General features: G+C 49.5%; 2 protein-coding genes across 6 annotated transcripts; both read right to left on the bottom strand.

Moving 5' to 3' along the window:
• Nucleotides 1-29,277: 29,277 nt before the first annotated feature.
• Nucleotides 29,278-93,401, bottom strand: RYK (receptor like tyrosine kinase). Of its 2 annotated transcripts, none has more exons than XM_054206098.1 (15): nt 92,970-93,401; nt 74,094-74,215; nt 72,262-72,361; nt 70,951-71,085; nt 68,569-68,625; nt 66,507-66,651; nt 62,822-62,922; nt 59,789-59,923; nt 56,242-56,328; nt 40,816-40,885; nt 38,758-38,890; nt 36,839-36,948; nt 35,380-35,539; nt 31,283-31,419; nt 29,278-30,351 (listed from the first exon to the last, which is right to left on the bottom strand). In XM_054206098.1, the coding sequence occupies exons 1-15, from the start codon at nt 93,280-93,282 to the stop codon at nt 30,240-30,242; spliced, it is 1,917 nt and encodes a 638-aa protein (XP_054062073.1). In that variant the 5' UTR covers nt 93,283-93,401; the 3' UTR covers nt 29,278-30,239. The 2 variants fall into 2 exon arrangements, with proteins under 2 accessions (XP_054062073.1, XP_054062074.1); XM_054206099.1 differs by having other exon boundaries at nt 59,789-59,914; nt 92,970-93,400.
• Nucleotides 93,402-116,492: 23,091 nt separating this feature from the next.
• AMOTL2 (angiomotin like 2) lies at nt 116,493-124,182 on the bottom strand. 4 transcript variants are annotated; one of them, XM_054207342.1, is made up of 10 exons: nt 124,093-124,182; nt 122,774-123,594; nt 121,158-121,392; nt 120,468-120,612; nt 120,232-120,324; nt 119,288-119,583; nt 118,894-119,186; nt 118,572-118,783; nt 118,305-118,457; nt 116,493-117,860 (listed from the first exon to the last, which is right to left on the bottom strand). In XM_054207342.1, the coding sequence occupies exons 2-10, from the start codon at nt 123,505-123,507 to the stop codon at nt 117,802-117,804; spliced, it is 2,220 nt and encodes a 739-aa protein (XP_054063317.1). In that variant the 5' UTR covers nt 123,508-123,594; nt 124,093-124,182; the 3' UTR covers nt 116,493-117,801. The 4 variants fall into 4 exon arrangements, with proteins under 4 accessions (XP_054063317.1, XP_054063319.1, XP_054063318.1 ...); XM_054207344.1 differs by having other exon boundaries at nt 118,338-118,457; XM_054207343.1 differs by having other exon boundaries at nt 118,305-118,454.
• Nucleotides 124,183-138,767: the final 14,585 nt, after the last annotated feature.

Genomic DNA, 138,767 nt, shown 5'->3' with positions numbered 1-138,767 from the left:
TCAGATTTAACATCCCTGCTGAAAGAGAAAGCAGAGCGTCTGCTGTTTCTGGTCCACAGAGCATCATCTGGCCGCCTCACGCAGGGTCCCATCCCCCTGGTGTGTGTTGAGCTCCAGCTTGGTCCCAGTCCTGCCCGGGAGGGAGGAGCACGGGGCCGTGCAGGCGAGCCCAGGATCAGAACACGCAATGCCATTAAAAAGCAGCTCCTCTCCCGCCTCCATCGTCCCCACTGCCTGTCAAAGGCTCCCTGTGATTTTTCCAGGCAGCGATGGAGCCAGACAGCCAGCGATAACCCTGACTCACCCCCGGGCTGCCGCGAAACCCCACGCCTTTCAGACAAACGCACGCCTGGTCCTCTGCACCTGCCTCCGTCCCAGCAACGTTCAGCGTGAGATCCTGATCCCACCCCGCAGCAGAGCAAAGGCCTTCAGGGCTGGGGGCGGCCCCCAGCAGGGCCAGGGGCAGATATCACCCTGGGAAGAGCTGCGGGACGGGCAGGTCCAGGCCTGAAGTGGGCTGGGAGACACGGTCTTTGGGTAGGACTCAACACCCTGCCTTGGCAGAGCTGCTGCCCCTCCAAGAGGTGGGGGAAGAGCCAAGGACAGGAACATCAACCAGTCTAGATAATGACTTGTCCTGCCGGCCAGGAAAGTTTGTAGGGGAGACACCAGGGGTGCAACACAAAGCTGGGGATAAGAAAGACGGGCTTTAACACTTCATTACATCAGGAAGAAAGAGGGGGAAGGTTACGGCCTGGTGCGAACACAACCCATAGAATAAGCACCCGAGATAGGTACGGGCAGCAGGCTGCCGGCACTGCAGACGGTGCCATCCAGATGGACAAAGCAACTGGGTTTTCTTTCCCGCGGTCACAGGGCAGTGGTGTGCCCTGCTCCACCCTCTAATAGCCCAGAGGGACAGATCTTTGGGAAAATAACTATTATATCCCTGAAAAAAGAAACCAGGCAGCTTCCTCACAAGTCATCCAACACAAGAGGTGTTGAAAGGGCAGGGCTTGGGGCTGTCTTCCCCTTCTCGCAGAGGACTCTGCTCCCCAGGCCACAAGCCCACAGCCTTTCCCTGCCTCCGCCAGCCCGCGCCCCGGGAGCCAGCCCTCGCCGTATCCGAGCAGGCTGGGTTCAGCCAGGACATTTCACAAGAGAGCCCGGCAGCACCGAAACGGGAGAAATCGTTCTGTAAACAGCCTGCTGTTTGCATCCCCCAGCTGGAAGCTGGCCCGGGACTCCTCGTCCTGCAGCACAGCCCTCCATCGCCAGAGATAAGAGGCTAAGCCACTCGCCGAGCGACAGCCAACATCGCTCCTGGAGGGACCAGCCATGGGAACTTCATCTTCAGCACCCAAACTCCTCGCGAAGAGCAGCAGGTTGTGCCCATGGTGAGGAGGGCATCTCCTGGGCACCAGCCGTGAGAGCTGGCGGCTGAGTTTCTCCCACCTGCACCCAGGTGGGTCGTTCCCCTCCAGGCGCTTGTGGCCATCTCCCCGAGAGCTCCTGGGCATGGCAGGGCTCTCCTGCAGGGAAAATGATGGCCTTGATGGGCACGTGGTGCTGGGACGGGGTCTCACTGGAGCGTGGGCTGTTCCAACCGTGTTTGGGACAGTCTGAAGATGCTTAATAGGGAGCGTTTGGTGCAGCTACAGCTTCCTGGGGTTGCTGCAGCCCGATTAAGGAGCGCGCAGGATGCTGTGCACTGGTTGCCAGCTTGACCTTGCAAGCGCTGCTGGGTATCGCATGTGGACAGTGCGGACTCCTGGAATCTGACGTGCGGTTTGATTTAACGTACTCAGTATTTGTATGCGATAAGGTCCTTTTACAAGCAATTTCTTATTCATTGCACAACAACGAACCCTGGCAAATCCAGCCCCTCTCCTGCTCCCGCCATACTGGCCAGGAGCATGAGGTATCTCTGATGGGTTCCCCGTGCCAATATTTCCCCCTGCGGCACCGAGTCCCTTTCCACTTACAAGACACCACCACTACTCACAGAAGCAGCACCTTCGTATGACACAGAGTAGACCCAATATATCCAGGGTGAGAAGAGGGAACAAAGAGCTGTAGCTCATTACACTAGAGCCTCCCCCACCACACAGTGCCAAGTCTCAGATGTTCCTTACTCTCTTTCGCAACCCCCATCCCAGGAAGCCTCACCTGTGCTGCTGGCATCTTCTCGGCTCAGCAAAGTGCCAGGACAGGGTCTTACTTCAAACTTCCCCAGAGTAATTCCCCTTTTCCTTGGGCCAGGTGATGCCAGGATGTCTCCAGCCTTCTCCTGCAGCCTGCGGAGTCCAAGAAGAAAGGTAAACAGGACACTCGTCGGGCTCAAACAGAGGGCGTGTGCCCTTCATCAAAAAATATTTTGGAAAGGCGGACTGGAATGCTGGTATAGTTTCCTCTGTTTGTCTGACTGGGGAATTTCCCCTTATCGCTGACAGGGTTTGGAGCGGGACCAGACGAAGAGCTGGCCGTTTGCTGCCAGGTTGGTTAACACGGCGGGAGGGTGCACCGGGGTGTTGGGGTTTATTTTCTCCCGCCAATACAGGCGTACAGTAGGCACACGTGAGAAGGGTGCTCCCTGGTCGGGATTCATCACTGGGGGCTGAAGTCAGTGACTGCAGCAGAGAGACACCCCCAAACCAAGGGTGCACCCAGGTAAAAGCAGGTCCGAAGAGGCACCGTTTTTCCCCCCTCCCCGTTTAACGCCCCAGTTAAACGGGAACGTGCTGGACTCCAGCGCAATGCAAAATTGCGGAAGTGAGACCCCCCCCAAAAAAGGCAGAACTCAAGGAAAACGATGGGAGCACAAATAATTTGGAAACAAGCGCCACAGATTGAAGGGGAGAGGATGGAGATGGAAACCAATGACCCAGAAGTAGAGCAAGCGAGGACTGAGGATCTACCACCACAGTCACGTTCGTGCTACCTCGATGGAGCAGGTAGTGTAACATAGATACCAGAGGGGACGTCCCCTCTGCCTCCCAGCAGGACTTCCGACGGCTTTCAAAGCCCAAAGGGACAACCCCATCCACAAGCAGGGTGACCAGGGCAGGCACTGCCTACTTGCCATGGGGCTCCAGCACCTTCTGGTCCTGCCTCCCAGCGTTGGTCAGTGGTGGCCCCATGCAGAAATGTGATGTGGACCCAGTTGGGCCTGATCCTGCCTGTTTCCCGTATCCTACCCAGCTGGTCCAACCCCAGGCAAGTGGAGAAGGCGCAGGGGATGCACCAGGGCGTGCGCTCCTGACGTTGAGATGAAGCGATAGGGATGTCACCGTGTTTTCGGTTAAGCTTTGCGCGCGGGGCAGTTAACGCCCTGCGGTCTGAAGCGCTCGTTTCACGCAGGGCTTCAGCTTTGCCCGCCAGAGCGGCAAACCTGCTAGCGCCAGGCTGTTATCTGTGCTGGCACACATCGCAGGCTGCGGGCAGATCACCTCCCCATCCTTCCTCCGCTTGCCCAACAGCTCAGGGCCGGGAAGATGCCCAGGGATGCGATAAGCACTGCCTGCACGCCGTTAGCAGAGGAGGAGACGCTGCTGCCGCTCTGGCCTCACCTCTGCCACTGGCGGTAGCCCCAGCAGCCACAGGCCACTGCGGGAACCTGGCCCAGGAGAAGACAACCCCGCAGGAGCAGGGCTGCAATGCTGCCACCTCTGGGAAGCGAGGGACTGGAAGCAATCCCAGCATTTTTTTTTTTTTTTTTTTTTTTTTTTTTTTGCTTTGGGAGGGAAAAATGAGAACATATCACAGAGACAGGCTATTTTAAACTCGCTCCAGCCTCTCTTGCCAAGTCTGGAAAGTCGCTGTGTAGCCCAGGGAGTCTGGTGGTCCCTTTCTTTTCCGTGGTGGATGGAAACGAGCGCGGTGCGAGGAGGGTATTTTCCCCGCTTCGTTGTTTTCAAGCCATTTCAGAAGCTAAGCGGGTTTCCAAATAGAGGGATGGATTGGCATCACCGTAATGAAAACTAATTAAACATCATTATTTAGCCTGTTGAAAATATTTGTGCTCCACCAGGAACACCCTGCAGTTGGCTGTTAAAAAGCAGGAAGAAAGTACTTTTTCCAGAAGCAGGTTTTCATGGCGGTTACTCTGGTGGCCGGAGCTTCCCATCCAGGCTTTTCGTGCACCGTCTGCTTACAAACATCAGGGTGGCAAAGAGGCTGCACGACCAACCTGATCCTTGAATTCTGGGGGGTAAGGAACTCCCTTCCCCACCCAGTTTCATGGGCTTTGAGAGGTGGGTGGAGTGAGGGGTGCAGCTTTGTCCCTACCTTTTGTTTTTTCCCCTGAAAGCTGCTGGATTTAGGGGCTGAAGGGGAATATTTTTAGAGGGAGTCGATTCCTCCCAAGACACGTTCTCTGCTAGAACATCTCCACACAGGCATGCAAACAACAAGCCGCAATGGAGTCATTTTGACAAATCAGTAAGTTTTATCGGATGATCTCAGTTTACAGGGAAGGCTGTTTCTCAGAAGCAAACGGCCAGGGAGCTGTCAGCCCCCGCTTTGGAGAAATGGATGAGCACCAAGCTACGCTATTAGTTACCAGGAAGGTTAAGAAGCCTGGTTCCCAGTGAATCTGTGTTTATATACATCACTTTCCTCCTCCACTATCCTGCAAGCTCTGCTCCTGTTTCCCCGCGACGCCCGGCTCAGCAGCAGGGACATGCCGGCGTGCGACCGGCAATGCTTGGTGGCCCGGGCAGCAAACCATGGGGAGATCCTCCTCACCTCTCTCTCCTTGGGATGCTTCTCCACCTCTTCCCTCTGGTCATCTACTCGGTTTTGGGGAGCTGAATTATCCCTGAGCCCTTTGCAGCTCATTCAAAGGGATCTCTCGACCGCCAACGTCAGAAGTGCCAGATGGGAAAGGCAAGCATGGCGTGGTGGGGTTGGTTCTGGCAAGCTTGGCAGCTCAGGCTGCACACACTCCAGGACTGCCCGAAAGATAGGAAGCCATAAGCAGAAAGGCTGGGCTGGGCTCTGGGCACCAGCCGTGCTCTTCCCAGAGCTGCAATAACAAGAAAAAGGAATTGCCTGTTGCAAAACTGCTGGGGCGCGTGGGCAGAGCGTACCCGAGAGCAACCTGATGTTGGACAGGCCTTGCTCAGCGAGACCCCCAGGACTGGGGCGAGGGGCAGCAGAGCCAAAACCCAAGGATTCTCAGACCTCAGGCTTTTCACAATCCACCTTCGATGGAAGACATGCAATTTTTAACTGAAAGAAGCCCAAAGTTGCCCCCGCTCCAACACCCGTGGCTGGTTCGAAGCAGGACCGGCTGCAGCGCCGCCTTCTCCAGAGGTCTCCAGCCATGCCAGTCCCCTTCCCTCCAAGGCCACCTGCACCCCATTCCCTCTGTCCTCACAGCCACTGCCTCCTCCTGTCCACCTGATCTCACTCCAGGCACAACCCTCCCCCTCTCTGGGCCACAGAAACCATGCAAACCGTGGCCAATTCCCCATGGTTTCCTCCCTGCCTGTTCTCTGAGGGCTTTGCAACAGCCCTGCGCACGGGAAGCCTTGTCTTCCTTGACTGTTGCTTGGAGCAGAAAAGCAAAGTGTGGCCACAGGGGGAAGGATCCAACAAGCTTGGGGCTCTGCCTCCTTCCGTCCTCTGGCTGCTGTCCCTAATTACTGCTCCGAGGGCTTTCAGCCACCTGACTTGCTGATATCGGTGCCAATCGACTGCTGGATGAGCTTCGGCAAGATGCTCACGCTGGCTTGCTTCTGACAAAGCCCTGTTAAAATTGGGTGAAAGCATCAAAAATAATCAGGTTTCCAACACTATTACAAAATGCAATGGCTTCCATCTGACAGCCAAAGGCTTTCAGTCCCCTCCCCGCACCAGCTGCCGCATCCTTGAAAGGCGAGGGAGCTCCTGAAGAACAGCCGAGCCAAACCTCCTCTCAGGGTCTGTCCATCACCTCTGCCCACCACTGGGCTCTAAGCAGCCCTTCAGCAAAACCGGTGCCTTATTCCCAGTGGAGATCTGCCCCAGGCACCTGGTAAATCTGTGGGTCCTGGTCCCCACAGCCAAGCAGAACGTTTTCCCACCACACCTCCGCTGTGAGGAACAAGCTCTCCTAAAATGGGACTGGATTTACCAACGGGGACCCAGCTCCTCCGCGCGTGCCCAGCACAGCATCTCTCCCGACCCACACGAGCTAGGTCCTCGCTGTGGGTCCTCCATCAGCTGCACTGCCAAGCACCAGCTGCAGACCCACTGAGGAGGCTTCTTCCAAGGCAGGCGGGGCTCAGCCAGCCACCACACAGTGCTGGGCCCGGCAGCTTGCCTGCCCTAGCAAAGCACCCTCCGTGCCGGCACCCTGAATCCCACCCGCTCTCAGCCATACGCTCCCTGGCTCCTGGAACCAGCGAAATGATGGGACCTCCTTTGTGAGAGGAGCTGAAGGCATCTCGGAGAGTTTTCGGGCAGCCAGAGTTTCAAAGAGGGGTTCGGGACCACCAGGGAGATGGCATCTGCCACTGCGACTCAGAGGGAAAGCCAAATCCCGATAAGACCCCGCTATTCAACAGCAGATGTGATTAACCGTTCTCCCTCCCGTGTGATCATCAAGCCAAGACTGGCAGCCCTCCTGGGGAAGGCGTAGGCTCAGCCCAAACCCAGGCTGGGGGGCGTTTTGGAGAGGGAACAGTCCAGGATCCCCTCAGCCACTGCAAACCCGGCTGCACCAGCAGCAACTTACCCCCTGCAACCTTCAGAAAACCTGAAGCACGGATCCCACCCACTTCATCATGGACAACAGGGCTCACAGGGTTTCGAGATAAGACCACACAAATTCATGGAGGAAGAGGCAATCGCAGCAGCGGTAGAGCTGGGGAGAGATGAGGGAAGAAGCACCATGGCCCCTGGTTGTCTGTGTAGAGGAGCACCTTGGAAAGGAGCATGGGGCAAGGTGGGACAGGCAGGAGGACCTAGACTGATCTTCTACAGTTCCCTCATGGGTAACACGGGAGTGGCAGCCAGGAAGAAGAGCTAACTGTCACAGCCATGCCAAGACGAAGCATGCAAATACCACAAGCTTGACCCTGAAGTCCAGGAAAAAGCATGTAAAAAGAAAAAAAGCCAGACCAACCGATCGCTTACTTGTGTGTTTTTGAAAACACCTCTCTGCGCCTCCCCGTTCTCACCCTTCACTCCTGTGCCATGAGGCCGGCTGCATCTTTTCAACGTGATCGCTCAGTTCCCCTTGTCAGCTTCTCTGGTGTTTCGGGTGAGCGCAAACTTTATAAGTCACGGATAAAATCGCAGCACTTACCAACACCAGTGTCACCAGAGCAGTGAGGCCAGGTCTGGAGAAGAAAGCAACGTTTTTTATTAATGTTTCCAAACAAAACATTGCCTCTCCTCTCAAGCCTTGCCTTGCTAAAGATGTGCGCACAGCTTCCTATAAGTCTTCCCAGTTTAGTTTCTACCAAAGCTTCTGGCACACTTGGGGTTAATTACGTGGAGATATTCACCAAACTGCTTTCTGAATGGTCATGGGTCTCCAAGGCCGAGGCTGGGCAGCTGGAACACGTCCCACACGCAGCATAATCTCCTTGGCTACAGCCTCGGAGGGGGTGCCATGTCCATACCAGTTTGGAAATGGGTCCCCCGGGAACGTCTGTTCTTCATCCTACAGCAGCTCCAGGACTCGCCCTGCTGGGCTATCCCACCTCCTGTTCCCACCATGAGAGCGTGCCAGGAACCATCACCCCCGGGGGGCAGGGAACGAGGGGCATGAACCCAGCCTCAGCAGCCTATTTTAAAAAGATCCAGTATTACCTAGAAAACACTGGGTTTGCACTGACCACCGGGGTGCCAGACCATGCACAGGGGTCGGGCAAGGAGATAACGTGACCCACGAGAGGATGCTGCGGGCTCGTGCTGTCTTTTGTAGGGCTATGAACTCCTCCCTGTTTTAAGAAAAGCGATCAAAGGAGGTGCTTTTTTTTTTTTTTTGTGGTCAAGTGCAGTTTTCACATCTATGAAGAAAACCCTTGAGTTATACGGACCAAACGTACCCTCCGGACCAGAATTTCAAGCAGGAGAAACTCCCTGCATACTTCTGGATGCCTCATCTGTTGGGGGCGGGCTGAATCACAGTATTTGACTAATCGCACCAAAGAATCCAGCTTTCTCCAGAAAAACTCACCATGGCACAACCTCTGTTATTTTCCCTTCACCAGACCAAAAAAAAAAATAGTCCATGTATTTCCCTGGAGATGTGAAAAACTCAAAATGCTTTGCTAAAACCTCTCACCTGGTGCATCATGTCCAACTTTCAGTTTCCGAGGCCTCAAAATCATGTAGCCAGGAAGGAAAACTGAGCAACGCCGGTGGTGCAAACACACCGAAAAGGCAACCTAAGGCAAGGCTTTAAGTAATTTGCTCCAACGGCTACTTACATGCTTTCGCACTGGGGGGGGGGGGGGGGTGGGCAAAAGGAAAGAAAACAACTCAGTTTGAGAAGTCAAAGCAGCAGATTTACCGAATCCTTCGACCCTCCTGGCCGTGGGCTTTCAGCTCTATGCACAGACCTGAAATGGCTTGTGGGGCGTCCACATCTCAGGGATGACCCATGCGGAGCTTCAGGACAGTTTAGAAACTGTCTAGTTTAGCAACAAGTTGCTTTCTAAGCCAGGAAAGAAAAGAAAAAAAAAAAAGAAGAAAAAACACCCTTCAAAGCTACTTATGGTAACTCCTGGCGTCCTCTTCTTTTGTCTCCTCACTCCCCGCTTTGCTTTTTTTTTTTTTTTTTTTGAGGAAAAATATTTAAGGACATTAAAGCTAGTCCTGCCAAGCCCAGGGAGCGGAGCAGCTGGTTCCAGAGAGGTGGCTGCCACCGAGCAGCAGGGCCAGAGTCATTTCCCTTGCGGGAAGGGTCGACTGCATTGACCCAAGACCTGGAGCTGCTTGGGAGCAGGAGTCCCGCAGCAGAGCTGACAGGATTTCCAGCTCAGAGAACAATTGCCATCAGGATGCGTCCTTAAGGTCACAAGTGGAAGCAGAAGCGCCGGCGGCTCAGCCTGCAAGCTGTGGTCTCTGTGCCAAGGCTCCCCAGAGAGCCCTGCCCAGGCTCCAAAGCTCGAGCGAGGCTTTGTGTGACAGACACAGAGGAGCTGGACCTGGACCGTTCCTGCGAGCGGATTCAACATTAAGGGATGATCAGCTTTCCCCGGAGCGGTGAGTGTGCCTGCTGATGCACCGAGGAGGGAGCAGTCCACAGGAGACCTCGGGTGCTGCTCCCATAACTTACCCTCTGGGAGAAGAGCAGCAGAGCTGAGTGTTAAGTTGGCTAACACCAAAAATGACCTGGGCATGGCTTCCAGGGAGCATCCTGAAATGGTCCCTTGGGGCAAGACAGCGATGTCCAGAGCTGGCATGATCCAGACAGGGCTGAACAGCTTCTTTAATGACATATAATAAAGGAAGGGACAAAACCACACCTCTACCCTAAGCCTTGAGACAAGAACAAGAGGAGAGCAGCAGTCACCCAGCAGTAGAGACAACATCCAGCCACCCCCGTCGGCGGTCTCAGCTGGCTGGAGGGGATCAGGAGAGGGATCACAAAGGCAGGCGAGATGCTTAGGGAGCACATAGGGACCCTCAGCACGGGCGGGGGAACTGAACTTCCCAGCACTTCCCAGCAAGCTGGATGAGTAAGGTGGCATTTTCCCCCCCCTGATCAGGGATGCTGCCCGACCAGGCGGACCTGGGCATGAGTCAGGCCACAGCTCCCGAGGCTGGGCCACTGCTGCAAAGGAGCGGCATCCCTCGGAGCTGTGCCCCCCTCTTCCTTTCTGCTTCTTTTCTCCCCCCCTCTCCCTCTGTGGTTTCGGCACGATGTTTTTCTGCTAAGCCTGCAAGCACACGTGTGCGGAGACTTGCCCATTCCTCCCCAAAAAGCCCCCTGAGCCATGGGATTGACGTCAGCAGAGCGCCAGCTGTCAAACAATGGAGATTAAGGCTTGGCAGGCGGCGCCCAGCCGTGCGAGCACGTGTGCCTCCCCGGGCAGGTGAGCAACATTCCCCACCAAGCAGGAACAGGCACATTGCATCAACCCGGCTGCCTGCACCTGGACACAAGACCTAACCTGATCCCCCGGCTGGGCCAAGTCGTGCCCAGGCAGCCGACGGGGCTCGGCGGTCCCCGCTCTGCGCGCCCAGCAGGACACCACACCCCCCCTCCCCTGGGGCGAGGACACCCCTGGGCTGGGAAGAGGCAGAGCCCTGGCGCTGGTGGCTCCAGCCCACGTGGAAGGTTAGCCGGCGTGCCAAGAGATGTACAGTGCCGGGAACAGGCCCGGGGCGTGAACCCTCCCTGCTCTGCCCGGCGCAGGGACAGAGGCGATGACATGCTGCCTCTTGCAGAGGTGCGGCTCAGCCCGAGCCCAGTCCTCGCTCCACCCAGACCACAAGGGATTCAGCCCCAGGGTCTGGACCGGGGCTTCTCCTGAGGCAGAGGGATGTCCGCAGGACCCGTAGTCCTGACCCACAGCAAGAGCCTGGGCATCAGGGAAGGCAGGGGACGTGGCTAGGCTGGCACCGGCTTTGAGGAGCTGCTGGAGCCTTGAAAACGGGATGGGAGCTGCTCTTATTTGTGCTTCACTGTCCCACGGTCCTGGCTCTGCAGGCTATACCTCCCGTTCCCACCATGGGACAGGGCTACCAGGATCTGTCTTTTGGCACAAGAAAAGGCAGGAGGTTGCCCAGCACTGCTGGTGGTAACTCCTTTCCTCAGCACTCAGCTCCCAGGCTGGTCTTGACCTGGACCTGGCCAGGGCTGGAGCTGGAGTCCTCAGTGGCTGGGACAGAGGACATGCAGAAACATCCTTGCAACCAAAGCCAAACCCAAACCGAAGAGCAGAGCACCAGCCTTCCTCCTGACCTTAACTCCTAACCAAACAAGCAAACCCAGGAGGGCACCTGAGGTTAAAAGAAATACGTTCTACAACGCCCAGAGATATGAACACACAAGGATTTGACAGTTCTACGTGAACTACAAATCCTGCTGGGCTGGTGCCCTGCTTGCTGGGAAAATGTCCCAGCTTGGCGCGTCTGCAGCGCAGGAGGTGCACCCGCTCCCGCTCCAGCAGCAGGAGCCCTCTGATGAGCTGCATCTCGCCAGGTACACAAGAAAAGGACCTGGGTCACCCCAGCCTGGGGACAACAAGCACAGCATGTCTGAGACAACCGTGCTCTGGCAGGGGGGTTGGACTAGATGATCTCCAGAGGTCCCTTCCGACCCTATGATTCTACGGACACAGACAGCCAGTATCCTGTCCCCTCCTGACGCTCCAGGCTGTGAACCCCCAGAGCCCTGGGGCAGCGGCAGGAGAGCCAGGCCTGCCATGTCTTCTCGCTGGCTCTGGGCAGGGCTCCTGTAACTCACGTTACCCACGGGAACACCCTTTGATGAGGTCCTGCCACTAATGGTGGTGACATCGCAGAGTGACGCAGGCTGGCCCACGCTTCCCTGAGGAGGAGGAGGAGGAGGGAAGGGCGGTGGGGCAGAGCCCATAGCAGCACTCAACTGGACCAAACCCCGAACATCCTGCCCCAAAGACCCCAGGCTCTTTAGGAAGGAGGACATGCCCTTCAAGAAGCAGCCCTGAACGCCACAGTGCCCTTCCACCACAGGGTTTAAGGAGGCACACACAGCTTGGAGGAGCCATCGGTCGGTGGCTCGTTGCTCTCTATGAGTTCAGGTTGATCTGTGGGTCTCAGGGAATGCACCCCTCTCCCAGGCTTGTTTCCCCAGCCCCAGGGACCAGGACAGGTATGAAGAGGTCAGGCCCAATCCAAACTGGCCACGTTTGCTGGAGTCCCTGCCCTGCAGCCCAGTCCAGCTGGGGTGGGCTTCAGGAGGTCCACCAAGAGCAGAAAGCAGAGGTGCTCGCCAGGGCAGCAGCTGCTCCAGGGGCAGCAGGATGGGAGGGACAGCAGTTTCTCATGGGCTCCATTGACTTCTCCTTCCCAAGACTGGTCCTTGGTCTGGTGGGATGCAAGAGGCCCCTACTGCCCTGCATGTTGCACCTTCTCACGCCCTTCAAGCCAAACCTCCTGGCACGCTTTGCCTTTCACCCAACCTTATCACAGGGCCTGGCCCAGCAGAGCCGGATGGGAGGGGAGCAGATGGCCTGTTCAAATCCTTCCCATTTCTTCTCCCTCAAGACACTCTCAAAGGAAAACCCTTGAGGTCATTGTTCTATTTTCACAGGGGCAAGCAAGGGCATCCAGCACGACTCACGTTAGGAAAGGTTTTGCTGAAGGCAACCACTCAAGGAGAAACGTCTGACCAGAGAGGCTCATATGGAACAAGCAACCCAAAGTCCAGACAACCACAACCACATCTCACCCACCTGCCTGGAGTACCTGCCAACAGCTGATGGGACACTGTTAATACTTCACATCATCCCCACCAAGAAGAAAACAACAAACCAAGCCAACCACCCTGTATTTGCCCTCTGCACCCATCCTGGTAGAACCCTCATCAGGAAAGGTGCTTTGCAAGTGTCAGTGGTCAATGGAGATGGTGCTGGAGTGACTCACACATGGGTGGCCTTGCATGGCGCTCTGCTGTGCCCCAGACACATCAGGACCGGTGCGCACCAGTAGGTCAGGCTGCCTTTGCAGCCCCAGACGCGGTGGCCCGGAGCATTGCAGTGTGCACGGGCAGGCAGATGGCCAAACCTCTGCCAGCCCCGCTCCCCTACCGCGGCTGTCACCACCCTCCCTGCAGAAAGGGCTCAGACAAGGTCGTTCTGCAGATCATCAAGATGGCAGTTTCGACACCACGGTTTTTGGTCCTGTGCTTCTCAACCAAGGTGCTTCCAAGCTGTGCCAGGAATGTCCTGAGGGCTTTGCTGAGACAACCAACCTGAAGTGTCCGTATTCAACCCCAACTTCTTTAACTGCTCGGTGCTGTGCTGCTCCTCTCCCAGGGCCTCAGTCCCATCAGGTTCCACCCAGGAGGCGGGATGGCAACAGAGATGGACGATGCCATGAGTCAACAGCCAGGCCTTCCTCTCTGCAGGACCATCACCAGGGCTGCCAGCCACCACCAGAGCCGAAGGGGTGGAAACAGCAGAGGAGCAGAGCTGGCAACACAGCCAGCTCTTCCTTCAGCCACAGAGGCAGTGCAAAGAAGCACCACGCATCTTCTGGGGTGCCAGCCCACCAGTAGCAGGTGACCACTGATGAGATGCACAATAAGGACACCACCACCAGCACAGCAAGACATGCAGCTGCCACAATCGGCCACAAGTGGGAAAACTCAACAGGGCCATAAGTAGAGGTCCCAATAACAGATACATAATGGCAAAAAAAGACGTGGGATCAGCAGGCCTGCAGACCGTGTCACCTCTAGTGCAGGGAAGAGCAGCAGCTGCCACCAAAAGCCCAGGGCGAGATTTTTCGAAGAAGGATGCAGTGAACATGCCAACCCATCACCAAAGCAGAACTGCAAGTAAGACCCACTGTGCCCACAGAGCCACCATGCGAAGCCCAGCCCAGCCATTCCCTCCTGGCTGGGCTTTGGGTCATCACAAGGTCCTCAGCACCCCAAAAGACCGTCTTCCACCATCACCAGTGCAACTCAGAGGACTTTCTGTGCTCCTTGGATGGAGGTCCTTCCTGTAAAAAGACAGTGCAGGGAGGGACCAGACGACCCATCCTGACACAGCACTTCAGTAAACACAGGGCTCCATCTGGGGCGCGGTGCGGACAGGTGGCAGACAGACACCCAAACGCTGGCGCCATGTCACACGGGTCAGACATTTGGTGCTCCTCAGCCCTCCCAGCAGCTCCTCAGCGCTACCTGAACTTCTCCCAGGTCCAACTCTGTGCTTCCCTCACGCGTTCCCCACTGGGTTTGCTACCCTTTAAAAAAAAAAAAAATAAAAAAATTCATCTACAAGCATTCTGTTCTCATTCAAGTTTTCCTCCATCTTCCAGGCTGAAGTTTTCCTGCTGGCCCCAGGAGATGGATCTATTTCAGCCCTGGTCAGGACATACCACTGCTGCCTCCTGCGAAGCACCAGTGCAGAGCCCAAGCCCTCACTGGGCATTCCTTCTCTTCCAAGGGCACAGCTTTCCAGGAAAAAGCTTAACTGAAAGTCTGTGGTAACACTGACTTTGGGGGGGGGGGCGGGGAGTAAATAAAAATATTAATCAGCATTTCCACTAAATGGTACAAACAGGGGCAAAAGAAAGAGGAAGGAATTAATTTTGGTTTGATTCACAGGGGAGTTGCGCAACCGACTGCTGTCCTGCGCAGCTGTAGAAACCCCACGTGCGCAGCAACACCTCCATGCAGGTGAGCTCACGCTAGGCTCATCCTCGTCAGCAAATACAAGAAACCGTCACCAAACAATTTAATGGGGAGGGTGTTCTCCAGCTCTCCCTTATCCTTGAGCACAGAGTGAAACCACCCCGCTCACGCGAGCTCCATCTCCCTCCCACGGGCACACCAGGAGAGCACGGCCTCTTGTGGGCTACGTACCTCCGCAGGATGACACTGCCATGACGCGTCGGGAGGTCCCCCAGGCCCAGATGGGTGATGGAGTTGACATCTCCCAGCTCTTGCTAGCCCACATCTGACTGTCCTCGATGCTACTGGGCAGGAGTATCCCTCTGCCAGAGGGAAAGCTGCTGGCCACTCTGCGTGGTGGGGTGACTGCTGTGGTGTCTCCATGCAGGCTGTCCCACTGCCCCCTCCTCTCTCACAGAGGTTTCTCAGGTTGTGTTCGCAGCGTAGGGGACTGCACCCAGCCCCCAGCCAGCCGCGGGGAGATGCACAAGGTGGTCCGGGACCTGACATGCAGAAGGTGCTGCTACATCCTTACTGCTCCAGTCCCGATGGTCCTGGAGCAGCCCTGGACACAGCAGCGGGGACAGGATACCCAATGCTGTGCTGGAAGCCTGGGGGACATTAAGGAAGCAAAACCAAATCATCCTCTACTCTGCTTTTGTGAGACCCCCACATGTAGTAACGTGTCCAGCTTTGGAGTCCTCAGCACAGGAAGGACATGGACCTGTTGGAGTGGGTCCAGAGGAGCGTACAAAGATGCTCCGAGGGCTGAAGCACCTCTGCTATGAGAGTTGGGGGTGTTCAGCCTAGAGAAGAGAAGGCTCCGGGGAGACCTTAGAGCCCCTTCCAGTCCCTAAAGGGGCTCCAGGAGAGCTGGGGAGGGACTCTGGATCAGGGAGGGGAGACACAGGAAGAGGGGGAATGGTTTTTCACTGAAAGAGGGGAGATTTAGATGAGATCTGAGGAAGCAATTCTTTGCTGTGAGGGTGGTGGGACGCTGGCCCAGGTTGCCCAGAGAAGCTGTGGCTGCCCCATCCCTGGAGGGTTCAAGGCCAGGTTGGACAGGGCTGGGAGCAACCTGGTCTGGTGGGAGGTGTCCCTGCCCAGGGCAGGGGGGTGGAACTAGATGAGCTTTACAGTCTCTTCCAACCCAAACCATTCTGTGATTCTATGATCTCTGGGGACTCCCTACACCTCTGCAGCAGCAAACAGAGGGTAATGCAAGACAAGCTTTGCTCCTGGTTGTGACAGCCCTGGGAGCATAGAAATGAGGTGCCTTCAGCCTGCAAGCCCTCTCATCCTCACATCGCCCTCCTGCTGGCTCTTATCTCAGATGCTTCCACGTAGGTGGTGCTTTGTTTGGCCAGGGCACGCGGCACCATCCTTGGGGTGTGGTGGACCTGCCCCGTGGGTCAATGGAGCTGTGCCAGCTGCTCCGACCTCTCTCCAGGACCTGCCCAAGCTTTAGTCTGGCCGGCAAGCTGTTTTGTTTTGGGAGGCCCTTACTATAAAGGTTACAGCTCCCATCCCTTTATTTTCTTTAGATTGACCTCTGAGCAACACGAGCGCTTCCTTCACCGACCACATTAGCCACCTGCCTTTGTTTAAACAGGCGAGACAACGAGGCTTGGCAAGGCTGGAGCCTGCCGGGCTGGCACATACCACCCGAAGGGACGTCCGCTTGTCAGAAACTGCAAAGGGGAAGTAAAATTTTGAAGACGTCAAGCAAGTTCACGTGCCTTTGGTGACACCAAACCCTCTGCAGCAGGACCAGGATGCAGCCCAGCAGGGCAAAAGTGCCCTGCATGGCCCCAGGGGAGCACAAGGTACACCAGGACTTGGGCATCCCCTGCTCCTGCCTGCTGTCCTCCCCCAAGGGCAGCCAAAGGGCTCAGGAAATTTTGTATCTCTTTGAGGCATGGGGGGGAACCAAGGGCCCAGACAAGCAAAAACTGTTTACAACTCATTTGACAGCTTTGCATGGCTCAATTACAAAATCATTTACCCTGAAGATCCCTGTTGAAGTGAATCCTGGGGAGGGTGGGCTGCCCGCAGTCAAATCCCACAGAGGATTCACAGGGTCCGGGATAAGAGACATGGCTTCGCACCACCTCCCATCAGCCCAGCAGGATTCACACGTGGGGGCCGCGCACGCCAGCCCCTCGCTGTGCAACATGCTTTCACGGCGGGGTGGGAGAAAGGGGAACCTTGTCCAGCCTTTTCCCCCGCCTTCATTTACCTTTAGGGACCACCTGGAGCATCCCCTGCCCACACCAGGGCAACAAGGGCTTTGCTTTCCGAGGCACAGCGATGGCGAGCTGCTGCAGGGCATCCCTTCCCCATGGCACGCGCTCAGCTTGGCTGCTGGCAGCCTGAAGCATCCTCAGGGTGGATTTCCCAAACCAGCAGGGCATAAAGTAGCTCCAAGCCTGTCCTGAGAGCAGAAATCCTCTGAGAGGAGAACCCCAGGACATGCAGCCCCCCAAGGAGAAGCAGCCTCTGCTGCAGGCAAGGAGACGCACGGACGCTTCTCCCGCTAGTTCCGAGCTGCACCTCGCAGCTCCCGGCCGGGCTGAGGGGTTTTGCAGGGACAGACGGACACAGCCAGCTGAACCAAGCGCCTCGTAGGGAAAAAGAATGAAAACTGGAAACTGGGAAATCAGAACGGTCAAGACCAAAAAAAAAAAGTCTGAGCAATTAATCGACAATTAAAACCACTTCCTCCCACCAAATGGTATTAAAAGATTACAGTATTTTCGCAGTTCAACACCAAGCAGTAACAATCTCCTCATTTCCTGTGCTAGTGCTGTCCAAGCAAGCAGGGCCATGCTAAAGGATTTACGCGCTACCGGTATCTACTCCACATGTGACCAAAACCACTTTTCCTCTAACATGGAAAAAAAACCACCCCAAATTAAAGGGTGAAATTGAGATGTCTCCCTTACTAGAGCCCATTTTCTTTCCAGTTTTCGGCACTTCGGGGCTAGAATCTTGCTGTAGTACCTTGATGAGGTGTTCACACAAGGACAGGCCTCCAGACCTTGGGATTTTTCAGAAAGCAGATTGGAAGAAATGCTAGAAAGCATCATTTGGCAGCTTTATGCTGCGTAGCTTCCCTTCTGCTCTTGGCAGAGCCACCGCCGATGCTGTGGTGGCCTGTCACAGGTGGTAACACCAGTTCACCAACTCCGGGCTCTGTCCCTGGCCCGACCTGACCACACAGGGACAGGAGAACCAGGAAACCCTCAGGTTTCTGAGCCACAGACACCTGCCAGGAACCAACGTCAGATGAAATTAACCCAAATTGATTTTTACAGCAGTAAAAGGAGATGCTGCTCCCGGCTGAGGAGCGAGCAGCGGGTTTCTGCCTGGGCCAGCACAGCCAGGATGAACGGGGAGGAGGTGGTGCATGTACCAGCCAAATACCAGCTTTGGGCATGGTCCCAACCATGGACTTGCGGCCGGCACAACGGGGGAGCCTGGGGTCTGCACCGGGCACAGGACAAGCCCTACAGCTGCTCCACACCAGGGCTAAGCTCCGGGGCACTTGACCACCAAGGCTCCCGTTGCACCCAGGTCAGCTGGAGACGTCTTCACCGATGCCGGCAGAGCAAGGGAGGGGGGACAGTTTCTGCCCCAGGGAGCTGTAGAAAAACAGCCCGACGCCAATTAATGTCAGATGAACTTTGCCAGGACGCAGGAACAAGCTAAAAAAAAAAAGTGGCAGCAGTCAGGCTTCCTGCAGCTACGCGGCATCTCACCGACAGCTTGCGAAGAGGAAATATATTGGTGGGAGGGATAAGTGCTTAATGCGCTCTCCCACCCATCCATCCTTCCCAAGGCTCCAAATCTCCCCGCTGGGATTCAGCGTCTATTGAGCAGACGCACTGAGAAAGAGGATATTAATCCACTCTAAAAGCTAAACACCAGAGTTTTTCAAAACTGATCCAAATCAAGCAGAGATTTAAGGAGGGAATAGTGGTAAAAGATTCCTGCTTTTTTTTTTTTTTTCTTTTAATGTAGTGACGACTGTGTAAGGACAGAAACTGTGGATTCTGTAGCCAGCCATGAAGTCTGGTACCACGCTCAGAAGCGCCGCTTAAGAATACATGTAAAAATTGTTTTAATTAACTTAATTTTTTGCCTTAAAGCTCACAGATTCCAAGATTAGAGAAACACACCCAGAATGGCTCTTGCTATCCAAAGGAACAAAGGAGCTTTGAGAGAATTATGTGTTTCTATAGTCTCAAGAGACAATATCCGCAAGTCCCTTCTTGTAGAAAAACTTAGAGCTCTGCATGTACAACCCAGGCCATTAAACTTTTTCATTATTATTATTATTTTTAAAGGTGTCTTTTTTTTTTATTTAAACTTGTTTGGGAGTCATACTTAAGCTTTCCAGTATAGGTAATTGTTTGTGATGAGATGCCCTCCGCATTACATGAGCGTTACACAAGGAACAAGGGGCAACAGCTCCGCAACCAGGTGTTAGAAACAGCATTTTCGTTCCTGCCCGAAGACTTTGCCTACTTCCGGTGCTCCGAGAAACGGCTGGCTTTGCCCCTTAGCAGGAAACCAAGTGGGAGGTGTTGTGCAGAAAGGATCGGCGCGGGAAAAAGAGACAACAAGTTTTATCACGCTGTTAGGTAAATCCATAGTTTACCCACAGCAGGAATTGCGTGCGCATTTCTAGCCGCCCTGGTCCTCGTAAAACAGGTTGACTTACAGGGAATATCCAGAGCTCTTCACGCGCGAGAGGGGACTGCGTTCACTGCCTCCTCCGATACAGCTGCCCCAGGGCAAAGGAGATGAGAAGGCAGGTCTGGAGCAAAAAAGAACACACAAAAAAATAAAAATAAAGAGATGGTTCCTCACTCAACAGCTGAGCTGCAGAGCTCCTCACTGCGGGACACCAGAGACATTAAACACCCGCAGGGTTTCAAGGGAAGACAGGACAAGATAAATCCACATCTTAGACAGAAGCGTCATTTGGCTTGGAAAAAAATCACCCAAGCTGGAAAGGGCTGGAGGCTGCAAGGACTCAAAAGGCTGCGTTGCACAACCCTGCCCTGCTCTTCCTCCTCTCCACCCGTCTGCTTTGACCAGGGCTGGGGCAGAAGACCTGGACCCTTGAGCTGCCCCAGTATGGCTGCTCTAAAATCTTTCATTTTGGGCAGTAATTTTTAACGTACAAGGGAATGGGATGGCATTTGGTAAGTTAGTAAGAAGAGCTGAATAACAGCCTTAACTTCAACATTCACCCAAGACTAATATCAAAACTGTAATAGGCCAGAGTGGAAAGGTAAATTCTTATCACCGAGTTCTCCCAGAAGAATTAGCTCTCTCTTTTGCCAAGACTCCTTGCATATGCATAGGGCTGATATAATTTGCTCACCAAAGCCAAACAATAAAAGGAAAGATATTCCAGGGAAAGCATCACAGCACCTGGAAAGGTGAGCTGGCACGAGCCCCACTGGGAAGGGGGGAAAACAGGCAGCCCCACCACTGATTTAAAATCGAAATTCATGCAAAGGATACGGCACCGAGCATCTCTTCTGCAAGGCCACAAATCACACTGGGGGTCCACAGTGCCAACTGGAAGGAGAAGTCAGCCACAGAGATGGTCCCACCCTACGTGAGCACACCTCTCAAGATCTGGGACATGAATGTGAGGGCGGTACGTCCTGACCTAGGGAAGTCCTCCTGTTTCTAGGAAGAAGTGTTCCCGTTGCTCCCAAGCACGCCCTTCTGGCTGAGAGTCCTGGGAGATGGCAACCGAAGACCCGAGACCGGAGTTGCATGCGCGGTCGGATTGTTGTGCGGAGTTGGCACCCGCGGAGGCAGCGCGAGGGGCTGGGGAGCAGCCAACCCACCCCCCACCCCGAGCCGCACCGCTACGGAGGAGTCAAGCACACACAGCGCTACAGATCCCCCGAGGCGCAACAACTCCCCGCAGAAACCCCAAATTGCCTCTGACGTATGGTAATATTGTTTTCCCCAAATGCTGAGCAGAGCTGGAATTCGCAGTGTTTTGTTTGGTTTTTTTTCCCAGAACCCACATTCTTTGTTATATCCCAACATTGCCAAAACAAAGCTAGGAACAGGCTCTGCAGATAGGACCGAGATCTCCCCATTGAAAATAACACGGGAGGAGGAAAAGGTGACTGACCTGAAGTAGCCTGAGGTTTAACTTGTCCCCCAAGAACAGCAGCCACAGGCAGCTGGGATTTCTGCTGGACATATGGACACCGAAAGCGCCTTTGGTGATGGAGATGGCCTTGACTGACACACAAGTTGCAGCCAGCATCCAGGCTACAAAGCAGCTGGACCCATCACTCAGCTGCCAGCATCACCCTGCCCGGAGAGAGGACGATCTCAGCTGACAACAGTTTTACTAGCAAATCTCTCGGTGGGTTTTCATCACCCCAGTGTGTTGTTATGAGTTCAAGGCCAACAGTCTCTGTCTCCTCAGTCCCTTTAATAACCCGCTCCTTTGTTTCGGAGGCAAAATTTGGTAATTAATTTATGACAGCACCCTATGGCAGGGCCACTTGGAGATGCAGCACAGGTCTTCCCCCTCCCACTAGTCCCAAAGAAGCTGCCAGCAATTCCCTCTTCCCATGTTTTACTTCCCATGCGCTATTACCAATTAACAGACAACTCTACCTGATTAGAAGCTGGGAGCAACTACCAGTTTTCTTCTATTTTTCCTGTGCACAACAGCCCTGTGACAGAGGCCAGTGCTTTCTGAAGGGGTAACCACGGTCTCAAGAGTCTGAGCAGGGGACTTAACATGGCAGGAGAAGCGCGGAGCAGAGCACCAAAATGAATCCCGGTCTCCAAATCCCAGGTTAGCTCAGTTTTTTTCCCCCCCTTTGCCTAGAGCAGACATGGAGTTCCCCCTCCCTGAATACCAATTTTATAGCTGATGCACTTTGCTGTCAGCTCTGCCCTTAGACTTTGCTGTATGGCCCAGGCTGCCTCGCAACCCCACCATTCCTAAATCCTTCATCCAGTCAGCCTCAGCCACACGTTTCTTTCTCTTATTATGTAAAATAATTTAAAAAAAAATATTTTTACAGAACTTTGCCCTTAGTGATTACTGCTTCTTGGGAGCCTGAATATTGCAACACAGCTTGTCCATCAGCTGCCAGCGCTTTGTTCCTGCTCAAAATCCTCCTCCTCAAAGAAAACTGGAGTTTTAAAAGCAAGAAAAAGTAAAACTAACACTATTTAATCTGCCCGAAAGCCTGCCTTTGGCTTTACAAAGCAGACATCACCAGCATGTGATGCATGGTGAAGCGCAACAACTAAACGAGCTTTACAAGAACAGGGGAAGGGGAAAAAAAAAAAAAAAAAAAAAAAGGGCTGCTGCTCAGAGCAGCTCCCAGGAAGCAGCAGCCTCCTCTCCTGCCTGCACTCCTTGCCTCTTCTCCTGCCTGCAGATGCTCCTGGTTGAGGGCAAAGGGCTCTGCTGCTTCTCCGTGCCCTCCGCCTGTCCGCTTCCCTCCCCGCTGCCGTGGCCCCAGCATCAGGGCACCCTGCCACCAAAGACTCCTCCTGGCACTCCAGCACCGCATGGTCCACACCATAGCATGGGCTGCCCTCAACTCCAGGAACATCTCCTATGTGCTATGTGCTTTTATCTGTTAACAGGCAAATCTCTGCCAGCTGAGAAAAAAAAAAAAAAGGGGGCATTTAAAGCTTGGATTTTAGCCCTCCAGCCAGCATTCAAACCAGGAATGAAGTCCTGCAAGCAGAACCTCGGAGCACGTTGCCCTTTTGACAACCTTTTCTTTGTTTTCCTTGAACTGCTTTTGTTTTTACACAGTTCCCCTTTTCAAAATTAAACGCAGTTTTAGTTTGGTTTGTTTGTTTTTTAAGTTGTGGGATTTTTTTGTGGGTTGGTTCCTCCCCCCCAGCTTTGCTCCCTTGTATTTACTGCATCAGCAAGGCCGGATCTCAACACGGTGCCGTCACTGGTACAGAGCAGCTCTCCAGTAGTTTTACAGCTGTTTCTGCGCATCCTCCAGGACTGAGCCGAACTGCTTTCTTTCTGGGGGGTAGGTGTCCTGTCCAGCTGCTCCACGAAAACAGCCACTTCTGCATCAAAAAGAGAAACTCCAAACATGACATTTACCCAACACAAAAGCCTAAAGCACCCTGTCAGGTCAAGGTACCTGTTTTTCACCTGCTATTTGACCATCTCACAGTTCACGTACCATCCTTCTCATGCCCATCCTATCGATATTCTCATTCAAAGCCAGCTTGCTGTCTCCCCACTTCCATTTCTGCAGCGACATGTTTAGTCAGTCCACTTCCCTATTCCTTCAAGCCCTGTTTCAATCAAACGCTATTATTCCGTCTGTTCTTCAGAATTTCCTAGGGAGGTGTTGCCAACCTCAGTCCCATTTGCATCACTGAGGACAGAGAATACGTTTATTTTTCCTTCTAGAGCATGAATCATCCTCTGCACAGCGCTTTCCCTATCTTGTGGCTTTCTCTGAGCTCAAAAACAAAGCTGGGAGGACAGTTTTACTTCAAGTCTCACCAGCTGAGCTCCATTTTGGTTGAGGGGAAGGCCACAGCTGAGGGACAGCCTGTTTCTCTACAGGCAAGGGAGCCTGAAGAACCCAGAAGTGCTCACAGCAGCAACAGAGCAGGGCTGCCTGGACAGAGATGTGGGACACAGAGGGTCTGGGCAGCCCCAAGCAGGACCTCTAGGACCAGGTAAGCTTGAAGACAGCAGCTTTTACATGTTAGCAACAGAACTTGACTTGCATTCCACACACATGTCAAGCACATCCAGAAGAGACTCCTACCTGCTTTCACTCCAGCTTCGCAGCGGAAATGCGCTCAGCATGGGGGGCTTCAGCTTCCAGCCTCCTCCGAGTCTATTCCACAGGCTGAAGCATCACAAACACATTGGAGCCACCTCCTCTAACCTTCATTTCTCTAACCCTCACCCTTGGAGGGCTATCAGCTCTTGTTGGGCAAGCATGCCTGGGACCTGCACAGAACTCTTCAAAAATACAATTAAAATACCAAAAAAGCTTCTTTTGAAGGCGGTGGGCAGCTCAGCTCCAGGAGGGGAGCCCCAAGCAGGTGGGCTCTGCTGCAGGTCCCTCCCACGCAGCTGCACAATGCCATACTTCTGCAGTTCTCAGCCTGCCGCAGCAGAGGGAACGCCTGACCCGAGGGCCAGGGGACCACAAAAATGCAAGGGGGCTTTTGCCGCAGTCTGAAGAGGGGATCCGAGGAGGAAGGGGAGTCATTCTTGTGTCTGCAAGCAAGAAGGATTCCATCAGAAGCAGGCTCTCCTGCTGGAGGACAGGACGGGATACGGGGCACATGGCTGCAGGCCAAGTGACATCCATCGGGCAAGGTGACAGGGAGCCACTGTACATACCCCCTCCACAGCTGCGTACAACTCTGGACATAGGTGTCCACGTACATCAGGACATAAATTACAGCCATTTCCATTGTCATCTACAGGATGACATGAGCTGCACCACACAGGTCCTTCTCTTACAAACTACAGTTTCAGCGAGATTAATCTTGTCTCACTAACAAGCCCGAGTTCTCAGGCCAGGGGATTGCTTGCAGGCAGCGTCAGGGTTTCTGGTTGCTTGCAAAGCGTTTCGGCTCCACATGGATGCAAGGCACGGGAAGAGTTCTTGGATCCTGGAAGGTCACTCCCAGAGATGACCCTGCTCGTCAGGGCAAAAGCTCAGGGGACAGGAACACAACAGGAGACAACACAAGAGGCTGATCTAAAACTTCCTAAGCAAAAAAGAGCTAGAATAAACTATAATGAAGCGCATCGCGCTTGAGCAGGAGAAAACAAGGTGGAAGCTGAGCCTACAGATGGGACTGAGCTGAATAAGAAGCTGGGGGGCAGGAGGAAGGGAGGGAAGGAGATGGGGTTATTTGATGCATCCAGCCTCTCCCACCCTAGGAATGCACAGAAGCCAATAGCTGAATCAGAAATACACTTGGGATAGTTATGTTGTTTAACTTCGCATTTTTCTTGGGTTTCTTAGTGGAAAAAGTGTTTCGATTTGAAGCTTTCGTAGAGCTGACATGCATGGCTGCTTCAGCTGCCTTGCAGCCCCGAGAAGGGATATCTGCTGAGTGGAGCATCAGCCTTGAAGCGAGCGCGCCACACTTGGTTATGACTGAGGACGGCTTCTGTGCCATGAAAGGAAGGAGACAGAACTAACGTTACTGCCTTTTCCAGCCAAGGGACGCGCTGACAGCAGATGGCTCAAACACAGGACAGAGCAATCAAAGGAGCAGTCAGCTGGTGCAGGAGGACACCAACACAAGACCGCACACGGGAACACACACCAAGCTTTCCTGAGCCCTAAGCCTATTATACTCAGCCCCCACCAGGCCAATAACTGACCCCCAAACCCACTGAATCTTACAATCAAACCTTGCCTTCTCCTACAGAGCCTCTTCCTGTTATCAAATAGGCAACATTTAGCAAGTGCTTATAGCAGCACTACCCATGAGACGTTGCTCCAAGGCAAGATACAGTTAGAGGTCAGAGTAGGCAAACTCCACTCCTTAAAGGAACAAGATGAGCTATCAGAAAAAGCATGTTCCCCCGCAACCCCCAAAATATTCCCTCCCTGTAACGCCATTTCAATCTGGTATTTGCAAGGCGGCACCCTACAGAGAAGATTTGTTCTCCACATCCTTAGCAGGGAGGAAGCAGCAATTACCAAGGGCATCACCACGTGGAGCACCCAAACGCCTGCAGGAATGTCCTTATCTGGCTGCGAGAACCTGGACGTGCAAGGACAGAAAAGCCTCACTCCCGCAGCAGAAGCAGATTTCAGCTGCCAGTTCGGTTCCTTATCGGGCACTCTGTGGTTCTGGTAAGCTATTTGGATCAAACCTCACTCACATCAGTTCTCAGGAGGCTGCTAGCCTCAGTAAGCAGCCTGCCCTTTTTCTTATTTTAATTAGATTTCTTCTATTTCTTCCAATGGCTTCTCACTAAAATTCCTGCGCTGAGATCAAAGGCTACGGCTGGACTCGCCTCACACCCTGTGGTAACAATCCGCCAACACCAAGAGGAGTTCACGTGACAAACAGAGATTTCTTAAACTGAGTTAAGCCAGCCTTGAACACGCGCAATTCGGCAGGCACAGACCATTTCCACTGCGAGTCACATGCCACGTTGAAAAAATACACCATGCGTTAGCTAGAAAACACACCAAGGGCTGCTTCCCAGAACACTAAAGCAAGGCTTGCGTGAAGACCCTTCATGCAGGTTCACTTTCATGTCAAGGTGTTATGGGCTTTTTTGGTGGTTTTTTTGGTGTTTTTTTTTTTTTTTTTTTTTTTTTTTTTTTTAAAACACTGGCATTTGTATTTGTGTGTGGCATGTGCATTTGCCGGCTCTCAAAGGCAAGCATTTGGGAGCTGGCACCATGGGACTTTGGGACAGGCAAATTTATACCTGGCCCCAAGTACAGAGTTACCCACGAGGAATGTACTCAAGCAGTATGCGGTTGATGCACTCATACCGCTCTTTTCACAGAGGACTTTTTTCTTTTTTTTTTAAATCCTCCCTTTCTTCAAAATGATTCATATCCATCAGCTACCACAAAAACGCTCAAGACTCAATACCCTTACACAAATTCCACGGTCTCAGCAGTTATTTCTACTCGCTTCTGAAAAGCGCCAGCTGAGTCAAGCCCTTTCCACGCGCATAGTTTAGAGCACACCACACACGTGTCTTTCCAGAGCAAATAGTTGAATACCTTCTCCCAAATCCTAGCACAAGGGCTGCCAGACAAATGCTCTGAGGTGGGGTGTCGATTCATAGTGCCAAACTCAAGCAAAAAAAAAAAAAACCAAAAAAAACCCACTTCAATAAAATAAGGTCACCTCTAGTAGAAACAAATGGCATCATCTTCACCTGCACCTCTGTTTGCCATACCAGGCTCCCCCTTCACTGAAAACCTGGAGACGGCTGCAGTGGGAAACAGAAGAGAACCTGAACTTGAATGCTGGCCAAGACAGCCAAGGAGAGTGCTTTGATCCTCCAAGGCATCTCTTGCATTCCATGGAAAAACTGCCCATGGAGCAGCCATCCTCTTCACATTGCTTCCCAGGTGCCCTCCATATCCCTTATTTAGCACCTCCACAGCTCCCAGCCCATCACTTTTGATGAATCATCTGCTCTCAGCCTTCTCTCTTACCCCTGTTCTTCCTCTCCATGATTTGATCCCCTCCTTCACTCTGGAGCCCTACTCCATCATAAGTTCTCCCAACCAACCTCTGCCTCCGTGGGGAGTCCCATGACACCCTGCACTTAATACTCAACACCTCTTGCTTTTTACCTCTTCTTGCCTACTTTTTGTCACCCAGCATCACCCCATCCCCCAAGAAAAAAAAATCCTGGAAGCCACAATCTTTCCTGTTTCCTCTTTCCTATGACCACAGCTTTCTGGTCTTTTACCTCCTTGACTTACCTACCTGTCATGCTCCATCTAGCTCTCTCAAGGGTCACTCTCATACTGTTTCCTTTACTGCCTTAATCCTCTTTTGCTTTTCCTTAATACAGGAGCACGATAATTTCCAAAATCCACTCTCATCCCACATAGTTTACTCGTTTTTGTCTCTAAGCCCATCGAGAGGGTTACTGACAGCTGCTTCCCCAGCCCTCTCCACAACACCTCCCATAGAGTTTCAACATCAGCGCTCTGAGCGAAACAGCTCTTGCACAGGTCTCCAGTGACATCAGCAAAGAGCATTCATGCTCCAGAAGGTTGGGTGCAGAGAGGACTGGTCCACCTCCACCCTGTGATTTTCCCCAGAAACATGATTAGGGCTTTCTCAGCTGTTTCTTTCTTCTTTAGCTCCCATCTCCTGGCTCTCCCACACACAAAACATTTTTTTCTACATGTCAAGTCCAGAGTCTGTACCTCTTTGCCAGACCCTGTTACCTCCTGTTCCGAGCCAGACATGCGGAAAAAAGATTAAAAAAAAAGATCATTTGACATGTTTACTATGACCAAAACAGCCATTCTTCTTTTGTCCTCTTCTTGTCAACACAAAATACATCTCCATCCAAGTCTGCCACTGGAGCTTGTATGCCTGAGGACTATCATCAACACGCTCTTGATGCCTCTCAGCCTGAAAACACGATGCCATACATGACCTTGGTAAGAAGGGCTATATTTGTATTCAGGTAACAGGTATTGATCAATCCAAACTTCAATACTGAAACTTTTCTGCGTACTTTAAGAGTAGAGGCTACCGATAACATTCTCCTTCCAGGAAGTCTGTATTTTCAGTCTTCTACCCCAGTGACCTGCTCCTCAACAGCTTTCCTAAAAGGCCATGGAGCTAAGATATATCACACACAGCAGTGAAGAAAAATGCCAGCGTGAAAGCTACTTGCAATCTTAGATACAATAACTGCCTGCAAGGCATCTACTCTAGGTAGCCCTGCTATCAGCAAAACGCCTATCTTAGCTTTAACCCCTGTAGGTGAAGCGTGCTTAAATGAAACTAGAATTTCCAAAATTGATAGTTGTATCTATACCTTAACACCACACTAAACCACTTCTCTGTCTCTCCTGATGCGCACACTTATCTGGGAGCAGATTAGAAATAGATGGGAAAAGCTGAGATAGTTTATCGGTCCCACAGCTCGTGCTGATTGAGCAGAGCCGTTTGAAGTGCAGTACATCCCTAACCCACCATACATCCCTAACCCACCTTAAGGCCACAGCGGTTAGATGTCCCTTCAGATACATACCAGATGTGAACAGATCTTGCAAAATACACGTCTTCTATGTGACAACTACAGTGCACCCAAGCGAAGCGTACGCTACCCTGTGAAGTACATACAACGCACGTACCATTTTCACCCTGGGCTCATTTCCCATCTCACAGCTCTGTAGATCCCATCGTAACACAGATCTGGACACGAGTAACTCTGCCACTGATGGCTTTAACAACCAAATCATGGTAAACGAGTACTGACTTCACGTAGTTTTCCTAGGTCAGAAAGGAAAGAGATCACAGAAGCCCACACAACCAAAGCCTTACTGCTATCCCCACCACGCTCGGCGACTCCAAAGCCAACCAAATGAGATCAGTTTCAATTCATTCAAGCAAACACAGCCTATCACAACATGAAATTTCCTTCTAGGATAAAGCAAAACTGGGTTCACTACCCCCAGATAACTAACACCAAAGGACAGAGACAGGAGAACTCCTGCCTTTTAGCTTGGCAATGCAAAAGCGCAGCCTGCGAGACTGAGAACAGACAGCACAAAGTTCTGCCTCACGTGGTACTAATTAGAAAGGATTAATTTTCTTCAGAACTCTGGAAAGAACAAAAGCTGCACATCTGCATGACACAGCCAAATCCAGCTGCTCGTACTTGCAGCCCAAAACGCTACAATTGCCACGGAGCCTGTCAGGACAATGCTCCCAACCATGCAGTTGCACAAGCTCTCCAGGTTATGGGTGCTTTACTCTGAACTGGTGTGAGACAAAAGGCAATTTTTTATGTTCCACACTGTGATAAAGTGCAACCTGCCTCCTGGTGCCACCGTGTAGAGGATGCAACCTACAGTTCATTTGGAGAACTGGAAGTTACTCTACAAGTAACTTTGTTCATATATAGAATACGAAAGTTACTGAGGCTGAATCAACGGATCACCACACGTTTTCCTGAAATACCTTGTTCAGCCCTCTTAAGTAGTGTTCAACTCAAAATAACCTGGAGTGGAATGAATATTTGGGTTGAAGAAGGCAGCAGGGCAATATTTCAAGTCTCAGGGACCAGTTGCTGCAGGGAGGGAAGCAGACAATCCACCTTGTCTTCATGCCAACTCCAGCCCAACGACAACCACCGACGTGCACGTTTAATACATGGGGCAATGTGAGGGACCAAGCTTTCACATTAGATGTAATAGAAAAACATTCTTTACTCTGCAAGTGTCTTTACAAATATATATTTATATATTTAAGCCCATTTCAGGCCGTAAAAGCCCATAAAAAACAACCAGTACCTTTCTGAACAAGAGAAACTGCGACCTAGAAGTCTGAGGTGAAAGACTCCCACACGAGGGCTGCTTTGGCGCTTCTCTGAAGGCCTCTATTTAGCACATAAAACTGTCTCAAAAATCACATCAGCCTTTTATCTGCAAGCAGGGGCACCATTTTTACCCCACCTTTACAACTCTCTGTATGAGGTAAACTGGAATCACTTTTACATAATCATTTACCAGTTTAAAAAGGGGATATTGTGTCCTGAAGACCAGCTTTTCCAAAAAACATTCGTGAATGGGTTAAAAAAAAAAAAAGTAAGATGCCGCTTGTGGATCCAACCACAATGTGCTGTTGTCTCAAAATAGAAGAAGTTGATACTAAAAAGCTATTCCAGATACATACAAGTACAAACACTAGAGCTGGTCGGAAAGATTCAGTTTCAACATTTTTAAAAAATGGGGAAAATTTTCCTGCAGTGTGGCTTTTGCATTAATTTCCCCTGTCCTCACTTTTCTACCAGTTCCATATACCCTTAAAAAAAAAAAAAACAACAAACACGTGTCTGCTTTAAGAGTGCAAAGTCCATCCAAATCTCGTGTTTAAGTTCACTATCACTACACTTTAAAAATCCTGATGGCAAATAAAAAGGTCTCGATTTAACTTAGCAAAAGTGATATCTAGAAAATATTCAACATCAAGAGGTCTTACAAAAAACTTCAGACTACTAAAGCATTCTAAGGCACAGTGTTTTGGAAGAAGTGCTTTCTCCCTTTAGTGTTGCTTTATACACATCACGTGTGCGAGTCCGAGTGATGCATGGAGCTGCAGATGGATGCCATGCCTTCTCCCATATCTGTGAATCGAATCTTCTGCTGCAGTTTCAGACGTAGGCTCCCAACGCTGCATGAAATTCAGTTAGACATTGCACCAGCTGCTGAAACTTGGGTCTTTCTTCAGGATCTAGGGCCCAACAGCAGGCCATCACAGCAAACCTGCAAGGCATGAGACAGATGGAAGACGTAAGAACATAAGCCAGGCGACCACGGTCCAAACCTGAAAGTGAAAAACAGCATTTGCCGCTAGGAAACCTGCTGACTAGAGAGAGAAAAGGAACCCTGCATCTTCTGATACACGATGCTCAACAATTCCTTCAGAAGACAGACACCTGAAACGATCAGTGTATGTGCTGCAACTGAAAGCGCTGGTTTGATTTAGGACACGAGTCAGAGGCAAGCCAGGAAGCAGCAATACATATCTCATCGGAAATTGCTCTGCTATCGTAAAAGCATAGTTCAAAGTGTTTCTGTGGTAGCTTTATGGGAAGGGGATTTAGAAGAATACATGAGGCAGAAAGCAGGGCCTGTGCTCTTGCATTCTCCTGCACTGTTGGGATGATGAATAAACACCTCAAGCACTTCCATTTAACCCCATTACACACAGTACTTCTCCACAGTCTTGCTGTGAGAAAGGACATTCCCTCTACCTACAAACCTAGTGGCTTCCTCCACTGTAGCAGTCCCACAAACACTAAGCTGTGTGTCCCTGCCCATGGAACAAGATGATCTTTAAAGGTCCCTTCCAACCCAAATCATTCTACAATTCTATGAAAACCTCCAGCCCTTTGCCTCCGTCCTCCTCCCATCCCAATCAACCCCATTTCTCCCATGGGTCAGAATAAGGAAAAAGAGTTGGGTCAGGATTAAGCGAAACTCAACAACAAGTTGCATTTAATTTTAGCCTGAGTTCCTTGACGTAGGTCACTGAAGCCAAACAAATACTTTCACAAGGGTTTGTCTAAAAGGCAGAATAAACAGGCAGGGGAAGGCAAACCCGGCTCTTTCATCGATAAGGCTGGCTCAACATGCCAAAAATTACAAGTTACAAAACAGACATTTTATTCTCTTTCCAAAAACATGCACTTACAGTTCATCAGGGCAGTTGATTGGCTGAGCTATTCGATAGCCGTCCTTTAAATAAGCAGCCATCTCAAAGGGGTCGATGTCGACATACGGGGTCTGTCCCAGAGTCATCAGCTCCCACAGTGTTACTCCGAAGGCCCACTAAAAAGAAACAGCAGACAGCATTAGCAGAGCACGCCGAATTTTGGGAGCTCCTTCAGACATTCCACAAACATCAGTCATAAATAAGACTACACGGAGTAAGAAAGCTTTATACAAATGCTATATATATACATCCACATTCAACATGACAATACTTGGTCTTGAATAGGAACAATTAAGAATCACAGAACAGGTGTTAAGTTGAACTAAAATTAAAATCTTAATGCATTAAGATTTAAGAGCTAAAAAAATCATGTATTTACTGAGTTTTACTAGTATGACATTTCAAAACACTTGACAAATCTAAGGAGTATTGAAGACTGTTTTGAAAAAAAATTAATAATTTTACCTTTTCAAAACACTACAAAAATTCCTCAGAAAAGGTCTGTGAAATCCAGTTTCAGAAGAGCAGACTGAATGAAACCATTTTTTTTTTTTTAAATCGAAGTCAACTACATATTTTGAGTATATACTCACAAGTCGGACTCACGAGAAAAAATAAAGATTTCATCTAAGTAAACCTGACAGCTGGATTAGCATTCAACACATTCAGCCGACAACACTTGCCAAAAGGAGCTGAAGGTGATGAAAAACCAATCAATCAATTCATGTGCAAGTGCAGTACAAGTGAAATGATTTACTAGCTGGTATCAAGAGACCCAAGAGACAAAACATAGATGGTGCTGATACTGCATGCTGATGATTCAACTGCTGAAGTTACAAGTGCTGCAAACATCATGATTTATTAAAAAGGGGCAGAATTCTGCAAGCCTTAAAAGATTCTTAGTTTTAACCCAAAGAAATCCCCAACCCCTGAGCGAAGCTTTAACTAAGGGATGCTGTCAGCGGGTGCTGATAGGAAGGCTCAGAGCTAGAACAGCAGGGGCACAGATCATAGAATGGTTCGGGTTGGAAGGGACCTTAAAGCCCACCCAGTGCCACCCCCTGCCCTGGGCAGGGACACCTCCCACCAGCCCAGGCTGCTCCAAGCCCCATCCAACCTGGCCTTGAACCCTTCCAGGGATGGGGCAGCCACAGCTTCTCTGGGCAACCTGGGCCAGCATCCCACCACCCTCAGAGTGAAAAATTTCTTCCTGAGATCTCATCTAAATCTCCATCTTTCAGTTTGAAGCCATTACCCCATCCTTCCTATCACCAGATGTGGCCCCACTCTGAACACCCATCTATTAGCAGTGCGAGAAGGAAGGGGAAGACATCCTTCTAATCTGCAGTTAAGGAAAACGCCAAGAGACAAGTGGTGGTGCACCTAGAACAAAGGGTGAGTCAAGCAAAACTACTTTAAGAATAGAGCTATTTCTAATTCCCTAAGTAACTGCATAAAAATGGCATAAAGAGATGCAGAGCTTCATATCCAACGGAGAGAAAAAAAACCCACAGAATTAAAATTCAACAGGAATCGTGTCTTGTTTTTCTACGCTTTGGCTGACGGATAGAACTGTTGGCAGAGAAGGAACACATTAGGAATGTTTCAAGCCAGCAAAACCATTTTGAAGAAACGCATCCAAAAAGCAAGCCCAGAACACGTGCCAATTGCGTCTGAACTGTCACCACCTCAATTGTGTGTAACAGATTTCACAGCCGATTAGAAGTTACACGCAATTGATAACTTAGATTTGGTCCTAGCAAATAGACAAAAACACATTACACCGTACTTGTGAAAAGCACCCAGGTAAAGGCAAAGAGGACATTGAGGGCAGACAGTATTTTCTACACCCAGAAAAACTGTCCATTTTTGCACCCTGCAAAACTCAGGCAGCTACGTATGCGAAGTTAACAACTATCTATTGGAAGTTGAGTTGGATTTATCCCTACATAACGCAAGAAGGAGTTCTGTGTTACAATAGCGTGGAATATATGCTGAATTGCACTAGTTTTCTGAAATGGTGATGGTACTGAGGTGCCTGCATCCGAATCAAATTCTACATCTCACTGCCAGTGTTACATAAGCTTTGATTTCCAAGTCCAGTCTTTGCAAACAGTGAACGCTTTCCTGTTCCAGATTTAAAAAAAAAAAAAAAAAGAACCAACATTTAATCAATCCCATTTAGTATTATAAAAACATGCTTTTACAGGAAACTTCTATTTCCTGTTCTGTCTTCCAGTTGGGTATAACACAAAACCCCACACATTTTCCAGTGAGTACAGAGGTATTTCTGGAGCAGAGCTGACTCCTTCCCTTCCTTCCTTTTTTTTTTCCCCCCCCTTTTTTGTTTATGTGGCTTGAGCACTCGTACGGAGACCGTGGCAATGAGGAAAAAGAAAACAACCAGAACTTTTCAAAAGTTTTCTGGACTAGCACATTTTAAGATGCAGATTACAATCCCTGGATGTGGCCATGTTTAGGAAAGCATCCTTACCAAAGAAAATATCCCCTTAGCAGGAAGGCACAGATCGTAAGGGCAAGTGGTTTACCATTAATTAGTACTAATTATCACAGGTCTATCTTCAAGGACAAGCTCCTGTAAGCACAAGAACAGTCCATTCTGGTGCGCAGGAAGTTGAGCAAGCATGGTAGAAGGCCATCATGGATGGACGGACTAAGGTCAGGCACTAAGGAAGGGAAGAAAGGGCGGAAGCAGGAGAAGGCTGCCTGAAGAGTACAGTGAGAACGCATCAGCATGCGGGGATGGAGCTTGGAAAGCCAAAGCTCAGAGTTAAACCACCAAGAAATGCCCACAGAGGAAAACATTTAGGGTGCACCACACAGACCAGACCACTGTACCAGACAGGATGCATCCAAGGGCACCAAGGGAGCAGGCTGAAGTCTCTGCAACGCTGTTCTCATCATCATCTTTGAAAGGCCACTGCAACTGGAGGAAGTTGCTGACAACCGGAGAAAAAGCACCCTCTTGAAGAGGGGGGATCTGGGGAACCATGGGTCAGGTAGTCTAACATCAGGTCCTGCTAATGTCACGGAGCACTTCCATGCACATGAAGCATAAAAGGTGTCTGGGAACAGCCAACATGGATTTATCAACGGCAAACTGTGCCTGACTAACCTGACTAGTTCTTTGCTGAGAAGAACGTTAGTGGACACAGGGTGAGCAATGGATGTTCACCTTGACTTCAGCAAGGCCTTTGACATCATCTTCTACAGCACCCTTATACCAAGTTAGTGAGATGTTGACATTAAAGTGGCCGCACTGCTGGACTCGAATTGCTGTAGTGGTCCAACTAGCAGCTGTCTACAAGCGGCACCGCTTAGGAATCACTACTCTTATCTTCAGTAACGACCTGGACTTTCAAGAAGGTTGTGGATGATACCAACCTGGGCAGAGTGGTTGACAGGCTGGAGGACAGGGTTCTGCAGAAGGATCTCCAGAAGCTGGAGAAATGGGCTGACAGGAACCCCAGAGTTCAAGGAAAGCAAATGCAGAGTCCTGCATCTGGGATGGAATAGCTCCATGAGCTGGCTGGGGACAACCACCTAGAAAGCGGCTTTGCAGAAAAGGACCTGGGGGGCTTGGTGAAGAAGTTGAAAGCATGAGCAGCAGGCCCTTGGAGCAGAACGCACAGCTGCATTCTGCACTGTGTTAACATAAGCGTAGCCAGCAGGTCAAGGGAAGCAATTCTTCCCCTCTTTTCTCTATCTGAGAGGCTCCAACTGAAATACTCCGCTGTGGACTCTGGATCCCGTTCATTCAAATAGCAGACAAGTCCCAGTACAGATTGCTCACTGAATTTAATTGCCTTTTCTGCTAACGCTACCAAGGAGAACAGCACGCAAAGGACAATTTTGCCGTGCAAGAACAGCCCGCTCAACCTTTGAAACATCCGCCACCAGCGGCCAGTGCAGGAAGCAGGTCTGTAGATGCTGCTCTGGACAAATCCCTGTCAGCTATTCAGTCCCACAATTCTCCAACGGCTAAAAAAAGGGAAAGTTATCAAAAAAATACATTTACAAGATGTAAGAGGGAAAAAACCAAACAAACAACTTACCACATCACTAGCACTGGAAAATTCATTGTTAACCAGGCTTTCAAGAGCCATCCATCGAACTGGTCTGTTTTCATTATCTCCCAGGCAATGGTAGTCCATAGGAAATAGGTCTCGAGATAGCGCGTTGTCTGTAATCTTAACCTGAAGTGCATCGTCAATGCTAATTTAAAAGAACAGAAGCATTTAGCAAACTTGGCATTACAGTTTTACAGAAAATATTTATGCTCAACCATAAGTTTCAGACCTGGGATTTAGTTGGGGAAGGCTAATCACGCTAGCCACATTTCAAAGCGCTAGCGTTCTTCTAGATCAAGACACAGTTATTCTGTGATTATCAAGTATTATCAAAGAACGTATTTATTCTACGCTAACAGATAAGCACTAGAAAAATCAGCAGTCTTAGATTAAATAAAATCAAACATTTACAAGTGCATAAAAATCCAGTTAAAGCAAACAAACTCCTTCAACTAATTCCTCCTCCTTTGGAGATCTATCAGATCAATTAAACAAATTTTAGCTATAGTACCTCTGTAGCAACAACGAGCCAAAGACCTAAGCAAAGCAAGGTCTAGTAATACCTTGCTAAAGCAACCAATATTATTTGTGGCCTAAAAGCTTGTCTCTGATCAAGCAATCTGGTCAGATATTTCTTCCCCTCAACAAGGGATATTCATTATGACTCTTGCCAGAAATAGGATACTGGCTAAGGGAAACTTCATGTTAATCAAAAAAAGATGACTCAAAAAAGCACATTGAGCCTACTGATTTTTCTCACACCTCTGGGGTGTTAATTCATGCTCTTCTGAACTTCAAAAAGTGTGTACTGAACTTCAAAAAGTTCAATGTTCTCATAAACAGCTGACCAGAACATGAGTAAGATGTTTGCCTTAACATCTGATGACAAAAACATAGGAATAACATTGTAACAAAATGGTGTTTGCTGTTTTTTCATCTTGTCAATTATTTCTTCATTTTGATGAGAAAAAATAAATAGAAATGCTCAATTTGCGTGTTGCCTGCTTTGCTATCTCACATACCTTCTTATTTATGACATTGCTATACACTTTCATGGCAGTTCATTGCCCTCAAAATTTATAGACCAGGAAATTTCCATCTCTAATCACTCTGAAGAGTTCAGAGAAATTCCTAGAAGACCTCTGCCTCCCCTCTGCTCTGGGGAGACCCCCCTGAAGTGCTGCCTCCGGCATTGGAAGGACATGGACCTGTTGGAGCGGGGCCCGAGGAGGATATTCTGCTTTCTTGAAAGCCACGCTCTCTGGTTCACCTTATTTTTAGAGAAAAGTAACTGTACCGACGATTCATCCTAACTTTTGTAAAAAAAAAAAACAAACACCCAAACAGCAGTATATTTTGAAGTGGAGATTAGGTTAATCGGAGAAAGCTTGAGCTACTGAGGTAACATGGCCTGCACAATGACTCCATCCTGTCGAGTACTTACACACAGTTTCTAGCAGCCAGGTCTTTGTGAATGACCTCCCGTCTGGCCAAGTAACTCATTCCACAGGCAATCTGAATGGCCATATGTACAAGGTCCTGCTGGGAGATTGCCTGCAAAGGCACAGAAGAAGGATCATGGCAAAACTGCAAGCCCAGCGCCTGCTAGGGTCGTGGCTTTGTCCTGTTCTAGTGCCCCCCACCTCACCTTTAGTGGCTGATGCTTTCTAGCAGCTTATTACAGACACTGTTGAAAACTTACAAACCCTCGTTATTATAAATATTAATTTATTATTTTTTTTTAAACATGCCAGGGCAAACGTTTCCAATGTACAACGGCCTCACTGCTCCACGGCTTGTCCTTTGATTAGTGGTGAATATAGGCAAACCCAGTCAATTTTACCCTTCTTACCATACTTTTATCACTTTCTATTTCTCTGGAAACCAGCTCATTTTCAGGCAGCAGGGCACAAACAGCGATCAAAACTCTTGTTGCTATCTACTGCTGAAAACTAGTACCAAAAGCTCCATCAACTTTTACAACTTCACAGTCCTGTATAAATTAAACCCTTGAAAATATTTATACGCCGTGTTCACTCTTCTACAGTGTTTCAGAAACTTCAGTATGTAGGTGGCCACATTGAAGCCGCAAGACTGGGGTCAAAAATAAATCAAATACTAAATTAAAAAAAAAATAATAAACTGTCTTCTTCGTTAACATGTTCTTACTAAGAAAAATACCCATGTATTATTTCAGGAAACTCAAGAGTTTGCTTTAGGTATTTGTAGAAAAGTTCCATCTTAAAACGAGTATCTAGGACACCAAACGTCCCATTTTTTGATAGTTAAGTACAGTCATAACTAGTTATTGAGAGGCAACTCCTGTTTGAAATAATACAGATTATAAATACCATTTCTGCCTAAATGCTTGGAAAGGGATATTAGTGCGTTGCATAGGGATTTATAACTCGGATAAAGCAGCAAAACAAATAAAATCAAAGTTAAAGATCCTAACAGTTTATCACAACTTGTAAATTAACAGGCAGGGGGCCCTTGCTAGTTTGAAATCTGCTACATAATAGGGATAAACGCTGACCTCAGGAACGAGATTGCATTTTGTGCTTGATTTAGTCTAAAGACAGAAGCCAAATCAAGGTGAAGTTGAAAAAAAAGAAAAGACAAGGTAATCCTACCATGAGGGATAGTTTTAATGCATATACACATCCATCACTAAACACTTACTCAGATTTTTAAAATTATGCAAAATATGTTCTCATCTAGAAACGTTTTCCTTCGCACTTCTCCTAATACATATATGCAACAGGTTCCGTGAAACACAGTAAAGTTATGAACACTAAAGGGCACCCACAGCAGGGAAAAAAAATGAAATAAAATCAGAGTTCACTTCCTTTAGTATCTAAAGTTAAACAAATTACTTAATACAAATCTACAGCAGCACCGTAAAAGTTAGACAGAAGTGCTTTATGCTTACCATAAAATAATTAACTGCAGTAATTATAAGGATATTAATTATATCCCCAAAAAATAAACTGTAAATCTGAAATTTCTCCATACACAATTTCCCCCTGCGTATTCTGACTTAAATCCACAACTACATACCACCTTCTCTATTTTTTAATTTTATTTTTTTTTTTTAAATAAGACATATTGATACACCAGCTACTGCCCGAATCAGATTTTAACTCAGCTTCGTGCCCTCTGAACGTCTGTGATAACGCAGGCAGGAATGTTTTCCTTGTATGAATCAAGACAAGCCCTTTGCTAGGGAACCTGCTTGCCAATTCTTTCATTATCACAACAGAACAGGTGACTACCACGACGATTTCTTTGAAGGCTCACACACACGGATGACAAACCAAGTCTAAATTTAATGGGCAACGAGTCACAGATTTCCACGCATACCTGAGGATTGTTGGCCTCCACCAGCTTGCACTGTCGCAAGAATAGTTTAAGGTTCCCCCAGTTCATGTATGGCAGCAGCACCATTGGTTTCTCTCCCTCTTCTATACAGACGTGAGTGATAGGTAGCAGATTCCTGGAAGACAGGGAGAGAAATTCCCAATTTTATGAAACTGGAATTTGGTAAAAATCTTCTCAATCCCTAAAAACATTAAGTGAAAGTAATTCAACATCGAAGAAAAGCATTTAATCTTGCATTATGAATTGCAGTGCACAAGGTCTCTAAACAACTGAAGACGTAAATATTTTTTTTGTTTTTCAAATGAGATATTTGAGTACTTTCCCATTAGGAAGAACCCTCCAATTTTTTCCCCTGGTCCTAATGGGCTGAAACAGGTTTCTGTGAATACAGGTCATCATTATTAAGAAGCGATATATCCTCAACTTGGAAGCACATCATTCTAAATGCAACCATAGATATAAAATATTGTAGCTCCATAATATAGTGGTTTTAAAAAAAAAAAAAGGTCAAAACATCATGTTTGATCCACTTCAAATTGAGAGCGCAGATTTTTTTTAGTTTTGAATCAACTAAACACGAAATTGCACTCTAAATGCAGAAGTATGCCAGGAGATCTATCCTAGATGTTTTATTCCTCCTTATGGCTCTGATAACCCCCACGCTGCATTGCTTAAACACCTTCCTAGAGAGTCAACATCAGAATTTGTAGAAACTTGAAACAAACTGTATATAGTTTCAATTTTTAAAAATACTGTATATCCTGTTGAAAACATATTACTAAGTCTCAATGAGCTGTTACGATTTTTAAAAGGGAACTTTGCTATTTCCCGTTCTTCCTTGACAAAGTCTGATAGCCAGGTGTCACACCCATGAGCTCTACATACCAGCAGCTCTACCTTCAACCAAGATAAAGGTCCCAGCTCCACAGGCTGTGTACAGAGGAAAAGCTTTTTGGATTTGTTTTTTTTTTAAAAAAAAAGTTTGACTCATAAAAGGGAAGACAACAACTGATTTGGAATGATGAGATTGGGTTGTTCCACTTTATTTCAATTTTAAGTATGTTTCCCCGAGAACCTGCTACTCCTCTTAATAAAATAATCCTGAATTTTAGGCAAGGTCTTAATTACACTCATTCTTAGAAAAGCAGATTTTAAATCCACTGTAGAACTAATAATTCTGCTTGAACTATTCTCATTTTCTTCATATTAGTAGTAAAAAAAGATCAATTACCAGTCTAGGGACTTGATGATAAGTGTAGGTTTCTTCTTACCCACGTCCTTGCCAGTAATGAACATCTTTAAGGCCAATCTCAGCCTTTAATCCAAGCTGCAAAACTGCCACCAGCTCAAGCTGTTTGGGGCACCAATTTAAAAAACTTAAGCCCTTACCCCAAAAATCATGCCATTAATTCTTAAGGAATTAATCCCCTCGGTGATGTTATGAAGCCATATATCAGGACCACACGTGTGCCAGAGTGCTAAAAGCATTTCCTCGTCTCCATGTGGGAGGGCACCCAATCACCGTATTTTTCTGTGCCATGTAGGAAATTACGAACAATACAAACCAGACTAGTAAATTAGCTAAAGTGATAATCAACCTGCATCTTACCCTCATCATCACTAAGATCCCAGCACATTTAGCAACTAGTCTGTGCAAGAACCAGTGTAAACCCACACATGCCTGCAGCACCTTTTTCTGTAATAACAAAGGATATACAAAAGGAATATCCACCCCAATTTCACTGCGAGGCTTGGAACGCCAAACCAAACACTTTCCCCATTTTCCCACATGCTGCTGCTATTTTATTTTACGGACTGTACGGCTAGAAAAAAAGCAGCATATCTAGAATTCTGTATTTTAAAGTGACACAAAACTACTTTCAGCTCTTTAAGGCTTAAAAAAAAACCCTTCAAATGTACCAAGTGTTGCTGAATTCTGAAAAAAATTGTTTCCTCTTCCCCTAGGAAACTTTAAGCACATGTATTTTCAGCTGGCACAGATACAGCTTTTGCTTATGAACAAAACACTGCCTAGCTTACCTGTGATGAAGTCCTCTGAGTTTACAGCTTTCGGTCAGCATCATTGTCACCTGCACCTCTGAGGCTTGATCTAATGAAAAGAAATGAAGGAACCACAGATGTAACTTTGGAAACAAACCAACATATTAAGTAAAATCTGGTCCAGAATTGCAAGTCAGTCGAGGTTATTTGAGCACAAACTGAACTTGTTTGCTTACTTTTTTAAAAAATGGGAGTTTAAAAACGTGCAAGCGAAGTTTAGGACATTTCTGCTTAAACAAATGGGGTGAAGCGGAAAAAGGCAATAAAGCGCACTCCAGGTGCTGACAGCCCCCAACTGCCTGCGCTTGGCAGTGTGGGTCACATCCTGCGTGCGGGGCCGGTGCTGCTGGAAGAAGGGGAGCACGCCATGCACTTCCCAAAAAACACAGAAGTGCTCAGAAGACACTGGTTCGCCGCTGAATTACCGGTATAAGGTTCTGCAGTTTACTTTCACATTGGAACAGGCTGCCCAGGGAAGTGGTGGAGTCGCCATCCCTGGGAGGTATTTAAAAGCCGGGCAGACGTGGTGCTGAGGGACATGGGTTAGTGGTGGTTTGGGCAGTGTTAGGTGGATGGTTGGGCTCGATGACCTGAAATGTCCCTTCCAACCCAGACAATTCTATGATGGAGACCATTTATTTGTAGATTTACTCATTTTCTTGCTCTTGAAACACTTGACTCTTGGTAACCTTAGAAATGTTTACTGCTCTCTCCCCCACCTTTCAAATAAAGCAAACGCAAACCACTGCTGGCAGCTAAAATTCAAGCATCTCTGATAACTCCAGTATCCCCCAGCAACCAGAACACCTCCTGGGCAGCAGCAGAAGTGTTGCCTGTAACCCCTTCCCAACAAATATTTTTGTGCTTGGCTTCCCCCCGCCCCGCCCGGGTGGCAGGAGGCAACAGAGAAGCTTAATGCAATGTAAATCGGAGCTCGCACAATCCCACCCTCCTCATACCTGGGTGCATTTTCTGTCCCTCCTTCCTGCTAGAACTCGTACCAGTGTGCCCAGGCAGCAAGCTAGCACAGGAGAGCGCCCAGCAAAGGCCAAGCAGTTTTCCTTAGGAATTCAGGATGCATTAGGATGAATTTACATATTGCAGATTAGTCAAACCAACATTCTACTACCCTGGGAGGAAGGAGAAGAGAGGGAATAGAGAACTCATTTGCTCTTCTCCCTTTTTCATGGTCTTGCCCTCCTCCCCGTACAAGCTCGGACACTCTTTCCTAATTGAACTTCAACCCTGCAAAAGAAAACATGACTTCTGACCGAGTTAAGCGTGAACGTGGTCAGTGCAAATGAGCACAAGGTAGGGATAGAAAGCGCGAAGCCCAGAGGGAGCACAGCCTCCCCCTCATGGCAACAGCAAGCTAATAGATAGGCTCTAACTGTAATACCTGAACTGGCATTTAGCTTTCCAGATCTGCTGGAAGAGGAGACAGCTTCAAGGCACCACACAGCTCCTGCCTAAGAAGGGCTCATCAAAAGAGAAATCGCGCAACTCAAGAACCTGCGAGCCACAAAACATGGGCTGGATTGAGAAAGTTCCCCTAAGCCAGGGCAAGGAACGATATCCCAAGGCAAACTATTTCAAAGGCTGCTTTAGCACCTCAGCTCCAGAGAGATTAAAAAGGAGACATGCCTTCCCAAAAGCATACAGGCACAAAAAAAAAAAAAAAAAAAAAAAAAAAAAAAAGGAGGAGATCAGGAAATGGAGGTTATCAATGCAGATACAGGTCCCAGCCAGAGGCACTGAACCCTGAGCATGCTTGGAAACCCCTAAGGACCATCGCTGTCTGCACCCTGTACAGGCTGGGAGGATCAAGACCACTAAAACCCAAACCACAGCAGACAGACACAGAGGTGCCATTGCATCAGTGACAATTATGGCAGCAGTAAATTACGGGGTGTAAAATGGTGCATTTCCTTGTATTTGATAACAAGTACATATGGAGGGAGGGTATGAACAGGTTTTTGCAGCGCAGGAGACATTTAAGTAATGCTTAGCCAGAGCTTCTAGTTTGCACTCCAACACTCAGAGGCACAAGAAAGAGAAGGACCTACCTACTGGGCAACGACTGCACTTGAGCATTTTCTACATGATGAATATGGTATGTTGGAGACAGACTTCAAAAAGTTTGTAAACAAGTAAGGAAACCCAAGATACTACATTAAAATAAGTGCTACGGGCATGAATGGCTGAATCATCTGACTGTTATAAAGAGCAAGAAGCATTAACATTAGAGGTGTAAAAGCATATTGTAAGAAGTCAGAGGAGCTGCCAGCAGGCTACTAGTACACAGCTTCAGGTTTAGACGCATTAATTACTAGAACTCAAAGACCACAACCTTTCCAACCCAGCATACGGCGGGGGGAGGAAAGAGCCGACTAGGTGTGAGTTTTAAGGTGATTAACTCGCTTATAAATACTCTTTGGCCTTGTGCTTGCTTAACTGGTTTGCTTTTAATTATAAGAGCCACCATGTAATAATTCAAAGCTCTACATCAGAGATTATTTAAAACTGGCTTTAAAATCTACAGAACGAGTTAATCTGGTTCGGACAATGGGTCTATTCATCTCTTCTCGCTACCCCTGCGAGAGATGACACTCTTCTGCCGATGCCTTTCCCTTTCCATTACACGGGGTGGTTTTCAGCAGGTCACTCTTACGTTTCATTGTTTTCTTTCAGCTCACAGACACGACGCTACAGGCGTCGAGCGCCCAAAAGGACGATTGACTCCCATTCAAGTATATACGGAAATCCAAATCTTATCTTGTGAAACAGTCCCAGCATCCGTATTGTGTTTTCTTATCAATATTATTTCCTTGTTTTCTGTATGCAAAAAACTTACACAACACCACCACATTCAACATGCTCAGAACAAACAATAACAGTACAAGGCTAATCCTCCTCTAGCTTAAACCGGTGCCAATTTACAACAACCACACAATTTGATTATTGTGGTTTTCCACTAGATATAATTCAAAACACAATATAAATCATCACTTCTTTCAGTTATTCTAGTCAAAAGCGGGTTAGAAAAATACCAAAATAATGCTACTGCAACAGTGCCTGCTGCAATTAAGACTTCCTTTTATGGCCGTTTTCTTTAGTTACACAACAAAAAGTACATTTAAACAAACTCTTAGTCACATTTAGCAGATTATAACCACTTTTGAGCATCCAAGAGACAGGTCTTCAAAGATTACTAAGAAGGTGATTTTGGTAATAAACCATTTTATTGTAGAGGACCTGGTGAGTCTGACTATCCAGAAAGTCCACAGCATTTCTGGCTTTGATATGAGAAATACGCGGTCCCAGAACAGAGCCGGTGACAGCCGTGACCTGGCAATTCCAGCTTGGTGAGACATTTTTACAAGGACATACTAAGGTGAATCCTACAGATTTCATTTTCCTGCCTGGGCCAAAGCGTAATCCTGTACTGAAACCACATATCAAATTTCTAAGCATTACATCTAAGCACACAGACGCGGGCTTTTTATTCACAGGACTGTTTGTGCAGCCACACGAAACGAGACCTGGGGAACGATCTCGTCAAACACACAAGCATGCCCACAGGCTTCCACAGCTCCTTTTTTCTGTACTGGATCCGTGAAGTCATTTGATATGAACACAGCCACACACAGAGCTAAAGAGGGGGGAATGGGAGGGAAGCCTCCCACAGAGATAGAAAGCTCTTAAATTAGAATAGCAATTTAAAGCCAGGACAGAGGCAGCCATAGCCTCCCATACATTAAAACTGTGCATCAGGAAACAGCCCCAAGTTTAAGTCAAACACTCCAGGGCAAGGCAACAAGGGCTTGTTGCACAACTACTTCAAAGCCCTAAAAAAAAAAAAAGCTAAACTCCCCCCTGAGATATTAACGCTATTTGTGATTAAGAATACGTCAGTGCTCAACTATTCATGCAGTCGCAGCCCGATGATGGTGAGGTGTTGCCAGGTCAGTGCTTCTTTGCCCTGAAAGAGCATCATCTATTTCCACGAGGCTCCCATGCACCAAACAGCCCAGTAACTGAATGGCAGAGATTTCAGGTCGCATGGGTTAAGAGAAAGATTTAACACCCAGTAGTAATTCTAGACATTCAATTGGGACCAAAAAGGCCCAACTTTCAGAAGGTGACTAAAAGGGAGCCTTCCACTCCCTGGAGGTGTTCAAGGCCAGGCTGGACGGGGCTTGGAGCAGCCTGGTCTAGTGAGAGGTGTCCCTGCCCAGGGCAGGGGGTTGGGACTGGATGATCTTTAAGGTCCCTTCCAACCCAAACCATTCTGTGATTCTATTTGAGATAGATGTAAATGCATTCCAGAACTAGGAAGATGCTTTTAAAGCACCGGTTTTACCCTTTCTGTGCCAAGACCCTGGCTGTGGAAGTCTACCCTAAGGCACAGAGCAAGAACAAGCTGGGATTTCAAGAAGCTTTGATACGGCTGCAAGTTTATCTCATGATATTACGTTATTTGTGTACAGCCAGGCACAATGGGGCTCTTGGCACTACTATTTTTATATAATAGGCTAATCTCTCCACACAATTCTGGCAAGTGCGATACGTGCTGAGGCCCTTCCTGGTTCATGGGGAGAAAGAGCACCTATTTGATTTTTACAAACTTCTAAAAGGCCATCTGCAAAGCTGCATTTTAAATCTTTGTTTACCATCACTCATCCATCACATGAATCATCGCAACACTCATGCGAAAAAAATCCCTGGCAAGTGTTGCGATGACACTGACATTGCAGCACTTTGCTTGTTGCGAGACTGGGCACCCACAACAACTGCGGAGCATCACGCTCTACATTCACTAGGTGGTAGTATGTCAGAAAAGAGTCACTCCACACCTCAAATTACTTATCAGAGATGAAAAGCATCAATTACCTGGATATTGCAGTGGGTTACCCGATTAGCTGGATGGCTTTCAAGAATAACATTTTAAGTCAGACCTCCTAGAACCTCAAAATAGCAAAGCATGGCATTACAACTTAAAGATTTCAGATTGGAGCACAGTCACTGAAATCTGTTTCTTCAGACGGAAGACAAAGCAGAATCTTAAAGGCAATATAACCAAAGGTTTCAAAATTGAAACAAGTCATTCCGGAGCCCTTTCACAGCCTACTATGCGCAGTAACGCACAGCAGTTTCTTTCAGCACTCCTATCAGAAGCAGCTTGGCAAACACTATAGCTAGGAAGTCTAAGGCTTCCGATAAACGCGTTTCCTGACAGCAATATTTAAAAAGATGTTTTACCTGAAGCTTCTCTCACCTTTGGACCATTTGTAACGTCTCGTTCCCATGTGAACTTCCTTCTATCTCATATTGCAAGCTAATATTCCCCAACATCACAACATTTATACAACCCATTTTCTATATGGTTACCTGTTTTCACAAAGCTCGTATTACCCTCATTATCTTTCAAACTTGTGGGCTGTGACAAATACACTGTGACAAAGTCCACAAGCTCAAGTTATTGAAGGGTGAAAAGCATACAGGCAGGCACAACGGTCACAACTTCTGTGCCCACAGGAATTGCGAGTGTAGTATTAGAACTGCCCTGGATGTTCCGCTTCAGGTAAGAAACGCTCCCAGTATCAACACATCCTTTTTAATTACTGCCGCTTCTGCCCAGCAATTCATAATGTAAAATTTCTCCCAAGGCAGAATTCAATCCTGGTTCAAAGAGAATACATGCCTGAATACTGCTTTAACCCTTCTACACAAGTCTTTGCTTTTTTGGAAGAAATTCAATGCTCAAAGACTGTCCTGATTTCACATCTGTTGTACACGATATTTTTCATGTTGCTAGTAGGTACTTTCAGAACTTTCCTTCAATAGAAGAACGATCTGCTCACAGAATGCAAGTAGTCGTGATCCAATCTACTTTTTTATAGGTAGAAGGGGAAGTACATACACTAAAACATTTACGCTTTAAAACTTCAAGAGGCCCTACAAGTTAGACGGTGACGAGTTACCATGGATGCCAACAGCACATCTGATGGCTTTCTGCCTACCGCAGAAGTGAAGGCAAAACCCCTCGCTCCTCTTCGGCAGCTCTGCTGCATGCACAAGGGTAGGTAGCTACAGAGCCGTTCAGGTAATGGCTAGACTTCCACGCACCAACATCTACCTGCTTTACAAGGCAACCATGCATCATCCTACAGAATTCAAGTGTACGTTAAGACATACATACACAAACGAGAAGGTAAGGAGGTTACGACATAGCGCATTCTGCTGAGTCTTGTAAAAACTTCAGTAAAGCGGGATTTCTCCTCCAATCTTAGTATCAAGGCTATTTATATCAAAATATTTGTTTCCACACCACAACCGCACAAGTTTATTTTCCAGAGCAACGCAGTTCGTATTTTCAAATTCAAGCCTCATTTTAATGTATTCTGGACGTGACACCGCTAAAACAGGGAATGTTCTGGTTCTCCTACATCACAAATGCACGCGCAGTTTTCACCCACAGAAAAGGGCAGAGAGAAGTACGAGTTGGGGACAGCGCTATTTCCCTGCCTAACAACAGCGCTAGCATCCAACTAGCAGCAGCAAATAGCAACAAGTCAAAGGCTCTTTGCTCAGTAACCCATTTAACTTAAGATTAAGCTGAAAGCGTAAGTAAATGAAGTGAAACGGGAAGAGAGACGTAACTGATTTAATGTTTCAAAATCTATTGACTGATCAAGGGCAGCAGCTAAAAAAAGTGAAATACAAGTAGTGATTTTAACTGTATGTAGACAAAAGTGTACTGTAGATTATGAATTATTTTTTTTCCTGCAGAAGTGTATGGAATAGCAAACCTTTAATAAGCACAGTACTTTGGACATCAGCCTCTGAGAGCTGCTGCTGAATATATACTGAATAACTGAATATGTTAGTGTACATTGTACTATTTTAGGTCTCTGAGGATACTTTCTTAATGAACTAGGACTGAATGACAAATACAGTGCACTTTTAAAGCTGATACTCAGAAATCTGCTACTTTCCCCTAATTCTTTAAATTCAAGCATCTTCATTCATTACTTAAGAACTTAGCTCAGACTAGAAACAGCTCTTCTTGAATTTTTGGTCATAAACTTTCTTCTACAGAAACAGGATCCTATACTCTCATTTTGGGAGGTTAAATACTTTTAACAATTAACTTAAGTGCTATGCATTTAAGGCATGAACTTAAACTTGTAACTATTTTCACAAGGCTGAGCTTTAAGAACAAACCGCCCAGAAGAGTAAATTCAATGCAACTTAAAAATGGTACCTTAGGAACAATTGCGTATGCTCCAGGTACACTATATGTCTATTATGTACAAGAAAGCCTTCAACTTGGTTAACGCAAAGCGTATTATACACATTTAAGTCACCTAAGTATGCCTACTGTTTTTTTTTGTTTTTTTTTTTAAGTAGTCTTGTGTACTACAAATACTCTGAGTATTTGTAGTCCTGAGATGTACCAGATGACTTCATGGTAAGGTCCTGCTCCAAGGCTTCCATCATAATCCATATTGTGTACGGGGGTGGCCCTTGAGCAGCCCCCCCTTAGATTAATAATAAATACAAATTTTAAAAAGTATAATGTTGGAGGTAGCCAAGAGTGCTAAGAGTCCTTTAGTGACCTATGATGATGTGAACAAAAGTCAAAGCATTGTTAAAGTTAATAAAATAATGAAGTCTTAAATCTTCACTTACACTACGACTTTGTTTCCAGTGTTTTTCATGGGTGGTTTGTTTTCAAACACTCCTTCTTTGTACGCCAGAAAAATTTTAAGTGGTTAGAAAACGAAATGGAAGCAGGCAGGTTATCTTGAACAGCACCATCGGTTGTTTTTAACAAAAATGTACCTTGGCCAGAACGCGCTAAATGAGTCAGGGCTCTGCACAACTCAAACTCACTGCGTATGTTCCTGGAATAATACAATTCCATTTGTTCTGCAAAGGGTTTTCTCCTTCACAGGAAAAGCACCGTGAAACAATGTGTTCTTTACATCAAAGGTGAAACCCATGTGTTTTCTTCCTTTTCTGATACAAGATGATCTGGAAGATTCACAAGAAAGTTTATTTCACACATATAAAGGCAGAAGGGATCTGTCACTCATTGGCAGGAGATGCAATGCCACCTTGGAGAAACATGCCAACCGAGACACTTCCCGAACCTAGGCGTGATTGGGAACCTCCTATCGGAAGGGAAAGTGAAGCATTACAACCGCCTACAACAATTCTACTGCAGAGCAAGAAACACAACGAAAAAACCAAATGCCAGCCAAGTCTCTCATCTTTCTGATGAAAAAACTTACCCAGGTTGTGTTGATTCCCAGATTCCAATATCCCAAACATAGTACAGATACATATTCTTGTTCTTACTGGCAATGAGACACACATTCTTAATCTTCATCAATGTCCGTTTAAAGAAAGAACAAAGGCGAATTATCCACAGAGAAAAGTCTAAACATGAAAGAAGCTAAAACTTTTACAATGACTAGCAAATTAATACAAAAGTAAAGAACAACTGGACAGCCAACATGAAGGATCTACAGAATAAGGAACTGGCTGGATGGTCACATCCAGAGAGTAGTGGTCAATGGCTCAATGTCCAGATGGAGAGGGGTGACAAGTGGTGTCCCTCAGGGATCTGTACTGGGACCCAGTGCTGTTCAATATCTTCATCAATGATACACACAGTGGGATCAAGTGCACCCTCAGCAAGTTTGCCAATGACACCAAGCTGAGCGGTGCAGTCGACAGGCCAGAGGGACAGGATGCCATCCAGAGGGACCTGGACGAGCTAGAGAGGTGGGCCCTTGAACTTATGAAGTTCAACAAGGCCAAGTGCAAGGTCCTACACTTGGGTTGGGACAATCCTCATTATCAATCCAGGCTGGGGGATGACGTGATAGAGAGCAGCCCTGCCGAAAAGGACTTGGGGGTACTGGTGGATGAAAAGCTGGACGTGAGCCAACAATGCATGCTTGCAGCCCAGAAGGCCAATCGCATCCTGGGCTGTATAAAAAGCATGGCCAGCAGACCCAGAGAGGTGATTCTCACCCTCTACTCTGCTCTCGTGAGACCCCACCTGGAGTACTGTGTCCAGCTCTGGAGCCCTCAGCACAAGAAGGACATGGACCTGTTGGAACAGGTCCAGAGGAGGGCCACAAAGATGATCAAAGGGCTGGAGCCACTCTGCTGTGAGGACAGGCTGAGAGAGATGGGGTTGTTCAGCCTGGAGAAGAGAAGGCTCCGGGGAGACCTTATAACGGTCTTCCAGTACCTGAAGGGGGCCTACAAGAAAGCAAGGCCGTTTGCAAGGGCATGTAGTGATAGGACGAGGGGCAATGGTTTAAACTAGAGCAGGGCAGGTTTAGATTAGACATTAGGAAGAAGTTCTTTACACTGAGGGTGGTGAGACACTGGAACAGGTTGCCCAGAGAGGTGGTGGAGGCCCCATCCCTGGAGACATTCAAGGCCAGGCTTGATGAGGCTCTGAGCAACCTGATCTAGTTAAAGATGTCCCTGCTCACTGCAGGGGGGTTGGACTAGATGACCTTTAAAGGTCCCCTCCAACTCAACATTCTGTGATTCTACAGAAGGTATGAACAACTGACACCTTTTGCCCAGGGCTCGTGATCTTTGTATTCCCAAAGTTATTAGAGCTTCCAGAAAGCTACCTCTAATTTTGGCAGCTGACAACCCATTTTTTCTTTTAAACTCTCCTCTTTGGCACAGAGCACTGCACATAATGGAAGACGCAGGCATCCAGACACACTCTAAAGCATTAGATGATATAGCATTAAAAAAAAATAAATTACAAATTAATTTATTTCACTAATATGCAGGGCATGTTACAACTTTGCTCTGGACTGCCCTACAGTTAGGTGAAAGAAAAACCTCTTCTAAGGGACCTGGAGTGAACTTCTGGCACTCAGGGATGAATTCTGCCTTCAGACTATATATTTATAAGAGATGTGGCATTGAGATTTCAAGAGAAGTGTCTCCAACTTTTCAGCCATATCAATTTACAAGCTACAGAACAAGCAGTCACTGAATCGGTTGAAAAGCACTTCAAAGACTTAATGAATGGTTCAGATGAAAGACTCCAGACAAACTCTGTGCGCAAGAGAAACTAGTCAAATAATGCTCAACACACAAACTCCAATCTATTTGCCTCCTGCACTGATGTTGCTTTATTAGGATAAAACTTGCCCTTTGAGAGTCTGACCTAATAGGTCAATCCCAGCTTGAGAAAATGGGGAATACAATAGATTCCTCGAAACTAGTCTCACACTCTCTGAATGGCCTCTTTCATTTCAAGAGTTTCTCAGAACAAAGGTAGGCAGGTCCAGGCTTTCTCAGTTTTTACGTATTACCAATGCCTTTAACAGCTGATCATTTCAGAAAAGAAAACAAGTACTAAGTTCAGAAAAATCAAGGCGTCTCCGTTTCAGTTAGCACTCTTCTGGTTTATAGTAATGCTCAACACCTTACCAGAACGCTAGAAAAACCTCAGGGAAGGAAAATGGAAAGGGCTACTGCAGTTACTGACATAACCAGTCAACTATCTTTGTTTTTTGATCCTTTGGGGAAAACGATCAATCCCAGGGCAAGGTAAAAACATAGGAAAAAGGCAAACTGGCAAGGCTGCAATCGCACTCTGCTTAGAGCACAAAACACCCACAAGTCTAACTATTGCTTGATCAGCACGTCAGCCACAACGTTCATCTTCTCCAGGATATGAAAGGAGAAAACTGACAGCACGTTCTCCTCCGTCCACATTATTAGGAAGTAACCCATCCTGAAAGGTTATGGGTCTTATAAATACATTAATATGAAGAAGGAACACAAGAAAGAAGAGATCCATTATGATATACAGCTGCTGTTACATCTATGGCATGACCTTTCTTCACAGGTTTTCTTAATGAGAAGTATTCATAAACCATTATTTGAATGGCACAATAACTCTTCTTTGACACCTTTCCTAGTACAACAGAGGTCGTCTTCTAAAAGACAACGTACATGAGCTGCCCCTGGCTCAAGGAAGCCTTCCAGTCCCATACATACTACCCGTTCGGATTTCTTTGGCACATCCAGCAGATAATCATGTAATCCACTAAGCTTTACCACTCTGCACAACGCAGACTTGCTATGATCAATACAGCTCGCAATGGTAATGCCCAGCACAAAGCCACTTATAAGGCAGTCCAGTGGTGTTACTCTGCAGGGGCAGAGGCTTACATCCAGTGACACAGGTCATGACTAGACAAAGTTCTCAGGTTGAGGGAGGTGGTTCTGCACCTCTGTTCTCATGAAATTCCACCTGGAGTACTGTGTCTAGCTCTGAAGGCCCCAGCACAAGAAAACACGGACCTGTTGGAGCGGGTGCAGAGAAGGGCCATGAAAATGCTGGGAGGGCTGGAGCTCTGTGAGGACAGGCTGAGAGAGTTGGGGGTGTTCAGCCTGGAGAAGAGAAGGCTCTGGGGAGACCTTATTGGAGCCTTTCAATACTTAAAGGGGGCTTATAAGAAAGACTGAGATATATATTATTTGTTTTTACAGGACAAGGGGCAACAGTTTTAAACTGAAAGAGAGCAGATTTAGATTGGACATAAGGAAGAATATATATACACACTTTTTTTTTTTTTTCTTTCCCCATGAGGGTGGTGAGCCCCTGGCCCAGGTTGCCCAGAGAAGCTGTGACTGCCCCATCCCTGGAGGGGTTCAAGGCCAGGTTGGACAGGGCTGGGAGCAACCTGATCTGGTGGGAGGTGTCCCTGCCCAGGGCAGGGGGGTTGGGCTAAATGGTCTTTAAAGGTCTCCTCCAACCCAAACGATTACAATTTTAATATGAAGTTCTAGTCTGGGCATAAGTCTCCTGATGATATTTGCCATGTCCAGGTGTTCCCCTTCCAAAGAATTTCCTCTATTGGTAATTCCAGATTTAAAGCTGTAGCAAATACTCTAATATAAAAACAGTCAATGCAATGTCTTAAGTTTCTCAAGCTCTGATCCTGCTGAGATGAGGTGTTTTTCCTCTCAAGAAGGTTATTCTTCCTCACAGCACCTGCTGAAACAATTAAATTCACATTTCTCAGAAGATCTGGAACACCCCCCCACCCCCTCCCCATTATTTTCTGTCATTCAGAGTACCACTGGACTTTATTTTATCAGAGTGCTTCACTAGGTAAAACAAGACAGTTCTGGAGTAGCCCATTCCTTCTGGGGGGGATAAATTAGCTACACGGATGAAGCCTTTTTCCCTTGTTTCTTTTCCATGACCCTCAGGCTCCTTTCTTGCCTTCAGCAACAAAGATACTGAAGTCAGTTTAATAGTCCTCATACCCATTTTGCTTTTGTGGTCCTGCCCTACTCCCGTGTTTGTGCCAAACCAGCAGTGTGTGTGGTCACAGAAAGAACTAGATCAAGGAAAAAAAGCCTGGTTAAGAGAGAACTTTTGCAGGTTGTTTCTTTTCCAAGCAAATCAAATTCCCAACTTATTACATGACCTAGCTGCACACACAGCTATCACAGCCAGGGTATGTAGACGAAGCTGCTCAACATTAGCACTGCAAATGAACTGCTGTAAGAAGAAATGGCGATGTTTGTAGTTATTTTCTAGCAACGTTCTGCTGCCCAAACCAAAATTATTTCACAGACAACTGTCAGCAAAATCTATTATAAATTCTGTCCATATAGATCCTTTTAAAAGCTGAGAAATTCCCTACAGACAACAATTATGTGAATATCATTACTCCCTTAAGACCGTGCTCCAGTTCACTGCAGCCAGCAAACCTTTCACCACGAAGGGAGGGGCTACAGAAATCAGGAGGTGTGCTGCATCAGAGACACAAGCCACCGCAAGTGAGAAATGCAGCTTTAGGAGCGGATTGTAAAGCCCCATTTTTGTAAAGCAATTAGATAATGGCGATGGGAGGCAGCTAAATTAAGATCTGTTCTCACAAGTGTTGTCATTTAATCCAATGCCATAAGAAGTAAGCACGTTTGAGTAGTGCTATACAGATGTCAAACTGCCCCGGTCACAACAATCTGGGGGCTCACAAGAGCCACAGCATTTCTCAACTCTGAATCAGGGCAAAGAACCACCAAATAACAGAGAAGGGCATCACAGATTAAGGCGACACTGGTGAATGACACCCCAAGCGAGACTGCCTCCTCGTACACAGAGGAGCGCCAGGCTCATGTGATATGGGATAAGTCTTTTGGAAACTACATCAAATAAAAGCAAAATCACTCAGAACCATGGGCAACAGAAGAGGGCAGAATTCAGGAAGAGTTCCCAAAATACTGGAAAGAAGCATACTTTTTTTTATTTAAATAGAGGACATTCCTTTGTTGCCTTTATATAAAAGGACTGTTACGGCTACTTCAGCAGGCACGGTTCTAGCTACCACCATCATGCTAAATGGTAGACACCAACATCCTCCAAAGGGGGAGCACATCTATTTTTCAGAAGTCCTCTCTGGACTCAACAAGGAGGAAAAGTGCTAGAGAATGAAAGTGTACCTCCTCAGAGGCGCTCCTAAAGAAATAATGGAAATATATCTTGTGACTATGAGAGCAACTGTCACCCTGAATCTAGGGATGCCCAAGAGGATGTGCAAGAGGAAAGAGCAGGAAAAGCGACAGCAGCAAATCCTCACTGTTCAACCCTCCGTGAATCCCATCAGCAGAGGCACAACCAGTTGTCCCAGAGCACAGATCAGGCTTTGCTGGCTGACTCGATGCTGAGACAGATTTACTCACAGGTTACCCTCCTGCTGCTCACAAAACACCCCTTCACTGCTGGTACCCATCCCACCATACCAGAGCCAGCTGATTAGGAGGTGAGGATTTGTTAGGCAGGAAAGGAGGCTAATTTCACTCTGCCTCTGTTGATTACTCACAGCTGGTACCTGGCTCAGAGTACTGAAAGTCAAACCTTTTAAAGTTATCAAGCATTAGAACAGGCTGCCCAGGGAAGCAGTGGAGTCGCCATCCCTGGAGGTATTTAACAGATGGGCAGACGTGGTGCTGAGGGACATGGGTTAGTGGTGGGTTTGGCAGTGTGAGGTTGATGGTTGGACTCAACGATCTGAAAGGTCCCTTCCAACCCCAACAATTGTATGATTCTATAAGTTCAACATATTTTGTTGGAGCAGCAGGTATGGTGTGGGACACTGACCTGTCTTCACTGCCAAAGCACACCATCCTGCTGGGCCTACATCAAGAACAACGTGCAGCTGAAGAATGCAAAAGCACCCATGCCACCCCCTTTTTAGCTACTTTTATTCCAAATCAAGTTGACTTTAGGAAATTCCTCCCCTTGAAGTGAGCATGAATCCTTTTCCAAGTGGTTTTCCCATAAACTTTTTTGCTATTATTACAAGCATCCAATTACCAAGAATAATAGGTTACTTTCTTTAAGCAATATGTTTTTCTTAAAAAGGTCCAGAATAAATGGGCAGCAGAAAGATTCAACGACAACAACAAAAAAAGTCAGCAGCTTCACCAATCCCCCCCTTCCTCTTTAAAATTAGTATCGTTAAAAATTACTAGCCAGGCAAAAAAAAAAAAAAATTTAAAACAAGCTGACATTCTTATAGAAGCCTAATTTTTTTTTTTTTTAAATTAAGGAAGTTGTAAGATGAAAAACTAGGGGCAATAATACAACCAACTGAAATGACAAAAATAACTGGTGAAGCGGTACAGCTGTAGTACTGTACAGGGAATTCAGCAGAACTGTTGTGAGCTACTAGAGAACTCTTAAAATTATGAGTGTACAGGAAGGGATATGTGTAGGATACACATAATATATATAGGATAACATGGTTTTCATCTATACTTAACTTCTTGTTTAAGTCTACCTATCACGATTTAAATCACTCCAAGAACATATTTCTTATACAAATATAAAATGTATTTCTGTTGTTCAAATTAAGCTCTAAAATGATAATTCTCATGTTTCAATAGCCAAGTTCAAGGACGGCAGAAACTATGCTTTATCTTTTGTACAGCCATGTAAGTTGATAAAAGATTTTTAAGATGTATTGCAGGTGCTTTTTTCCAGCAATTTGCAAGGGGAAAGGCTGGGGATGGAAACAACAATAACATGCGAGGAGGAAAAAAATTTTTTTTTTTTTTTTTTTTACTTAGAAGAATAATAAGCAAAAGTATTCAAGACGCAGTAACTGAAGGCACTGGTGGAGAACACACACATTTTTCTTCCATATAAGATTTCTGTTCTCTCTGGCTGAAGGCAGCATCCAAATTGCTTTTGCTTTTTAAGCAGTAGAAATTTGCATGTTTTGGAGAGGAGGGGTTTATTTTTAAAGCCAGATTTGCTACACTCAGCATGCACCACAATCCAAACAACTGGACACAATACAACAAACCTCCTTTATGTAAACGTACCTTTAACAGTTTTGACAAAAACTTGTTTCTCTTTACTGGGGTCTTTTTCTTCTATTAGAATCCCATGGAAAATGCGCCCAAATGTGCCTACAAAGAGAACATACAATTAGTAAGTATTATATGGTTAAAAATACACTGATAACATGAACAGAATTTAATATCTATTAAGAAAACACTACCTTAAAATGATTCAGCACAGCAGAAAGTTAGGAACAACGGCCGTTAAGGAGTAAGTCCCAAATGCCCTATTAAACCAACAATATACAACCCAACCACCTCTCCAGTACCAGGTAGATTCAGAACTATTTGCAGTAAATGCTGAAAGTTTAGATAACTAAAAATTAAGGGGATAAACGTCAGAGTGAACTAATGACAGCAGCAGAATCCAGTTAAATTGAGTATCGATCCTGATGATGGGTTTATTTGTGGCATTTCAGTCTGTCAAATGTCTGCAGTAAAAAACTCCAGCTCCATCCTTTGCTCGTCCAGCAGATCTGGAATTGTCCAGTGGGAATGTTTCTCACAAAGATGAAATTTTTTTGGAAGTGTTCACAGGGAAATACTGGTTTCAGCCAACCAGTTTGGAAAAAAAAAAAAAAAACACCACCACAAAACAGTATCTTATTATTGAAATGTTTCACCTCAGCTGGAAGGTGTTGGGTTTGTTGGGGTTTTCTTCCAGTCTCTCCAACATTTTTCCATTCACAAAGTTTTAACGAAGCTATTACAGGAAGAGGAGCTGCATTAAACAGCTGGAGTAAGAACAACTGCAGCATGGTAGCACACACAGAATTAACTTTTTATACCACTCAGTGTGGCAACACTTTTCTGTCACGCTATTACTGTGGCACCAACATGTGCATCATCTTCATACAGTCTGTTCATACATTGCAGCCCCTTCCCATTGATAAGGCTGAAAGATCTTTGATAGGGATTGCCTGAGCCAGTTGTACATCTTCTGGCATGAAAGGTGGGTCTCTTTTGGTTTCTGAATACTTAACTTGGTTTCTGAAGACAGTGCAACACTTCTATTGTCTACCCTGGGACTGCAAGTAAACTGCAAGACAGGGATCTTCAAATAGATTTAAATAATCAAATGTTTAAATAATCAAATAGATCAGACATTAGGAAGAAGTTCTTTACACTGAGGGTGGTGAGACACTGGAACAGGTTGCCCAGAAAGGTGGTGGAGGCCCCATCCCTGGAGACATTCAAGGCCAGGCTTGATGGGGCTCTGAGCAACCTGATCTAGTTGGAGATGTCCCTGCTCACTGCAGGGGGGTTGGACTAGATGAACTTTAAAGGTCCCTTCCAACCCAACACATTCTATGAGTCTATGAAATTGTAGTCTCATTAAGAAGCAATTTAACTAGAGACTACAGGCGACTATAAATACACAGCACGTTATTTTGCAGTAAACTAAAACCCTCCTGTCTTGGTTCCTGAAGACATCATAGGAGTGCCTTAAACACATATTTCCAACACACAGATATACGTAAAAGTCAAAAGGAAGATAGCATCTTGTACTGAAACATGTTATGGTATCAAGCTATTTATCAACAGCTGGAATTAAAGAGAACGGGGAAGCACGTGAAAGCAGTTATGACTAGAAAGTAATTTTCATGCAATCCAGTATTAGACACAGTAAGACTGTAACACAGTACTTCTGTATGGTCCACGGTTTAGGATTTTCGTTTTGATTGCTGTTTTTTCTTAACAGTCCCCTGAAAGGCTCCTATCTTAGCAGGAATTATACATCAGTGTGCTATAACATTTAGAGACAGCTCTGTGAACACACTACTTCTGCCTCGCTCTCCTCCGGGCTCCTTACAGATGATGCCGTTTGTATTCCAGACCGGACATCTAAGCCATTTCTTTGCTTCACCAGAAAACAGTAAAGGTCCACTCACTGTTAACATCTGCTCCATTTGCTAACGCGTTGCTATTTTGTTAGAAATATTTTTTTTTTTTTAAGACACCTACATTTTTGTCTTACATTTAGTACAATACGAGCTTGAAGCGGGTTCCGAACCAGGCACTGCACAAGCCCAGCAACACAAGAGGCCCCCACGGATCCCTCTTCCTTTGCGCACTCTCAGACCTGGTGCTTTGTATTTGCCAACCGGTTACACCACAGCAGAACCATAATCTCCTAAATTAAAGTTATTAGTTTATGTTATATTAGTTTAAGTTATGGAAGCTACTTGAAGCTTATGATGAATCTCTGGCCAAGAACTGTAAAATATGTTTAAGTTCCATTGGCAGCACTTAGGAATTCTTGCAAGTTTTATGCAAACCTTTCTATTACTTGCTTCTTCCTCTCTGAAGCTCATTTGTTCTTAGGTGACAGAGGTTCAGCTCCGCTACAATCCTGAAACTAGAACTGATGATTGTTCATCAGGATCTGTCTTCTAGACCCCTGACTACCTTTTGAAGGTTTTGACAGACTCAAATAACAGCAGGAGGCCAAGAAATAAGATCCCAGCATTAATTGGGGCCACGTCGCATTCAACAGCCATTTAAGCCGCATCTCGCAGAACGGGGCAGCCCAGCCCTGTCACTCGGTGCTAAACACCTAAAGCTGCGGCACTGAGTCACTTCTCGTCATCGGGTGACTCCTAACATCACAGCTACAGGCAAGAGACAGCACAGAGGGACACAAAGCACACCGCGCACGCGAAGGAAGCTTCTTTGTAGAACCGACGTTGGAGCTGAGCCCAAAACTACCCCCTTAGAGATTCAGAGGCACACATTAAATGGGGAGTGTTAGCATCCTCACATTGTTTTTCAGACAGTAACGCAAAGCATTTAGCAGTTCTACCTCTGAAGGCCGAGAACCTCACATCTCTAGTTTTGGGAAGTTTAATTTCTCATGAGCCTCAGGGAATACAGACAGTGTGTCAGCAGTAAGGGTAAATATTTAGGAGTTTTTGTCATTAAAGTCTATTTCCCAAATTCAATTTCAACAAGAACCAACTAATGTTGTGCAGGAACACTTCTAAGGTAAACATTAAACAAGACAAAAGAATCAGGTAATCTCCGAATTTTTCATATCGGAGCTGCAAATGTTGCATCTGATGATTAGATTTCCAAATCCGAAGCTATTAAATTCAGTATGTTTAGACAACTGAGGTTTCTGGGGGCTTTGGGAATTTTTTTTGATTTATTTATTTTTTCTTAAGAGAAGCTCTCCTGCAATAACTTACAGAAGTGAGTTACTTTGCCACTCACAGCTCCAACTGATTACCTCATTCCTTAGCCATCTAACCCTTTCCTTTATTTAAAGGATCAGATTATTAAGACAGAGAAGCTGAATGATTTACTGAGCATGATTAACGACTCCCCCGTTCTAACGAATTCTCAAACTGCTTTCCCCACCCCCCCACCACCCCAAATGCAAACATCATTCATCATTTTTCTCCTCCTCCAAAGTTACAAAGCTCAGAAACGTCATCCATGAGTAATTTCAGAAAAATCCAGCTATTAAAAAAAATAATATGTATATACACCATGTTGTAGTGAACAAGCATCCGAGTCCTGTACGTACCTTCTTGGAGCACATCTTTTAGAGTTATCCTCTCCCTGGAGATGGCTATGTCCTTCACTTTAGCTTTTGCTTCCATTAGAGTGACACTTTTAAGATCATTCTTCTCTATCCGTAACGTAGGATAACCTGAGGAGCCAGCAGAGCCAAACAAACCAATATAAATACCCTTACAATGAGAACACAAGCACATTGCTTCACCTCAGCACCACCTACAGGTACAAAGACACACAAGCAGCATGTACTTAAAAAGATTATAAAGATTATATATTAATCTTAAAAAGATTATAGTATTAAACAACAAACACAAGAGAAGTCACGTGAATATAACAATCCACAGCAAAAAAGTCACACAGGAATTCTAGAGAGTATCATGTAATCAAGTCTCATTATTAACACCAAGTAAATAAAACTCCTCCTTACGTAATGAAGCTGATTAACACGGCACTGCACTTCCCTGCCAACGCGGAAATAAAGATGACGGCTGGAGACTGTTAGAGAAGACTTGTTGGAGTGTGGAAGATGCCTGACCCCAGCAGCACAGAACCAAAACTACCAGTGCCCTCTTCTGGCACTTCTAGACATCTAGATACACTAATCTAGTCATAAAGATCTGAGTATTTTTGCACAAGTTTATGAATCACTAGAGAAAAAGCTTGAGAATTACTTTGATGATAGTTTTTTTTTTTTTTAATCTAAACTTTACTGAAAACAAGATTAATATGATTGCGGAAGGACTAAGAATGTTCTTCCTGTTTGTTTTGTGCAATCTTTTTTCTTCTTATATTCGTTTTCCCCTGTGCTACTAGGGGTGTCCCATAACAGCTAAGAGACATTCTGAAACAACACAGACTGAACAGATCTAACAGGTCCCACTTAGGCATAGCGGCCACCACGCTCGCCCAGGTCAGGAGGGTTTAACCATCACTATGGGCTTGGTTTCTAGGCCACCTTCATGACAAGTCCTCCTCTCCCCTTTTGCCAGAGGCTCACTAATTAGTTTCCAGGGGTCATATTCAAATTAACCAAACAGTTAATAGGACATCAACAGCAGAATGTGATCTGGGATAAGAGATGGAAAATAAAAAGTCTGGGAGGGGACGTCAGGTGGCAAGAGGGAAAACCAGCTCAAGAATTAGTTGTATGATAAGGTCTCTTCCAAACTCTGTGGAAATGACTTTTTAAAATATATACATTTATTTATATTTTAAAATCAATGATTCCACTAAATAAATTTTAAAGGCAGTTTTTTTGCAAGGGAAAGATGAAATCAGGTGGAAAAAAAGAAGACACACATGCACCCTTTTTTTTTTTTAAAGGAGACATAGTACAATTTAGAAGAAAGCCAAAACTCTCCCAAAGTTGCAAGAGTTCAGTCTTAGGTAAACACCTGCTTCCACACGTGAGGAGGAAACAAGAAAACACAGTAGGGCTGAACAGTAATCACAACATTTGTGCAGTGCTCCCTCATGAATTGGGATCCTCTGTATCACTACTAGCCACAGCAGAAGAAGATGGGGGAGATTTTTGGGTCTTATTGGTTGCTTTAAAAAGAAAAGTCAATTCATTGTTTTTTGGGTTTTGTTTTTTTTTTTACCTAGCTCTAAATAAAGGATCTACATTGACATTCCTACTCACTAAATCACCGAACAGTCTCTTCAGGCAATTAATAAAAAACTATTGAGTATTATAGGCTGAGAGAGTTGGAGGGGTTCAGCCTGGAGAAGAGAAGGCTCCAGGGAGACCTTAGAGCAGCTTTCCAGTATCTGAAGGGGGCCTATAAGAAAGCCGGAGAGGGACTTTTTACAAGGGCATGTACAAGGGGTAAAGGCTTCAAACAGAAGACAACAGACTTAGATTAGGTATCGGGAAGAAATTTTTCACTGTGAGGGTGGTGGGACGCTGGCCCAGGTTGCCCAGAGAAGCTGTGGCTGCCCCATCCCTGGAGGTGTTCAAGGCCAGGTTGGATGGGGCTTGGAGCAACGTGGGCTGGTGGGAGGTGTTCCTGCCCAGGGCAGGGGGTCAGAATAAGATGATCTTTAAGGTCCCTTCCAACCCAAACCATTCTGTGATTCTATGATTACGGAAGAATAAAAATCACTGGTGGCAGATGAAAATAGGAGCCTTTTAATTTTCACTTTCTGAAAAGCTCAGGAGCACCAGGGTACTATTTCGGCTTGGCAGTTCCCCCTCTATTGAGAAAGACAGCAATTTGAGTTTAACAGAAAGACTGTTTGTTCCTCTGGCCAGGCTACCCATTTTTTCCTCGCTTTGTGATATAAATCCTTACCTCACTTTAGATCTTTTAAAGCAGGCTCTTCAGCAGTAGCTTAAGCCGATTGAGTTTGGGAGTCCTGCCTCCCTCCGAGGCTCAGCCATGCAGACCCACAGCCTCTAAGCACCACTCTTGGTGCTCACAGAGCCAGGCTACCAGCCAGTTCAGAGACCAGAGGCAACCAAAAGCCCATCACTCTACCAAAGAGGGCGGTTTTGGGCTGGCTCAGCTCCCTGAATCATCTTGCAGTGTAAGTCCCAGCACAAGGGAAAGGCTCGTGCTCAGCCCAATGAGACTGAACTGCCAAGGAACAGCACACGTGCGTCTCTACACTGTCCGGCTTCCCTACAGTCTAAACAATCCCATCCCTGCAGTGACACCATATGGAGGGATATGCCTCCATTAGAGGACAGACAATAATTTTTTGGAGTAAGCATTCTGCAGATAATAAATACCTCCAGTAATTATAGAATTAACACAGAACATAGCTAGCATCAGTCTATCACAGAGCATATAAAACACCGCCACCTTTCCTTTTAATTCACTGCTCTTTTTAACTATTTAATGTTCTTTCAAGCAAAGCTGTGAATAAAGAGAAATCATGGATATATCACCCTTGTAAAGCTTTTTCCCCCATTCATTTCCTTTGCAGGTTGCAGCAACAAGATGAAGAGACTAATCATTGAGATCTCTACCACCAAATACTCCAGTGGTGCCCAAGAGGGTCTGTTGCAAAGGTCTGTAATTAGATTAACACTTACTGGTTACTGGCGTTGCATTGTTTGGTGTGTCAGCTCGCAAGTACTGTGTCGTCTGTGTGGAAGGTTGGGATAAACCTTGTGAGCTACTGCTGTCACTAATGCTGTTTTAAAACAAAAATGGACATGAACATGACTGCTTGCCACTGTATAGATTCAAAATTAACGTATCGAAGTTAAAACCAGAAGATTTTCCAGGCTAGACTTTGAAAAAAAAAAATGGCATTTTTAAAGTCTCTCACACATTAGAATGTATTTCAGGTAGCACAAAAATCTTATCACTTTCGAGTGTGCACAACTTCCTCCTCTTTGTTTTGCAGAATTTGCTCTGTTTTCCAGTATTTTTTCCCCACTTTCGAAAAAGTCAAGGTGACAAAACATTTATTGCAAGAACCACCCTGTCATGCCAGAAACAACAAAATTGTTATATTCCAGAGAGGATATTTATGCATTTCTTTCGTGGTACAAACATCCCACTGACAATCTATGATTATAAAGGTTGAAAGCAGCAGCCTGAGCCAAAAAGAGAAGGACCCGTAACACCCTGCAAAGCTGAACTAGCTGTTTCAGCCAGCCATCTCCTCTCTGGGCATGCCAGCCGCTCGCTCTGTCGGCTGCCCTTTAGTTCCCATGCTGCAGCAAATACCCAAAAGATATTCCCTCACTCACTGCTGCAAACAGTTGTTTGCCCTATAGCACTGTACCTGTCTCGCTCTCGTTTACAGCCCAAACTGCCCTCACCTACTTTGTCATTCCTCTCTCCAGGGATACTTGTTGCCCCTTCCAGGGCCACCTACAACCTGTTTTTGAGATATTTCCTTTGGGTAGAAGGAGCTACACATGGTGTTCAAAAGACAGGGAAATCACAGCTTAAACTGTAGCAGGATGTTTTCCATCGTATTCTCATAGAAAAAAATCCTACAGAGAGAGCTGTAAAGCCTAAGAAGAGGTGAGAAAGTTTGCAGGGACATGCAGTACTTGTTACTAGCCCAGATGTCAGGGCCAGAAGAAGCTTTTTTGATGTCCCTCCCAAACACATACAAACATCCCCTCCCTTTTTTGAAACTTAAAAGCTTCTCCACTTCTGCTGACTGCATCGGGAGAACAAAGAAGAGATTGTTTTGGGGTATAACCCTCTGTCTTGCCAAATAATCAACATTCCTTTTGCTTCTTGGGCTGCTATTGAGTGCCGACCGAGCAGCGCTAGCCATCCTTGTAGGATTTTTAGACATGCTTGGTGATGCCTCAAAAAACCAACCTGTTAGTTTTGAAGCAAGACCTCCTCTAAAAAAAAAAACAAGAAATCCAAGTCATCTCTTTCCCATCATACCATAATCACAGATGCACCTACTGAATTTATTCTTTAAAACAGAATCTACTAATTCTCACAAACCAAACATCAAGCTTACTGATTTATAGCTGGCCTCCACCTCTCTCTAGAAACCTTTCTGAAAGTCATTCCCACATTCACTGTCTTCCAGGTATAGCGTTCCAGCACAGTGTTTAGCACGAGGTTAAAAGCCACCGTTGGTGGTCTCGCTACTCCACTTTAACTTCCTTTAGAGTTTTTGAATTCATATTCTCCACTGCTGGCAACTTGTTACTGCTTATTTTAACCATTCACACTATTGCATCTACAAGCTGCTTCAACACGACCCACTCTCCAGCAAATTCCCCGGGAAGAAGGGTCCTGGCACAGTCATTGCACCAAACAAACGTGGAACTTGCATTTCGTTTTCCTGCTACGTCTGGAAACTCCTTTTGTAATTTGATCACCTACTGGCCCTATAGATTTCCTTGGCTGGCTTCCTGCTGCAGGCAAGTTTGAAAAAGGAATTATTCTTTTTATGCCTGTTGCAAGTTTGAAAAACTACCTTTTTGGTTGGCTTCGTTCTGGTTTTTGGGTTTAACTTGCTCATGATTGTGAGCTTTCTTGGTTTTCTCACTTGGATACTACGTCAGCTTTTTGAAGGATGCCTTCTTGCTTTTAATAACCTCCATTATCCCACTGTTAAGCCACGCCAACTTTCTTTGGCACTTTTTCAAGGGCCTTTGATAGGAGGTATGCAAGCATTTGCTCTGAACTTTCAATACAATGTTCTTAAATAGTCCATGTGCAGCCTGTAAACTCAACTGCCTGGTTTTAGCTTCCATTTAACAACCTTCCTCATTTTTATTTAGTTCTGGTTTTGAAATTAAGAGCAACAGCAGTGGTTTTGTCACCTCTGTTGCTCCTGGGAGGTCGTTAAGCCTAATGACATCATCATCTTCAGTTCAGAGCCCCTTTACAGCAATGTTTTGAGCTTGTTATTCAAAACCAAATCAAAAGTTGTTTCTCTCTCACAAGTTCCTTGACTCGTTGCTACATCAAGCAGTCACTGATCATAAGTAATGCTACTGCATAACACTGGGGCTAAATTACAACACTGAATGAGTTTCTCAGCCGAGCACTGGAACGTCTCTAATACCCACAAACCAGAGTATTAGCATTAGATTAATTTTTTAGCTTGTATCTCCACAAAAATCAAGTACAATGGAGTGGATGAAAGGACACTTGATCACACTGCTAGGCTGAGACAGTCTCTCAAAAACTCAGAGATGACACTATTCACACACTCTATAAACGTAACGCTTTTCCTTTCTGAAGTAAGGCAAGCTGCCCATCCTTTAACACCTCCTATTGATTAAAAACTCTCAGTAGACAACTAGGCACAAATGAATTGAGGGAAAACTGACAAGTCATTTGTTAGATAATCAGGCCTTGAGAAACCATTATGACTTACTACACTGACACTCCCCAAAACCCAAGTGGTCTGGGGACATCAGAGGAGTAAATGGCAGGAGGAAAACCAGCAAGAAACAGATGAATGGATAGAGAGGAAGATGAAAAGACAGAGCTCCTCTGAGGGGCTGCAGGCAGGAACAGAAACAGTTCAAGACATCCTTTCAAGAGGAGTGACCACCCACAGGCCCGAATGTTTTCCAAAGTATTCAGTTCCAAAACTCCCTGCTGCTGAACAGTTGCACCTGATGCAGAGCCTTCACCCAGCCTCAGCAGAGCCTCGCTCCACCTGCTTTCTCAGCCCCCCTTCCGCCTCCATGTTTAATCCCCACTCGGCTGACCGCAGTGCCCTTGGGTTCACATTACAAGTCCTTCTCACATGCATGTGGCCAATTTTGTTTTTCTGGATTGAAAATACATTTGGGAGACACCCACATTTTCAGCTTTATAACCAACCAGTTGTAATCCCCAGACTTTACCCTAAGGCCAAAGTGAATCCTGGTAAATCAATCAAAATAGAGAAAACTGAAATTCAATCTCCTGTACAAGTCAGTAAAAAACAAGTATTTTCAGTGTGCCCAGTATCTATCAATTTTTCTTTCAACCCTGACAATCCCTATAGATCTGATTCTGTCCAAATTTCCCCACTGTGTGTCCTTACACACAACTATTTTGGCAAAAACCCAACCACCACAACCCTCCCACCCCATAAACACCTGAGCACCTGCAACTGCTGCCTTCTGCAGTATAGCACTTAGTACAACACTGGACAGGTAGTAAGTGTTACAGCTTGACATCAAAAACAGAAATGGCAAGCTACTACGAAGTGCTCACTTTGAGACCAGAACTCCCACAAGTCTGGGTAAACGTCTCCCAAAAATGCACTTGAACAACGTGAACACGTACCTGTCATCCAACTCTATCCTTTTCATGCTGTGGAGATGCAAGACAGCTAATATTATTGCCACCAGGAATATAACAGCACAGCACACGCCTACACTGATATAAAACACACGGGTAGAAGTGGTGGGAGCTGCGTTTACAGGATCGACTGAAATAGAAAGGTGAAAAGTTACTGAAACTTTCTCAAAAAAAAAACCCCAAAAAACAAAACAAAAGAAAAAACCCACCAACAAACCCGACAACAAACCACATGTTCTTAGTTTCCAGCAGGCTGACACAGCAGGAGGGCAGTGCTGCTGTCCCCAGACTTGCCCCCATGCCCTGCCACCCAGGTCTGGGAGCAGGAGCCAGCCTGCCAAGGCAGACCACGGCAACCCCCAGAGTGGACACTGCAGCTCCTGCTGCAGCAAAGCAGGGCAAGGCCCAGCAAGCCACACCATGCCTCCTCTTATTTACTGGGACAACAGGAAGGTTCCTGCTGAAGGATAAAAGCTAACCAGGAATCTCCCCAAACAGTCTTGTTGTTCCTGCTGGTTCCATCTCACACAACCCCTCAACTCTCCTCCATGGCTCCCATGCTGCAGACACAGTAGGAACATGGACAAACGCAGCCTCCAGCTCAGCTGAGCCCCAACGCGACAAGTGGCACAGACTTGCTGGTTGGGGCTGGAAGAGCTGGAGTCGCCTGCACACCAGGACACACACCAACACAGTAAATAAAACAAGACTATTGCCTCGGTGCAGCGTGATAGCAGTGCTTACTCACTGACGGAATGTACCAGAGTGCACAACTTCAGCTTCTACTCTGCCCCGGTGAGGCCACACCTGGAGAACTGTGTCCAGTTCTGGGCTCCCCAATTCAAGGATGGGGAACTACTGGAGAGTCCAGTGGAGGCTACAATGATTATCAGGGGAATGAAGCATCTCTCTGATGAGGAAAGGCTGAGAGACCTGGGTCTGTTCAGCCTCGAGAAGACTGAGAGGGGATGTCATCAATGCTCATCAATATCTGAAGAGTGGGTGGCAAGAGGATGGGACCAGACTCTTCTCAGTGGTGACAGGACAAGGGGCAACAGACACAAGCTGGAACATGGGAAATTCCATCTCAACATGAGGAAGAGTTACTTTCCTTTGAGGGTGGCAGAGCCCTGGCACAGGCTGCCCAGAGAGGTGGTGGAGCCTCCTTCTCTGGAGATATTCCAAACCCGCCTGGATGCCTTCCTGTCCAACCTGCTAAGTAACCCTGCCTTGGCAGGGGGTTGGACTAGATGATCTCCAGAGGTCCCTTCCAACCCCCGCCATTGTGTGATTCTCCTCCTGATTTTTGGATGTGATGGGTGGATTATGGCCCCCTGACCTGAGCCTTAAGGCAGCAGTGTCATCAGGGCAGTTAAGCCTCTTTCTCAAGAGCATCTCAACTGCAGTGAGTTTTAGGGCAAAACTCTGCAGTTGCACCTTGGCAGCAGAGGGCTGTCTGCTGCACTGGCCTCCAGCGGGTGCCAAGAGCAACACGGGCAGAGGGACTGGAGGCACAAAAGACAGTAGCCCTTGCCATCTCCAATTCCAAATGATGCATTGTGGAGAACAATTACCCTGGAAGAGACAGCAGGTGGTAAAGAGAAAACCAAGCAATGCGCTCCAAAAGTATTTTGGCAAAAATGTTTACATTTTGGGTAGTACAGAGGCTGAGCACAATCAGTCCGTGATATTTCTAGTTAGAAGAGGAGTGAAAGAAACTACCTCATTGTATTCACTCAATACTGACATGTTAAAACAGCAAACCAGACAGGTTCCAAAGTCAAGGAAATAGATCAGAGTCACGTACAGAAACCAGAGCCCCTAAGACATGATATAAAAAGTTGTTAGGAGACTTGGAATAGGTTTTTCCTTCTTCACTAGTCTATATTCCCAGTTAACACAACTAATTACAAAAAATCCTACTAAAATACTGGGTAAAGCATAAGCTACCTAGGGAGTGTCTTCATAGGGAAAGCTGTGGAAACACAAAGAACGTCACAAGTTTTTTGTTTTTTACACCTGAAGTTGTATGCTCAGAATTACTTACAGAGAGCCTTGCTGCTGTTTTTATCAGATGTTGGAGATTTTACTTCTGGTTCAAGCTCTAAACAGATGAGAGAAAACCATTAAGTTTGTTACACATTTATTATTGTAGCTCATCACAGGAAGTCAATTGCCTCATTTGTGGAAAAACAAATCTGCTTTTCCAAATACGTAAGTTGACTTAAGGACTATAGCTGTCTCTAGATTTCCATTTTAAATACACAACCACTGTATAATAGCAATCACACTTAGGACACACGGGTGAGATGTATTTCACCACTAATACACACGTCCATTGAGGCCACGATTCAACCCACTGAATCCACCTACCTCCAAAAACCCTCCAGCTTGTCCACCAAAGTCCAAAGCAGCAGACAGTAGGAAGAGGAGGTGCAGAGTATGTGAGTGTACACTAAGACACTAAACAACAAAGACCTCATAGAATCAGTTACTTACAGGACAGAAAATAATTTCTTGAATGTTCCATCACTACACTGACCTTTTGGAAGAAATTCTGGCTCCAGCCTAGTGCTACTCATCCTAGGAAGAAGTTAGAGATGCAGCCACAGGCAACTGTGCCTTCTCAGCTGATCTACAGTCATGAGTGGTTTAAAACTGAAGGATGAAAGAGGTAATGCCTGATTAAATACTCATAAACATGGAACAAAAGGCACAAGAATTATACTCAAGTCCGTGTCTGAAAGCAGTCCTTTAGAAAGGGGATAAATCTTTATTAAGCTTACTACAAGTCTGGTCACTAAGAGAAGGCGTGCAAACCAAGGGAAAGCAGGCTGTGGAGATGACTTGAGCTGAACCTCACTGAGGATTCGCAGGCAGTTGAGGCAACAGAAGGGATTTCTGTGGCTGCAGAGGTGCAGTCCCATCTGCACATCCCCCTTCCTGCTCCCAGCTGTGAAGAGCTGCTTCCTCCCCAGCACAGCCCCTTCCGACTCCTTGGTAAGCCAGTTCAGCCTGATAAACTTGTGAAAAAAGTAATCTGGAAGAGGGAAAAATCTGAGAGTTTTTCTTTTTTCCCCCCCCCCCCCTTCCTTTTTTAAACTTTAGGAGGAACTATTACGAATGCCTTGAGCAAAACCGCTAGCAAGTTCCTGCCTATTTTTAACTTATGCACTAAATTAAATCAGAAATCCCCGGATGCTCTATACCAATCAACACACAAAGAAAGCCATTGACATTTTTATGAACCCACAGAAACATGATCTCTCTAAGAATCACTTCTGCATAATTAAGGAAGCAGCTCACACACACAGCAGGTAAATGTGTGGTGCCGATGGAAACCTCCTCTGCACATGCACAGCAGCTCAATAAGCTACGAACGCATAAACAGTGCTGACTTCCCCCACTTCGAACATTTGAAAAAATACCTAGGAAAACATGAAATAAAGGTAAAAGTGTCTTTCTTTCAAAAGATTATCAGCAAGACCTCCATTTCCACTAGAAAAAAAGATACACTTCAAATTAAGAACAATCCTCCTGTAACATCAATGCAAGGAACAGGAGTATCACAACATTATGCGCTAAAAAGCTAGGCTAGCTCTTTCACCCACACCTCCCAGAAGTTCATCCTTAGACACTCATACTCAAGAGAAGTGACAACTCCCCTCTGAAAAGCCAACTACTGTCCTCAAAGGCTCCAAGTAAACTGAAAAGTGCCAGAAGGAATACGTCAATAGAGAGGTGGCCATCCTCAAACACTGCCCAAGAAGAGGATACCACAGCTATTTTTAAGGATGGTACAGTTCTTGGGATTTTCCAAAACGACTTTCTTCTGATGCCTATGAAAATACTTCTAGGAAGCAGCAACAGGCGCTAGTAACGATCCAACAGCAAATTGTCCTTGCAGCTTCCCAAATCAAAACACAGAAGAGTCAATCTGGGATTTCTGAAGTCAGCATTATCTACCAAGATCATTTTGTACTCCAAGTCTAAAAGACTAACACCCACTTACATTCACTAAACAGCCAATTTTCAGTTAATTCCAATTTATAAACTAAGTAGATCTTGTTGGTAATTCTTAGAACAATTCAAATATCCAGAGCGGTGCAGTTTTGAGGAAACTAGTTTCCTCCTTCCTCTCTTGCCAGCAGAGAAAATACTTTTTGCTATATATATATATATATATATATATATATATATCTAAGAAGGTCAGTCAACGCAGCAGGACACTTGGGGAATTTGTTCATCCATCAGCTTCTGCTTTTACCAAAAGTCCCCATTCGTCTCTAAGAGCCAGAATTTTACCTGGTTTCTTTCTATCCTCTCCAACATTCACTCTCAGAAGCTGTTACTCACATACCTTCCCATCCTTTTTCCTATCATAGTTTAACACTAAAAGCTTTCTAATATTTGAAACTTAATATCTTACTCTTGTAGCACATTTTCCTTCGTTTGAAGTTTAAAACTGTGATGTTTTTTGATGAATTTGTTGTCAAGTTGAGCTGCATTAGTATTGTGACCTCAGAGTCAAGTCTACCAGTGCAGGAGAGTTCGACACGAAACACTGCAAACAGAAAACAAGGGGGCATTGCAATTAACTTTGAGCACTTCTCAGATGTTGTGGTGAAAGAACATTTAAGCGATAAGGGTCTTTTAAAATTGTTTATAATGTAAACTTTTAAACAACTTTAAGAAACGCTATTTTAGTCTTCATGCTTTGGAATTTCAGACAACTATTAAAGGCCACAGCTTTCAAATTAATTTATGCAAGTTATATTACAAGTTTACAGATTACTAAAACTGTATTTGCCAAAAAATGATCATTAGCTTTGGAATTAAAAGTGCTGTCACAAGAGAAAACGCCATTATCACAGGAAGCCAGAAAATTTTGTTTTCCCCTGTTGCCTTTTCAAATGTTATGAAGGTTTTCTCACAACCATTAAGTTTAAATATTTGGGTCTCTGCAAATCTTACTGGAAGCAAAGCTTAAATTAATATGACGTTATTTACTTTCTAGCTTATATACCACTACTATTTATGCCAACAGAGCAGACACAACAAGCCTAATCCCCCAGTGTCTGCTTTCACAAAAGAGTGGTACAAACCCAAAACATCAATATATATATTTCATTGCCCTTTGACTGTCTAACAGGGTACAAAGAACCACAGTTGAATGAGCAAGGAGCAACGATCATTTGCACATTGCCTGAAACAAATAAAGTTTTCTGCTATAAATGCTATGGAGGAGCTAACACGTATTCAAAATAGTTTTCTCAGTTGTAAACTTGCCATAAACACTAAAAAAACTATTTAACAATATGTTAAATATTAACAACTACCACACACTTTGAAATGTCATCTCTATAGGCTAGAGAAATTAAAAGGCGCGGATTTTAAAATCCATGCAAATGCTAACAATTACTGTTGAAAGGGAATGGGAACCTCGCATGTGTACATACACATAATAAAATCACATTTCCTTTACAGGAAAATCTCTATCCTCCAGTAAACAAGGGGAGAAAAATACGACTCTCAGACTAATACTCTCAATCTATAATACCCTTTTAGCAATGCCTTAACTGTTGCAGAAGGCCTGTGAACATATGATCTTTAATAGAGAACAAAACCTATTCTCTTACACGACACTACACACATTTTGGGGAAAAAAACCCGAAGTACCATCAGAAGGCATTATTAGTATCAGCACTAGCTGTGCATTTTTGGGGGGTGGGGAGTTTACCTGAAAGGGTGCGAGGAACTTCTCCTTGTAGAGAAATGTTGGCCTGGGGCATAGCCATAGCCATGGGATTATCTACCTGAAATCCCAGTTTATACTCAACCTGTAACAACAGTGGAGAGATAGAAAACATGTAAGAAATCTCTACAGTAGCAAAAATAAATGCTACATACCCTTTCATAATTCGTCTTGAAATTAAAACACTGTATCTTATTTTAAAGAACACTGGTGATTTTAGGTGCCCATATTCAAGGTTTCTTAGATGAAGTCTAAATATCAGACTTTTGTGGCAGTTCAAATTAAGAAAGCAAAAACAGAAGCCACTCTTGAAATCATTCTTGAAAATTTGGGGCAGAATTTAAAGTGCTACTCTATTAAAAAAAAACCACAACACCATAAACTTCACTTACCAATACTTTTAAACTTACTCGTTTAAAAGACAGTTTGTTAAAGCCATAGGAATTCAAGAAATTCTCCCCCCCTCTAGTCAGTTTTATAAACTACACAGCTAAAATTGCTTACAAACCGTCTATTCAACTATAGCCCAAATTCTGTTTCCACTTCAGAAGCTGATTCTGCAAATATTCATTAAAAAAAGTGTACAGGACCTATTGTAACTAAGTCAGAGACTCATTTTGGAAATTTATCCTATCCCTCCACACTCAATTGAATCAATTTGGTTTGACTTTGTTTGCCCCATTAGTTTCTTTTTTTTTTTTCTCCTTTCTAAAACATAATAGGATGCGTTTATGTTATCAATTTATTTTTCAGTCAAGGTGCTACAGGTAGAAACACAAGCCAGTTTCTGGGCTCCTATAAACTGCACTAGACCCATCCTACAGAGCTGGCAGAGAAGACATTGAGTGGGGCAATCACGATAGCGGAAGCAGGGCTACGCAGGCTTAAAAATTCCTATTCAAAATTCACAGCCAGGCCCAAGGAAACCCAGGGCAGGGACGGTGATGCAGGCAGCTCACAGCTGAAGTTGTAACAACAAGGAAACTCCTTCAAAGGTCCTATTCAAATGGCAAGTGACTGAACTGCCTGTGAAGGTGTAATACAGTATCAAGTAGGACTGGTTTGCACTGTACCCAAGTCAGTTGCAGGCCAAATTTCACATCTTGTAAGAAGTTACACCTCAAAGGGAAGAACACTGACAGAAGGAATCTCCTACTGCAGTCTTTCCTACTTAAGGACAGAAGAATAACCATCACCCAAGTTTAAAAAAAAAAAAAAAAAGAATGAACATCTGGCAAAGACTAAACAGATCATTTCATACACAAAAACAAGTTGTTAAGTAACTGGAAATCCTTCAAAATGTAAGAGCATACACAATCTTTATGACAGCTGTTGCTGCATGCTCCAGCCATGGTAATTAAGTGAAATAAAAATCCCTTTCCATTTAATCAGGGCTTGGTAATAATACACTAGATGCTACTTTTATAGGTTTTTCTCATCTCCAAACATATGTTTCTAGAAATCTCTAGCATACAAGTGCTCTACATTTGATTTCCAGAGGCTTCAGTTCACGACTGCCCCTTCTGTGTTCAATGCACCACCAGCAGAGATTCCACAGCTTGTATATGCATAGCTTGCCAGGAGCAAGAAGCATAAAACAGTTCAGAAGCAGCGCTTAACCTTTCCAAAACAGGAAAGGAACAGTTTGCATACATACAATCTTAACTTACTGCCTGCAATCATATAAATAATTCTTTTGCACCTAGTATACGCTAATTTCTGCAAAGACAAAGCCCACTAAGTTATAATAGTGGGTATTCACTACACAATACGGGTCAAGTATCAAGTACTCAAACACCAAAGTCATGCCTGCTTACCTTGGATTTTGCATGCCAGCTGAAGTTAAGATTGTTAGTCTCGCTGGGTATCAAGAGGTTGAAGGACAATGCATAGTGATTAACCACATCATTCCTCACGTAAGACAGCTCTGCATCAAGACCTGTAATGAGAAAGAAAAGAGTAAGACAAGGAAAAACAGGACCAGCGGTAACACACCAAAACAAACAACTCCCAGTACCACCAGCTCCGCTTGTATTTGAATGTTTAAGCAAATACTTCGAGTCCATGAACTCAATTACAGGTTTGGAGATTGGTGCTCATGCACGGCAATGTTAACAAGAGTGCTTCAAATTCTTAAAATGCAACAATTTCAGAGAGATGCTGCAGGCTAATAAACAGGCAAAAGTTGGAATGCAATGGAAGGAAACACAACTTTACAGACAATCCTCCAAAACAGTCATCACAGACCCTCCCCTGCCTGCTTCGGGGAATTACAGGTCCAGTTTTGCTGTTATTTACAACTGTGTACACTCAAGCCAAACTGCTTTGGATTATCAGCTTGCTAATTGCAGGTAGATCTTCCTGGAACAGCTCATTTCTCGAGACTGAGACACATAAGCACTAGGGAATTAACTTCAAGGTAATTAGACCATAACACAAAGCACACAGTCAGATGAAGAATGACATTTGTATACCAAGTGATACTAATATTTTATATGTCTACCCTTTCCTTTCCGAACACTTTAATAAGTCTAAAGAATCAAAAGACCCACAAAACTATTTATTACAGAGCACTAAAGTGCATTTTCCTAATTGAGACACGTACTCTGACATTAAAAGTATTGAAGCTGCCATTATCTTTTGCTGCACATATTCCAAGGTCACCCTGAAGACAGGGTAGGACCCTACAGTTTGCCCGGGGTGTCATTAGCAATTAGTGGTAAAGGAAGCACTACAAGTTAAGCCCCTTCCCTGCAGCTGTAAAATTAATCCCACCTCCGTAACCTCAGGACAAAACCATATTGTATTTGTAATCAATCCCATTTTTGTCTTGTCTCACACAGCTTTTCCTCCATCACTCCCAGGTAAATGCTATCCAGGCTCAGCAATATATCAACGCGCTAAGAGAACAACTGGGCAAATCAGACACAGGTGCACACTCCAAGCTGATCTATGCAGAGGGAACTGAGTTCAGTTAAAAGATTCACTGTACAATCGGGAACGTAGACAATAGAGTTATTTTTATTATGGCTAGAAAGTCAAGAAAACTGGAGAGACTGTGACTGGCTCCACGACGACAGCATTTAAGGTATCCTGAAGTTATTCCAAGAATCTAGGGAATCATGAGAGGTGTGGGTTTCGTTTTTCTTTTTAAGAAAGAAAAAAAGAAAATCAAAGATAACTATTAAACTGTGTAGTCAAGCTGCATTTGAAGAAAGGGAGAATTAGCTCAAGAGAAATAATTCTTCCTATTTAGTGCAAAGACTGGGCACAGATCAGTGCAAAGCGATAAGTGTTCTCTTATGCCAGAATGTGATTTAATCCACCTTGTTTTCACAAGATACAGAAACACAGCCAAGACATTCTTCTTTATTCTTCTTGCTGTTAACCACTTTTACTCCCTGCTGGCTCATTAGTGTCCTGAAACTCCATCAAAACCCAAGAGTGTATATAATCACAGATACTGGGGGGTGGCGAGGGGGAGAACCCTAGAGACTGGGTGCATGAAAGGAATCAACAGAATGGAGTAATCCCAGGGAGAAATGTTCTCACGCGAGGTCTTGAACAGAAAAAGACGCAAGTGATGCCTTAAATGCTGAATATAATCAGGCTGGGAGATTATATTAAAAAAGAGTTAAACCTTTCTTCTCCAATCTGTCCATATTTCCACTCAAAAATAAACGGCAAATGCAAAAGCCTATCCACCAGTAAAATAGGGAGGAGGGGGAAGCACACACACACCTTGAAACAAAATAAGACTTTGAATACACATAAAAGAACCAGCAAACTTCTAAAATAGCTTGCCCAGATAATTTTTACATGTCTACATGTTTACACACAAAATCTCCCTCAGATTTAAAAAACATGGAAGGAGCCCGGAGAAGATCTCACAACTATCAGACACGGGCCATTAGAGCCGATCAAGGAGATGGGAAGCTTTCTGGGCGTAAGCTTATTAAGCAAAATATTAAAATCAAACCCAGTAAGTACAAATTATTCAAAAAAAAAAATAAGGAGGACAAAAGGATTAGCAGGTGTAACAATGAAATTGGAACAATGAAGGTTTTGGAATAAGAGAAACCTCTTGCTGATAAATGGTCACACCAATAATTAGAGGCTCACGAAAACACTCTCAGAACTTGTAACACCATGAGATTTTCAAGGTGATAAACCCTGATTTAATATAATCTTTGTAGAGAAAGTGGTCACAGAAAACAAACGGGTACACAGCAATAAAACTGCATGTTGTGAAAACTGGCCTTTATAAAAGTAACGTTAAGAGGCTATCCTAGCTGAAGCTGTCAAACAGAAATAACTTGATGTGCAAAAATATCTAAAGGTGTACAAAACCAAATTACCCTACAGAAGATCAATCTTTAAGCTTGAACAGTGGTACAACACTAAGTAATTTGATTATACAGACCACTAATGTTTTAATGCCTGTACTGCCATAAAACGCTGCACTCTAACAAGCATTGCTAATTATATGAATTTCAACAGCACCATGCAAGAGCAGCGTGAGAATCAATGTCAAGTCTTATTACTTCAAAAAATTATGCTCTAATTAAAAGACTGACACGTAAAAATAATTTAAGAGGTTTTGTAGTATAGCTCCTGACGCATAAAAAAAAAGCAGAAGATTGCCTGGCTTAGTATTCTGTTTCTATCAGGGGTTTACAGAAAACGCCTAGGGAAGAATATAAAACCAAAGTACCCAGTGACACTTTACCAGTAGATCCTCCGTGCTTCTGGTATTGGTGGATCTTCCTAAACTAATAGATAGTATCTTCCAACAGCTTCTCACTAGATTTTCTTCTATGATTTTAGATAAATGCTTTCTCAACCCCCCGAAACTGATAGATACGTACTTGGGAAATGTCAGTGTTTGAATACTGTGTGGTATTTTTTCCTTTTAAAAAAAGCACAGCTAAGAACGTTTTCCGCACGAGGCAAGCAAGCTCCCATCTCCCTACCTCCAATCCACCACAGTATAGTTTTGCTTCCAGACCATCCTTCCATCCTTAATTTTTCATCCCCTTGTTGCCTCCCCCGCCTCAATCCCAAATTCCTGAAGCACTCTGTCTATATAATTTATCTCAATCAGGCCAGCAAAACACACAAAAAATTGCAGTTCAACCTGCCAGTCAAAGAAAGCACCTTGCCTGTGCTGCGGGCAGGCAGCCAGGCAGGAGGTGTGTTCTGCCAGACACGAAGGAGCCCAGGATCCAATTGCCAGCGATGTGCTGCACCACATCCCAGATGTAAGGGAGGGCACTGGGAAGGTACGTACAGATAAGGAATAGTGCAGGACACCACAGCAACGCCAGAGATGTAGCTCACTGATCGGTCGCGTGATCCAAGTATTCTTGATGCAGGCTGCCATCGTTCATTCGCTGCGTTCCTGGGCTTCCTCCGTTTTGGGAGTCTTCCACTTAGAGGAAGAGAAAATTCCCCATACCCACAAAAATTGCCTGGGCAATGCTGCAGCACCACACGTGTTCAAGAGCTCCACGGTGAGTGGACTCCAGATTTCTACAGTTAGTACACTTTAACCAAGACACGATACGCTTTTCTCAATGCCACGCAGGTTGCACATGCTAAATCCTCCCCAAGAGAAGCCATAGCACAGCCTGCCAGGCTCCAACAGCCCCATGCTGCTGAAGACAGGGGAGGAGCGTACACTGCAAACACGCTGGGCAGATCTCACCCAACGCCTCTCTTCCTACAAGTTCGGATCAAGGGGACAACGATCAGCCTCAGTGGAGCGTTAAATACTTCAGTTATGTTCACTGAGTATTGGCTGTGAGCTACCTCTATTCAATGAGATACTTCGTTCCTTGTTATCTACATACCTTTTTACACACAATGAAATTGTGCCTCCTCACTGCTCAGATTTCCAGACTATTAAGTGCTATTATTAACTGTTCCTGGAGTAGCCATTAAAATGTTTAAGGAGTTTGCAGAAAACACTTTAGTCTCCATTACCACGATGGTTTCAGTCTAACTCCAAATTGCTTTAATTCTGCATTTCACCTTTTTCTTCAGTCATGCATACTTACACTTGCCTTTAAACCTGCAGCAAGCCAAGTTCAAGGAGTCAAGCTGTCACTATGCAGGGAGGAAAAAAAAAAAAACAACAACAAAATATGGGGGAACACCCTTCAGTCAGTTGAACTCCCTGAATTAGTGAGGATGCTCAGGAGCACCCCATACGGAAGGCAAGACTGCAGCAGCACTAACTTCGATGGAGGTTAGGGGTTGACCTGCTGGAGAGCAGCTCGGTGGAAAGAGACCTGGGAGTCCTGGTGAGCAACAGGATGACCACGAGCCAGCAATGTGCCCTTGTGGCCAAGAAGGCCAATGGCATCCTGGGATGCATCAAAAAGAGTGTGGCCAGCAGGTGGAGGGAGGTCATCCTCCCCCTCTACTCTGCCTTGGTGAGGCCACATCTGGAGTGCTGTGTCCAGGTCTGGGCTCCCTGGTTCAAGAAGGACAGGGAACTGCTGGAGAGGGTGCAGCAAAGGGCTACCAAGATGCTGAGGGGACGGGAACATCTCTCTTATGAAGAAAGGCGGAGGGATTTGGGTCTCTTCAGTCTGGAAAAAAGATGGCTGAGGGGGGATCTTATCAATGCTTATAAATACTTAAAGGGTGGGTGTCAGGATGATGGGGCCAGGCTCTTTTCAGTGGTGCCCAGGGACAGGACAAGAGGTAACGGGCACAAACTTGACCATGGGAAGTTCCACCTAAACATGAGGAGGAACTTCTTTACTCTGAGGGTGGCAGAGCCCTGCCACAGGCTGCCCAGACAGGTGGTGGAGTCTCCATCTCTGGAGACATTCCAAACCCGCCTGGATGCGTTCCTGTGCAACCTGCTCTGGGTGAACCTGCTCTGGCAGGGGGTTGGACTAGATGATCTCCAGAGATCCCTATCATTCTGTGATCTTGTACTGAAATAGTACTGTTACCTTATGCAGATAGTCTAGGCCTTTTTTCAAAGCATGCTTTGGGCACAGGTAGCTTTGAAAGATGGTGTCAAATCAAGCAAGTCACTGTCAATACACAGCCGAAACTAGCAACCTCAATTCTTTACTTCTTTTTAAGTGTGTAAGTCTCTTTCAAACACAGTAGCAGCATCAGATGTAATCAGCCTACCTAGCAGGTTGGTGAGGAAAAGAAGATAAAAACAAGGTTCTTTTTTCCAATTGTTTCGGATTTCAAGAGTGCTTAGTGAACTCTATACTAAAACCTACTGAATGGCAGGGGGAAGGAAAACGTAATTCTGCAAGACATCAGTTCCTCCTAAGGTGTTCGACACTTTTCATCACCTTGCACTTTATGCAGGGCAAATACACCATCATCCTGGACCAAACCCACATTGGTACGTAATGTTTTATGTCACACATGGAATGATAAAAGCAGAAAACAAGTGGCTGTAGAAGAAAAACGCAGATGCATTACAAACAGATAGAGACAACAGACAGTTCTTCAATAATCATTTTCTAGGCAAAGCAGTAAAACAAAGAAAGAAGTGGAGAACCTTACAAAGAAATACCAAAAAATTGTTGGGTTACAGAAACTGCAGAGGAGGAAAAGAAGCTTTTCAGAAATGCTTCTATTGGTTTAAGCAGTAATTGGCAATGAACAACACAGTTTTAAAACACTGGCTGCAGTTTTGCTTTGGTGACCTTCCTTAAACAAGTCCATCTGCAGACAATGCACAACACTAAAGGATGTAGTTTCTCATTACTTGGACTTGACTAACCTACACCAACCCACATGAAAACAGTAAGACCAATGCTTCGCTTTGATTTCAAGGCAAAAACGCCACCCTTTTACCCAGGCAACCCCTAAATCTCATTATTAACTTCCACATCTTTGTGCCTCCCACCCTTGGATGCAAACTTGAAAGAATAAATTAAAATTGAACACAAACAAAAAGGTAAATTTAAGCAGCACCACAGAGAAAGTCTGTCATTCTTTGCACTGTTTAACATAACAAAACATCTGAAGAAGCTCAGAAAGGAAGGGGAGAGGCCAGTTTTCATTCCCAAATGCAAGAGATGCTGAGCAGCCCTTGTGTTCACGACAAAATTGGATCATGTCAGTCTAGCAGCCTAACAAAACACTTCTTTTCAAATGCCCTTGTGTAAATGCAGTCTAGCTTCAACTCTTTTTTTTTTTTTCTTTTTAAGCACAATCTACAAAAGAAACTTGCCGCTATCAGCATGGGAAAAATTAGATTTTATTCTTATGAAGCAAATCTACCCTACAATGTGCACTAGTAGTAACACAACCTCCTTAAAGACGACACCAGTATTTAGGCATCTGTTATCCCAGGTAACAGACTTCAAGTCATCATAACAATTCTGGAAGATTACGTCTAAAAATCAAGAATGAACATGCAATGTAAGAGTTGGATGAGATTGCTCTTACTGAAATAACTGCTGGCTGCAATATGAATACAAGCCCTAGTCTAATAGCAACCTGGTAACGATAGCTGACATAACTGGCTCCCACAGCTGCCTATCCAACCCTCTAGTAGACTCCTGTCTCTCTGTACAGAAATGACTGAAATTAGCGCCTGTTTTCTTAATACACTAGTCTGTAATTTGCAAGTGTTTCTTCATAAGCAGCTGAGAAATCTCTGCAGCACGACATCAAACTGCCACAGCCCTCACACGGCAAGCCACTCCCGCTCCTAACTCACAGCCACTGAAATAAATTAATTGAGAAAAGTTACACAGTTAAACAAGTTATTATCTTTATATAAATATTCTATTTGTTCAGAGGTTTATGTGCTCCAGAGAATGATGTCTCCACTCTCGAGCAGCTCATCTGGGTTAGCCCTCTGGCCAGACCAGAAGCTTCCACTCCCGGCTGAACATCCACATGAAAGAGCACGAACCTCAAGCTTCAACATTCCTTCACCACCATCCACTTCCCAGGTCCGGGCAACCCACCCCATAAACATACAGGATTCTCCCAGCACTGGACAATTCTTCTTTGTTTGAGTGTATTTAATTAGTACAACAATCAGCTTACACAGAGCTGAAACGACAACTGGGAGTTTAAAAAGTGAGGAAATCAAATGCAAACTGATCCACATGTATCAATTTCATTTAGAAAATAGCAAAGTACTGGAAATGTAATACTAAGTATCTAAATATACATATATACACGCGTAAACTTATTTCTACATATCCAGTATATACAACATCGAATGTGAACTTTCCTTTAATAAAACAAGTAACAGATTATAGCCTTCTACTTGCAGTTTTACTTAAGTTTTCCACAATGCTACAGTCTGCCAGTTGTAGCTGTTGGTCAGGAATTTGGGCTGAAATACTTGCTTTTAAACGTCTTACAGGCCATGAGTGTCTGGAAAAGATGACTGATGAAAAATATCACGGGAAAAAAAAAAGAAAACTTTAAATCTTAAGTAACACAGAGATGATGAAGAAACAGCTTTTCACTCTTAACACAGGCGCCAGAGAACGTCAAAGGTTTGCTCAGCGTCAAGCTTGAAAGACAAATCAGCAGGCACAAATCCATCAATACTTACTAAAACGCTTTCTGCCTTTTGCTTAGAAACATTTCTTCCCCGAGTGTTGAACAGTCCTTCTGCTCAATGCCCACCTTGAGGGGGGGAAAAAAAACACCACCAAGAATCCCCCATTTTTTTGGGGACAACTTCCTACCTCTACATGAAGTTCTTCATTGCCTACATGCATCTGTCTCGCCAAAGAGCTCTCTCATCCACTTTTCTAAATTCCATTCTATGGTCTGCTAGAAAGAAGTGTCTTATAATCCAGTACCATAGACCTTGAAAAGGAAAAAGCCAAACCACAGTATGGAGTGCATGGAAAACAGACTAGAAATAAGATCACAGTTTGACACATCACTAAAGCCTACTGGAACACGCAAACTCTGTGGCATTGAATTAAATCCATTCTCACCTCCACAGAAAACCTCTCCCACCAGAGACTGATGCCTCATTGCAACAGCACGGTTGCTTTGCAAGCTCCCCTAAATCCCCCCAGCAGCAGCAGCAGAGAGCACACGGACTGTGATTATTTACACAAATGGCTTTGTTACCTGTGCGGAGATAACTTTTCATGAGCTGGAGAAGGAATACAATATGCAAGGCATTCAATTTGAGGAAATACTCAACCTAACTTCAAGACGATGACGACTACATCCTTGAAAACCAACCAAGACTCCCTGCCAGGAAATCTTAGTAGGAAGCTTCCCAACATTTAGCAAACAAGAGGAAAAACTCTTAGCTGAGACCTCTCATTAAATGCTCATGAATCTTCACTGACGCATCACCCGCAATTCACCTTATTGATGCCGTTAAATAGAATTTGCAAGTTCAACACCACAGGCAAACAGGATTTTTCTCACCGAAAGCCTTTCTGAAAGTCACAGAACAGACTTCTTCCCTTTTACAGGAAGAAGCTTCCCCTAGGAGATGGCACTTGCTGAAATAAAAGCGTAAGGAACTTTGCAATATTTAACTCCATCCATGCTAAAAAGACGATGTTCATTGTTCCTAGGACCCAACTGCTTACCCTTTTGTTTGTCTCTGAACAGCAGCAACAATTACATTTCAACAGCCTGCCCGCTTATTCTTCTCTCCTTCAACTACAGAAAAAAAAAAAATCTTTGTTTTTCTGATAGGTAGGATATAAAGACTGCTGTGAAAATGGTTAGATGACACTCACCTTAACGGGGGGGGGGGGGGTGGGGGGTGGGGGTGGGACGGGGACACGGACACAGGACACCAACAACACATGTCTTACCCTAGAGCAGAATACAAGTAAACTCCGCTCCTGAGAACACCACCTAAATGAAATTTAGAAAAGACTCCCAACAAAACCAGCTAAGTTTTATGAGCAAATTAAACAACTTTATTCTTAGCACAGGGAATGGTTATGTTCAATTTTTATTTCGTAAGTATACCTATCAGTAATGGCAAATGTCTCTTAATTATTGTAACGTGAAGTTTGATGCTCCTTTTGAATTAGAATGAAAGTAAAACATTGAGAATAGAAAACAAAGGTTCCATCCACACAAACCACAGTTGCCCAAGAGCACACACCTCGAAATAAGTAATTTCAGATGAAACACTTACTAGCATCACAAAGCTTTTGAAGTGAACTGCTGTAATCTGCCCAGCCAAAACTCAATCATCTAAACCAAGATATGTCAGATATCACTTGGACTTGCAAATAATGAGAATTTGCAGTATTTTAGTATCACCTACCCACAGAAGTGGTGCCACTAAAACAGGTCTATTCGTTTCTGTGGCAATCTCCGCACTCAGGAAAGCCACGGAGCTCAGTATGTTTTTCTTTTATTAGGAATTACTCTACAAGGCCATCAACTAACTTCATAAAGGCTAAAACAGTTTTGAGAAGATAGCCATCTTTAGTTTATCAACCTGCTCAGCTTCACTGGTAACGCTAGCATTATGCATTCTGAGCGGCTGCAGCTTTTCAAGCCTACTAAGCCGCAGATCCAATGCTTACGTTACTGCGCTTATCTTTCCCAAGCAGCACGGTGAAATCAATATACTGGTTAATTTAATTACAGCTATTCAACACCCAGTAAGTGGCAGCAAAATTCTAAAGCATCACATTAGTTTCATGCTGTTGCTTCTGCTCCCAGATCTCCAAAGCAGTCAGTGCAGATATGTGAGTTATCCGCTTGAAAGAAGGACAAAGGCAGAGATGGAAGAGAAATAATGCATTTGAAGCCTCTACCATCACGCCCTTTGTACCGCCACAAGGCATCTTCAGAGAGTGTTAGCATTCATTCTTACATGGGATCTGCTGGTGCCGCTGCCATTCAGGGGGGAAAAAAAAAATCAATTCATCAGGCACAACTCATTAAACGCGCTTCACCCTTTACACACTCCCTGCTTTCACAGTTGAATACAATTTTAATACTGCACACTAAGTTATTAGAGGAATAACTGCAAGAAAAGTAGGAGCCTTGGTGATATTTCAGCATGTATAGTTTTGGGCAGGAATTAGTCATCAAGCAATACTGTTTTGCTAGAGCTCAGAACAAATATGAGCCAAGATACATTTGGAATTTGCCTCATTAATTCAGCTTTTCCAGTATCCAAACACAACTCTGAATAGCAGAAGGGGAGGAAAGAAAACATAAGACTTCCCCAAATGCTTTATCTTTTAACGTACCCACAGACCAGCGTACAGTACATAGCTCCCATTCTCAGGAAAACGCTACCCACGAATTTTTCATGCCTGTAAGCGTGATCCTTATCACTTGTATTTTCCCCTGCCTAGACGGTGTTTAGGAGCACTTTCAGTCCCTGCCTTCCTCTCGGTACCGCGAGCCCTTCTTGCTAGCTTTTCTCATGCATGCAGGAGCTCTCTGCCTCCATTTCCTCTCTCTTGTTCCCATTCTGTCCACACACTGGAGGGAGAAAGAGAGCATGTATTCAAAGAGGCCAAACAATCAACAGTGATAAATACGATGCTGCCTGAGAGAACACAGGTGTAAAGTCAGAGCAGTGAGGAATGCAGCTTTGGGATTATTTCCCCGCCCCCCCCGCTTCATCTCAGTCTCAGAGGTCAGATTTCTTCCAAGTCCCTGACACATGAATGTTACAAGAGCCACAAGCATTTATCACTAGACAGACCTTGGCCTCTGGGGAGCTGAAATGGCTGCTTCCTCCCAGGGCTGAGCGCAGAAGAGCCACAGGAGGAAACCAAGCCGCCTGCTGCCCATGCAGGCCCTCCTGAGCGGCCAATTTGCAGAGGCAGATTGCTTTCTCGGGGTAGGATTCAGATGGAGACCCCAGCATTTCTAAACGGTGTGATAAAGCAGGCTGCAGAAATCAACCACCCATCTCAGCACCGACAAGTGGGTCAATACACACAAGGACTTAAGTATTTCCCGGACTTCCCTCTTAAGGGCAGTCACACAGAATCAATTATTCCAAAGCAATCCTAATCCGGGCTAGAGGCTGCTCCACTGGCACCACTCCCGATGGCCTTCCATAGGCTATTTCAAACTTCTAGAAGCATATTCTTCTGTGGGTTTGCAAGCATTACGAATATTGCAGAGGATTTATATGACTACACGCATCTCCGAAGAAACAGCTATCCACACGCTATTTGAACTTTGCAAATTAAAAGTGAGGTAATAGAATGGAAAAGAGCAGAGGAACCCCAAATGCAGCTTGTTCTCATAAACCTCCAAACAATATTGACATGAACCATGGTACTTGGTAAATCAGACGGACAAGCATCCAAGCACACTGAACAGCCCCAAAATGAAAACAGATTGCTCAACTCCGCCATGCAAGTAACTTGTCACAACCTGCCGCAGCTTGCAAGCAGCCAGGTGTTGCTGCATGCGCCCCCCAAACGCCCCGCCAGTCAATCCCGTCCTTCTCCAAAGCGGACCTGAGCGACATTCACCTGAAATGCTAAAAAGCCCATCTAAAAAACACTAGTCATGCACTATCATTAGACTAAAGGGCTTTACAGGGCAAGGTAATAAAATAATTATCCTAAAATCAGCACTTCCGACTAAGTGGAACATATCAGAATATTTTCAGGCCATCATCACCTAATCTAAGTCCCTTTTGAATGGTAAAATGAAGCATTAGCATGCAGGTTTTTGCACTTCTGCAAAGACAGGCATGTGGCGCACAACACCACAATACTTATTTTTGCATACAACGTGCAAAAATTCATGTTCTTCAGAGTCTAGAAAACAAAGATTTAAGAACATGTATACAACAGAACCAGATTCTGAACGCACCACATAGGTCACACACCACATCGACACTTGCGTCGAGACCTTAGGGTAGCCAAACATCTCTCTGCTCTTCAGTGGACATCTCATTCATCCTCCTGCAGCTACACAGAGGCTCTTTGCTGTATTTTTTCTGTCCTAAAGAGGTACCATGTACAAGCACCTGTCACAGTCACCCATCTCACATGGAAATTTATCTTGGGTGCTCCTAACAAAGCACTAGCTCACTGTGGTGGTCTAGGTAGCGATGCTGTCAGACAGGCACAGATAGGCTTCTAATAAGGCCCTGAAGCATTTCAGGAATCACAGCCTTTCAATAATGTGAACATCCAGCTCTTCCCAGCACACTGATTTTCAGCTCCCTTTCATAACAAGGACAGCTATTTCATAACAAGGACAACTAACCAGGTGCCAAACAAAGAAATACGAGGATTTCCAGTCACTACAAGCGCAGTGCAAGTGCCATAAAGCACTTCTGACATGAACTCCTGTTGCTACCTCCCCAAAATAGTGACATTAAGAAAGCTGAAAATTCAAACACCACTTGATCAACTGCTGCATTAAGTAGATGATCAGTCTCCATCTGAAATTCACAAAGCTGCATTTGGTCTATAATTTATCAGGGCTCTGCTCAGCCCTGGCAAGGGCACACTTGGAATACTGGGTCCAGTGCTGGGCCCCCCAATACAAGAGACACAGAGCTACTGGAGAGAGTCCAGCAAAGGGCCACAAAGGTGATTAAAGGGACTGGAGCACCTGTCCTATGAGGAGAGGCTGAGAGAGCTGGGGCATTCAGCTCCTTGGAGACTCTCTTGGAGAAGAGAAGGCTCAGAGATGTTATCACTGTACGTAATGATCTGAAGGTGTGTGCAAAGAGGACAGAGACAAGCTTTTCTCAGTGGTGCCTGGTGACAGGACCAGAAGCAACAAGGACAAACCAAAACACAGGAGGGTCTGTCTGAACATCAGGAAAAACTCTTCTACTGTGACTGAACACTGACACAGGCTGCCCACAGAGGTGGTGGAGTTTCCATCCTTGGAGAAGTTCAAAAGCTTCTGGACATGGTATCGGACAACAAGCTCTAGGTGGCCCTGCTTGAACAAGGGGTTGAACCAGATGATCTCCATTGCCAACCTCAACCACTCAGAGTCAGCAGTACGATTTAAAAAACAAACAACCCTATGCTATAATAGATTTTGCATCAGTTTTGCATCTTATGACCAGACAACTCATTTTAGTAAGCTGAACACTGGCTTCAAATTAAATTCTATAGAACATGTAAGAGTCACACAAGTGTTAAATTAGTTTAGCTCTGTAATTAAGCAAGTGCAAATACAAACCCAACAGAAGATGCCATTCAATATGATTACTCAGAAGAAACTAGGCCAAAGAATATTAAGTTCACGAACTCAATGCAAACATTGTAGGACTTCGAACTTCAAGATTCTCCTGCAGTTCTAGTTTAGCCCCCCCTTATATATGCATTACGACAGCCCTTAGTTATGTGATAATAATACAGCAACTGACATCATTTACCTGGACCTGAGCAAAGCCTTTGACACTGTCCCACATGACATCCTGGTCTCCAAGCTGATAAAATATGGGATTGATGGACTGGCAATTCAGTGGACGAAGAACTGGCTTGATGGCCATACCCAAAGAGTGGCTGTCAATGGGTCCATGTCCAAGTGGAGGCCAGTGACAAGCGGAGTCCCTCAAGGATCAGTACTGGGACCTGTCTTGTTTAACATCTTCGTCAGCAACATGGACAGTGGCATAGAGTGCACCCTCAGCAAGTTTGCCGACGACACCAAGCCATGCGGGGCGGCTGACACGCTGGAGGGAAGAGATGCCATCCAGAGGGACCTTGACAGGCTGGAGAGGTGGGCCCATGCTAACCTCATGAAGTTCAACAAGACCAAGTGCCAGGTCTTCCATCTGGGTTGGGGCAATCCCAAGCACCGATATAGGCTGGGCAGTGACTGGCTTGAGAGCAGCTCTGAAGAAAAGGACTTGGGGGTGCTGGTAGACAAGAAGCTCAACATGAGCCGCCAGCGTGCACTAGCAGCCCAAAAAGCCAATCGTATCCTGGGCTGCATCAGGAGAAGCGTGGCCAGCAGGTCGAGAGAGGTGATTCTGCCCCTCTACTCCACTCTCATGAGACACCACCCGGGGTACTGCATCCAATTCTGGGAGCCCCTACTACAAGAGAGATGTGGACATGCTGGAATGTGTCCAGAGAAGGGCCACGAGGATGATCAGAGGGCTGGAGAACCTCTCCTATGAGGACAGACTGAGAGAGTTGGGGCTGTTCAGCCTGGAGAAAAGAAGGCTCCGAGGAGACCTTATAGTGGCCTACCAGTATCTTAAGGGGGCCTACAAGAAAGCTGGGGAGGGACTTTTTAGGATGTCGGGTAACAGTAGGACTAGAGGGAATGGATTAAAACTAGAGATGGGACGATTCAGACTGGACGTTAGGAAGAAGTTCTTCACCATGAGGGTGGTGAGACACTGGAACAGGTTGCCCAGAGAGGTGGCGGAAGCCCCATCCCTGGAAGGGTTTAAGGCCAGGCTGGACGGGGCTCTGAGCAATCTGATCTAGTGGGAGGTGTCCCTGTCCATGGCAGGGGGGTTGGAACTAGATGATCTTTAAGGTCCCTTCCAACCCTAACAATTCTATGATTCTATTTTTTCCACCCGGGACTAAAGTCTCATTTAGCATCCAGGCTAGGCCTGTCTCTAAAAAGAACAAGAGCCATGTGATGAGGAGGGCTATTCCACAGCTGAAAGGCATGTAGTCTACAAAAATAAAAAAACCTTGAAAGAACAGAAAGGATTGTCCTCACTGCTTAAGCACCTTGTTGCTGCTGTGAACAATTAGGTGCTATCTCACGAATGCTGCAAACGAACTGCCTGCAACGCAAGAAAAACTGCTTAAACCAAGTTTTCACAGGCAGCTATTGATTCTGGTTCTTGTATGCAGAGGGCATAACCCAAGGGCTCCTGTGAGGCTGAGCTGTAGAACTGCCAGGAACTCGCAGCTGAAGGTCTAAGAGATACACCATGAATGCATTAAGTGCTAAATAATGTTATGTACTTTAAATAGACCAGATCAAATCCTTAATTATTAAAACTAGCTACCTAATATTAATGGATATGTTTTACTTTATTTTTTAAATCTTAGTTCACTACCTGCAGAGCAGGGTGTACACGTGCCTTTATATCACAGGATCCTGTGAAAAGCAGATCAATGGAGCATTTCATCATTAGGCGAACACCACACACTGATTTCACAGGAAAATTTGAATGGAAGTCACTAAATCAAGGACAGACCTACTGAATAACTCGTCACCGATTTAACACCATCTGCCCTCCGAGTTTAGCATCACAGGGCAGTCGCTGGAAAAAAGTGATATGATAGGTGGTGTTATCGTGCCTATATAGTTAGCCGCTCCATAAGACTAACACTTCCTTCAGATTTATGGACAATCTTTTTTGGGCCTGCGCATGTGAACCAACTGCAAAAAGCTATGGATCACGGTGCCGAGCGGGTTTGCAGACACCCCTAAAAAGGGGTTGTGGTGCTCTGGATGTCTCTCCCCAGCAAGGTGCACTTCTCTCCCTCCTCCCTATCACCCTGTACCTCATCCCTGCTCTCACTCCAACACCCCTGGCTCCCACTGCCATCACTGAATTCATCTTAACCAAGCCCCCTTGACCAGCTCCTTTCTCTCTTTCTACCTTTATCCCACCTATCACTGAATCCTGCCCGGTGTGAGTGCAATCTGACACATCCAAGTATGTGAAAACCACAATTTCAACACCACCGGCTTATAGTTTGGATGGCTGTGAACATTTTCCATGGGAATGGCAAGAGATATTTCTGACAGAGGCACCATCTGCCTGCCACATAGCGAATTCTGCTTTCAGACAGAACTCTGCAGCTTTTCAAAATAAAAATCCATCTCACACAACAAAATGAGCCAGTTTTCTCTAGTTTTCTTCTCTGTAAAGTTCTGAAGATTTCAAAACAATTTCTCCTAAGGCAGACACATGGTCGGAATCACACAGCCTAACGGTGAAAATCTGGCATACAGGAAAGTAGTGGGCAGTTTTCACTATAAACCATAGTATCTGTCCTGCTTCCACGCCACAGAAAGAACAGCAGCCACAAATAATCTTAAGCAAGTCACTATTTAATTTACAAGAGCCACAACCTAATTAAAAACACAGGCCATGGTTCTGCAAGACACCGAACTCTGGTTTTGAGGAGAGGAGCAGCTCTGCAATGTGCCACTGAACTGGCTCAGCCTCACTGGTGGAGAGACCATGATGGGCACGGCCCTGCAGACCTTACACCAGACCCTGTGTGGATGCTGCAGGCTTGCACGAAGGATGCACCATATTACCATCCATGGCTGATTCAACAACTCACAATCGCACACTTATGTTGTTCCAAATCAAATTTGCAATCTGAAGATGTATGGGGGCGATATTAAGAAATGTGAAAACACACCACAGGCTGTGGTAACTCTGTGTAACATTTGGGTTTATGAGCACTTCAGAAAGCCTCAGAGTTTTCTGTTCAACCACAGCAAGACAGTAGAGGAGACAGAGTTTGTTTAGAAACAAAAGGTGAAGGAAACTAGCTGCTAGGTTTATATTAGCACCTTCACAAGCAACATCATTTTCCTATCCGCTGTGAATGACTATCCTAGCATCTTCTGCACCACAGCTTTCTTCAAAGAAGTAACAGAAGCTGAAACACCTCCCTGCTCCTTGAAAGTTCATGCACACCAATACAAGTGCTTAAACCATAAACTTGACTGTATGTAAACACAATTCAGATACTACAAAACTGAACATTTTAAAATAGGGTTTTTTTGTTTTCATGTGTGTGAAGAACTGTAACAAACATGTCTCCCTTTGGACTTTATTCTGCCAAAGGAATATATCGATTCACTGGAGATTTGATTGCCTGTGACTAGGTGCCTCACTAAACTACACCTTACCTACAACAGCGAATACATGTAAAGGATATCCCTAAAGTTAAATCTGCTCATGGCAACAACACAAGGTAGATCCTGGAAGCTCAGTTTACAACAGATTTCTTGTGATCTGAATACCACCAACTGAAAAAAGTGCCAGTTTATCTCTGCATTAGATGCCAGTTTATCCAAGCCTTTGGGGTCACAGAACCAGAACAGATCATTAAGTGTCAGATAGATGAAGTGATGTAAACCAGCTACAGACGGTTGAGTAATAAGTGACTTTAGCCACGTTAGCAACAGACACTCATAAGGGAAGTTACAGGAATCGATTTAACTTAAAAAATTATAACAGCAGATCTTCCCTCCTCAGTTGCTACTTAACGGTGAATAATTACACTAGTGGACCACAGAAGTCTAAGCAAATCCAACTAATACAGATTTCAGGCACTAGACTCGGGACAGCTCAAACCTCACCATTCAGTATTTCCAAGATTAACTATTTGTTTAGAAACTCAGCTAAACAGGAAGCCTGACATTTTTATCCTCTATCTATAACGGAGCATCAGGCAGCAAGCACATGCAATGTAAAAATGACAGCAACAGAACGCTAATCACCAGAGCAAGCCATAAGGGAAAAAATGTTTACAGAGTTATTCAGTCCCTAGTCCCCTGACTTCAGTCAGCTACGTGCTTACAGAGTTCAAATTATTTTTATTTTGTCCATTTGATGCAAATAAAGTCTTTGTACTGCTTGTTTTTCAGCCTACAGTGATATAGGACACTTGCTGAAAAACAAATCACTGGGGATACCAACATACTTGTTTTGAGACTCCAGTCACTAACTCTAAACAAGAGCCTAAGCAAGCCAAAACCTACGGAAAACAAATCTGTTTAAATCAGAGACCTTCCAAACACTAAACTACTGCGAAAGCCTTCCGCAGCGGGCCAGATGGGGGACTTCATGAACTGTCTCCAAGTACTTGCGCAGCAATTGTCAGCCTGCCTAGAAATTAAGATTCCTTTCACACACGCACCCAATTATTGCCAGGTCTCCTCTCTGCCCTCTGAATGTCACTCGCCTCGCTAATTAAATCAGGGGCCTGAACTCACCGCTTCCAGGGCTTACCCTGCTCCCACGGGGCACCATCCCCAGTCACATGAACCAAGGGAACCCCTCACCATCAGGGTAAAGCCCTTTTCTTCCCTTAAAACCCCAGCCACACACACATGAGGCAGCACACAGGCTCTTTCCCGAGCCCTCAGGCTCCTCCTTTCCGCCCCAAGACCAGCCCTCACCCCGCAGTCGCTCACTCAGCCCTACAGAATCCCACACGGATCCCCGGATTCACCCAAGCCCACCCCGGTACCGTCATCCCCATCCTCTCCTGAGACCCAGGTCCTTCATGCCCACTTGCAGCCCTCTCCATGCTCCCCCGCGCCCCCAGATCTGCTGCCCTCGCACCAGTCCCACAGACCATCCCCATTGCCTCCTGAACCCCCACAGTCCTTCAGTCCCACTGACAGTCCCCCAATCCTTCTCCAGACCCCAAAACTGCCACCCCAGCCCCACAGCACTCCCCTCAGACCCTTCTGAGGGCCCGGACCCCCAACACCTCCTCAGTCCCACAGACCCCACACCCTCCCCCGGCGCTGCAACCCCCTCCCAGCCCCACAGACACCCCTCCATCCTCTTCCAGACCCCTAAACGGCCACCCCAGCCCCACAGAACTCCCCTCGGCCCCTTCTGAGGGCCCGGATCCCGAACGCCACCTCCGTCCCATAGACTCCCCTCCCCTCCTCTGGCCCCGCAGCCCCCCACCCCCACAGACCCCCGTCCCACCACGGCCACCGCCCTCCCCGCCCGCCCCGCCGCCGGGCCCGGCGCGGCCCCGGCCCGCACTCACCGATCAGCCGGCGCACCTCCTCCTCGCTCAGGTAGAGGCTGAGGCTGGGCCCGGGGCCGGCGGGGGGCCAGTCCGGGGGCCCCGCGGCGTGCGGGCCGGAGCTGGGGCCGGCCTGGCCCTCGGCACCGGCAGGCAGGAGCAGCAACAGCGGCAGGAGGCGGAGGAGATGGCGGCGCGGGCCCCGCACCCGGCACCACCACGACGGCGGCGGCGGCCGTCCCGCGCCCGCCTCCCCCGGCGCCGAAAGGGGCCGGCCCCGCCGCCGCCGCCGCCGCCCCCCGCCGGGCTGGCGGCCCCTGCGCCCTGGCACCATCGCTCCGCGGGGAGGGCGGCAGGCAGGGACCGGGGGTGGAAGGCCGGGCCGGGAACCCCCCGCCCCGCCGGGCCCCTCACACGCCGCCGCCACTCCCCGCCCCGCCGCTCATGGCTGCGCGCGCCCGACGCCGCTGGCGCCGCTTCCTCCGCCGCGCCGCAGGCCCCGCCCCGCGCACGCGCGGCCGCCCGGCCCCGCCCCTCCCCCGCCGCCTCGCCAGCCCCCTCAGCCCCGGCGCGGCGGGAGCGGGTGGGTGTCATCGCCTGTGCCGGCCGTCGGGTGTCCTGCCCGGCCTCTGGTACGTTCTAGTGCCTCCCGGTGCCGTTGCCCGATGCCTGGAGGGCCTCCGAGCCCGTCCTGAGGGAAGGCTGGAAGGGGGTGGCCACCCACCCCCCCTGAGGTAGCCTCGCGCTCGCCTTTGGCCACCTCCACGGTCCCCTTCTGCTGTCACCCCTGCCCTTCCAGCCCTCACGGGCTGTCCCGGCCATCGACCGAGGCCTGTCCCACTCACCCACCGCCTGCCCGGCCGGGGGCAGGCCCGGCGGCTGGGCCCGTGGGGTCTCCGTCACAGGGCTGGGCAGCCTCCGCCAAAACATCCCAAAAACAGATACCCTGAAATAACTGGTGCTGGTCAGAAAGTTACCCAACTGGAAATACTCCTGGAACAGCATTTTAACTTAATAAAATTTCTTTTTTTGGTAATATTTTTTTTAAACTTCACATACTGATGTTATACTTAACGTTTTAATCTGCTTTTCACTTCTATCTTGCACTTACACTCCTTTCAGAGCTGAGGAATAGCAGCAGCGTTTCATTTTGCTGTGACAAGGGAGGGCCTTTGATCTACAAAGGATGGCTATTCCACTCCCAGCCAAGCCGTTGCTGCCTATAACAATCCTAAAGTAAAATCTAAACTGTAAACACGTCTGCTGTTTCGTTATAGTATGAAATGCCAGCAGTAGTGCTGTATGACAGCTGATACACTTTGAAAGAGTGCAATAATAATCAAGTCAAATGACAAAAACAACGTTAAATTCCAGCATGAGACTTCAAATCTCCTATACAAACATTCCTGACCTTTTCCCAAAATCCTCCTCTGCGCAGCATTTCAAAAGTGAGTGTTTCTGGTGCAGTTTGGCGCGAAATCCCCGTTTCAAGGTGTCCACCTTTCCCCTGAAATGCCAGACCTCTGCTGCGATAAGCTCAGCGAGTGGATTTGGTTTTTTCAGAACTGATGTCCAATCTAAATGCGCCTGGTCCCTCACCCCTCCGGGCTGGTGATGGATGGAAGAGCCGTCTCCATCACCACCTTCCTACCTGCTTTCCAACCTGGCTGCTTTGCATCTCCTCCGGACTCCCCGAAGAGCAGCAACAGCTTCGGTCTCAGCAAATTCATCGCTGGCAGCTGCCTGCTTGATTGAGATTTTCAGCAGATGTTTCGCAATATTCATTTACGACCGTTAAATCGGTTAATAGCTTTGAATTATACGCTCCCTTCTGACCTGCCAGGAGGAATTTTGTACCTACGCGGGACACCGTGACAGGAGGACACTGCAGGCTAATTGGCCAGGGAGGGTTTTTAATCAGTGAGTCTTTCAGCTCACCGATTAAAGTAACCATAAGAATGGAAAGCGTATAGGAAGTTCTGCTCTTCTAATCACTGTGGCGAAAGAGAAATTGCTTGCACACCTCCCCACAATAAACATCACTTACTTAGCAGCGTGAGGTGTGAAAAAAATAAAACGGCAAACTGAAAATGCAGTTGCAAATTACGTGTAAGTCTTTAGTTGGGAGGATGTGGACCAGCCTGAACAGCGCTTGTTCCTGGGGGGGAACCCTCCATACCACAGGTTCTCCACAGACCATTTCCTCAGTCTCTAAACGCAGAGTCTGGGCATGTGTGTTTGTTTGTTTTTCAGATTAAGTCTAAATTTCGGCCTACGGGTATTTTCTAATGCACCTCACTTAGGCACTCATGGACAGACAGGCAACTGGCATGTCTGAAGTGACCAAAACCAAAACTAAGGCTCACCTTTGGCTTTGGATTCCTGAACTGCCTGATAGAAATCATCGCAAAAGCATTCGCAAAACTAACGCACTAAATGAGCGTGAATTTGCACCAAGCTCTGTTTGAGAAATGCAGAGGATGCAAAATCAGCCTGTTCCAGCAACCATCCTCGTTTAGTCTCTTTTTAAGGACAGTTCACGGTAGCAATAACTAACCATGTTGTGAGAAGAGAGGGCTGTTAACATCCTAATAGTGTAACGGTCAAAGATAATTAGTGCAGTGTTACCTCTTCCACTTACCGTGTTTTCTCCGGCAGAGCCGCTCTCACCTGGGTTTCGACAAGGGGCACCCTGGAAAGCCCAGAGCCCAAGCAAAATTTTGGTGGCCTTCTCTGGTGAAGTTAGCAGGCAGCTTACGTGCCGAGAAGCTGTCAGAGCCACCTGAGCCCAGGCATGGATTTATCACTTTGAGAGACCCCTGCTTTGCTCCCAGTCTTCTTGGAGCCGTGGGGGAACAGCAGGAAATTGCTGCTGCTCTCGGGAGGTCGGGTGAGCCCAGCGAGATCGAAGAACGTGGCATCAGGCAGGAGATGAACAGCTCATTTTTTCCTAGGGGCTTGTCAAAGACTTGGCAGAAGAGACGGGGAAATGCAGGCGCTCCCCAGCTCTGAAACAGCCTGTGACAGTGACAGGCCCCATAGGAAGCCCCACCTGGTCACTGGTTTCCCCAAAACCCATTTTTGGCCTGCCATTCTTCGCTAGGAACAAGGGGGGCAATATGCACAGAGCCATCCTGTCCACCGGTAATGTTACTTTAACCTTACCCTCCGTCATCCCTGCCTGGGACACGGGGAAATGCTGTTCGGCAGAAATGTAATATTCAGCAGAAGGACCCACGCTAGATTATTTTACTGCATTTCTTTTTAGCGAGTATGTAACTTGCCTCCTGGAAGTCACTGGCTGATTTTAACAAAAGGTCACCAAAACCACATAAACCAAACGCAAATAAACACATTCTTAGGATACGTCTGCCAGCCTGCGCACAGCCGCTTTTAGGGCTAAAGTCATTACTGCTGTGTCTGCTCCATTATGCCCATGAAGCTGATTGCTTGCTGAGCCCTGAAGTTATAATTAAAATGCAGTCTGCTACACTTAGAAGAATCATCAGGGGTATTAGAAGTCAAATGAAGGTTTCACGGATGTCAAGAAACATATTTGAAAAAGGTGAAAAATGCAACTCGCGGGCCAGCTCAAATGCTAAAGATCTTCTGTTGATTTTTTTTGGCTGCACGGACTATTTTTGGCAGGATCGAGTTCACGGTCTTTCAAAACCATTCTGGGTAAGATTATATTGCGAGAGGATACACAAAGTCTCTCCGTGGAAAGCTGCGAGCAATAGCTGTGAATTCGCGGCGCTCGCATGGAAAAGTTTTGCTTGGCTGGGCGGTGGGATGCATCACTGCTTGTGCTCTGAGCGCGATTGTATCAGCATTTACCACCGCCACGTCCCGAGGGGCAGGGAAGAGCTGGTATTCATTTCTGGATGTAAAACAAATCTGCAAAAGCAAATAGCTGACAATTAATGGCACTGATGAGAATTTGATACATTAGAACCTCATGGAAAACATAGGATATAGGGATATTTATGTGGGCGCTGGAAGATGGGAGACAGGGCTTTGGTAACAACTGCTCCGTGTCCGGACTCGCAGTGCTGCGATAAAGGGTGGCTTTTCCCACCTCCTCTTTATGATTGTAAATGACTGTGTAACATTCCCTACAGAGGAGAACCGGCCCCTTCACGTAGACAGAGGAATGAAGTCCTTCTGCCTCCTTCAATCAGCGTTCCCACATTTTTGCCTTCAAACGGTTTCTCCTCTTTGCGAGTACCAGGTGACCTCAGCGCCTGGATGGCTTCCAGCAAAACTGCACCTTGGCTACACGGCCCAGCAGCTTCGGCTTTCAGTCACTAGAAATGGGAAAAAGGGATCTAGGCTTTCTAAGCTATTTAGAAATTTAGCTATTTTTATATAGGCAGCTTCTAAAGGGCTCTGTAATGGCAGCAAGAACCCCTTTCTGTGGGCAAGGACACGTGTGTACTGGAGGGGGTCCCACTTCTTTCATGGAGTAAGGTGCCCCAGAGTTTCCAGTTCTCCTCTCCCATCTGGGCGGAACAGACTGGGGGCTCACTGCTTTTTTTCTCCCACATTTTTAAATTTGCCATCCGTTTTCCCACAGCCCAAGGAGGAGAATGAGGGAATAGACTACATATCGAACGGGATAAATAGAGAGATGGATTCGCTCCGATCAGCAGTCACCTACAGACTCTTCCAGGGTAGGGAAAAGCTGAAATTTCAAAGTTGAAAGCATACAGAACTGCCCCACATCCCAGAACTCTTTTTACCCCATCTCATCAGGCATAAACAGGAGGCAGTAGCTGGGAAGGCTGGTGTCCTTGTTCCTGGAATAGCAGAGACCCAGCACTGAAGCACATAAAGACCCTCAGACATCCAGCTGGCTCTCTTTTGCAACAGCCTTCTACTTTTTCCTTTTTTAATTTCTAATTGTGTGCGCGGGTCCATAAAGCTGCCCTTGAGAAGGAAGGGCTGGCTGATCAGTCACCGCAGCATCGGATCCCGTGGGCTGAAATACGTAAAGAGAGGAAAAGTCGCTCGCAGAGCAGCAGAGGGAAATGCCATGTGCAAGTTCCTGGAAATGTAGCATATGATGGAAAAACCATCCTGGGAACGTTAAGCTAGCTGCGAGCTGCTATGGCATTAAGCGAGCAGAGGCTGGGGGAAAGCAGAGCGTCAGAATACGATTTCAGCCTGTGGTTGTTAAGGCACATGCCATTCCTTTGTTTGCCTTGTAAGGGGAGTGTTGCACGCCGCAAGATTGCTAAATACGAAATAAATTATATGCGTTCTGGGGTCGGTTGTCTCACCTCTTCCCAGGACACCCAGGGGATGCTGGCTGTGGTGTGCATCATCTGAAGCGTTTTCCTTGCCAATAGATGCCAGGATTTGGGGCCGTTTTAAGGAGTGGGTTGCACAGTGAGGCTCGTAATGCTGTTACATTTCGTTCTGTGCTCAGGCCGTTGGGGCTTAATGCTCAGGTGAGAGTTGATATCAGGCCAGGACAAGGCCAGAAAATGACAAATAAAACCATTTGGATGACAAAAATGAGAGAAAATTGGAAAGATGTCTGCTGGAGGGAGCAGAGGCGGCAAGCAGGCAGCTGAACCTGGGGCCTCCCTCCTGGCAGAGGGATGCCGGATCTTGGGAGCTGGCAATGGATCCTGCCAGTCCCAGCTCAGTGGGAACAGTTCCCGTCTTACAGAACACCCCAGCTCACCTTGGGTCAAAAAGGTATAGCTTTGTCCGGTGTCCTGGTCTGAGCAACACAGGACTCATTTCTCTTCTAATGCTTGGGAAAACTGCACTTTTAGAAAACTCTGGTGTCTGAATTTGTGAAAATATTTAATTTCTAGCCAGCTCTGAGGTGTGGGTTTCAAGATCTGAGTGTTTTAGATCTCACCAGGTGCGGGGATGAGGAAGAGCGAGACCCGGGCTCTTGACCCAAGTGCCAAACAGGATTATTTCATACCATGAACATCACATTCGATATAAATTAGAAAGTTTGATGAGGAGTTTTTGGCTCTTCTATGATGGCGGCAATCCCGAGAACTCCTTGCCCCGGTGCCGGAGCCCTGAGCCCTTCCCTTCGTCCCGATGCCGCAGCGCTCGCAGGGTCCCACATTGGCTGTCCCTGCTGGGAGAGCACGGCTTCTGCTGATGGAATGGACTGGGAATAGTCCTTGTGTATTTTTTATTGGTATCAGGATCAATACTGGTTCTTTAGTGTTCTTAATGTTAATTGTCTAGTCTTATTCTATTAAATCTGTTTATACTCAACCCTCGGGTTTCCTTGTTTTCTCCCGATTCCCCTTCCCTGGTGGGGGGGGGTTGTTGGGTGAGAGAATAATTGTCTAAACGACAATAAATTGTTGTGGGTTTCTCAAACCATAACAGAATTCAACTGAACAGCAGTTATAAACTTATGTGGCCACGTTTTACAGATCATTTGTGTAAGTTTTTCCCTGTGCTCTGGCAGTTTGAGCTGTTTTATGGTTTACCAGGGTTTTTCAGAGCCCACACACAATATAGGAATGGAGATAATTAGTTGTAGGAGTCGCTGTATCCTATCCTTCTTTTACAAAAGCACAATTGGAGAATTTGCCCAGGAAGTGGAAAATATTTATTTGACTTCCTTTCTGAGAAAGTATTAAAATCCCCCTTTTCACTAGGATAAGTTACTCCACATGAGAACCAGAAAGAAGTATTGACGAACTCACCCAGTTCACACTGAATCCCACTCCCTCTACAAGAAGAGGCCGTGGAACACCTGGATCCATCGAAGGAAGGAGTATGAGAAAGCATGACTTCACCCTCCCATCAGGGTTCAGATTGCTTTGGGGAGCAGCGAGTTTGAATTTCTTTAGGCTGCAGAGATCAGGGACCCCTGTATCCCATTTTCTGGCCAAGTGGCATTAGAGTTCTTGCAATGTCCCCAGCACTAGCCAAGCAAGTGGCTGGGAAAGACTGAACCCTGCTCATTCCCTGCTCCCAGGGGGTGAACAGACCCTTTTGCTAGCAAGCGTTTTGGGCTCTGGATCTTGCATGGATGAAATCTCTTGCCTGCAATCCCAATTCAGATGCCTACAGTCTCCCGCTAACTCCAAATTAGCAGTTCTGAGGTGGATCCTACTCAACGGGAGGAATATTTGGGAGATTTTTGGCTCTGCAAACACAGCAGAGACAGCAGGGCTCCAGCTCCGGTCTGTGGGCTGGGCACCTGTGGTTAGATTCTGCAGATTGGGTAGTGCCTAAATTATTGCTGTAACCGAATATACTGGACCCTGGGGAATGCTAGGTGATACTCATGAACTCACTGTGGGCAACAGGAATCTTCCCGTGGCTTCTGATGGCCTTTGGACGAGAGCAGAAGATGTTCAAACTTGCCATCACCTGCCCACAGGGATGAAGGAGCATACTGGTATTGAATTCCTCAACTGGACATGGCACCTGAGTCACTATTGTGGCCAAAGGTATCCGCTTCTCTTCCCAGCCCCAGGCAATACTGTTATACCTGAAACTCAACTGGACACCTTGTATTGAAGACAAATATGTTTTACTTCTGAATAACAGATTCCTGTATCTGATACATTCTCACACAGATAAAAATAGATCAATTTTAATCATGCTTATGTTGCAGATCCCATAAGCCAACTATTTTAATAGATTCTTTCTGAGTCCTTTTCTTTGGGCTTGGAACGTACTCAACACCAATAAACTGGAAGACTTAGCAGGATGGTTTGCCTCATTAAAATGCTTTGTGCTTTTGACTCTATTCGGTGCTTTCAGGGCTGCTGTGTTTTCATAGAACCTCATCTTGAATATGAGGTAAGGGTCGGGAAAAAGGCTGTGGAAAGACAACCTTGTCTCCTCCCAGACAACTGTTCCGCCTGGATATTGTCAGAGTCCCCGCTGGACCATTCGTTCTCCAGCGGCTCATGCCACTGGAGAAATCCTGTATACCCAAAATTCAGTGAAAACTCCTTCTTTCAAAAACAACAACAAAAAAAATCCCAAACATTCTTAAAATGCTTTTCATAAAATATCCAGTATTCCCACATTTTAAGGCCCAAGGGTCAGTGAGGAGGGGTCCTGTAAGCAGGCACTTGCTTGGGCCAGGTCTTGCCCCGTCTTGGACAACAGCTCCCAAGAGCGGAAGAGAAGTGATCTGCAGGATCCTCGCAACGTTTTCACCAGCTCGTCCCTCTGCTGATTAAAACTCGGTCACTGTTGTGACAAAAATCCCCAGCCAGGCATTTTCTAGACGAGGTGATTCAGCAGCAAGTCACTGACCTCATGGACTGCAGAAACGGGGAGAGTTTCTCTGCTGGATGCCTCCATTCCCCCTGAGACGTCTCCCTTGGGATCACCGTGATCAGCCATTTCTCTCACATAAGTAAAATAAGTTCCATTTCCTTGGCATTTCCCTGTAAAGCGGAAGCCTGACCTTGAATCGCTTCCAGCATTTTGCATTTATTTGGCTTCTTTATTTCGTTGTGGGCGACAGAACGGGCCACAGCATCCAGTGACAGGTCACACAAGTAATTCCGGCTCCTGTTTCCTACGGGAGGCATCTCCCCATGGTTCAGGGTGAGGGTTAGGTCAGGTGGAAACGAGCCTTCTGCTGCAGGTGTGGTGCTTAACATCTCTTGAACGGCACTAAAATCCAAAGGCTGTTCTTGAAATACCATCTACAGGCGTTTTTATGGCGTGAAAGCCACACAGAAAATTTACAGTCATGCAGTTCAGTTTCAACACTGCCTTTATTTTGGTAATATTGGCATCTTACAACCCATGTTAATAATCCCTCCTGGAGAGGGCAACAGATTTTCTATCCCTAATTTATAAGCTTTGTCTCACACGTGCCTTAAAGACGCGTTATTGTGCGCAGAATGAAACCAGACAAGGAGAAATGCTCCGGAATGAATCATGCAAAAAAGCCCTCAGCTGGGAACCATCATTGCCACACCAAGACATGGGAAATCATTGACTAACTGCAATTTTTAAAGAGCCCTCCTGATATCTAATTAATATTTGCAGCAAGGAGGATGCTATGAGCGGGAGATTCTTGTGTGGTTTTTAAGCACTCGGGATCAGATGTCTCCTGCACAGAATCACAGAACGGTTTGTGTTGGAAGGGACCTTAAAGATCATCCAGGTCTACCCCTCTGCCCTGGGCAGGGACACCTCCCACCAGACCAGGTTGCTCCCAGCCCTGTCCAACCGGGCCTTGAACCCCTCCAGGGATGGGGCAGCCACAGCTTCTCTGGGCAACCTGGGCCAGGGCTCCAGCCCTCCCAGCATCTCCGGGGCCTCCTCTGGCCCCGCTCCAACAGCTCCGTGTCCTTCTGCTGTTGGTGCCCCAGAGCTGGAGGCAGCACTGCAGGGGGGTCTCCCCAGAGCGGAGCAGAGGGGCAGAATCCCCCCCCTCGCCCTGCTGCCCACGCTGCTGGGGATGCATCCCAGGGTGCGGGGGACTTTCTGGGCTGCCAGCGCACATTGCTGGCTTGTGTTGAGCCTCTCAGGGCTGCTGTCAGTCCATTCTCCACCTTGGGATTGCACTGACCAACATGCAGGACCTTGCACTTGGCCTGGTTGAACTTCATGAGGTTGGCACAGGGCCACCCCTCCAGCCTGTCCAGGTCCCTCTGGATGGCATCCAGTGGTTTTAGTGCTTTAACCAGACAGGTAGAGGAGCACTGTGGCTGTGACCAGGGGTGACAGGTCCTTGCACTGGAGGGTTAAGACAAGAACCAGCTGCTCTGTCTCCACCAAACCCTCTGCCCGAGGCTCCTTTCCACCCTACCCAAGAGCGAGCTGCACTTTGCAGACACCGGGTCCCCCAGGACACCCCCGGAGCGAGCAAAGAGGCGGGATATGATGTTCCCCCCCACAAAAAAAAAAACCAAAACCCAGGGTTCGAGCCGGAGCGGCGGCCCGGCGGAGCGGAGCGGGACGCTAGGTGTCACTGCCCGCCCGGCATGTCGCCGGCGAGCGGCCACCGCCTCCCCCGCACCCGGCCCCGCACCCGCAGCCCTGGGCGCTGTGACGGCCCGTCTGGGTGCAGGCGCGGCTGGGGAGCGCTTCCCCGCCGGCATGGTCCACGGGAATCCCCGCCACGAGTGCCGGCAGCGCTTCGGGGTGTTGGGTGCGTCCTTCTGCCGTTCCACCTCCAGCCTGGCTAAGCCATCCCTTTCCCTGGTTTCATCCCTAGGGAAAAGGGTTTCCTCCCTAGGGCCACGGAGACGCTGCGAGGGCTGAAGCCCCCTCTGCCCTGAGGACAGGCTGAGAGAGCCTGGAGAAGAGAAGGCTCCAGAGAGACCTTGGAGCCCCTTCCAGTCCCTAAAGGGGCTCCAGGAAAGCTGGGGAGGGACTCTGGATCAGGGAGGGGAGCCATGGGACGAGGGGGAACGGTTTCAAACTGGAAGAGGGGAGATTTAGATGAGATCTGAGCGAGAAGTTCTTTGCTGTGAGGGTGGTGGGACACTGGCCCAGGTTGCCCAGAGCAGCTGTGGCTGCCCCATCCCTGGAGGTGTTCAAGGCCAGGTTGGACGGGGCTGGGAGCAGCCTGGGCTGGTGGGAGGTGTCCCTGCCCAGGGCAGAGGGGTGGACCTGGATGATCTTTAAGGTCCCTTCCAACCCAAACCATCCTGTGATTCTATGAAAACACTCCCATGGGCACCCAGCTCTGGAGAGGGGCTGTGGCATAGGGCAGCCGGCCCTAGTGCTCCCAGGGACTGTGGCACCCTCATTCCACACCCATGTCTCAGCATTAACACCAAAGTTGGGGAATCCTGCGAGAGAGTCAAGATTGCTGCACAGCCAGCTTCCTCCCAGGAGACACGAGTAGAGCCAAAGGGGCCACAACATTGCAGGGTTTTAAAAACCCACTGGGTTTTGGCACGCCTGTGGCTCCCATGCGAGCCCAGATTGGCACCGCAGGGGCAAATGAGCCAGACTCGCATCATCTTGGCCAGAGCAGGAACTCCAGGCTCCCGGTGCCCTGCATTGCCTCAGCATGAGGAAGGGATGCTTTGCCGGAGCGTCACAGACACGGAGCAATGCCTCGCAATCTGCATGCCGAAACCTGCTCGTAAAAAACTGCCCACAGAGTGGTTTTAAATACCCAGTGCACCGATATAAACAAGTCCCTTCAGGATCGGAGGAACTCGGGCTACCTGCTTGCCTACAGGTTTGCATCTCGCCTTCACTCGATGGGTGACGGGGAGGTGTATCAGCGAGTCCTGCCCCAGCTCAGCTGTGTTCTCACGCTGGAGCCAGCCACCGGCCTGTCCTTGCTTAGCCTCTCCAAGGATTTTTATCTTGCTCGTAGTTTTATATCCCACATTACTTTGCTTGCCAGCTCTGCCCCGGGTCACGCTTGCTAGAGGTACCCCTGCTGCCATCCTGCCAGCACCTGGAGGCAGACTGCCTTCTGCAGCCAACGTGGATGGGTTTCTTCCAGCACCTCTCCAGTGGTCCTAGAGCCCAGGACTAGCTTTTAATAATGTTTCTGAGCAGCACGCAGTGCCGTTGAGCCCCAGCTGGTGCCAGGAGTCATGGTTTAAATAACACACAATAAATATTAGAATAGCCTGAGCTATGGAGAACTCCTCAGACACCAGTTTCTAAGGATGATCTAATGCATTTCTTGGACTCGCTAGTCCCTCTCATTACTCTTCTGCATTTTTTCTCCCTGCTATTTTTCTTCTTCTTTTTTTTTTTTTTTTTTTTTTTTTTCTGCTTGGGTCTCTGAAATATGCAGCCATGGCAACAGGCTGGAGGAGCGAATTCCCCGGGTCCGCCCGCGTGTCCTTGGGGTCTGGCGGGGAGCAAGGGGGGTGAATTCCAGCCATTCCCTCTCGCCGGGAGCAGTGTTTAGTAAACACACGCCAGTACACACATGCTAACCCCGGCCACATGCTAACCCCTGCCCAGCTCTGCCACACGTTCCCCCAGCACAGTAGAGGCTTTTCTGTGGGCTTAGCACATCGCCCGTCCCCCCAGACCAAGCAGCACCCCCTTCTCCCCGGCACCCTTCTGGGCTGGCATTTTTTGGGAGCAGCGTCGGGGAGGAATGCAAGCCCCTGGCGTCGGGACAGGAGCTGACATTCCTGGCCCTGGGCTGAAGAATGTGGACATAGTGTCCGCTCCAAACTCCAGAGCTAGAGTTCATTCACCCCACGGCCCGGGCAAGGGGGACGCTGGGATGGGAGCGGGGCTCAGCTCTCGGTGACAAGGCTGCAGTAACCCGGGGGCTGAGGCACTCCCCCATCACCTCCAGGCGCTCAAAGTATCTCCCCATACGGACCATGTCTTTCTAAGGCACCTGGGGAATTGTTTCTCCTTGTTTTGGTGGCTCCATGGCCTGTGCCCTTCAATCTCCAGATACGTCAGCCTTTTCTTGGAAAAATCAGGAGAAAGTGAGGCCGCTGGATGGGCTGGTTTCAAGGCAGCTCTAAGTCCAGGCAAACCCATCCTTGGCAGGCCGGTGGCAGGGATGCTGTGGCCAGGCAGCAAAGCGGGGACCACCGTTGAGGAACCAAGCACCCTGGTTTGCTGGGTGTTAGTTAAAGACCTGGAAAAAGCCATGTAGGCTGAAGGTCTCATGAGATTTCCATCAAGCAAAGCCGACCTGCTTTGGCATCTGTATTGTGGCAGAAACCAGAATTGAAGGTAAATTCAAGCCCTAAACCCATTGCTAGCTTTCAGCTCATCTTTCTAAGGCAAACACAGGCGTTATAATTCCCCCTGCCCCCCCCAACACACCCAGGCGAAGGCCGGCGAGGGCTATTTATACACTTTATAATGTTACACACCGCTTGGATTACCACATGGCATCCAGTTTGTTTGGAGCGGGATCTCGTGAACCAGAATAGTTTTGCATTAATACAGTTCTCACCAGTTCACAGGTTTGAAATTAGATACAGCAGAGTTACGCGCCATTTACTTAGACTGGATTGTACGGGGCTTTGTGGCTTAAAATAACAAAATCTCAGCAATGACCGTGATACAACGTGGTTCAGGCAGAAAGATCCCCACTGATTCACCACCCTGTTACGTCAGCTTTACGACACTGGGGAAATGATGCGCATTCCACCAGTTTTCAAGGATGACGAAGCCCTGAGACTGCAGGGAAGCTGAGAAAGTTGGGGAGTTTCGAAAGAATTTGCAGAATTCTCATTTTTGAACAACACTAGAGTATGGGAGGAGGGTTATTCCCAGCCCCTGGGAAACTGGTTCAAGACGAGATGGACAAAATGAAAGAAGGTATCACAAAATCCACCTTGGTTGCATGCCCGGGGCAGGGGGGGAGTGCAGCGATGCCATCCCAACCTGCTGTGCTGGAGTTGGAGCTCAGCATCAAGGCCCCCTGTGCGGGACCGCAGGCTGACCCGGCATTCCCGGGAGGCTCCTGTACCTCCCCGACCTGCCCCAGCTTCTGGAAAGTCTCCAGGTGTTGCACAAAAGCACCCGCGGTTGGTTGCAGAACCTGAAGGAAGAGGCAGCGCTTGCCTCGGCACGTTGGAGCAGGCCAACACTTTCTAGTCGTGTTCTTAAAGTCAAGCTTGGGGAGCATCCAGGGTTACCCAGCAAATTCTTGCTGCAAGAGGGAATACCGACCATCCCTGAGCCCTTCAAGCCCCTGTCTTTTCGTTGTCGAAACGTGCTGTCAAAACACAGGAGGAGTTGACCCATGTCCCTGGCCACCTAGGACAGGAGGACGGCAGGGCTGAACTGCAGGCAGACCCATTACCCCAAAATGACATCTTCAAGGGACAGAAAAGCCCAGAAAGCAGCCCCACTGCAAAGGCCATCTGCCCCCATTCCTCCAGCAAAGGTGGGGGACAACTGAGTTTGTTTTGGGCTGACAGTGGGAAGAGTCAGCCCCAAATGGAGATGCTTGAGAAGGCTTTCAAGGGTTAAGCCTCGTGTTTGTTTTGCAGTGGTAGAGCTCACCCTGGCACGCTGCTGCTGCTGCTTTGTCATCCCAGGATTTTGTTCCCTGGCGTGTAAGCAAGACCTGACAGTCAGGGAGATGCACAGCTGCGCCTCGGTTGTGCAATGCGAGGCAGCAAGAGGGATCCACAACGCAACAGGAGCCTGTACGCTCATGATTCCATTCTTAAGTGTTTGTGCCGTGGTTGTGCCAGGGATCCCTAGTTCTAGCACCAAGGATCCCTAGATCTAGCACCAAGAATCCCTAATTCTGGCACCAAGGATCCCTAGGTCTAGCACCAAGGATCCCTAGGTCTAGCACCAAGGATCCCTAGGTCTAGCAGCAAGCATCCCTAATTCTGCCACCAAATATCCCTAGGTCTAGCACCAAGGATCCCTAGGTGTAACACCAAGGATCTCTAGGTCTAGCACCAAGGATCCCTAGTCCTAGCACCAAGCATCCCTAGTTCTGGCACCAAGGATCCCCAGTGCTGGAGCCAGGACAGGTTGTGTAGCTGGAGATACTCCAGATGATTGAGAGCTGTTTTCAGTGCTCTCTCCCACCTGCCAGAGCACCAACCTCCAAGGGCCAGTGGGAGTGGAGATGGACTGTGGAATGGAGATTGGTGTTTGGGCCACTGGAGTGGAGACTGGTGTTTGGTGGAGCATGAACAGCATGTGGTTTGGAAGGGCTAGGACTGGTTCTCCTGCCTGGAAGCAACCAGAAGCCAAGAGGGGTGATGTGATGTCTGACTTGCTTTGCCATGCAGCAATGTTTTCTGCAACCCCAGCCTCCCAGATGAGCCCTCCTGCTCCCCATGGTGCGGCGGTCCCAAGGGTGATGTTCCTTCCCCATGACTCCCATGTCAAATGCCCACAAAGCCACCAGCTGCCTGCCCAAGCTCAGCTGCAGCCATGACCCTCTCTTGCATGGGTTGTCCTCTCTCTTGCAGTCCTCTTGGACCTTGCAAAGCCAACGTGGGTTCTCCTGCCTTCGCTGCCTGGCTTCCCTCGCGGCTCCATGGCAGGGCAGGAGCTCACCCAGCAGCACTGCCAGCAAATGCCTGGCATAGAAGAGGAGGACAGCCAGGAGTACACCCTGCGAGGAGCGATAAACAGAAAAGCAGAGCACACACACTAAAAAAAAACGTCTGCGACTTGCAATCTGGTCTTCCTGACCAGACCAGGTGAGCTCTGGCGCTGGGCGATGCTGAGTCCCTGCCAGCCCACCATCCTCCCCCAGCCCGGTCGGCCTCGGAGCCAACTGAACGTGGGGCAGAAAAAGAAACGGTGCTGATTAAACAAGCCGTAAAACCAAGCAAGACGAGGAGAAAAATGAATGGAAGAGAAGCAAGGACCAAGATGAAAATACAGGGGCATTTGGGCAGAAGCCAGATGTGGTTGGGCCCCAGAGAAGGAGCCTCCTGGGTGCTGCAGACACACATTTAACTCTGCAGGGACACAACCCAAAATAGCTGCCATGGGGGAACGTCTCCATGGCGGCTCTATTCCGGGATGGAGCCACTCCGGGTCTGGCGCTGGGGGCAGCCGCTCAGGAATAGCCCCGGCTGGGCGTCGCTGCCTGGAGAGGACCTCACTTGCACCTCCAGCATCTCCCTGCCCGTCTCCAGCCAGCCTTCCTCAGGGTCCCGCTTGCCAGTTTTCCGGCTGATTTCATTTTCTTAGAATTTCCTCTGTTGGTTCCGTTTCTTTTTTTTTTTTCCCTCCATAATTCCACTTTTTTTTTTTTTTTTTTTTTTGGGACAGCTGGAAAAAATAATATGTTTTGGTTACCCTGGCAACACGCTCCTAAACTTTTGGTGGGTCCAAGACATGCCAGGAGTTCCAAGACGGCCGGTCAGGGTGGCGGGGGCTTGCCCTGGCTCCCCGAAAGCTCTCCAGCGGGTCCGGGCATCCGTGGCCATGACCTCCCCTCCGCACCCACCCGCCTTTGCCTGGCAAATACGGCACTGACTACAAATCGCTGGGGCACGCCATGGAATCGCAAAGCTGGGCTCCGCCAGCGTAGCGTTACTTCATGCTGGATCCTATGCAAGGCGGGGGGGAAAAAAAAAAAATAAAGGGATCGCGCTTTCAGGCTGTAAAAATGCGGGTGGGAATATTTTCCAGCCTGTGTCATTTTCCACCGAGGCCAAAATTCACATTCTGCCTCTCGCTGTTTGTGTTTTTCTCCCTGAAACTTGGGGTGGGTTTTTTTTGGTTTGGGGTTTTTTTTCATTTCAGGCTCTGTAACGCCTTTTCTCGCCCCGCTCCCCGCGGCTTCCAGCCCGCGGTGGTGGGAGGGAGCCTGGGGGGGCCGGTGGCCAGGCTCCCCGGGGAGGGGACAGTCAGGGAAGGGGGTCACCCCGTGTCCCCCCGCTGGGCTCTCATGGTGGCTACGGCGTCCCCATCTCCGCTTCAGCGCAGGGGGGTGCAAAAACCCAGGGTGGGGGGGGGCGGGGAAAGCACGGCAGGGGAGCGAAGCGCCAGGTTTGGCTTCCAAGTGTCAACTGGAGATGAAACACACTCCGACTTTCGCCACAGAAGAATTAGGAAATTCAAGGGAAGTGATTCTCCCTCCCCCCTGCCCTTCCCCCCCTCCTCCCCCCGCCCCAGCAAAATTTCAAGGAAACCTTGTAGGTGTAAAATTCCAAGCTTTGGGAGTTAAAACTTTCCTTTGGCCTGAAGCTAGTTGTTTCCCCCAAATTTCAGTATTTCTGTGATTTCCCTAAGGATGAGAACAGTGAGAAACGGACACCTTCTCTTCGATCAACCAACACAAACTCTTACGTGCTTGTTTTTCGGAAGAGTTTTAGCTCTAAAGTGGAGAGGGAAGTAAAATTACGAAGAAATGTGAAATGCCAAATGTCCAATTTTTCCTGGAAGGAAGAAGCCTTTTTTTTTTTATTAAAAAATAATAATAAAAAAAAAAGAATCGAAGCCATTTCTGTATGGGAAAATGTTTCACTTGTTGCTGCGCGGTGACTCAGCGCTGGTGTTAAGACCTGGGGAATGAAGTTCGGTGGTTTTTAAAGGCTTTCCCGGCCCCGAGCGATGGCTCCGACCGCTGCCATCCCCTGCAGCCGGGCATCGCCTGCCCATCCCGCCGAGGAAGGGCCGAGAGCCTCATCCCCCTCCCAGCCCCTTCACTTCCAAATGAGCTTCCGACTGCCGCGATTTTGCTCCGTCCCCTTAATTGATCCCCGGCTCCCGTGGGATATTTGACACCCTTCGGTGGGACCTGCAGCTGGATCCAGCCCCGTGTGCTCCTGCTGCTCCCACCGGGAAGGTGTGCCGGCACCTGCCACCAACCTCTAAAACTTTCCCGCTGTGGCAAAACCCAACGAGCAACTGAGAAAAAAACACCCTCATCAGCTCTCGGAGGATGCTCAGTTCCTTTTCTTACCAATTTCTGCTTGAATATTTTAAAAAATGAAAAGCTTCAGGAAACAACCCCTGCCTGGTGCGAATCCGGGCTGCCAAAGTGTCACGGTGATATTATATATTGATCAAAATAAATGAAGAAATAAAAAGGTATCTTGGGCCACAGACAACTCAAAGACAGATGCGGGGGATGTGAATAATGTTTAGCTAAAAAAACACATGTATTTCACTCAATAATGTTTCTTGCCCCTCTCCCCTTTGCTTGCGCTGAGCCGCTGATCCCAGGGGACGTGTGGGATGTCAGGGATGCTGATTGTTGCCCTGTGAAACAAAACTCACCTATAGCTGTCAAGGAAAGAAGAGATACATAAATAATTTACACACATGAGTAGGATAATGGGTGTCCAGCATCCTGCGAGTCCTCCAGCGAGCCGGCGGGGTCTGTCTGGGTGCTGAGGGACCCCCATCCCCACGGGCAATGGCAGCTCCACTCGATGAAGTCCTGAGTCTCCTGCTGTGACTTTGCTCCAGGTGGGGAGGTGACCTGGGGTCTCCGGGGGTCCCTGCCAACCTCGGCGATGCCGGGATTTCCCGCGAGCCAGCTTTGCTCCTGCTCTCTTGCCCAGTTTTTACCGCTCTCATGTCCCAGAGGTGGGACCTTGCACTTGTATCTCTCCAGACATGGAATCACCCCCGTCCCACTTGCTGGCACCTTCTCGTTACCCCAAGGGAGCTGTCGGTCCCCAAGCCTTTCATCCGACACTCGCCTCGACATGTCCCTGTGGATGCTCCTCCAGCTGGTGTCTGGAGCCCAACCATCCTGGGGACCCACCGTCCCCCAGCTCCCGCCCTGGTGCCTTCCCAGCACGGACAGACCCCCCTGCAAAAGCCCAGTGCTGGTTTTCCCCTGGAGATGCTGCGTGAGGATGAATCCATTGGCTGTTCATCGACCATCACCACCACCGTCCCAACCAAGCCCTAGCTCCAGCGGGAAACTTGAACTCGATCCAGGGGCACCATTGCATATTGGCATCAAACCGCCAACGGGCGAGAGGCACAGCGCGGATCCTGCCCGTCCTCCGCATCCCGGCTGGCACCAACATCCTCTTCCTTGCCTCCTCGCCGCCACCCATCTGGGCTGCTCCTCGGCTGCCGGAGCATCCAAAGCATCCTGAAAATGTTGCCAAGATGAAACAACCTGGGGTGGAACGTGGAGCATCTCCTTCCTCCTGGGGCAGGCAGGGATGCAGCTGAGCATGGGCTTGTTCCCTGCCTGCAGCCAGCCCTGGCCCTACATCCCTCCCTGCGGCCCCGGGTACGGCCCCAGACCCACGTACCAGCACTGGGGCGGCACAGCACCAACCCATTTGAAGTAACGTAAACCAGGGGAGGGAAAGAAGCTCCCCAAAAACCCAACCCATACACACCATTGAGGAGCTGGAGGAGCTGGTGGGGACACGGGAGCCCTGACCCGTCCCATGCCACTGGCCACCAGCTCTGACCTCCCGCAGACCTGTGGGGGCTGAAGCCCAGGCTGGAGAGGGGCTTTCGGCCACGGCCATCCCCTGCCTGGTTCCCTGCCCGCCACGTGCCCACCTAAAGGTCCTGGTACCAGGTGCAGGAAGGGCTTTTGGGGATCACACCCCCGAGCAAAGGCAGAGGAACGCCTACGGGGCTGCCCTGTGGGACGATGAGGAGGCAGGAAAGGGGAAGAATGATTCCCAGCCCTGCCAGGGGACCTGTGGGGCAAACCAGGGAATACCTGCTGCCTGCAAGGGCTGGATAGCCGGGCTGCTCTTGCGCTCCCCTCAGCTGCCTGCGTCATCCCAGGCCACAAATCTTCCAGCCCACAAGGGCACAAACCAAGGAGCACAGGCAGCATCCCGCATCCCTGACCCAGCTGCCTGCGTGGGCTGCACTCTCGGAGCATGCCCATTCTCCTCAAGCATCACCAGCCTCCTCGAGTATCCCCGGCCTCCTCGAGCATCCCCGGCCTCCCCGAGCATCCCCGACCTCCCCGAGCATCCCTGGCCTCCTCGAGCATCTCCATCCACCCTGGCCAGGGCAGGCGATGGCCAAGGTGCCCAACAGGCCAGATCCTGCCCACCACCGCCAGCCCAGGGCTGCTCCAGCACCAGACTTGGCCCCAAATTCACCCGCTGTCAGCCGCGGGGAGCAGCAAGAGCGGCAGCCAGAGCGCGGCTGGGGAGCGGGTGTGAGCGGGGAGAGACAGTGAGCTCGTCCGCCTGGTTTTTCAAGGTCACAGAGGTGGTGGGAAGGAAAGAAAAGAGAGCGAGGAGAAAAAAAGTTGACTCAGAAACCGCAGGGAATTTTTTGCCTTTTTAGAATACTGGGAAGAGAAAAAATAGCCACAGTTATTCAAAGCATCCGGGATAATAACAGCCTGTTTACTGTTTGCATGCAAAGATGGCAGGCAGGCAGCACAGCGCAGGGACAAGGAATGAGGAATTTGCCGCGCTCGCGCCACGGCCCGACCGCTTCTGCTTATCCCAGCAAAGCGCTGGGCGGCTCTCTCTGTGCCGGCCGGGAGCAGGAGCCCGGCATCCCGGCCATGACACCAAGCCGGTCCCCACCGTGGGCCTGGGAGGGACCTGGGGAGGATGGAGAAGGGTCTCCTGGTGCTGGAGGATGCTCGCGCTGCACAGGAGCTGGGCTGATGGAGCATCCCGCAGGGAGTCCCGGCCACCCCCATGAACACAAGGCCGTGCATCTCCCCTTGATAACAACATCCCGTGGGTCCCACCTCCGCTACACGCTGATGCTCTGCAGGGAGGGGACATCTTTGGAGCGGCTCGTAATTGCAATGGGATGCAAAGCCCGACGTGGCAACTTTGAGGGGGAAGAAGTGTTGCACCCCAGCAGGAGAGCAGGGAAGAGCCCTCCAACAAGCCCTGGTCACAGAGAGGAGCCGGTGGGCTCAGGGAGCTCAGGGAAGGCGGTGGGGTGAGGGAAGGAGGAAGGGGGAAGGGAAGGGTTCGGCAGGCCCGGCGGGGAGAGCTTCATTCCTGCCGGCCTGACGAGCAAGCCGGGACTTGAGGCAGGAGAAAGCAGGGCGGTTTGCCCGACTGGTTTGCTGGGAAGGCGGCTGCAGGGCTGGCCCACAGCGTTGCCAAACTTCCCCCACAAGAATCGGGATTATTTGGAAGGGGAGTGAAATTCCCTTTCTCCCAAATCCGGCTGGGGATTTTTTGGCTTTTCGAAGAGATGTTTTCCATCCTAAGGAGGTTGTGATGAGCTTGTCTTTCCCCGTCCAGCTCTACCGTTTGGCAAGTGGAAAAGGAGCGGAGATGCAAGAGGAGAGGGCGAGGAGAGACCAGGGCCAACAAAGGACCTGCCAACCTCTGAGGATGCTCCAAGGACCAAACTCCAACCTCCAGGCTCCAAAGAGAAACGAGGAAAAGCAGGAACCAAAGCTGCAGAAATGCTGCTGTGGAATGGCATCAGAGGAATGAGATGCTCCTGGATGGGAATTGGACTTAGAGGATGGCCATGGGGCCCCAACAAGATCCTCAGCCTTGTCCTTGACCCTCTGTGACCACGGGAGGGACAGTAACTTCCCCAGTAGCCCACAGGCCAGACAAGCCATCTCCCTTTCATCCGTGAGAGAGCTGCTGCCCCAGGACAGGGTGTCTCACTCCAAGCCACCGGGGTGATGGTGGTGGCTTTCAGAGCAGAGCCCGCTGGCCCTTTTCCATCTCGCCGGGGCTGCGGATGTACAGCCCGCAGAAGATGTCGCATCCAGGCGCCAGCCCGGCCAGCAGCTCGGCAGACAGCTCCTGTCACCCTGTCTTAGGGTAGTGGGGACAGGGGGACGCAAGGATTGTGGACACGAGGATGCAGGAACGTGGCGATGCAGAGACCAAGGACACAGGGATTCAGGGATACAAGGACTGAGGACACAGGGATGCAGGAACACGGGGATGCAGGGTCACAGGGATGCAGAGATGAAGGACAAAGGGATGCAGGGTCAGAGGGGTGCAGAGATAGATCAAGGACACAGGGAAGCAGGGATGCAAGGACACAGAGATGCAGAGATCAAGCACAGAGGGATGCGGGGACACAGGGGTCAGGGATGCAGGGATGCTGGGACACAAGGATCAAGGACACAGAGATCACAGACAGAGGGATGGGAGCAGGAGCAGGAGGTTTCGTTCCCACATGGTATTTCAGCTGAAACAACAAAAGAGTCACTGACAACTGCACCACGGTGACAAGGACACGTCCTGGCCTGAGCAGGAACCACGTGGGATAAAGGACTGTGGGTCCCAGTGACGCTGATGGTGAAACCCAGTGAGACGGTGCGGAAAGGGCAGAGGGAAATGCCTGTGACGACAGGGCGATAAAGCGGGTGATAACGCACACCCACGCCAGCCTTCCTTGCACCAAGGCGTGGAGCTCCATCAGGCTGTTGCTCTGGCTGGAAAGCAACCCTACCAAAACAAAGGAACCCGGGCACTGCTGCCGCATCCTCGGGGGTGTAGCAGGAGGAGTTGCGACCTCCTGCCCCAACCTGCCAGGCTCAGGCATCTTCTGCCCATGGCCCGACTCCTGCATTTACAGATGGGTTCTGAGGTTTTCCTTTCCCTTCCCAGTTTTTTTGCAGCTCTTCTCTGTCACCTCGCTATACAGTGCTGTATTCCCCCATTTTCTGGCTCCCGGAGACTGTGGAAGCCCTGGGGATGGGGGTCCACAGGGCGATGGGCAGGAAGGAGGATGGCCAAGTGGTGGGCAAAGCTCTCAAGAAAAGCCCATTCCCTGAATCCCTGGACCCGGAAAGCTGCCTGCAAACAGGCAGACCTGCCGGGAGGCCGCTCTGCATCCGGATTCGGGTAAATAAAGCATGGGGCGTGAGAGCTGCGGTATGCCAGGAATGTTGCAAGCCTTCCCGGGCGGCTGCCTGCAGCTGTGGGGCAGCAGGAGCTGGGGGAGGCAGGGCAGGTACGGCCCCTGGCTGGGGGCCACCGGGACCCCCTGGCATATTCCCAGCAGCAGCAGCAGCTCCCCAGGAGCTTCCCACCCGGTCCTCCCCCATCACTGGTCCCGTTTTGGGGGTGGGGGGCAGAAGGGTCCCCTCCAGACATGCCCTGTGCACTGTACAGGGGGAGCTTGTTTCCCTGCTTGCCAAACCCAGGAGGAGCCACGGGCGGAAGGAGGAGCCCAGCTCCGAGCTTCCCATTGCTCTGAGTATCTCTCTCCAACCTGCTCTTGCAGGGATGGTGACCTGTCCCACGGCCACAGGAAGCCGCAAATTTTCAGCCATGCTCCTTCCACGTTCCTGGATGGGAAGGGTAGAGCTGAGCTGGCGTTCGGCTTCGCAGTCCCACCGCGACCGGTGATCCTCAACAGAGTCCTAAGCCACCTACCAGGGATGAGTTGGCAGCAAAGCTAGTTTCTTATGCCATTGTTCTGCATAATCCGAGCTGAACCCCATCGCAGAGATTTGCACAAGGTCCCCTGGTCCCCAGGGATGGCAGAATTTAAAAAAAATAATGGGCTGCCAAGAAATGCCAAGCAATGCACAAAAGGGAAAGCTCCAGCCCAGCCGGTGATGGCTCCGGCCGGGCTGCCAGCACCCAAGCAGCCAAAGCAGAGTCCTCGGGGATGCTCCCTGGGAAGCATTAATGCGACAGCTATTAAAAATAAAAGGCAAATGACAGCTGCAAACAAAAAGCTCACGGAGGAAGGGCTGGGGAGCAGCACGGCGTGGTTGTGGGAGACTTAAGGGAGCCCCAGCTTGAACACCAGGAGAACTTCTGGTCTTCCAGAAGACCAAGGAGCCAGGCAGGGTGGGAAGGGCTTGGAGGTGGCTGACAAAGCCAGGGGAGAGGTTGGGGACCAGGTCCAGCTGTGCTTGAAGATGTGGCCATCAAGGACTCTGCATGGCAGGGGCTTAGGAGGGCAGGACCAGGTCTTGCGAGGAAGAGGAGGAAGATCCCATCAGGACAGAGTCACTGGAGCACTACACACAAGAAAGAAACTACTTCAACATTTCTCAGCAACTCCATCCTTTTCCCCCAACGAGGCGGGGGAAATAGGACCTCAATGGGATTTGGGGTTGATGATCTTGAGCGGTTTTTCCTCCTCTCCCACACAGCTGCATCCCAACTCGCCGCCCTGGGAAGCTGTGAAGGGCAGAGATTCAGCCAGGGGGTCACCAGCCCCAGACCCCTTCCCCCCACCGGCGCCTCTGTCTCTCCCCATCACATGGGAAAAAAGAGTATCTGTGGGTCAATATTTGGGGTTTTTTTATTAAAATATTGTTATACCAAGTGGAATGCTACAGCAATCTCGGTATAGGGCGGCATAACGAAACAGCCAGGTTTACGTTTAAATACTTAAGATAACTTAAAACACACAAACAAGAACTCGTCGTCTTTGGCAGGGAAAAAAAACAAAGTTCACAGCACGAAAAAAACAATACTTAAAAAGAAATACCAATATTAATATAAAATATATTAAGTTGTGGGGTGTGTTTTTTTTTTCCTCTTTCATAATTTTTTGTTTGTTTGTTTTCCACTTTGTAAACAATGCACGAGAACCGAACGCATTTTTTACGTGTCTGGGAGAGAAAAATAAAAAATGCAGTTGTCCAGCAAATGCATATGTTTGAAGAAGAAAGAAAAGGGAAAAAAAAATATATATATTTACACAAAGGGCAAGGACGGGAAGCATCCGAGCTCAGAGGAGCGAGACGTCAGAGCTGGCTACGGGCAGAAGCCAGCTGCCGGTAGCCGGGGGATGTGGCGGCGGGATGAAGCCACGAGAAGGGTGGCGCGTCCCACCGCCTCCATCAGCCGTCCTCAGTTCACTCCGAGCGTTTCACCTCCGGTTTCAAGGGGATTTCTCCTCCACCTTTCATTCCCTCCATTGGCATTTTCTCTTTTGCTTCGCCACCACCCCATCCCGAACCCTCGCCCGCCCATGGTGAAAACCCCGAGGCGGGATGCAGGTGATGGATGCAGTGATGGATGGAGGTTTGGGGCTCCCGGCGCTTGGCTTGGCCACATGGATCCAGGCGGACAATGGGAGCCACAGAGGATCCCTCCTGGCTCTGCCCTCTCGCAAAGACATCGGCTCATGTACAGTTTGGCAAACAAGGAGGGATTTTCCAGTCGAAGGCCAAGCAGCCGGGTGGGTGCGGATGGCCAAGAACCAGAGCCAGATGGAGCTGGGATGGGGATGGAGCCAAGGAGGGAGAGGGTGGGAAGAAACTCCCCCCGCCTCGGGAAGGAGAAGAGGCGGAAACGATAAATACGTTTGCTCCTGTCGTACAAAACCCGGGTGTATCTACAGGGGGGTGGCGAGGCCCCGCCGCCACCGCAGCATCCCCGGGCTCCAGCGCGCCCCGCGCAGCTGGGGACCCATGTGGGTGCTGAGCGGGGACGGTGGCCCTCCCACACACCGGGGCCACCCGCCGAGACCGGCCGCGGGGCCACCGCTGAGCTCCAGGCTCGGTCCTCCTTCCCGCGGGCTCCTCCGTCCCGGGTGGGTGCAGGCAGGGCGAGCAGAGGGGCTGGTGGGCAACCCCCGGGCGGCCTTAAATCAGGATCTCCACCATGTCGGCCAGGTCCAGGGCTCGGGCAGCGGCTGAGCTCTCTGCAGAGAAAGAAGGCGAGAGCTGGAGGAGAGGCGAAGAGCACAGGCACGGCACCCGCCCCACCGAAGGCTCAGCTGGGAGCACACCGCGGGTCCAGCCTCCCCCCAAGGCGTTCAAGAAAAAAAGCTCGGCACTTTAAAAATAAAATCAACGAGCGATTGCAGGGATTGAAACCCATCAGACTCCATTGTGGTCCTTAAAATGCCTTAAAAAATCACCGATGCCAAGCCCCCAGGCTGGAGCATCCCCGGCTCTCCCTGGTGTCAGAGCATCCCCAGCTCTCCCCAGGGCTGGAGAATCCCTGGCTCTCCCCGGTGCCGGAGCATCCCTGGCTCTCCCCTGGGCTGGAACATCCTCGGCTCTCCCCTGGGCTGGAGCATCCCTGGCTCTGCCCCGGGCTGGAGCGTCCCTGGCTCTCCCCGGTGCCATCCCGGAGGACTCACCCAGCGAACCGGCCGGGCGCTCGGTGCCCTCACCCTGGCTGCTCTCAGCCGCCCCGTCAGTCTGCGTGCTGCCGTCCTTGCTGCCGTGCTTGGAGTGGGAGGGCAGGGGGAGGGCAGCGGGCGCTGCTGCCCCTTCAGCACTGGCTTTGCCTGCTGGAGGAGATGCCATTAGGGATCCCGACGGCTCACCAGAGAAAACCTCCCTCCCCAAGCTCTCTACTTCCAGAACCGATGGAATGCAGGGAGCAGGCAGGCGCCTCCATGTACCTGTGCTGCCCCGGGAGTTGCCCTCAGCCAGCCGGTCGCTCTGGCCACCCCCCGTCCAGCTCGGGGTGGCGGAGGCGACGAAGACGGAGGGCACGGACTTGGCCGGCCGCAGGGAGCCTTGGAGGGTTTTGCTGGGGTCCCTGCGCGAGCGCTGCTGCAGGACCTTGATGACGGCATCCTTCTCCAGGATTTGGGCATGAAGGGCTTTTAACCTGGAGAGGAGAAGAGGCAGGAGCTGGGAGAGGAGCCGGAGGCAGGGGAGGAGAATGTGGGCACTGCCTGGCCAGACCACGGCGCAAGCCTGTCGGCGAGGTGGCCCTACCTGTTCTCCATCTCCTGGTGCTTGTGGCTGGCCAGGAGGAGGTCCTCGTTGAAGCTGCTGTTGGGGGAGTGCCGCGGGGAATGGCTGATGAGGGTGGTGTCCCGCTGGGCGGCTGCGGTGGCGGCGGCATCCATGGCGAACTGCCGCATGGTGCACTCCTCCAGGTACTTCTGCTCCCACTTGGTCATGTCCGCCTCCAGGGCCAGGATCTTCTCCTCCTTCTCCCTCAGCTGCTCGGAGAGCGTGTGGGCGCTCAGCTCCGGCGTCCCCCCGCCCACGGCGCCCGCTTGCCTCTGCAGCAGCAAAAAAACAACCCCAAAAAGAGAGGATGAGGAGGTGCCGGAGGGACGCAGCACCCAGCGCGGCTGGCCGGCACCCACCACCGTCATCCCACCTGCTGAGCCCGCAGCATCTTCAGCTCCTGCTCCAGGCGGGTGCGGAGCCGCAGCTCCAGCTGCTCCCGCTTCTCGCAGGCAGCCTGGAGCTGGCCCAGGGCTGCCTGCAGCCGCTCCACCTTCTCCACGTAGGCTCGCTTCTTCCGCAGCTCGGCCTCCGCCTTGGCCGCCCGCGCCTGGGCGCTGCCCAGCGCCTGCTCCAGCAGCTCTGCCCGCCGCCGCTGGTCCTCATTGGCGCTGCGCAGCAGGGACACCTCCCGCTCCAGCTTCTCCTTCTCCTGCTGGTGCTCGTAGCCTGCAAGACAGACCCCAGCGCTCAGCCCGGGGGGGCTTGGCCGCCCTAAGGCTGGTCAACGAAACCCCGGGGTGGGTGGGGGGGCATGTCTTTTCACCCCGAAGCCTGGCCGTGCCATCCCTCCCCCAGCACACAAGGGCCATGGGCATCCCAGCCACACGGGCAAACGACCAAAAGCCACCATTTGCCACATTCCAGCCCCAAATTTTGGCCCGGGGAGGGTGCGAATCCAGCCACCTTAGGGAAGGGGATGCGGTTCCTCCCATGGAACACCAACACTGTGTCTCTCTGCTAAAATAATGGATTTAGGTGTATTTTTCCCCCCAACCAAAACGCTGGGAGCGTTGGAGGGAGGAGGGAGAAGGGCCGGGCTGGCGCAGGGCGGGAGTGCGGGCTCAGTGCTGGAAGAGCCGGCGCGGCGGCAGGAATGTGGGGAATGCGGGTCACGCCGCCGGCCGGCCAGGATTAATGGCTGGAGTCCAGCGCCAAGAGCGGCTCCGTCCTCCCCGGGGAAGGGCCAGAGCTGCCGCTCGCCACCCGCCACCGCCACCGCCTCCTCCAGCCGAAGGGGAGCGCCCCAAGCCCCGCCGTCCCCCTCACAGACACCACGGGGACCCAGGCGAGGACAGGCACCCCCCGGGGACTTACTCTGCGCCAGGAGTTTGGCCACGCTGCCCTGGTTGCTCTCCTGGCTTTCCTGGGTCTTGCTGGCCAGCTGCTTGTTCGCCGATTCCAACCGCTCTGGACCAAAGGCAATTAAACCCAATTTTGATATAAATACAAGATTTCAGCCAGAGGAAGCCTGGCTCCCAGCAGAAACACAGAGGGGAAAAGCTGTGGGACAGAGACCACCCATGGGGATGGGGACGTGGAGGTTCCCTCACCTTTCAGGTCCCGGTTGAAGTCCTGGAGCCGTCGCATCTCGCCGTCTCTCTTGTTCCTCATGGCTTTCTCCAAGGCTTCCCGCTTGGAAGACGCCTTGACGAGGTTTTCGTAATCCTCCGAGATGCGCTGGATCTCGCTCTCCAGCTGGGGCGGAGGAAGGGACAGGCCGGGGTTAGATATTCGTGGAATGAGGAAAGGAGAGGGAGATGTTGGCCAAAGCTCACAGGTCACTCAGCCCAACCCGAGCTGCCAGAGGAGCTCAGCGCACCCGTGGGACCCCCCTGGCCTGACCCCCAGCGCACGTCTTGGGGGGGAAAACTAATTTTTTCTGCCTTTCTTCTTGCAGAAGAGTCCCTCCGCAGGTTTTGGCTCTGCCGTAGCCCGGCCGGCAGGGAACAGCCACCCCTTGTACGCGGCCGCACAAAGGGCTTTCTGTGGCGGCTGGGGATGGGGGGGACAGGCGGAGGGAGGGGGTCACCGGAGAATGGGCTCCTTCTCCCCCGTCCCGGCTGCCGCACCGCCAAAACGCAGCTGCTCGGAGGGGAGCAAGCCACCAGAGGGAGGGGGGAGTAGGGATTAAAACGCTAAAGGGGGGGAATTTTCACAGCAGCTGGTTGAGCATCCCCCCCGGGTGGGGTGAGGGGGGGACGCACACGATGCCAACGGGGGGGCTGCCGCCATCCGCTCACCTTCTGGATGCGGCTGGCCTTCTCGGCGCAGCTCTCCAGCTCCCGCCGCAGCTTCTCGCTCTCCCGCTGCAGCCTCTCGTTCTCCCGCAGGACGGCGTCTGCCCGGGCCAGCCGGCTGCCGGCCGAGACCGCCTGGGCGCTCACCAGGGCCTCCACGCTGGCCGGACCCAGGCTGCCCGGGCACAGGGTGCCCGGCGGCGGCAGGAACGCGGCAGGGATGTTGGTGGGCAGCACCCTGCGGGGAGGGAGGAGAAGGGATACTCGAGGGGCTTGGCAGTGCCGGGGAGCCGACGACACCAGCATCCCCGCTCCAAACCCAGGGGACAAGTGGGCACCGGTGCCTGCGGGTCACCCCAAAGGAGGAGGGAGGCTCCGGGAAGAGCCTATCCTGCTTTTCAGAGCTGGGAAAAGTGCCCTCAAACACAAGATAAACCCTGTCTTGCTGGGATGCCTTGACCTGACAACTCCAGGAACGTGGCTGGTGGGTCAGGACGGGCTCCCAGCCCACCCCGTTGCTGGGGGTGCTGCAGGCAGACAACAGCTCGGCAAAGGATGGCCCTCGACAGCCGGCAGCGCTGCCCCTTTTCCTTGTTTTCTGGGCAAAGCGAGGGCTCCTGGGCACAGCTCCTCGCCACCAAACTATTAATACATCCTCAGCGTATTCGGATGAGCAGGGCCAGCCCGGCCGCCCCTCATGCCACTGCTCCAAGTTCCTCGACATCCCGCGGCCGCCTCGAATACCCTGAGTGGGGCGGCCATGCACGGCCCAGCCCCGCTCCCTGCGGGCTGCCCGCCAAGGGCCTGCATTCCTGCGGGATGATATAGGAGCGAGGAAGAATAAATACATCTTCCTCGCGGCTCCCCTTCCCCTCTTTGTTCCCTGGAAGGAGAAGGTTTTCCTGCCGGAGATGCTATCGCTCTCCGCCTGGATAGGTCAGCAGGGCTGGGAGCAGCGCGTGTCCTCCCATGCAGGCTGCAATTCCCTTCTTCCCATTGTTTTCCACACTGGGAGAAGTTGTTCCCAGCCCTCCAGGCAATGCCTGGTGCTCCGGGCTCCTCTCCGTGGCTCTCTCAGAGGCAACCTGGGGCTTTGCCGGAGGTGTCAAGCTGCCAAAGCGAAGGGCAGAGCCGCCTGGCGCTGCTCATGGCCTCCAGCCCGGCCTCAGCTCGGCAGCCATCCCGCGGCACCGGGACCAAACCCGGGTGGGTTTCCACAGAGTGGGGAGCACGTTTGCCTTCCACCCTGCCCCATGCCTGTTCTAAATTTAGCCATTTCCTGAGCTGGTTCCAGCTCCTAAATTAACCCCAAATTCCTCCCACTGCATGGGGAGGGGGCAGGGTCTGCAGAGGCAGTGAGATTTTCATCACCAGTTGGAAAAACTCAACTGTGCTGGGGGAAACTGGGGAGAGAAGGGGACCGGAGGGGTCCCTGCAGACCTCTGTGGGCTGAGCCAGATCCAGCCCCACATGGACGAGGGTTTTGGCAACAGCTGCCCCACACCCCCCACTACCCTCTGCATCCCACATCTTTCCAGCATCCATCCGGGCCGCTCCTGGGGCATCACGGTGGGGAGAGACCCGGTGGGCACCCCAAAAATGAGGCCCTGGGGGGTTACCTGATTTCGGGATGCTGAAATCCAGGACCTTCCCGGGAGCAGGGTCGGGGTTCAGCCAGGTAAGCGTCCTGGGATGGGATGACGTAGGGATACTCCGGGGGGGGTCCCCGCGGCTCCGGCCCCTCAGGGTGCTGCACTCGGAGGGCAGCGAGCTGGTGGTGGCGGGAGAGCTGGGGGTAGCTGTGGGAGGCGCTGATGGGGCTCTGCGCTTTGGCCCCGTTCCTCTCCAGCGACATCCGCATCAGCCGCTCGCTCAGCGACCGCACGTGGCCGTGCTTCAGGTCCTTCAGCCCCTCGTCGGGACGTCGGGCGCCGCTCTCAGCCCCGCGCAGACTGTTTTCACCCCGAATCCCCGGGCTGGCCACTGTGGGCTGCTGCCCACCCCTCTGCGAGGCAAAGTACTGAGAATGCGCCTTGGCCTCCTCGTAGCTGGGGAGCTCTTCGCCCTTGTGCTGGGGCTGGCAGAGCCGATAGACGCTGTTCTCCAAGTAGACGTGGTCAGAGTGATGCTCCTGGCCCTGGGGCTCCTGCCGCGTGGATTGCTGCACCATTTGGCTCTCCTCCGGGCTGAGGCTCTCCAGGGAGGAGCGGGGGCTACCAGCCCCTCCGCCACCGCGCAGGGCTTGCTGCTGGATGGCCAGCAGCGTGCGGTTCTCCGTGAGGTTCCCATAGCGCAGCTGCTCCTGGATCAGGCGGTGCAGGACCGTCCCGTTCGAGTCTTCCGCTGTCCTCATCTCCGCCCGCGCCGTCGGCAAAGCCACGTTTCCACCCGAGAAGGGCGTCCCCAAGGACCTTAGCAGCAACCGGCCACGCTGAGGCACCTATGCGGGGAAAGAGGGGATAATTGGGAACCGGCCCGGGCAGGACGCAGAGCAGACCCTGATCGGCAAGGGTTTGTTTTCCAGGAATCCGGCTCGGTGTGTCGGCAGGCCAGCCGGGACGTGCCAGCCGGGTGGGAGCCCGTGGCGGCGGCAGTGGGAGCGCAGACGCAGCCTCCCCGCTGCCCTGGCTGAGCACCAGCGCTCTCATCGCACCCACGGCCGGGGCTGGCTCCGCAGGCCCGGGGCTGGGGGGGACCGGGGCTGAGCTCGGGGGTCGGGGTTGGCTCCCAGGGCCCCGGGGATGTGCCTGGGGATCCGGGCTGCCCCCGGGGACGGGGGCCGAGGTGGCTGCGGGAAGACCGGGCACGGAGCCACCGTGAGGCGGGCAGGACCCCCCCCCCCGCCGCCGCCCCCGCATGCCGGTCGAGCCGAACCGTCCCCGCACGGAGGTCCCGGTGGCAGCGGGGTCGCGGTGTCCCCTCCGGGGCGGTCACTTACCGGGGCATGGCGGAGCGGGGCGGCGGCGGTTCTGCCCGGGGAGCGCGGCGGCGGCTCTGGGCGTCCCGCCGGCAGCGGGGGCCGGCCCGGGCGCTGCTATGCCCGGAATGCGGGGGCCGGACCCGCCCGCCCCGCTCCGCACCGCCCCTCCCCGGCCCGTCGGGCCGGCTGCCGGCAGGGGGAGCGCCGACACGGACACCGGCACCGGCACCGGCACCGACCCCGACACGGGGGTCGTGGGGCAGCCGCAGCTGGCCCTGGCTGACAGCTTTGCCCCCCACCGCCACCTTGGGAAGGAAGGGAGCGGGATGCGCATCCCCAATCCTCGCTCCCACCTCCCCCATAAATCACCCCAAAACTCGCCCAGGCCTTTTCCCGATCACACCAGAGCCCATTGGCACCGTGAGCCCCGACGGCGTCGCTGGCAGACCCAGGGGGGCACAGAGATGCTCGGGACGCAGGGATGCTCGGGGTGCACAGGAATGCTTGGGGTACACAGGGATGCTCAGGGCGCAGGGATGCTCGGGGCGCGCAGGAATGCTTGGGGTACACAGGGATGCTCAGGGCGCAGGGATGCTCGGGGCGCGCAGGGATGCTTGGGGTGCACAGGGATGCTCAGGGTGCACAGGGATGCTTGGGGTACACAGGGATGCTCAGGGCGCAGGGATGCTCAGGGTGCACAGGGATGCTCGGGGTGCAGGGATGCTCGGGGCGCACAGGGATGCTCAGGGCGCTCGGCCAGCCTGGGGCCCGCAACGTGTGCCTGGGGTGGCCCAGGGGCCACACGTGTGCCACGGGGGCTCGCAGGCGCGCACAAGGCCTGGGGGGCAGATGCAGGAACACGCTGGGGGCTGGAGCGCGCCGTATGCGTGCGGGGATCTTGCAGCTGCCGGGATCGGGGAGGGGGGGGGCGGGATGGCGAGCTCTGCCCGCCAGCTGTCCGGCAGCATAAATCTTGCTGTTTAGTCGCGGCTCGGAGAGACGGGCCATTGTCTGCAGGACCAACCCAGCCCCACAGAAACCTGCCGGCCCCATCTGCTCTGCCCTCACGCCCCCCCTTCCCTGTATCCCCCCTCCTCACACCCCCCTGGCTGGGGGATGCCAGCTCATCCCCACCAGCTCTGGGAAAGGTGCTGGGCTCGGCACCTTTGGGTGCCTCTCTCCCGGCCTCAGTTTCCCTTTTCGAGTAGATGCCATGGGACCACGGGGGTGGCTTGTCCACCCCCACGCTGGGGGACACGAGAGGATGGAGGAGCCATCAGGGACCAAATTCCTTTTCTCCTTTCAACACCAAGGAGCCTCAGCTCATCTTTGGGGGGACATGGAGAACCCCCAAACCTAAAGGGGAGAAACACAAGCCCTGGCTCATCCCGTCGCTGCCGGTGCGGAGCCCAAAGCCGGGGCTGCCTGCAGGGCCCCGAGACGGCAGATGGCCGGAGGGGAGGTGGCGGCGGAGAGGCAGGTGCAGGGGAAAATTGCTAATTAGCCACGGGACATTAAGCTCCCATTCTTGTGAGAGGGAACTCGGCATCTTCTGACCAGCGCAGACCCGGGAGGCAGGTCTGGGGAGGGGGGACACGGTCGTCTCCAGCCTCGTCTCCTTGTTTTGCTGCTTCTGCTGGTGTGAAATCCATCCTGTCCCACCCTGGTATCACCCCCAGGTCACCCCAAACACCCCAAAAAACATGGGATGCGATCGCAGGCACTGCAGCTGCAGGTCTCTCCCTCTGGGTTTTCTTCCAGAAACTGGGACAAAAGGGTAAATCCCCAACACTGAGCAGGTAACAGACTCCCAGGCAGGGCAGCATGCAGAGAAGGTGCATGGGGAGGAGGAGATGGGACTTGAAGGAAGAAGAGCGCCACATTACATGCCCAGAGATGAAGGAGGCGGCTCTGGCACAGTCAGTCTGGATCCGGGCTCAACAAAGCCTTGCAGCAGCCCCAGCCTGGCAGGTCCTGAGCCGGTCCTGGGCACCCGGCAGCTCATCAGACACTAATGGGTCTCAAGAAACAAGTTTTTCAGCCCAGTTTTACCAGTGACAAGTCAAATCTGCCCAGTTGGAGTTTCAGAGGTGGGAATGGGCCCTGTGGGTGTGGGGAATACCTCAAAACCCTTCGCGAGGAGGAGAGGAGCGCACGGCTCTTGTCCCTGTGTCCCCAAGCACGTGCTGAGCCTGGAAACACCAGCCCAGGTCCATCACCGGATGGATGGATGGATGGATGGATGGATGGATGGATGGATGGATGAATGGATGGGTGGGTGGGTGGGTGGAGGAAGGGAAGGATGGCTGGAGGGACGGAGGGAGGGATAGATGGATGGATGGAGGGATGGAGGGATGGATGGATGGAGAGATGGAGGGATGGATGTGTGGATAGATGGATGGGTGGGTGGAGGGATGGACGGACGCACCACTCCAAGATACCAAGCCGGCAGCAGCCGCTCCAGGGTGATCCCAGCTGTGGCCCTGCGCATTCCCAAGGGGATGGTGTGACCCACCCCGAGCCCCGAGGGAGCCAGCCCAGTTCCCCCAGCAGCCGGACTGCCTCTCCCGGCTCATCCATCGGCCTTATCATCCCTGCATCATCTTGCTTCCCTTCCTATCTTAACACTGCTCTATTTTTGGCAGCAGGAAACCCCTCCTGGGCTGATAACACCCCTTTGGAAAGTGATCTGAAGAATTTCCTCTTTTTCTTTCTAATGCTGGAGGTAAGGAAAGCCTCCACCTTTTCGTTTTCCCCTGGAGAAGGTGAAATAGCAGCCGGCAGCCCTGGGGGCAGTGCAGTGGGCTCCCCACATGGACCCCCTGCCCAGGTGGGAGGGTGCGGGTGGGAAGCCCAGCCGGGGCCATGCCGTGGGGCAGACACTTGCCGCTCCGGCCCGATCCCCGGGAGCAGCGGGCGAGCGCAGGTGCTGGCGTCCCAGGCTCCCCGGGTGACACACGGCTCCGCAATGCCAAACCCTCCCGCTGACCTCACCACCGAGCCTTATCGGCAAGGCGTTGGAGCAAGACGAATGAGCCAAGAAAATACTCGCGGGATGAGATCATCTCAGCTCTCTTTGCGGCTCCCAAAATGCCTGGGCCTTGCCGAGCCCAGATAACCGGGGCGTTACAGGCAGTTGGAGGTGCCTACAATGGAGAGGTTTGCAGCCGGCTTTCGGCTGGGCTCAGAGCATCTCCTGGGGTGATGGTCACAGTGGTGAGAGCATCCTCCAGCCACCGAGCCCCAACACAGGGCTGTGGGATGCTGAATTCCCCAAACTGCTCCCTGTAAAGCTCCCTCCAGGTACCTGCTTCTGTCCAAGATCCCAATTCAAAGTAGAACCGGGTGGAAAAGAGAGGTGGAGTTTCAAGGAACCACACAAAGCACCTTTCCTGGGTTGTTTCCCGGTGCCAGGAACTGCGTGGGGATCCCTCGCTCCTCTTCTTGCTGCTTCGTGAGCTGGTGACTGATACGGCTCTTCCTCAGTGGAGGAAGGAGAGGAAAGATCCCTCCCTGCCCAGGGAGAAAGCTTGGTGGGGGCTCAGCTGGAGCAATGGGGGGACCATGGCCAGTCCTGTTAGAAAGAGGCTGATGGGGATGTCCCCATGGGCAGCTGTCCCCCGAGACATGGCTCCAGGGCTGCTCCTACCTGCGCCATCGCTCCAGAAAAGAGCAGGTTGCTTCCACACCTCGGAGCCGCAGCCCTGAGACTGCCCCTTGTCTGGGGGGATGCTGGGTCTGGCCCCAGGCGAGGGTCGCACAAGGTTAGGGTGCTCCTGCTCCCCCCCCACTCCTCGGCCTGGGTGCTCTCCTCTTCTCCCAGGGCTGGGCAGGACCGCCTGCCACGCAGCTGGGACATCCCGAAACCAGCTCCTGGGTGACCCGGGGGACGTCCCCACTCCCCAGTGAGGGTACTTTCCCACAGTTCTCCATCAGTCAGACACCCAGGGAGGTGATGCCACAGTGTGTTCACAAAGCCCCTTCTCATGAATTCAGGGAGGGGAAAAGCGTGGCTGGAAACCCCCCGGCTGCTGCTCATCCACGGGATAACAAAGATTTGTGAGTGTGACACCAGCAGGGACGTGCTCCTGGGGGTGCGCACTGCTGTCTTCTGCAGTGTCGCAGCTTCGCCCTCCTGGCCATCCCTGCTGCTGCCTCCGGCTCTGGCGGCCGCTGTGCGGCACCGAAACCCATTTCCAGTGGCAGGGACAGCCCCAAGCCTTGCCCGACCTTTGGGAAGCTGCCACCACAGGAGCCTGGCAAGGAGGTGGCGAGGCTGGACGCCTGGGCAGCCTCCAGCCAGCGCAGCCCAAACCCTGATGTAAGGGACAAGGTAGGAAACGTGCGGAACAATGTGCAAACTTGTGACAAAGCCACGTGGCCATCAGAAAGAGGGCCGGGACCCTTCTCCTCTTTCTCTCCTCTGCGTTTCAACCCCCCTGAGTCATTTCCATTCCTGGATGTTAAATTGTCCTGTTCTGCTTTCCTTTATTTCCACGTTTCCTGAAAAGGGCCTCGTTGTTCCTGACCTGCTGGCGCCGGCGCGGTGGGACCCAGAGCTTCGGTTCCAGTCGCCGGCATCTGCCAAGGAGATGCCAGCGGGAGCAAAGGTAGAGCGCGGCCGCTCGCCCCCGCCCAGCAAGATGCCGGGGGCCAGCAGCCCCAGGGGACATCGCTCGGCATTTCCATAGCAAAGCCCTTCGCTGTCGCTTGGCCGCCTTCTCACGTTTGAGGCATTTTCACTCTTTCTTGAGAAATGTGAAGCGCCGGGTGTGATTTCCTGCCAGCAGAGGGGCTGGTAGGGATGTCCCCACGGCTCCAGCATCAGCAGGAGAGCCGGCAGCTCCGTCCCCTGCCCCGGCACCAGGTAGGAGCACGGGGTGACACAGTGCCACCTGGGAAAGTGCCGCAGGCAGCATCCCCGTGCTGGCCACATTTGCACGCTTGTCTCTGTTCCGGAGCACTCCCAGGTTGATGTGGTCTCCTTGTCAGTACCCCCTCCCCACGGCCAAGCAGGGGATCAGTACCCTAATTTGGAGCCACCACCTGGAAAAGGAGGGGGGCAGCACCCAGCAGGGCAGAGGGAGAGCGGCCACCCCACTCCCCATCGCTCTTCCATGATGAAAATGAGCGCCCACCTCTGGGTCCCTGAGGAAGCTTCCCATCTTCCCGGCTGTGAGGATTCCCTGCCAGGGACACAGCCAGGGCAAAATCAGCTCAGTGTTGGCATTCCCAAATGCAGAAGAAGTGAGAACCTATCCATCCTGGAAGAGCAGCCCTGGCCAAGTTGTGCTGGGTAAGGGGAGGAAGAAAAACATGTTGTTCACTCTTGTGCCTACTGATGATGCTTTATGAAGCAGGCTGCCAAATAGCTGTCCCCAACACATGGGCAGGGTAAGCAAAATAAGAAGTGGGCAGGGGAGCCGTGGGCAGGGGTTGTTCTTCAGCAGGAATGCAGCAGGATTCGGAATGCAGCAGGGTTCCAAATGCAGCAGGAACTTGTTGCCTTCTTGCTGCTTTTCCTGCCTGCCCTGGCAGAGATCTGATGGTCTGTCTGGAGGGAGTTAGGCCACTCTGTGGAAAGAATCTGGGTCCCTCACAGGGCGTCCAGGAACCCAAGTCCTACCCTGTGCTGTGCAGCTTTACTGGGGGGTGCTCCCACCTCAAGGTGTTACCCACAGCAGGAAAGCAAAGGGACAACAAGGGCAGGTGCGTGGGATGGTGCCAGCCTGGGAGCAGACCCTCATTTCTGGTACCATGTCGTGGGTTTGGGGTGTACCCTCCGGGGCAGCCAAGGTGGGCACTGAGCTCCTGGTGTGAGCGTGGTGTTCCCATCCTGCTGGAAAAGGGCTCCACCACAGAGCGGGGCATTGAATTAGGCACTTCCCTGGCAGTGGCTCATCCCGTGGCTCCGGCAGAACCTGCACTCAGGGGTAAAGGAGGGAGGGAAGGGAGTGGAGGATCCCAGGATCACAGGATCACAAAACAGCCCAGCTTGGAAGGGACCTGGAAAGATCATCTGGTCCAATCTTTCATGGGAAAGGGAGCCCTGCTGGGATGATCTAGCACCCTGTCCAGTCTCATCTTAAAAACCTCCAACGATGGGGACTCCACCACGTCCCAGGGGAGGCTGTTCCAGTGAATGACTGTTCTCACTATAAAAAAATTCTTTCTTATGTTGAGATGAAACCTGTCACAGCGGAACTTGTACCTCTCACCCCTTGTCTTCTCCTTGTGGCTCCTTGTGAAGAAAGAGCCTCTGTCTTCTTTGCAGACACCCCTTAACTATCGGAAGTGATGAGGTCGCCCCTGAGCCTTCTCTTCTCCAGGGAGAAAAGATCTTCAGCCATTCCTCATAGGGCAGGTTCTCCGCTTCTTTGGTCATCTTCATGTCTCTCCTTTGGATTGTCTGCATCTTCCTTGAGTTGTGGAGACCAGAACTGGACAGAGCACCCCAGATGTGGCCTGACACGCGCTGAGTAGAGTGGGATGATCACATCTCTACCTCTGCTTGTAACGGCCCTATGGACCTAGCCCAGGATCTAAATTGCCTTCATCACTGCAGCGGCTCCCAGCTGCCTCCTCTTCAGCCTGTTGTCCACCAGGACCCCCAGGTCCCTTTTGGCAAGGTTGCTCCCCAGCCACACACGTCCCAACCTGTGGCTCTTGGGTTATGCCATCCCAGGTGGAGGACCTTGTGCTTGGCTTCATTAAACTTCATTCAGTCCTTGCTAGCCCCATTCAGTTCTTGCTAGCCCACCCTTTCAGCCTGCCCAGGTCTCTCTGTAAGATGGTGTCCCTTCTGATGTGTCCACCTCACTACCCGGTTTGGTGTCATCAGCAGGCTTGGTGAGGGCGCCTTCAGTCCCATCACCCAGGTCATTTATGAAGATGCTGGGGTCCAGTATCGATCTCTGGGGGACCCGGCTTGTGACAGGCTGCCAGCCAGAGTCAAAACCATCGATCACCACCCTCTGAGCTCAGCCTGAGAGCCAACCAACTTCCTACCCATCTTGCAGACCACCCATCCAGTCTGTGTCTTGCAAGTTTGTCCAGGAGAAGGCTGTGGGTGCTGAAATCCAGCAGGATTTCAGGAGGATGGCAGGAAAATCCTGGGTAAGAAATGGCACCTCTTAGACTGATGGTCTAAGGAGGAGGCAGAGGTCTGCAGGAGCTTCCCTGCATCAGGGCTCTGCCACCACACTTGCTCCTGCTCGCTTGGTCTCACAGCAGTGCAGGTGGCTTCTCCCTCTCTACTTTCTTCTTGTGAGATCCCACCTGGAGTACTGTGTCCAGCTCTGGAGCCCTCAGCACAAGAAGGACATGGACCTGTTGGAGCGGGGCCAGAGGAGGCCCCGGAGATGCTGGGAGGGCTGGAGCCCCTCTGCTGGGAGGACAGGCTGAGAGAGATGGGGGTGTTCAGCCTGGAGAAGAGAAGGCTCCAGGGAGACCTTATAGCAGCCTTCCAGTACCTGAAGGGGGCCTACAAGAAAGTTGGGGAGGGGCTGTTTGCAAGGGCATGTAGCGACAGGACGAGGGGCAATGGTTTAAACTAGAGCAGGGCAGGTTTAGATGAGACATTCGGAAGAAGTTCTTTACACTGAGGGTGGTGAGACACTGGCCCAGGTTGCCCAGAGAGGTGGTGGAGGCCCCATCCCTGGAGACATTCAAGGCCAGGCTTGATGAGGCTCTGAGCAACCTGATCTAGTTAAAGATGTCCCTGCTTACTGCAGGGGGGTTGGACTAGATGGCCTTTAAAGGTCCCTTCCAACCCAACACACTCTATGGGTCTATTCTGCATTAATGAATGAGATGTGTCGAGGAATGCCCCTGGCACCGAGGCCACACAACATGGGACAGAGTAGCTCTGTGTCACCACCAGCATCGATGGTAACATCCACACACCAGCATCCACATCCAAACGCCTGAGCCATGCCTGGGAGCTGTGTTATGCTGAAAACGCAAGCGAACAGCGTGCCGGGCATGAAGGTAACACCTTAACGGCACTGAGCAACCCCTGGGATGGTGACAGTGAGGGTGTCACTGGGTTGGTCACTGCTAACACACGGCTGGATTACCAGAGGGCTCATTACTCAGATGCAGCTCCAGGCAAACCCTGTGGGGACACAAAGTGGCTGTGAATCATCCCTTGACCCCCCTCGTCATGAGTTTTTGAGCTTCTACTCTTGTGGATGGTGATGGTTGTGAGAGCAGTGGGGGTTCATCGGGACAGATATGGAAAGGGGACAGTGAAGAGCATCTCTATAGCTCCCTCCAGCCCAGCAAACGTATGGAGGAAACACAGCTGCAGCAACAAAAGTGGAGGCTGGAGTCACAGCAGCTTCAAACCCAACGTTGCCTGAGAAAGGTGCAACAGGGATAAGCCCACAGGCTGTATTGCCTCCAGTCTCGTCCATCAGGCGGACAGAGACGAGTGTAGAGAGACAGACTCCAGCAGGACCCATAACTAGCACCTATGGATTAGCCCGCAGCATAAACAGAGGCAGGGCCTCAGGAGCAGTTTGTCTCAGAGCAGGGAGACGCCGGAGGAGTCTCTTGCTCTGCCCCGACTGTCGCAGCTGTGCATGGCAGAAACGTTCTTTCCTTCTATACTCCAGCTCCAGGGAGCAGGCAGCAGCCACACCAGCTGCTCCATGCAGGGATGTGTGTCCCCAGCTCTCCTGCACTGCTACCTGTCCCTCCTCCCGCGTCTCAGCTTGGGGGGACATGCAGACTCTCCTTAGCCGCCTGCTCAGCAGTGACATTACACTTAAACGCTCTGTTCCTGGACCTCCTTGTCCTGGCAGCGTCCCTCCCCTGGCACACAGCTCGGATGCTGCCTCTAGCCATGGAGAAAAGCAAAGATAAAAGTGAGAGGACCGGGACATGACAGTGACGGGTACTGAACCCTCTGGTGGCAAGTTCCCACCAGACTCCCATGCTGAAGGTCGTCTTGCTTGCAGTAATGACTTTCTGGCTGGCAGCCTGCAGCTCTGCTCCATCAGCCAGCTTTTTTTGCCAAGGTGAACCTCCTCTGGGAACATGGGGACAGGTCCACATGTCTGCCTTGCACAACGCAGCATCAGTTCAGGAATCCCACAGCCAGCTCTGGGCAAGGACGGTGCCAGAACGCAAGTTCAGGTGTCGCAAGAGCAATAGCTGCATTAACTGGGGCAAATTAGAGCCCCTTTGGCCAGGATGCTGGAGATATTTTTGTTGTTCTGGAGGTGGCCCGTTCTTCAGAGCTAACCTGGCACTCCTGCATCGCATGCAGGCAGAGCCGACACACCTGGAAGCCTCCACAGAGATGAAGCCCAAGTGCACCAACGAGGTGGTCTTGGTCTTCTCTGAAGTCTGCCCCTTTTTTATCTCCCCAGGACCCATCTCCTGGAGAAACCTTCATCCATGCATGGGGTAAACCTCACCCTTCAGCCCACCATGGGAAAGTTAGATTGCCCACTGAGCAAAGACCTTCAAGTGGAGCCGCATGTTTTAGCTGCGTGCTCGATGACACAATAGAAAATGCCTCCAAAGTCCCAGCCCTCTGGAGCATTTCCTTCGCTCGCTGGAATTTCCGTTTATTTCTTCCTCTCCCAGGCTCTTACCGAAAACCGGTGTCACCACATGTGTCTCCTCGGCAGGCTCTGGAGACCGGCCAGCTCTCTTGGTCCCCCCCCACCTCAGGTCTCTCACCGATGTGCCGGGCATTTGTGAGGCGCGAGCTCCCGGAGGGTGTCAGCTTCGGCTCGCCCCTTGATTAATCACCGAAGGCGACTCTGCCAATCAAGGAAAGATTTACAAGGCGGGCAGGAAGCTCTTGTTTTCACAGGAGTGCCTCAAACACACGCACACAGTAGGAAAAGCAAACATTCCAGGCATACCAAGGGATCCACAGGATAAAAATTCCCCAAACAGCCCAGATTAAGATACTTGGCGGCACATGGAAACACTAAAACCTGGACTCAAGGATTTAATTGTCTTATTTAGCAGAGAGGCCCGAGCGCTGCGTGGAACAACCTGAGCTGCATGGGAACAGCCACCCCGGGGGGGCAGGGAGAGGGTCAGCGGCGATGCCCTCCCTACAATAAAGGTCAGGACTGGCCCCCACCCCTCTCCCAGCTCCATATGGTCGCCAGAGCCTTCTGGCAGAATTTAGCGCGAGTTTTCCTTTGGAAAAGCTCAGCCCTGCTCCTTAGCAAGTCAGGCAGGGGTCACCCTGAATCAACCTAATGCCGAATCCGAGCCCGTCGGAGCAGAGACGACCACTGCTCCAGCTCCTGAGGCCGAGCCCCCTGACAGCAGCGGTCGTCGTGCTAGGTCGATGCCCGTTGCCTCCCGTCCTACCCTAAAGCCCTCCTAAGCGAGCGGAAACATTCCCATCTTCTCTGGTCCCAAACGGCAAGCCAGGAGATGCGGCAATGCCCCCGCAACTGCTCACTCTCACTGAAATACCCCTCAAGCATCATCAGGGTGGAATGAGAAGAGAAACGGGCAACCTAGAGCAGGTCCGGTCCCACGAGCGGGTTATTCTACAGAATAACCTGTCTCCTGGGCTGTGTGACCACCTCACTCCCTGGCTGGTCCCCAACCGTTGCTGTTTGATGAACAGCAGCAATATTTTTCATTTCAAGGGACCATGAGAGAGGCAGGAGGGAAACGGCACTTTGGTTTCTTTATGAAAAACAAAAATCAGTCTAAATGATGTGCTTCCCCTTTCTCTGATGCTCTTTTGAACTTCCTTTATTTGATTTGAAACAATTTTTTCAAGGGAGTTCACTCCCTGGCTGTATTTCCCAGAACTTGCTCCTGTTTGTCAAGTTATCCAGGCAATGAATTCACACTCCTGTGGTTAGTCCTGACTATGTGTCATGGGATAATCCAGATTCTTTGTTGGGCTTTGAATCTCTTTAGGTGAAGAAGAGGAAGAATCCCTGCAGGACAAGAAAGTGAGAAGGCTCAGAAATTTTTCTAAGCTGGAAATATTCTCCCCTCTGAAAGGAGAAGTTGCTGCATAAGGGCTTCTTTTTCATCTTTCTGAAAATCACCCCACAGAAAGTGGAATTCACCCTCGCCTAGTTCCATATGGCTTGTCCACTGCTGTCCCGAATCCAGCTGCCTGTGGCTTGTCCCAGCAGAAAGATCCACCTCCCACTCCCAGATGGACGGTTTCTGGAATAGTGGTGGAGGGGACCAATAAGGAAATAAGTCATCTGCTGAAAGCGAGAGTTAAACGGAAGCACGTGCTTGAGATCATTGAATCACAGGATGGTTTGGGTTAGAAGGGACCTTTAAAGATCATGTAGTTCCACCCCTCTGCCCTGGACAGGGACACCTCCCACCAGACCAAGTTGCTCCCAGCCCCGTCCAACCTCGCCTTGAACACCTCCAGGGATGGGGCAGCCGCAGCTTCTCTGGGCAACCTGGGCCAGGGGCTCACCACCCTCACAGCAAAGAATTGCTTCCTAATATCTTACCTAAATCTCACCTCTTTCAGTTTAAAACTGTTGCCCCTTGTCCTATGCCTCCCCTCCCTGATCCAGAGTCCCTCCCTATCTCTCCTGGAGCCCCTTTAGGGACCAGAAGGGACTGGGAGGTCTCCCCGGAGCCTTCTCTTCTCCAGGCTGAACCCCCCCAGCTCTCTCAGCCTGTCCTCCCAGCAGAGGGGCTCCAGCCTTCCCAGCATCTCCGGGGCCTCCTCTGGCCCTGCTCCAAGAGGTCCATCTCCTTCTCGTGCTGGGGGCCCCAGAGCTGGCCGCAGTATCCATCCTAGAATAAAACCCTCATTTACACACTCGACCAGTCACTCGCCGTGCACTAAGAAGATGCAGATTGCCCTGAGCGTTTATCCCAAGTTGCAGCCCGTGCTCGGGCATGAGTGGAGCCGCTCGCCCCAGCTCCCCTCCTGCATCCTGAGCTTTCACAGAGCTCCCTGCGGCTGTAAGGATGCTCCACGGGATCCAGCTGCGGGAGCACAACTCAAATTATTGGGACTTTGCATCTCAGTGTATCATATCATTACTGCAAGCAGTTTCCTTGTGGTCGTCCTCTCTTTCCTGCCTCTGTTCATCACCAGCCAATGCAGCAGAAGTCCAGGAGACCTTTTGACAGCTAAGTCACGGTTGGGACACGAATGTGTCCTTCAGAAACTGGGTTCGTCTCATAAAATAGGATTGGCTTTAGTGCACGGCTCTGCATTTCTTCTGCGATCGCACGTGTCAGTGCCTGTGGCCCTCTGGCCAGCAGCCGTGTTTAATCCTGCTCCCGTGTCAGCTTTCCCCGCAGCATCCTCTGAACGCGGCCACGGCTGTGCTGAGGGGGCAGTCCCTTCCCAGGAGCCTGTCGGCAGCTTCCCTTTCCAGGGCTTTTGCAAGTCTTCCGAGGCCTCCAGCTTGGCAATTCCCACCTGCAAAATTCAGCATCTCCTTCAAAAAAAAAGACCAGCTGGCTGTGTTTAGGAAGTTTAACGTGGCATCGCAAGGACATGAGTCATCATCACCAGCCTTGTTTTCTGCGCCGTGGTATTTTTGTTTGCCCTCAACCACAGAAGAATGACACAACTCAGCTCACCGCATGACAGCGACACCTGGCCCACTAGTCGCAGCCCCATCTGGTCAGGAAAAGGTAAATAAAGTCACACCTAGCAGCCAAGGAGCCATCCCGAGGGAGAGCAGCCGCAGCACACACCACTCTGGCCAGCCCTTGGCAGGGACCAGAGGGTCCGTGAATCCGGCAGCTCCTGATGGAGCATGATAAAAAGTGGTGGATAAGGGAAGCAAGTGGTCAAGTCTAATCACTCGCTTGGAATAGAGGGGGTCAGGGATAAAGCCCCATCAGCGCCACGGTTGGCAGACACAGTGTCAGGAGGACCACTGCTGTCACCCACGACAGACGCTGAGCAGGCTGAACACACCAAGGTTCTCCAAGGTCCTGGTTTGCAGCCCTTTTCCAAACACAGTTCAGAGCGAAGATGCCTCTGAGCTCTGCCAGAGGACTCCAGCACCGGCATGCCCACCTTGGGCATCGCTGCTGCCCCCCCAGCTCCCCTTTCCTGGTTGGGAGCACATAGGGTGGGAAATGGAGGATCATTAGGGCAGCTGGGACATCCCATCCTGACCTCAAAACGGGGTTGGGAGACCTGGCCAGGGTTCTTTGGGTGCCCTCTGCTCTGCCTTGCCTTCCTTTGCTTTGCACTCCCATTACTTCCTCTTCCACTTCCCTCAGGCAATGGTAGCCACCTGCCCTGAAGACGCTGCCAGAGGAGGTTGAGAAGGTCCTCTAGTCATCACACAACAGGCATATTCAGTGGGCACTGGGGACAGCACAGCAGTCTCCCCTTTCCATGGATGGGCCCAGGGGCTACGGGCAGGGGTCCAGCTCACGGGGCTCAGATGGGGGCATGGCATCTTGCAGTGTGACTGCGTCACACTGGGAGGAGGATAATGAAGAGCCGAGATCAGATGTGGAGCAGACGCTGCAGCGGGGCTTCGCTGAGCTGATGTGCCACCTCCATGCAAGCCCCTGCCATGGCAATGGTGGCGGGAAGCTGAGGGACCCCTGCCCGGCACTCCTAGTCCTTCTGGGTCCACAAAGTGGTGGTGATGGCGGTGTCCCTTCTGAGCTGAGTGACAAACACCACCGCGACAGCCCGTGGAGGAGGAGGAACGTCTGGGAGGGGTTGGTGGGCAGGGGAGAAGACGGGCAGGAATTCAGATGTGCCCTGCTCAGCTCAGGCAGGAGCCGAGTTCACGTTCTGCCATTTTACACCCCGAGTAAGACCGCCCAGACCCGTGCTTGGCCACGAGACGGAGTCTGCCTCCCGGAGTGCCCGTTTTGGGGTGGGAAGCAGGGACGAGCTGCGAGGTGCCTTCAGGTGCCGACCGGCTAAACACACACGAGCCATAAGGCAGCTGTGGTGACAAACTGACTCATATCCAGGGGGATGGTACCCAAGGCAAAGAACCGCCGAGATTAGCCAGCCAAAGCCCCAGCAAAGGCGCGCTGCGGGGAGTCGCAGTGCTGGTTTGGAGTCTGGGATAGCGCTGTGCCACCCGGCATCATCCCGAACACATGCGAAATAAAGAGATTGAATTGCCAGATTAAGTAGATTACGCTTTCCATACCTAAAAGTAGGGGTATAGCTAAAATGACCAAGCATTCCTCCAGCCCTAAGGTTAATTGTTCAGTTTGTTATGCCACGAATTTGAAATATGCTGCTTCGGCATCCAGGTGTGTGAAGCTGCTTTCACACTGAAGCTGCTCTAAAGGCACAGACTCTGGGTAACGCACAATTAATGAGCTCAGATTCTGGAATGATCCGCATTCCCTATCGGATCGGAGATGGGACTCCAGTAATCCATGCGGATGTAAACGTCTGGTAACGGGATTCCAGATTTTTCGTGCACCAAAGAGCCTAATTTTGAGTCCTTACGCATCAATGTACTGAGCAAGAAGCTCAAAGGCACAGTAAGGAATTAAGTCATGACCATCAGCTGCATCAATTACAGGCACTGAGAAATGTAACTGATGTAAAACTGCACTGTAAAGACGTGCCAGGAATTACAACAGGCAGCCTCTGGCACATCCAGCTGTTGTATTTGCCTTTAGAAAAATGGGAATTTTTTGCCATATGCAGGACAGAGAGGAGAAAAAAACCCAAAACATTTAATGTAAGGTGCAACAAGAGACTCCCCTCC

The sequence above is a fragment of the Rissa tridactyla genome, chromosome 6 (genome assembly GCF_028500815.1).
Source record: "Rissa tridactyla isolate bRisTri1 chromosome 6, bRisTri1.patW.cur.20221130, whole genome shotgun sequence".
NCBI classification, from domain to species: Eukaryota; Metazoa; Chordata; class Aves; order Charadriiformes; family Laridae; genus Rissa; species Rissa tridactyla.
The sequence above is the reverse complement of the archived record's forward strand: the minus strand, read 5'-3'. Positions and strand labels throughout refer to the sequence as shown.

Bases quoted from the DNA above. Each gene is read 5' to 3' on its own strand.
- AMOTL2 (XM_054207342.1), bottom strand. From the start codon at position 123,507: ATGAGGACAGCGGAAGACTCGAACGGGACGGTCCTGCACCGCCTGATC. The intron at 120,325-120,467 runs GTGAGGGAACCT...CCTTTGGTCCAG, and splicing joins CTTCAACCGGGACCTGAAAG to AGCGGTTGGAATCGGCGAAC. The intron at 119,584-120,231 runs GTAAGTCCCCGG...TCTGTCTTGCAG, and splicing joins GGCCAAACTCCTGGCGCAGA to GCTACGAGCACCAGCAGGAG.
- RYK (XM_054206098.1), bottom strand. From the start codon at position 93,282: ATGGTGCCAGGGCGCAGGGGCCGCCAGCCCGGCGGGGGGCGGCGGCGG. The intron at 71,086-72,261 runs GTAAACTCCCCA...TTCTGTTTGCAG, and splicing joins AGTTCCTCGCACCCTTTCAG to TGTTTCGTGTCGAACTCTCC. The intron at 35,540-36,838 runs GTAAGTACTCGA...CTTTTAAATTAG, and splicing joins CTGGCTGCTAGAAACTGTGT to CATTGACGATGCACTTCAGG.